Genomic DNA, 144179 nt, shown 5'->3' on the forward strand with positions numbered 1-144179 from the left:
TTCTCCATAACTTTTTTCTTAAAAACAAATATGGTGAAGCAAAGAATTGGGACCAAAGTTAGATCACTCCTATCCATTAAACAAAAAACCCATTAAAAAAATCGTTTCTTTACGTGGGACCCTATGAATTTACAAACAACAAAGCGCAATTAAGAAATTTGAAGAGTTCCCTCGATTTCTCCAGGACCCCTCAAACCCGGACTTGAAGACCGTTAGACGACAGGAAGAAGTATACCGTTTCAAACATTAAAAAAAAAAAAAAAAAAAACCCTAATCGGTCCAGGTGTCTTCTAATAATCGAAGAGCATAGTACATAAAAAAATTCCAACGAAGTCTTAATTAGTATTGCCATAGCTGTAAATTAAACAGGCGGCGTCATGAAATATTAAATCTAGAATACTTGTAAAACATCAGAAATCAGACACCGGTTACGATATATTTATTAAGGAACATGAATTTAATAGTCGTCGGGGGGGGGGGGATTTTTGTCTTCAACTCCCTTTGAATTGAACACTAAATATATTTCAAAACTCAAATATTAAAAAAAAAAACAATAATAACTAAAAGAAGTTATTTATTAGCAAAATAATTTTTGTATTAAATTAATATTTCAACTATTTTCGTAGCAAAAAACATTTAATTTACTGATTTGCTACATGAGTAATAAATACATCAATTATACTATAATTAAAATTAACAGGCGGCGCCGTGAAAATCAAACATCCCAAAGTGTGAGAATTAAATATTGTTCAAGACAAGATTCCTCCGTCGAAAAAGAGCACCGTTCACGCCAAAACCGCGTGACCTGTGACCAGGGGCGGATCTAGAGGGGGGCCATGGGGGCCATGACCCCTCCCAAAGCCTTGTGATTGTAGGAATGTTTTTAAGAAAAAAAATATCAGGAGAAGATAACAAAATTTAACACATGTGTTTTACTGAAAAAGAAGTATAGGACTTAATTTGGAGATTAATTATATCCCTATCCTCAAAACAAAACTTTTATTTCCAAAATTTTTCTCCATCTTTTACATCATTTCTTGATTCCAATTACAGACACTTGGACGATCTCTAAATGCTGCTGTTCTCAGAGTATACCAATTGTTCACAAGACCAAAGAGAGCCTAAATTTTCGTTTTTATGGCTTAATTTCGAAATTAGGGGGAGAACCCCCTTTTCTCATGCTTTTTCACAAATGCCTTGATATGTAGCAAAAAATTGCATTTTAAGTCTTTTATTTGGAAAAAGTGTCAACGGAAACTAGCTTATCCAGCCCTTATCACTTAACTTGCTAAAATGCAACATTACAAACGATTTTTGAAAGGACCCCCTCCCTTCTTAGTTTATATCGTGATGATAGCTTTAAAAGGAGGTTTTTGGAGGAGCTCACGAATCTTCCATCCCTTTCCTAAAATATGTATAAATATAGTTAAAAATCGAATCTTTAGAGTCTCAAACGCAAAATATTTTTAGGAAGGAAGGATTCCAAGCACCTTCACACTTCCTTTAATGTAAGCAAACATTACCTAAAGGTGCATTTTTAGGCTGGTCAGCTGAAGAGTTAGAGAGGAGCACCCCTCCTCTTCTAACTTCTCAACGTATAACGACAGAATATTTTGGTTTCTAAGCTTTATTTTCAAAAAGTATTTTGGAGGCACCGCACGAAACCTGACCTTTCTCCGCACATCATCAAAAGTAGACGAAATGCGTTTTTAGTTTCCTAGTTTTCAAAAATTAATCGGAAATTTAAATTTTTAAACATTTTCGAAGGAGATTCCTAAATCCACCCCCTTACCTAATATCTCGATACCCCGAAAATTGAGTTTTTAAAACTTCATTTTAATAAAATTTCTAGGGAGTTCGGAGTTTGTAAAAAAATTTCGAATGGCCCCTCCCAAAACAATCGGCTGGATCCGCCACTGCCTGTGACACGTGTCACGCAGTTGAAGAAAGCTGGTCTACGTTGCCACAACGTATGAAATTCAAAGTTCCTTAGATTTCTCCGGGACCCCTCATCACATCCAGACAAAATTAACTGGAAAGTATACCCTTTCAAACAAAAAAAGAATTTTTAAATCGGTCCAGTTTTCTTAGAAAAATACGAAAACATGCATAAAAAGCCGCAAGACGAAATTATAACCTCCTTTTTTTTTGAAGTCGGTTAACAAAAATAAACAAATCTGGGCAATAACGATTTTTTTTGCTTTTTTTGCTCTTTTTAGCAATGGAGCTTTGCAGACCCCCTCCCTGGTATAAGCTAGCCGACCCACTTTTGAAAAACACTGGTATAGGTGACATGTTGAATCTTCTGTTAAATAATTTCTGGTTAGGGTCCCGTGAATCCGAGTTTATCGCGATTTCTCTATTCCAATGGTTACCAAAAAGGCGGCGATAAATTCTTGAGGGGAGATAGGCCATTAGTATTTAAAAGATAAAGTGATAATAAAAAGGCAACAACTATCGAAATCGAAAACGCATACGAAACTATGATAGTCCAGCACACGGATTCCCAAAGTGTGTTCCGCGAACCCTTGGGTTCCGCCGAAGGATGAGAAGGGCTCCGCCACGAGTTGCATAATTTTATTATTTTCCACAGTAATTTCAGGAAAAGAGAAACTTTCAGCGATAAAAAATGCTGCTCTAAATTGGAGTAGGCGTCATTGTATCATCGTAATGCAATCAATTAAAAAAAAACACCATCTGATTTAAAGAAAGTTCTTGATGAAGCTTCAGAAGTAGTCATTTTTTTTTTCAATTCCCGTTGCCTCCAGTCAACACTACTGAGCAAGATTTATGAAGATATGAGTTATCGTCACAAGTCAATATTTTTTTGTACGAAATACGCTGGCTATCGAAAACAAACTTTTGAAAAATTGTATGAACTTACAGATGAACTCTGACAATTTTTCATCAGGAGCGAAAGACAAAAATATCTTGAGCAGTTTTCAATGTTTTGCATGACGTTGGTTGGTATAATAAGCCTATCAGTTGGCTATATTTTTAGTAAATTTAACTAAGTCTGTATTTTCATTCAAAGAGAAAGTTACCTCTTTTGTTGTGAGAGACAAAATAACATAGCAAAAGGAAAGCTGAGTTTTTGTATTCTCTTCCTAAGAGGAAACAAAGTTGAATATTTTCCTCTCTTGAAGCGAAGTTCTGTAAGAAAAGAAAACCATCTCTATGAAGAGAACGCAGTACAACTATTTCGCTATTTCGTGATACTCAAAAAAGTATTATTGGTCATTCGAGAGACCTTATATAATCCTTGCGCAATACTTCCCGCTCACTCATAACGACTTTGAATCGACTACACAAAATCCGTTTATCAAATGACACTGTTCATGCCACAGTTGAATCATTTAGTGAACTTAAGATATTTTCTGCATCAAAAAGCCAATTTGATTCTGTTTTACTCGATTAATTTTGCGTTGGTGTTGAAGAGGAATACTAGTTACTGACTAAGAAAGCTCTTAACTTAATGTCTTAAAACAGTTTCGGCACATAACTAATTATCAATACAATTAAAGCTTTTCTGCCAATGTGTACACGAAAAACTATTCAGTTCTGAAATGTATTCTGCTGTTGTTGTACGAACTCAACTTTTCGACATAAAGCCAAAGTTTACGGCCATTATCAGCAATACAATGAATCAATTTCCTTCTTCATATGAATATCATTTCTTGCGAGGACAATTATAATTGTAGACTGTTATAACAATTTCTTGCAAATTCTAGGCCTTATTTCAAACGAAGGTGGTATTTTTTACTGACACAGCTTCAGTGTTTAAGAAGCTGATTTTCGTACAAAATTAACTAGCATGCTGTGAGCGCGGGCCGAGTTATCTCTACCGGTAAGATTTGTGTCAAAAATATAAGAGGTTCGATAACTTGAAGATCCACCTTGTCAGCTAATTTGACTTGTGCTTGATCTGTCGCGGTTGGTCACTAAGTCTTCCTTGTTTCTATTCCAAATCAATACTTCTGGAGTTTTTGAACCTGGTGTTACTTTTGCCTCCTAGTCTGGATCAAAAAGCAAAGCTTACTTCAAAAACCCTATAAACCGGTGAACCCTATGTGATAGGAATGGAGATCGGAGAACCTTGCAGTATAGGCAGTGAAGTATTTTGTGGACATCATGAAACTTTCTTCTGTAAATTTCACTTGAGCAATGGATATTTACGGGCTTTCGCAATTAACAAAATTTTTAGTTATGGCAACATTTGAACTTTGCGTATTTATATCAACCAGGTTGGCGCAATTTTTATTTGTGGAGGAATTTTAAATTTATGTAGTATTATCGCAACCAGGTTGCATAGATGAAGTGTCTTGGCCACAGTTCTAGTTCTGAGAATACACAGAGGCTGAATCATGCAAGAGAACATCAGTTACATAGGACAACAAAAGCCCTCGACGCACCTCCCTTCTTTGAACAATGAATCGATGCTAAACCCTAGTAGCACATCAACATAGTTCGACGCTGTTCCTGCGTAGTTCGACGCAAAAGGAAAGCTGAATTTTGAATCTCGAAGTCAACTAAAAGTTAATTTACAAATGTTTCAGTTGAGGTTCCCTCGCACTTCAGCTTTTTTTTTTTTGAATTATTACATTAATTTTCGAGAAAAAGGACATATTTTTGCTCCGAAACCCTTTTGGAAATGAATGACGTCAAAACTTTATCAGCTCTTATTGATGCATATGAGCTCCAATTTTTATGCGAATCCTTGTATTATTTTTTCAAATACTGCAGTCAGAATAATAGCGGAAATCATTCGGATGGCCCACCTTCTGAAGAGATTGGGGGTAATCATTACCAGTTCACAACGGGGTGCACATTTAGTTCAACTCCATATATTGCATCTTGAGTTAGAAATCGCACAATAAATCGGTCACATACATGCAAAAACAAACGTTTGGACAGATAATTTCCAAAAAAAATGGTCGAAATAAGTTCAACGTTCAGCAGACCTTCAAACTCTAGAATGTATCAAAATACGAAAATTTTCACGTGATTGATAGTTGCTTCTATGCGAATAATTTTTCATCATTATCACTTGACTATCAGATCGTTAAAAGTTTGTCTTAAATAGACAATGATGGGGTTCCTTGAGGTAAAGGCAAAGCACCCCTACTAGCAAAATTTCTTGCATCAACCTTGACAGATCTTGATATTATACTGACGGCGTCAATATTGACGTGTTTCATACTGCATAAAGCTTGCATAAAGATTAAAAAGCAATATTACAATAACAACACGTATGCAACATTGCATTCATCTTAAAATATCAATATTGATATTACCTTACAATAACAACATTGCATACATGTTGTCGTCGTCAAGATGATATTGATTTCATGCTGTCGCCGTCAAGGTAATTAGTACACAATAGAACAGGTGGACCTTCGTTGCTACTTGCGCATGCGCACAGTTCTTTCTACCCAGCATCCCTCGTATTGCTGGCACATTCTTCCTGCTTCGACCTCAATCGGTTCAGAGGTGCTGCACGTGGCGTTGCATTCTTTTAGGCTTCGTTAAGTTGGTTGCTTAGTTATTAGTCTGGAATAGTATTGTTTTAGGAAAAACTTATGAATGACTGATAACTGTATTTGTTTATTAATATAGTACTAAACAAGTCATATCGCAGACGATGTGCGATCAATGTTAGAAATGGCGAAAATAACTTTTTTCGACCCTAGACTTTGAAACAAAGGACATGAAGCTCAGAATTTCGTATTATCACTTCAATCTCACGTAAGATTAATTTTATTCAATGGTATTTATGTTATTCTTTAAGATAAATTCATATGTTTTGTCCATGGGATATTTTCAATGCTGACATCTATTTGAAAATGTACTTATTTATTGTATTTATTTATTATTTTGCTACCTTTAGTGCTATAAAAACTTCCGCAATTATTCCTAACTAAGCATTTTATGTCTTTATAATACAATTAGAAGCATGAATTAAAAAAATAAGTCAAGTATTACGCAAAACGAAGAAACTTTCATTTTTTAAATTAAATCGCGAGTACTATTAATATCTTTATATGAATTTCCGATCAGATGTCAGCTTTAAGAAAATATTCTCAGGCTAGAAAACTATCTTGAAGAATAACAGAAATAATTAAAGAATGAAATTTAATTCTCGAGTTTGAAGTGAAAATAATACAAATAAATAAATGGATAAAACACCTTGCAAACGTGCTGATTTCATACTGTCATGTCAATGTATCCTGACATTTTCCTGTCATATCAATACGTATGCAATATTACAAAAGCAAGATCATCTTGCCTAGACCTTGATTTCATGCTGTCATGACAACATCTTGATATTATCCTGTCATATCAATACGTATGCAAGATTACAAAAGCAAGATCATCTTGCCTAGACCTTGATTTCATGCTGTCATGACAACATCTTGATATTATCCTGTCATATCAATACGTATGCAATGTTACAAAAGCAGCCTACCTTGATATTTTCCTGATATTATGCTGCATACACCTTATCAGTCAATATTGTGGCAGCCTGCTGACAGCATAAAGGGAGTAACATAACAACATTGAGGCAGTATTAATGCAAGATGATTTTTCTTGCATGTCAACCTTTATGCAATACTGAGGCAAGATATTTTGCTTACTGGGACTAAGGGTTCCTGGCATAAAAAGTTTGGGAACCACTGGCCCAGCAAACAAGAAATCACAAATTCAGAAAGAAACAAGTCAAAATTCAAGTGCTTCCTCCTCGTACCTCCGTTGGATCTTAAAAAAGTACTTCCTCATTAATCGGGAAAACAAAATCTTGTCTTAAGAAATTAAGTAATGTAAAAGTTTGTCTTAAAGTAATAGACAATGATGGGGTTCCTTGAGGTAAAGGCAAAGCACTAAGGGTTCCTGGCATAAAAAGTTTGGGAACCACTGGCCCAGCAAACAAGAAATCACAAATTCAGAAAGAAACAAGTTAAAATTCAAGTGCTTCCTCCTCATACCCCCGTTGGATCTTAAAAAAGTACTTCCTCATTAATCGGGAAAACAAAATCATATTCAAAATGTCAATTGTTTGAACTTTAGAGTGTTAATTAGGAGGGCTCCCCCCCAGGTTCCAAGTTAAAAAATAAAATAATTTTAATATAAATAAACATTTCTATTTTTGTTTAATGTACGTCGATGATCTTTGTGAAGTATTTTCCTTCAAAAAGTTATCAGTTCATTTTGTTTAAAAAAAAAGTAAAAGTTATATCCGTGCCTGAGGTGTGCCGAGTGTGTTTAATTAACACGGATGCAACAAATACGAAAAATGGGTTTAATTACAAGACATAAATTATGAGCTGTTACATTACCCTGACGGATGCAATCGCCTTGTTCTCGACATCACAAAGCAGTCGGGTTGTTGTCAACAGGGTACTATATTTTTATTTATTTATTAATATTTAAGTTTAATAACACGATTGACGATTCGTGTTAAAGTACTGGTGGGGGCTAGATATAGGGACTCTTGTGGGGACGAATGTCGACGAGGTGGAGGAGAGTCCACAGTACGCAGGCAGTTGCTAGAACCGGTGCACTTGTCCTTTTAAATTAAAGGGCGAGAGAGGAACTGTAATTTGATGTTTATAAAGTTCCTAATTCAATATTATAAAAATAGGTTTGATAAGAATGCATAGTTCCTTCAAATTTTTGCAATTATAAAAGTTTTACTAAAATAATATCACATGAAGAAATTATCGACACTTCTTTTCTTTCGCAACTTTATGACTTGCTGTGACTTTCTTGGTTTCACATTTATTTGGACTATACAGATATTTTAAATATTTTTGTCTGTTTTAAATTTGAAAATGGATTTTAGATCGATAAAGTAAAAGTTTAGGTAATGACGCTTTACATGTTTTGTGGCTTTGCCCAAATCCTCCGTATGGCATATGCATTGGTTATACTACAACTTCAACTTCTGTCTTTACCTCCTGTACGTAAGTTTTCATAATGGCGTCCGATGGAGGTTTAAAAATTGACAACCCAGGTGAAACTTTAGATTCATTAAATAGAGAAGTTGAAACTTTGAAGACCCGTCTGGAAGAAGAACGCAAAAAACTCAATGACGTAACTTGTAAGCATAATTTTTTGTTTTTGTTGTGTTATATTTGCATGAAGCAGACAAAATTCAATCACAGTGGTTATTTACTCAATGTTTATTTGCTTAAATGATACAGAATCTCTCTCTTCTCAGTGATGTAGTGTTTCAAAATGAATCATATTTCAAATCTAATTAATTTTTTCTTAAAATGTCATAAGTTCCTGATTGTGCTATATTTATCTTTCGAAAACATTATTTAAATATTATTATCAAAAAATTGCTATTGATGCTGATCAAATTCTCAAATGTAAGTTTAAATTGTTTCGAAGCTGTTTGCACTCATTTAGTGTCATTGAGAAGAAGCAAACGTATGCTCTTTCGTTGTTAGGAGTGCTTTATTTTAAAAAACAATCAAAATAAAAACATTTTATCTCTACTTTTTACTCTTGGCCTGTTGTTATTTAGAAGGTTCTTTTTAAGAGCGTATTTTATGTTAACATTAATCTTTTCGTCTTTTATTATGTAAATGAACAATTAAGGTGTAAGAACTCCAAAAACTCTTCTTAAGATTAGGGGTGCACAACCTTTTTCGGGGAGGGCCACTCACGTTGTAGGAGCACAAGTGGAGGCTCAAATCTATGCATGCTTTAAAAAAAGGGATTACATGTTTGCAATATTTTTGCAATTTTATATAGTGCAAAAATGTTCAATTTTTTCACTTTAATATTTTATGCATGAAGTTTTACATTGTTTCCATCAGTAATATTTTTATAAATTGTAATTGTGATAGAAAAAACATATTTATTGAAACCCGACTATGAAATCAAAACTAAAAAACTAACCCAATGATGCTTGAAACATTTTTTTTAAAAAATAGAAATCCCTTCCTTTAAAACACCCTTCCTTTTTAAACCTAATATACAATACCTACTCAACATATGTGACGAATAATTTTCTACTACAAAATGATTCTTATAAGTAAAAATAACATAGTAATAAAAAAAAAACAACTCATAGCTGTAAAAAGACAGATCTGGAAAAGCCTGAAACATTTAAGCAGCAAATATTGAAGAAATCAAACATTTTATTTAGTAATAAAAAATAAATATACAATTCTGAAAAAACATAGGTTCAAAAAGCAAACTGAAAACTGCAAAAGTAGTGCAAAGACAAGATTTTCTACTAGTAGCTGGAGATAGTATGAATATCAAATAAAACTAGTTGCCTGCAATCAGGGCCATAACCAGACTTTTGTTTCGGGGAGCAATTTTCAAATTAATGCATTTATCATGAAATCTATATGATCGTTAAATTTAATTTCATTTGCATATTCTAATGATTTTTTTACCCTATGAAGATCTTGAAATCATTCGGGCCCTGAAGGATGGCGCTTACCAGTGGCGCCGACTCCATGGGGCTTGAGGGGGCCCGAGCCCCCTCAAAAATATTTTTGAGGGGGCAGAGCCCCCTCAATAAATCAAGAAAATTATAAGTTACATTATGCTTTCTAAACTCATAAATTTATCTTTTATTTTCCTTGTTTGAAGATAGTTTACCTTGTAAAATATATTCAGTAATGAGTTAAAACAAATAATTATTACAGTTGTGTAAGCAAGTTAACGGAAAACGAGTGGTGCGAATGATGATAGTGTTACAGTGCTGCGAGTACTGTAAAAATTTGTTCCAGTGCGCAAACTTACGGGTCAAGTCTGTTGCCGGTGGGCAGCGCTGCGGCGCGCTCACCTAAGTGTTGCTGATCTGGAAAAATATATATGAGAGTTTGATTTGTATATAAAATGGGAGGCGTGATAGTTTTGAATACTTTTGGGAATCGTGTTTAAAAGAAAACCTTCACGAAATGATGATCCTTCCCTTCCTCAGAATCTTCGTGTACCAAAGAAGTATGAAAACAATGAAGGCAGCTCACCGCACACTTTCAAAATCCCAAAGGAAAACATTTGACTCGCGCTACTTATGCGAAATAGCTATAACACGATTTTTTCTCCAGTATTCAGACCTAACGCGAATTCCTCACCGCAACACGAAAATTCTCGGAAGGGAATCGTGGTGTGTTCGTATCAGCTTTGTTATTGGCTACTAAAAAATTTTTTTTCATGAATGTATCTTTATCCTTTTACCGTCGCTGAGAGTAGAAGTTCCCTTTTCATTTTAAATGCGAAAGTTAATGAAATATAATGACACTTAAGAGCGCTGTTTCATCTAAAGTTTGTGAAGATAAAAAGAGAAAGTTTCATGACAATTAAAGAAAAGCTAGAGCTTCTTGAAAAGCTGATGGTCAACTAAAAAATGCGTTGAAGGTAGCACGAGAATTAGGTATGAGTGATTCTTCCGTACATACAATTACAAGTCAAGAAAAGGAAATCCGTAAAAATTCACCGAGTAGTGTCTTGCAAAAATTTATGAAAATGGAAACTGCTCATGTATTGTGTACGAATATCATTAATTGATCGACTGTACAGTACAACTAAAGATGCATTTGCTTTTCTTACTATATACTGTGTCTACCGTATACCGGTTTATTTTTTCTTTCTTTCCCATTAATCATTGATTTTGTACATCGTAGCAGTATATTATGTTGAATAAAACGTTTTTTTTTTAAATACAAGTAAACATTCAGTTCTTTATGTAAGAGACAGTAATGTACAGTTAGTTAAGAGATGGTTTTTAACAGTTTGAGTGGGTGTTTACAAGTGTCTAAAATAATTGGGCACGTTTATAAAAAATTTTACACATACCTTTTGCCACAACGCGAAAATTCGACCTACGCGAGAGGTCTTGGAATGCATCCCTCGCGTAAGATGGGAGTTGACTGTACTACAAGGCAATATACATTGAGGTTTGTAAAATGGTGCAATTTTGCATTATTGGGCGATTTACATCAACTGGACGCACACAGGTCATTGCAGTTGAACAAGAGTGCTTGCTTTTATTAAACAGCGAAAGAGAAGAGAACATTTTGAAAAATCAACTGAGTTTTTCAAAAATGACCTAGACATTGAGAGACTGCGTTTACACTTGAATATGTTAGCCGATGTCACTAATGTAAAAACAACTGGTCTTAAAAAGCATGCGTAAATTAAATTTCCTTTTTACAAAAATACTGTGTGTGTTTGTGTTTATTTCTTCCGTTTTTCGAAGCCAAAAAATATGTGTCGGGCTTGTCGAGTTTTCGAGGTTCTAATGTTGATTATATAATTTAAAAAAAACTTTAAAACTCACTATTTTTCATCTCAAATTTAGAAAATTTCCTGCGGCATGCCCCCTTTCCCCCGATATTTTTTAAGTCGGCGTCTCTGGCAGCGCCCTTCAATGCAAGTCAAGCGCCCTACCTTTTCCATGCCTAGCTACGGCACTGCATGACTCCTCATAAAATAGAACAAAAAAATGTCTCTTACTAAGACAAGTGACATGATCTAGTTGAACCAGAAAAATTTGTATACCAATTTTTGGATTGTTTTTACTTTGAAAACGCCATGCCACATACTGTTTGTTTTTTAAATTATACACACCGGAAAATATGTAAATTGGCATTTTCAAGGCGCAACAATCGACCTTTATTTAGGGGGAGGGGAACCTCCATGGGATTACATAACCCCCTAAACCCCCGGTGATGACTGGACCAGCCCCCCCAATGATTTTTGCAAGTCGGCGCCCCTGGCGCTTACCCCATGTTATTTAAGTAAGATTCTGCTTTAAAGGCATTAGCAAGGGCAAATGTGAATGAAAATGACGTTTCTCTTAAATAAAGGGGGTGGGAGGGGGATCTGTTGCGTGCAAAACTTAACTTCTTTGATAAATATTCAAAATATTTTCATCAACTCGAAAGGATAGATGTGTGCACTAGGATGGGCTGAAAAAATCGAAATTCTGCAGAGCACTTGGCTTTACTGCGGAAAATTTGACCAACACCAATTACTGTGCAAAATTTCGCGACTCTAAGTTAATGTATTCTGCTCTCGCAAGATACTTGAATTTTTGAGACCCCTTAAAGGACGGACCTAGTTCACTAAAGGGATGGTCTGATGTCGTTGATGTGATTAAAAATTCAAATTTTTGCAGTGTATTAGGTAAGTAACTGCTTAGTATTGTGTCGCTCGTATTTGAGGAATTTTATTTAAAATTCTCAAAATTCAGGCCAGGACTCCTGTCAGAGCAGAAATAATTAACTCACAGGTTTGAAACTTTACACAGCAGTTCGTGTTAGGAGGTTATTGCCACACTAAAACTTGAAGTTTTGCGGAATGTAAAATCGTTTCTAAATGTTCTGTTTATTTGAAGATCTTTTTTTAAAAATCTCAAAAATTCAAGTCTCTTGCCAGAGCAGAAGACATTACACAAAATTTTCGCAATTATTAGTGTTAGGGAGTCGCAAATTTTCCGTACTAAGGCTAAGTGCCCTGACGTTTAACACTAGAATCACAGGAGAGGTTGTTTTGACCCCAATCAAAGTTTTTTTGCTAACTACTCCACTGTATTTTCGTAAAAAGCTTAATCCTTCCTTGACTTTTCCTAAATAATCGTTCTGTGTCAGGGTGTTGGAAAAGGAGGGTGGGACCGTGTCTTTGATCTTCCAGTTTCGCCGCTTGTGGCTAAAGGAGGGGGAAAACGTCCGTCTCGGACGTCAACCTGGAAGCTCTGACTTGCGTATTTCCATAGCTCAATACTGGTTTGGATCTTCAATTTTAATTTTTCTGCTCGCACTGTTTATTGCACGGACTCCCCTTGCCCGTGCCCTGGGCATGACATTTCCAAGAAACAGGAGAATTTTTCATACTTCATTTAAATTATTTTTCAAAAACTACCCCAGTGCTTTGAAATAAATTCTTTAATTCTTAGTATTCCTTCCTATATTGTTATCCCTTTTTCGTTTGGTGAGGGGGGTGGGGTGTAGTTTATAATGAATTTAAAACACAGAAGCAAGAATAAAATAACTAATGACGAAAATTAAGAGCAGCTGCAACATAGGTTTTGGTATAATTGGAAAATAAAGGGTCAGACAGTGATAGGGGCGGATGGGCCCGCCGGCCAATGCGCCCTCAGTGCACCTTCGTTATTATTATTTTCTTTTTTGCACCCTCAAATTTGTGTGACTTCGTTTTTTTTCATTCATTCTTTCTTTTCTTTTTTTTTTTTTTTTTTGCACCCCTTCAATCCTGAGCCTCTTCTTGTTCCTTTTTTTTTCTTGCTTCCTCAAACCTTCTCAGTTTTTCTTTCATCCCTTGAACCTGTATACCTTCGGCTTATTCATTTTATTTTACTTCATTTTTTGCGGACTAAAACCTGTGCGCTTTAGGGGTGTCCCCCCCTTAAACCTGTGGGCTTTCGAGGGTTTTTTTTTTACTTTTGAAACCTTTGGGAGTCAAGGTTGGTACTATCTTGGGGAATCCTGTTCGCCCCTGAATAGTTATGGATTTCAGAGTGGTTTTTTAAAAATTACCTATGAATTCGAAATGTTATGCACTTTTTTGTTATTTCATAATCAATGATGTGTTTATTGAATGAAATTATTTAAGAATGTGAATTAATTGGAGATTAATAAAAAATATGCATATATTTGATGACTTGTGCATCTTCATTTCAATTCGTATTAATTCGTATCACTTCATAATTATTTCCGTTTTATAGTTGTGTACCTGAGTGGTTATTCTTTATTTTTTTTCGAGTTTAAAATCTTCTTATGAAACATACTTACCTGTACACAAGAAGCAAAATATTTAACAAAAATTGCTTAACATAAGTTCGAAATTTCTTCAATTGAGCATCAAGTCGAAAACATGAAAGGGTTGGCGGTGCATCTCTTTGATGTTCAGTTTCGTATAACGCATATTTTCCATCTAGAGTTGCGCATATATTCTACAAATGCAATTATTTCAGTATATGTATTTATGGAACTGATGTGATATACCCCACCCTTGGCGACTTTTTCCTGTTGGCGCCAAGAAAGCGTCGCCAAGAAAACGATGTATGACGACATATGTCATACATCGTTCTTAGCGCGCCCAATCCAAAGTTGCGGGTGTGACATTTACACTAACTAAATTAGTCATCAGCAAAAATATTTTAGAGTATGGGTTTCAATTTTTATATTTTTCAATAAAGATCACTTGCAGGTACATTGATGCCAATTTGCAAGTTGATTGATATTTTATTTATTTTTAAAAAATTAATTTCTACCCGTTGCGGGTGTGACATAAAAAGGACATGTATTTTCACCTTGCGATCAAAACATTCAAAACTCTGTGAATTATATCAACTGATTGAACTGGTTTTTTTTTTATGTTAGACAGTAATACTTAACTAATTATTCTATACAAAAATTTAGATACTCACTCAATTAGTTTCACTGTAAAAAATATTCAAAGTTGCCGTTGCGGGTGTGACTTGTGTGGCCAATAAAATAACAACATACACAAATAGTTATCAATCAGACATTTTATGATTAGCACAGTAATAAATAAGAAAAATTGCAAATAACTAAGGAAATTTTTTTGACATAAATCTCATTTCCAATCTAGAATTGATGATTTCAGGGGGTGTTAGTTTTCTTATTACAATGTTGTTTCTTCCATGATATGTCTGACTGATTGGGCCAGATGTATACATGTTCTGAAGGTTTTTTTTTCCAAGTATTCTACTTGTATGTCTTCTCCATCTATTTGCTTGATTTGACCTTTTTTTTTTTTTTTTTTGAGGTAGAAAACAAAATTAATCCTACAAAATCTCCAATAGCATTTATATTACCAAGGGAGATCGCTTCCGACTGAGGCAGCAATGAAACTATCTTCAGTGCACTTTCTGCAGTTAGTGCCTGCCACTTGAATTGTTCCCATATCGATCGGTACAACATGGTGTACCGATTGTAAGTTTGGTACAGCTTTGTACAAGACAGCAGCGTGCGTGAAGCATTTTTGCAACATCTTTTGTGATGTCGCTCTCCGCAGAATAAAGTACTCTGATTTTTTTAAGAGCCTTTTCTGCTCAAATGGCAAAATCCGATGCAGAATTGACTGTTGCTCTACGCTGTAACGGCACGTGACACCATTTTTTATTTGTTACCGCACCAACACCATCCACAGCTCCTTATCTATGAGTCCTTGCAAAGTATGACCATGCAATTTTAATGTTGTAGTCTTTATGGTTGTATGACATTAACAGAAGATTGTACCTGTCTATGGATTGCATTACCAAAGGTTTGAGCTCTTCAAAAAATTGCCATCGACTCTGCTTCTACAGCTGGAGATGACGTGGCCCCTTTTGTCGAAGATTTCTTTCTCTCTCTACACTTTCTCTGCCTCTCATTCTGGTTTTGCCTCTACATTTTCTTTTCTTTCATGGCCACAGATGTAATTTTTCAAAGTAGTTTCTTTGTAATTTCTATTCTTGCTTTGTTTCTTTCCCTTTCTTTTAGAAAATATTTCGAGTATTTAGCCGAGTTTTCTTTCATCTTTTTACGATGATTTCGGAATCTTTCAGTGCTGTTCATTCTTCTGCAAAAAAAAAAAAAAAAAAAAAAATGTGTAAAGTGAATAAATATAGCACTACAAGTCCCAAAATATATTGTTGAACGTTTTTTTTTTTTTTTTGAAGTTCTTTGAATTTTTTAACCTCAATTGAAATTAAAAACATTAAGTTTTGATTCATTTAAAACTTTAACTGTCAGAATTTTATACAAAGTTTTTTTTAATAAATATTTTAATAAAAGTTTCATTACTATTTTTATTATTTCTTTATATTTATTTTGAATTTGAAGTAAAAAATAATCTGTCCCTAATATTACATTTTTTTTTTAAAGTAAAGGGGGAAAAAGTCAAATGCTGAAAGCAAAATTATACATTTTTATACATATTAAAAAAGATAAAATATTGTTTTGGTTTTTTAAAGTTTTATTTAAAAAAAAAAAAAAAACATCTTACCTTATTGAATAGTTGCCTTAATTATAAATCAAGAAATACAAAAATGTTTCTTAGGAGAACCAATAATATAGAATACCAAACTAAATAAATCAACTGCATATGCTCTAAAGATACTAATTTTGAATTAACTGGTGTCTAGGCAAATAAGTCAAAGGCCAAAGGTTAGGTCAAAGGTTAAAACATTAGTGCTGTCATCTACATGCATTCCAGAATTACATTTGTGTTTAAATTAAAAAGATGTTGTGGGTGTGACTTTAACTAAATGTCACACCCGCAACAGGAACGTGTCACACCCGCAACGCTTAATAACTCCAATTAAAACATTAATTTTTTTTCTGTTTGTTATTCAAAGTACTTTAGTAAACTATTTTAGAATACAAAATTTCAAAACTTTTAGGCAAATAAATTTTTCTGTGGAAATATAAATGCATTTTTTTGTTGCGGGTGTGACACAATAATTATGAATAATTAAATATGCTTACCTTTTGTAGTGAAGATTAGTAGACATTTCTCTTCAGGAAAAAACTGTTGCTAATGAATGTCAGATTATGTGTGAAGCTTTATAGATTTCTAGAATTATTTGTTCAGCTGTAATAGACCATGCAACATAAGCAGTTTTGGTGCAGTCTAGTTCGCACTAATATAGTTCCACTTTAGTAATTAAAATAAGAATGTTAATGACATAAATGAAATTTTTTTTTCAATAAAATATGAAATAGTATACTTTTAACAGTGTGTATGCAAAATTTCAACCATATTGAATGAAATTTGAATTTTCATCCTCTTGTCCACTTTTTTTTGGATTGGGCGAGCGATGCTTTTTTAGCGCCAACAGGAAAAAATCAGATAAAAAAACATGATCAAAGCACTTCAGAACACAATATATATAAAAACAACATAAAAGCACAACAAAAAACATCACGAATATATGCTTCAAAAATGTACAGGGCCGGGGTTTTTTGTAAACATATTAAAATACAATGAAATAAATTATTGTATTAATTACAAGTCGAAATTAATGCATTAATTGTTTTTTCATCATTTCTCCGGGATATGAAGTCTCGGTCTCATAGTACTTTCGTAATGAGACCTCGGCTCGCCGGCCCTGCCTCGGTCTCATTACGAAAGTACTATGAGACCTCTGGCTCGCCAGGACCTCGCTCCGCTCGGTCCGTTATCCCTCCGACTGTTAATATACATTACAGTCGGAGTATGGTCACAATTATGTATATTTATGTATATTATGCATATTCATGTGTATGTACACCCAAGGTTGGCTCCTTCCGTTCAGTGTACAATACTGACACAGTTTTAAGTGTGAAATATGCACCATTATTGTGCAGATTTATTAATAAAATTCAGCATTTTTAAGAGTACAACCGAAAGAACTTTCAATTGTTAACATAAAATTCAGTACCTAAAGGAGGCACGTTAATGTCTAAATAATTCGTGGCATCGATAAGAATTAACTTTTAGAACAAAATAACCGAACTATTTTTGTAAAATTAATTAACATACAGTAAAAATAAAGTTAAAAGCTACAAGAACCCCTCAAGGATTTGTAAAAAACAAAGAATTTCCGAAGTGAGAATTTTTATGTGAATTCTAAAATAAAGAACTTACCTTTTTATGGTATAAATCCTCACACTCAGTCCAAAACAAAACATCATCTGACAATGGCACGTTACAGATACACACCACGTTGGAGTTAATTTTTAATTAACCTTCAAGTTTGAAGAAACTGGCATTTTCTAATGTTTTTACTTCAAAACACAACTACTGAATCTAAACTAACACAAAATAAGCATTCCTGTAAGGTATATTGCACAAAACAACACGTATCTCTCCTGCGTAAAACCAAAAACCCAAGTAAACAAGTTCGAACAAGTTTGCCTTCGCGTTGCCAACCACAGGTTAGTTTCACCAGGGATGCCATGCTTAAAAATTTATCGCCTCATTGGCGAGAAAAATAGTTCAATTTTGTGCAAAAAATCGGATGTCGCCAAATGGGGGGGGGGGGGGGGGTATATCACATCTGTACCGTATTTATTTTTTATTATAGCTTATTTCATTTATTTGAATCATAAACATCAGTAATTACATAGTTGATCATACTTGGAATGTTCATCAGTGGTATCCATTTGAAAAGTCACAGCCAATAGTTCTTGGAAATATCAGTTTAAAGTAAAGGTTTGATCTTAAAAATATTTCATAGGATAATTTTTTTGGGGGGTTATTTAAGAGACGTTATGTACCAACCAGCTTCTGATATTCCGTACTTATTCCTCTTTAGTTATTTTAATATTCTGCAAAAATATTTTAATATATGTATTTATTGTAGTCATTTATGTACACAGCTATTTGCATTTTGAATCAACATAGTAGTTACAAAATCTTTCCATTATACACGAGTAACAGTACTTGGGAAATATCTGCTTGTAGTAACAGTAATTGCTTTAAAAATGCTTCATGAGATAGTTAATTTCTTTCATAAAAGATAAATGAAGTATTACCATGTGGTAATTAGTTTCTGAGTATTTGTATTTTCCCCCCTATGTTGTTGTATATATTTTATAAATGTAAATATATAACTATTTTGAACTAATATAGTTGCTATATATTATTAAATTCACTCATTATTCATTGAAAAATTCGTTTTTTTACTTCTTAGAATTAATATTAATTTATTATATTATTAATATTATTCTTTCTCTCTTCTACAATTTTTTGAAGATCTCTTCCAAATCAGGAAAAGATTTTTTGTAGTAGTTTACGAATTTAATGACTCAAATAGATTACCATTTTCTTCTAATAAAATTATTTTAAGTTGTAGTCAAACTTGGTTTAGTTTCATAATAATTATTGTTTGAAATCACTCATGATCAAGTTTTGTTCTTCCATTTTATTCGAATTCAAAATAATTCTCTTAAAATATGGGTGAGACACTAGTATCAAAGAAGGTAAATTAAGACATGAAGACTTAATTTTTTTTTTTTCCAAATTATGTTTTTATGCCCAAAAATAGGAGGGAAGCAATGCCATTTCCTATTGAAATTGTCTTAAAGTGCTCCGCGAGTGCTTCCGGAGCTACATCACCAATTTCATTCCCCCACAACCTGTTTCGGGAGATGGTCCAACCGTAGTCTCCTCTTCCAAAGACCCTGGTGCTGTGTAGTAATAAAATGTTTTCAAGAAAATTGTAACTCCTTTGAACCTAAAGGTTTACAACTAAAATTGCGGGTAGGTGTCATTTTGACCCTTTTGAGAAAAAAAGAACTGAAAATATATTTACTGATGCTGAAACAGAGCAAAAACTCAAAAATGTGTCTTAGAACATATCATTTTAAGAACCTGAAGCATTTATAGTATTTTTATACGTAAAAGGAACCATCAGCCGCTAGCATCTGAAATGCAACTGAAACAGCGGTGGTTTTTTTGAAGAACGTTTTAAATTTTTTAAAAACATTTTATTATGTAGCCTGAAAATCTCTGCATTCTTTGAATAAACTGCATTTATTATAAATATGTTTGTTTTAAGCTAATTTTCAAAAATATTTAACATTATGTAGGAAACTGCAGATTTCTTCTCTGGGGTCGAAATGACCCCCACCGTATTTCTAGGTATAAAAAGATCGCCGTAATTCTAGTGTTAAAGGGGGGGGGGATCAGCTAAAACATGGATTTGCTAAGTTTGCAAAAAAATGTCTGTCAGCTATACTCATTTTTCATATTTTCTACACTTTGTTAGTAAGCAAATGTCGTTAATGTCTTTTTTATCAAAATCATAGTTCAGAATTTTCAAGTGAAATTTCATGTTCTTTATGAGAGCTGAATCTTTGATTTGATTTAATGCTTTCTTCGACTCAGTCAACAGACATTAACAATATGTTTATCTTAGATCTTTAAAATGCAAATCTAAAATAATTTCTCTGAAAAATTCTTTTATATGCCAATTTTATGCTTCTCATATTTTCACTCTGAAAATTGCGCTCTTCATAATGCATATATTGTGTGACATTAAACTTGCTATGTTTCTCAGAAAATTAAAACTTATCAATACTTGTTTCATATATCAATTTACAGTATATTAATATTAAAAATACTATACTGTGTTTTCTCTGAAACACTAAAATGCATTTTTTCTTTCAGTGTCTAAAGTTGCAGAGAGATTAGAACCTATCCAAAACTTAAATATTAAGCCACGAAGAGTGCTGAAAGGTCACCAAGGAAAAGTTTTATGTTCTGATTGGTCTTTGGATAAAAGACATATTGTTAGCTCATCACAAGTATGACTTTCTATGTCAAATTTACTAAAATGTTAAATATAATTTAACTGAATATCTTTGGTTGATTTTGATTTAGTTCATTTTTTTACTTGTGGCTCATTGAAAGCTCGTCAAGTGAGTTTTATTGGTTATCTAAAACTAGCACTAAATCGGGAAATGAATACATGTGCTATTTCTTTTAAATTTTTGTTGCATCAGATTTCTAATAAACCTCTTACTGCATTTGAAAAAGGTCAGGGTAAAATCTGATAATAATAGAGGCAGTGAAAAGCAAATGGATATATATGTATGAATGGACATTTTCAAGTTTTGAGTAAAACATGTCTAAAGTTCCAGTTAAATTTCCAGGATGGATGAGCTCCTTCTAGTATCATAAAAGATTCTAGGGTTTTCAAAACTCCAATTTAATCTCTCTTCTAAAGGGGGAGGGAGGAAAGCCGCTGAATCCCTTTCTCTAACATTATTGAAATAGCTTCCAAAATCTTTGTTTTTAGCCTATTTTCCCGTTAAAATAAAAGAAAGAAAAAAGCATGAAGAAAGATTTGCTATCGTAAAAACATTGCTAAAAAAGTCAAAAGAAATAAAATAATTAAATACATATCAAAAAATTAAAAATTGGAAAGTATGTTTTTGAGATGGGGAGAATGTGTGTCTTTTAGTCTGTTGGTCTGTGTCCCCTTCCCCCATAATAACTTTTGAGTGAATAGTCGGACTCGAACCAACTTTTTTCGTTCGAAAAATCTCGTCAAGGACACCCCATTTCCATATTTTAATTTTAGATTTGAATAGTTTTTTGTTCAACTTTGAGCAGTTCAAAAAACACTTAACATGAGCGCCTACATGGAAGTGTAAGGCAAATAGGAATCCGGAACTTAAAGGCAAATTTGCTTCATACAAACTTTGTTGGAAAAAGTTTTCGATGAAGAATGTGTATAGAAAATATCTTTTTGATTTGAACAATTTTCCATTCTATTTTGAACAGTTCAAAAAATACTTAACATTGGAAACTTAAGGTCAATATAGATCCCAAAATTTAAGACGGATTTGCGTTGAACACATTTGTTGGTAAAAGCTCTTGATGAGAAAAACATGTTTAGAGCAGATTTTTTTGATTTAATGTTTCAAAATACAGTATTTTGTAGACTTAACATTGACATGAGTAACAGATAAATATGTCTGACTAAAAATAAAATGAATTCAAAGCGCAAATAAGGCTGTGAAAAGCAAAGGGATGTAAGTGGACATTTCAAGTTCTGAGTAAAATGGTTAAAATTCCGATCCTATAGCTGGGACAAACCTGACCTGGCAGCGTCGTAATGCTATTATTAGGATCTATGTAGCCTTAACAATGCCGCCAGGTTAGGTTTGTCCCAACTCTTGGTAGGATTTCATTGAAAAGTTTTTCTAAATCATGCTGTATAACAACACTTACCTGGCCAAAAACTTACCTGGTAATATATCTTGCTATATACCAGAGGAAAGGTTTACAAACCGTTTGTACTGGTTATCTCAAAATTTTTAATTTTGGCACTAACATCACTTTGCTTCTCACTGCCTCAATTAATTAATTCTAATGTATTAAAATCTATTTCATTTTAAAAAATAGTTTGAAAAAATTAAAAATCTTGAACTTCAAAACAAATGCTTGGACCTTGAAATTCAATCTTAGTTTTATCTGCTGTGAGAAATGGTAAAACCTGTACAATAGATAACCCTTGTAAATTGACCACTTTAGTCAGGTACTAACTATTTTTTTTATTAGTCGTCATCCTCTACTGCCATGCAAAGTGCAAAAGTCGTATCTGCACTTTTTGAGAAAATTCAGTTATTGTCACCAGATGGTTCTTTATAATGTATTTTAACTTCAAAAAAATAAATAAATACTTTAAGCTGATTTGATGATTGAAAATGTTAAAAAAAAAACCCTGAAAAAGTGGCTATGGAATCAAATACCTGGAAGCGCAAAACTTAATAAAGCACTATCACAATTTAAACCCGACTGTAGATACCACTTTTGTGCTTAGCATGCCAGGATAAATTGACCATCTGTTTAAGTTTTCCGCTAAAGTACGGCACTGCAAATGGTCAACTTACACGGGTTTCACTATACCATTCTGGTATTTTAGAGTCATATTAGTCCAAGAGCTAGCAACGTCGAAAAAACAAGAATTTTAGGAAAGCTGGTTCTTTAATATATCTTTCCCGAAGACGTTTCGAACAGCGTGCGGGTTGTCTGGCGGCCGGTAAACGTTGTGTTTTTTAGTGCGCATCACATCTTTAGAAGTAAAAATATGGATTTTGAAATCATTTTAGTAAGAATCTTTTCTTTTTCAGTGAATTCTTAACACTTTTCGAAACACGAATTTAATATTGCCAGACAATTTTGTTGTTGCGAATATCGTGCCAGATTCAATTTTTTACGAAAAAAAAAATTAAAAAAAAAAAAATATTTTAGTATGTCTGTCATTTTAACATTATTTTACCTACATATGAATAAGTACAAAATTAATTTGACAGACATGAATTCGGTTGCGTACTCGACAGACAGACCGATTTATTGCTGTAGAGTAGCGCAGCATTATGCCTCTGAATATGAGAAAAATGAAACATTATTATTTAAATTCGTGCCAAAATGATATAAAATAGCTGGATATATATTTTGTTTAATAACAGGAGAAATATGTCACTTATAAGTATCAAAATTAGAATATTTACAGATTATATTTAAATCATAAAAATCCAATTGTAACTAAATTACATTATTTTTGTAAAAGATACAGGAAAAAGAACTTTAATTTAGAGCCAAAGTTCTCACTACTTATAAATATTATACTTAAAAAATTACAATCCATTTTTAACTAAAATAGGTATGTTCATTCTATAATTGTATCGCAAAAAAGTGATGTATCTCCATAGTCGTCATCGTCGTCACTGCTCTCATCATAATCATTGTAATCATCGTCATCTTGCGTAGAGTTTTCGTTGGATAATACTTCACTTTCAATAACGATGTCAGCAACTGATGATGGAAACTGCTCCCCAGCAAACCAGAGAAAATCGTATTTATCATCATTGATGACCCAACCGGAAGTTAACAGCGATAAAGATGACGGATTTTTTAAATTAGCGTTTCTCCAAATTTTTGTCACATACCGCACTCGCAATAAATGCTGATATAATTCAGCTTTGCATGGGGGTAAGCTCGATGCATCAAAATTTCGATTTTTTTTCAAAGTTATCACTACATTTTTTCGATTCATAAGTTTTTGAAAACAGATAAAAGCGAACATCGTTAACATTTGAAGGATTAGTCACCCCATACATGTGACATATAAAGTTTTCTAACCTGTCAAATGTGCGTTCTAGTACACGCTCATCGTCTGTTGTAATCTCTTGACATGCCAACTGGTACTCAACAGATTTCTCTAGCAACTTGAAGGGCCTTAGTTTACCTTTCCGGAAAAAAGCTGGGGTGTAATCACATCCTGTTATTGCGTGGAAACATGGTAAAACTTTTGATAAGGAAATACCAAGAGCTTGATATAACTCATTGACGTTTTTTAGACGTTCATGGTTTCCTACTCCCCATTGAATCCAAAGCTTTAAAGGTTCATTCAGGTGATCCATATTGCCTAGAATTATAATAAGAATATCAGAGTCTGAGCAACGTACAAGAACTTGAGAGTCAAAATTTATCTGGCAAATATGGTATATGATACGAGTATCAGCTTCTTCGTGTTCTTCACATGATAATGATTCTTCAACGATTCTAATAACTTGATTATTTACAACCTGATACGAGTAACACTTATCAAAACTCAGGTAAATAGTTTTATTCCCAATAAAAGGAAACATGTCATCATTTGCCCAATGATCAATAAAAAACCTTACAAGAGCTTCCTTGAACTGCGAGTTTCTGAGTTCACCAGCAAAATGATGAGGCCGAATTTGACTAGGTTTGATGAAAACTGTACTGGTTAATTCACTGCGACGTAAACGCTCACAATCTTTTATGGAAGGTTTGAAGTACTGATTAAAAACAATGTCAATGCGAGATGATTTAAACTGTGAAATCATTTTGAGGAATTTTTTCGATATGGCATCGAAAGTTTGTGGTATTTCTTTCATAAGGTGTAACATGAAGAATCCGTCCAAAATACTGATATCAAAACATAACAATTGCTGATTGACACTGCTAACTTTCTTTTCGAATACTTTGACTAATTGTGCTTTATCCGTTTTACAAATACTACCATCGGCATGGCACATTGATGTTGGTACTGGTGTTAGTGGAAATCCTAATACTTTTTCAATATCAACCTTGTTGTTCATAGATATCCCCAACATTCTACCGAATAGATCTCTTTGCATTCTTAGCTCAACAATTTTGTTACCAAGAGTTAGTTTTTTCTTCTTTGGAGCACAAGCAAAACTAAGCACTTGATTTTTTTTTATTGGTTTGTCAAATCTCTCCTGATCTTCAGCGCATTCATTTATAAACTGCTTTCGCAAATCGTCACTCTTTTTTTCAATATTCAGAAAAAAAGTCAGCTGTATTTTCAGGAGCGGGTTTCGCAGTAGCAATATTGTACAAACTATTTTTGTCCAAATTTTGATCAAATGGATTGTTATTTTTCTGAAAGATTTCTATAAAATCGGTGATTTGTTTGTTGTAAATTTTGATTCTATTAGGTTGTAAATCGGCAGACACGTCTTGTAATTGCCTCAATCCACAAACATCGAGAACGTGAGAAATTAAAGCAGCTCTAATGCTGTGACTCTTTGACCAGCGCTGACGGGCAGCTATGGAATTGGTAAAATGTGCAATACCGCTAAGACGTCTAGCCGTTTCGGCATTTATAGTCTGCTCCAGTGTAAGGTCAATTGGTATCCTTGAGAATGGTTTGTCGGTTCTTTTTATTCCAAAATATCCGTTTGTGAAATCATCTTTGAGTCCTGGATGTGTTTCATCAACATTATTCAAACTGTCTAAATATTTAACACACCATCGAGCATAATTCGGTTGATTTACAATGAAAAACAAATTTGTTATTTTTGGAATTACATACTTAAACATTTCGAAATCACCCATTCGTATACTTCTTGATAGGGTAATGTAATAGTTTAAAAGCTGGATGTAAATCATATAGACTTGAGCAGTTTTCCCATGTTTACCTTGTCTTGTTTCTGCTACGAATTTTTCATAAGCAGATATTAGTCTCGATAACACATTATTTGATAATTCTATCGTCGTAGATGTACAAGTAACTTTAACCTCCTGGTAATGTAAGAGATCGTCAGAAACTTGCTCTTTCATAAAATAGTATTCCATTTTGTCCATCTTTAAAAATGTATCAAAATGCAACATTTGCAAGCCAAGAGCCATCAACGGATGCAGACATTTGCAACGATTAAAATGCTTTCCTTCAACTATCCCATTTACTGAGCCAGGAGCAATAATATGGCTCTCAATCATCATATGCGATAGACCACATTCATTAATAAAAACGCCTATAGCTTTGAAGAAAGCCATCATTAAATGGAATGAGCCAAGATGGATGAAGATATTATCAAATTTGGGCTTTGATGTTGATTGAATTTTATATGCTATTTTAGCTATTGCCAGATCATAAGTAACTTGCACGTACCTTTGATTACATTCTTCTCCAACGATTTGGGTCTGTTCCAGTGTATGTTTAACCACCGCTGCATTTGTTGGTGAAAAATTAATAGGCGTAAGATACGATACTTTTTGTTTGGGGCTAGTATCCTCAATGATTTTACAATTAAAACCAGTCCACATTGGAGTATTTGGCACATGAAAGACGTGTGAAAGTAAGTATAGCATATCTATTGTTTCTATCAAAGGTAAGTTTACGGGCCGAGTTAATGCATTGTCTTCAACTGGTGTTAAATGTTCTAATATCTGCAATCGATTTCCATACGAAGGGAGTTCAGGAATTTCTTCGTTAAACGTCCGTCTTCTTTTTGCTGGTGGTGGTGACATATCAAAACTACTATCTATATTGCTTGGGTTTAATTCTACATCGTAATCATCACTTACAATTTGGTAGATGATCCCTACGGTGTCATGCAGTGTATCTTTTCCATTTAAAGTGTCAACGTATCTATCGAAATTATCGAATGCTACACCTGTGCATAATGACGGACTTCGAATGATGTCAGGAGGACAAATTTCAGAACGTGTTACGGATGAGATCGTAGCTTCAGTTTCTAATTCTTCCAACGTATTGTAGTTGCAACAATGTCCAAGTCTATTCAAAATATTTATCATCTTTCGACTACTCGTAAGACTTTTGACAGTCATACCCACAGTTATATGTTTTGATGGTTTCACAGTACCGTTGCTTACACAAAAAACAGCATCAGAAGCCAATGAGTTGCTCAATCTATGACAATTAACTCCATCTCTGCGACGAATATCTTTACCTCCAATCAATGCTTTAAAGAAACGATCTAATTTTTCAAGAATTGTGCATTCACCATTTATCAAATCCTTTGTTTTCATTGCAGCAGGTAATTTTGTTTTCTCCATTTTCAAAATTGTAGTTCTTAGAATCGAAGCAACTTTATCGATGAGATCATTTTCTTCGAGCATCATAAAGTCTTCTTCTTCTAATAAGTTACTATCAGTATGCATAATAATCTTTTTTTTGTATTTTGTTATAATCTTTATTTGCTTGAACTGTTTTAATCTTTTTTCTTCAAGCTGATGATTTTTCATCATATTTATTTCTGATTCAGGATGAAGTACTAATTCCTGTTGTAATTCATAATTATAAGTGTCACAAAGAGAATTTAATAGCAAATAACTTTTTTTTAATTATGTCTTCCTGAATTATTGACACAATTTTATCGAAAACAGTGTTGTGAATATCTCTTACGCAATGCCAAGAGGTTCGTGCAGTATCAGTAATTATTCTTTTGTAATGATTGAAATATTCCAATTCACATGAATGATGATAGAATATTGTACCATTTGAGGTTTTCAGATAACTAATTTTTTGTATCAACTCTTGATTTTGGCATTTTTCAACCCACTGCGTTACTTTTTCAAGCATCTTGACATCATTGGAAGAATGTAAATTTTGTTGCTTACCTTTGACTTGTTTTCGATCCTTTTCACAGAAAAAACACTCTTTCATTACTAAGACTTGAACAGGCATCACTACATGACAAAGTCTCTCTTGCATCTACTGGATTATTCGGTAATGTTGAAGAAGAACTTGATGTGCCAGGAAGAGTTATTGATGAATCATAATTATCATCAGATATATTCCGATACTTCGCCATCAAGGATGCAAAGGATTTGTAACATCGTGTGTGGTATCCATCAGAAGTATTTAGTTGTTGGGGTAACTTTATATTACTATATTTCAAGTTGAATGTAACACGAACACTCAAAACTTCTTCACATTTTTTCAATTTTCCTTCGTCAAATGCTATTATTTTTTCATTTATTCCATTGCAAAATACACATTTCATTTTATTTGCCATTATTCTGTCATAATTTTCACGATAATTTTGAATACATTTTTAAAAATAATATTTAAGAATAATCATATTGATGAGAAAATTTACAGTAACATTTTTCGTCAAAGACGCGTAAGAAAAACAAAGTTTACATACCAGCAAAACATTTCCACTGTTCTAATTTCTGTTTTCGCTGATATTACAAAGAAAATAAGAAAAAGCAGACGATATTTAAGTTAAATAACGCAAAGACACATAAACATTGCAGACGATAGTTTAATAAAATAAAACAAAGAAGTATAAGCATTTCAGACTATTATCGTATGCAATGTTCTTTTTTCTTTGCATTATTTAATTTAAATATCGTTTGTAATGTTTGATAAATATTAAATGTTCAAATGTAAAACACGGCAGACGAGGAAGGGAAAAAAGGAGTCAGAAAAGAGTCTTCAAAAGATCTTGAGCAAGCAATTCACTATTATAGACCTTTACAAATATATATATATATATATATATATATATATATATATATATATATATATATATATATATATATATATATATATATATATATATATATATATCAGGGGTCTGTCCAGGATTTTTCACAGGGTCCGTTTTTTGTGAAAAATCAAATAATTTTATGAAAAATCAAATACTTTTGTGAAAAATCAAATAATGTTGCAAAAAAAATTTTTTCTTTTTTTTTTGCAAAAACGAAAGTTTAGACTCTTGAGATGGTGGAAACTGCATCATTGACACTTAAAGTTGAGTGTTTTCCCTCTTTTCTGTTGAGAATATCATTCTTTAGTGCTTTTCTAGTATTTGGGGGGGGGGAGGCATCGCTCACCTGGGGGGGGAGATGGGCACCCCTCAAGTATCAATATTTATCTACCATTCTACATCATGTTAAATTATACTAGAAATGTTATTTGTATAGTATTTAAAACAACTGTAAGAAAAAAAATCAGTCAGGGGTTCAGCATTTAAATTTTTAACCCAAGACACTGTTTAAGAGCACTAAGTTTCGTTTAAAACTTATAAATTCCGTGATTTTTACAAAAATAAAAAAGTATTTTATTTGTTTACTTCTTAACTAAGCGTACTAAACATCGAAAATGCGAAAAATCAGATTCCCATAGCGGATGCAAAGAGATTGCAATCCTCAAAGTGAAGGCATCAAAAGTATAAAAACGGCTTTTAAAATAAATATTTTGGATAAAATTATTTTAGAATTGCATTTTAGAGCCCTATGATAAACATATCATTAATATCTGGACACAGTTGAAGCAAAAAAAAAAAATAATAATAATAATAATAATAAATAAATAAAATAAAAAATAAACGATCGATTCAGCATTTTAATTATTGACTCATAAAAGAAAATGGATTTCTGCTTTAAAAACCTGAAATAAGCTTTGTTACAAAAATAAAGAACCCTTTTCATTTATTTGCATCCTAATAAAGCGAAGTTAGCTTGAAAAAAGAATGAAATATGATTCTCATATCGGATGTAAAAAGATTTCGTTTTTCAAAATGTAGGCATCTATAGAAAAAAAAAGGTAAATAAAAGAGTTTATTTTAAGTTAATTATCCTTTTTAGCATCGAAAAATCAAACCCAAAATAACAGTTTAACATCGCACCGCCAGACGCTAAGTGGCGATAAACAGTTAAACATCGCACCGCTAGACGCTGACGCTAAGTGGTGATTAATTTGAATTTGGTAACTCTATCTGAAGCGATCACCCCCCCCCCCCACTACCCTTTGCAGTTCTTCATTTCGCTGTATATTATTGATTATTAAATCATGAGTGGGGAGAAAAGTGCTTACTACGCCTATTCAGAGAATCTTGACGCTTTTTCAAAGAAGTTTACAACAACACCGCTGCATAAAACAAACAAGCAAAATTATAAACCAAACTGACTTTCAGCTGTTAATTTCTTTCACAGAAACCAACAACAGGCATTATATTTATTTGGCCGTAGTAATTATTTATGGCTTGCAGGAACATCACAAGAGTGCCGATTTTTTTTTTCTTTTGCGAAATCAGCTGAATTTGTATAGGATGATTCCTTTAATTTAACTTTAAAAAAGGTTCCAACCATTATCGTTTTTATACAGGAAATATGCTGTATTATTTTAATCTGAGATTTGCTCTTTCAATAAACAATTTGTGAAAGATCCGTTTTTGTTTATCAGAATTTTGTGAAGGGTTCGTTTTGGTTGATCGGGATTTTGTGAAAGGTCCGTTTTGGTTGATTGGATTTTTGTGAAAGATCCGTTTTGGTTGATCGGATTTTTGTGAAGGGTCCGTTAACGGACCCAAATTTGCTCTGGCCAGACCCCTGTATATATATATATATATATATATTTTTTTTTTTTTTTTAAAAATTTAAAAAAAAGCTTTAACTGAAGATTTAAATTACAATTTTGTAATATTTATCTCAGCTCTATGATTGCGCCACCACAATCGTTATTATCTTCCTGTTTCAGTAAGTGATCAACAAGAATTACATCACAGTGCGCAAATTGAAAATGGATGTGGTTCTCTGCGCGGCACGCTCGCAAAATGGAAAATACTTAACTTTTTACATAAATTTTAACAAAAAAAGGCAACATGTGTGTGAATTCAACAAGCAATTCTTAATTTTAAAGCGAGGTGACTAATTTGACCTAAAACTTGGGCACCACGCTAGGAATACTTCTTTCGTTTGGTCTCAGCTTATCGGTCTGTCTGTCGAGTACGCAACCGAATTCATGTCTGTCAAATTAATTTTGTACTTATTCATATTTAGGTAAAATAATATTAAAATGACAGACATACTAAAATAGTTTTTTTTTTAATTATTTTTTTCGTAAAAAATATCATCTGGCATGATATTGGCAACAGCAAAAATGTCTGGCAATATTAAATTCGTGTTTCGAAAAGTGTTTAGAATTCCCTGAAAAAGAAAAGATTCTTACTAAAATGATTTCAAAATCCATATTTTTACCTCTAAAGATGTGATGCGCAGTAATAAACGCAGCGTTTAACGGCCGCCAGACAGCATGCACGCTGTTCGATACGTCACAGGGAAAAATATATAGAGAAATCAGCTTTCCTAAAATTCTATCTCGAAAACGTTGCTAGCTCTTAGACTATATAGAAGGGTAGAGATGTCCTATTGGGTTGTCACCCTGGCGGCCAGGTTTGATTCCTGGTACAGGAAGCAATGTCATGGTGTGATATTTATTTCTCTGAGGGGGGGGGGGGGTTCTGAACCCTGTGGGGGGGGGGGGGGGGGGGGGGGCTCTGAACCCTGTGATCTGATTTGAAATCTTGGTGAAACTTTTTATGTATAATCTGGAGCAAAGGAGAGTCAGAGGGGACATGATTCAGTTGTTTGAATTTATCAAAATGAAAGATGTTAATGGGTTAAATTTTTGCACGGAAAGCAGGACAAAGGATCATTGTTTTAAGGTATTCAAATCTCAGGCTAACCTGGAAATTAGGAAGAATTATTATAGGTTTTTTTTGCTTATAAGTACAGATTAATTACAAGTAATGATATGAAAATATCTTAATACTCACATTTTAATGGTTTTTTGTCTTAGTAAAAAAAAACTACAAATACAACCATTTTGACATTTTAAGGTTTTTAAAGTTGGCAGCTAGCTATGCTCTCAAAGGTCCACCTCCATATCTTGCTCATTTATGAAGCTTCTGTGAAGATGTGTTATTTGGTTATTCTTGATGAATAATAAGATTCATGAAATTTTTATCCATGATTGTACTAGGTTCAGTATAATGGAAACGAGGACATTACTACTATTATTAAGCTTTTATTTTCAAGCATTAAATCTTGATATATTATTTTAACTGGTACTCAGCTTACTAAAAGGCATTTAGGTATTCAAATAATAATGAAAGGCACATTTTTTAATACAATTGATCAAAAATGCCCTACCTTCCTTTTTCTCAGGAGGCATAGAGGTTGTATCTGAACTTATTTTTTCCACACCCACTATCTCTTCTCTCCGTTCATCTTCTCCATTCAAACCTTTCCCCCCGGATCCCAGGCAATTTCCTCGCCAATTCGCCTCCTCCGCAGCAAAACAAAACACTCCAAAAGTGCCAATACATGTACATTTTCCACTGCTCTTCCAGGAGACAGGTTCCCATAATGAAGGGATTTCAATAATCAGGCCAAACATACATAAACATGTAATGTCGGCATCATAGTTTCTTCCTGAAGATGCATTTACCTTCCTACTGAATTCAGTTATTGCTGGTAAAATTTCATGGGGGAAGGCAGCTTTCAGTTCTAGTTCATAGTATTCATTCATGTACTCGAGCCTATCCACAGAGAAATAAAACACAAGGAGCAAGATTGGAGGAGCGTGCTAACCCTGGAATGTCATCTTGTAATAACTTCAGGTGCCCAGGAAACAATTATTGCTTTAGATTCACCAATGTCCTTGTTGTGTGTTCAGTTGTACCAAGGTACTGGAAACATTATTCAAGACCCCTCTGGCTCGTGAGTCTTTGTTCCCGGAGGTTCTGTAGCACTTGCAACAAGTTCAAGTTATTATTCTTGTCCTGTCCTGTTCTTCAAAAGAGTGTTCCTGTAGTTCAAAATCAGCAACACAGTAAAGCATTGATTATAGCAAGGTGATTCATGTACCTGCAAAAGACTTCTCGGCCAGTATCGGAACTGTTGTTTGTTGATGTCGTCCAACAAATAACTCCTTAAAAATAATGTAGTCATGTGACTGTAGTACGGGCACATGTTAATGTATACTTAATTTTACGGCAGCAATTAAAAATTGTAGACCACACCCTACTCAAGGCCACAGCAATGACTTAAGCCACATCATTATCATCAAAGAAACTGTGGCAGCAAATGGGAGTTATTTTGGCTGCACCCTGTGGAAGTAAATTCCATTATGTATATGGTTGCTAAAAATTAATTTCTTTCTAATGATGTACTCGTAATTTTTCCACTAATTAGCAAAATTCCAAGATTAGGGCAACCGAAACATAACATGCTGTCAAACAGTGAAACATAATATCACTTGTGGCAAGAAAAGGAATATTTGTTTTTGGATCCATAGATGAAAGTATACTATTTGTTTAAAATAATAGCAATTCAATATAAGAATCTCATGCTGACATTTTTCTTGACTATGTTTATAAATAGAAAAACCTAAGATGTGCAGAAAAAAATCGTCAAATGAAAGAAAGCATTTGTTTATTATATAGCAGTAGTCAGTAAATTTTGGCAGCCTGAGGAAGGAACCCTTAGAACTATTGGGGTTTTGTTTGGTAGCACTATAACCCACTTATAGAAGAATAAATCTTAAAATAATATTTAAAATTTATCATACTGTGTCATAGGTACTTTGTATGGATCCAATTAAAAAAGAAAGAGAAAATTTTAAACATTTTTATTGATATTCACTGCTGTAACAGATGATACAAAATCGCAAGCACATGATTGCTGTGCTGGTGACTGTTATAATGGAATTTTGTAGTGTGCCTGTTGAGATATATATATATATATATATATATATATATATATATATTTTGTTTTGAAGATATCAATTGACCTAGAGCATTAAATCTTTATAAGCATCTCCTTCCGTTTATTTAGGATAGATTCTACTACTAATCTATTCTGTTTTTAGAATAAATGTACTTTAAAATAATTTGAAATTCAGTTGACCCCTGTTTTACATTGAGGTAACATTTCATGAAAGCACTGCATAAGGTAGGACTTAATAGCATACTTGCCAACTCTACTGTTTTTAACGGAAGACTCCCGTTTTTTGCTTCCATCTCCTGATTTTGCGTTTTTTACGATTTTCTCCCGTTTTTTTCAGTCAATCATCAAAAAGTTTCACTTTCTTCTCAATAGATGGCCCTCATTTCTAGTCTACCAATGTCAGCGGATAGGAATTTTTCCAATTAATAACTCCATTAGTAAAAATTAATTTTTTGGCAGCTTTCCACATTGCATGTTCAATGAAGCAGGTGCTCTGCCGAAAATTGAACAAAAAACTTCATTCTAGTGATAGACAAATATATAATACATTTATGTAAATTTATGCATACTTATTTTCATACGTATGCCCGATGTGCATAAAGAAAACATGATTACTTACTGTATATAGAGATACACTGGTTCTGATATTCTATTGGTAGTCATTTTTTTTTCCGCTTAAATTCTTCATACAACATTAATGCGTCCATGGGCTTTCCTGTAACTTCCATAACAGGATCTTCATTTACTAACGAATCAGAAAGATTGTTTGCTATTTTCATTTGTGTGAAAGTTTCAGTTTATGGTTCGTTGATGTTGATATCCTTGTTTGTTTTTCCTCTTTCGTCATATCCAAAAGCTCTTCTTCAATGAGATCTGAATTGTATGAGTTTAAAAACTTAACTTCTGGAGAGAAATAGCTGTAAAAACCAATCACAAAACCTGTCTCCAGTGACCCAAACTCACTTATAAGCACACTAAAATGCAGTTCAATGCATGTTCTGCATTCTCAGGAGTTTGGATTTTGAAGGAGGGGACAGTTTTCTCTGTTTTGCAACATTGCTTCCACCTAAAATCAGATCTCATTTGCATAAAATAAAATAAAATGATCAATTCTTACACCGTGTAAAATCAAATCTGTATATTGTGAGGGTCTACTGTACATTCAGTCATATTCTATTTAAATCAATAAATAATTTTATACTTCAGGACAAATGAATAATAATATTTTTTGTTTTTTAAAGGATGGAAAAATGATTATTTGGGATGCATTCACTACCAACAAAGTATGTAATATTTACATGTTTTAAATTGTCAATAATGCATGATTTTTTTTCTTGAAAAGTGGTTAAAAATATTGAAAACTTTCTTGTTATTAAATAATGTTTCTAATTACAGGAGCATGCAATTACTATGCCTACTACCTGGGTTATGGCTTGCGCTTATGCACCGTCAGGAAATATGGTAGCATGTGGGTATGTTTGCTGAAAAGCATTATAATGTTCCTTATAAACTTGTATCATGAATATATTGCAGCAAATAAGATCTTATAGATTTTTTACACTGTATTCTGAAGTTTTTTTCCCTCTATCATGGTGCACTTTTAATAGTTTAAATTTTGTTGCACTGTATAATTGAACAAATTTAATCTAGTTTTATTTGGTTAACTGTTGTTCTTACAATGTATTTTTTAAACATTGTATACATTAAACATTTAAAACATACATAATTTTAAGGAAAATCATTTTAATTAAGTTTCAAATGTTTATTGTGTATTCAACTGTTCTTAGGACAATGTTTTTGAATGTTATCATCCAACATGGCTTAGAATAAAATTTTAAAAATGTGGCTCAAAAACATTTCAATTTCCATGTTTGTTTTCTTGTTCTCTCCTTTCTTGTTTCTATTGTTTGTTCATAATTGATGTCATTCCTCTATGTTATTCTATTTACTCGTATTTATTCCTGTTTGATCTGTTTATGCCATTTATGGGCATTCTTAAGCTGTATGTTTTGTTCTTTTTTTTTGTTAATGAGTGACAGGAGGACCATAGAGTCAAATTAACTCATGTAATTCAAGTCTAATTAAGATCTAAACTAAGAATGAACCTTTTTTCTCATCTGAATGTACATTAAGTGCTATTCTAGTTACAGTAATTAATACATGTGTTTAAGGTAGACAATTAAATTATGTTTTATTGAATTCACTGAGCTGTTGCCTCATTGTGCTGAAACCAAATGCTCGTATAGTCAAGTTTATTAGTTTAGTCTCAAAAGTCTCAAGCATCTCACAATATTCACCCACAGTCACTGTATAACATTATCTTGTGTCGGTTACTTTAGCCAAGTGGTGTACACCTTAGTGTCTATACAACAATGACATTTATCTAATAGACCTAACTAAACCAAGAGTTAATATTAAATAAAAAAAATTAAAGGAAAAAATCATATTAAAATTATTTTTGTGGACTAGTTTTCAAGGTGACATACATAGCTGCCAACTTGTGCGATTTAGCAATACATTGTAAGATTTTCAGACGTTTTGTACAATTGTACTGTCTTATGGCAAATTTGTTCCACTTTTAGGTTTTTTGGTTTTAATTTTACAATAAATTGTGAATGGGTGAAGTTTTCCTTTTACTTCCAGCAGCACTTTTGAAAGCAACCCCTAAAGGTGTGATCTAAATGACGTTGAAAAGTGCCAAGATTCTCTTCTGTTATTCTCTGCGACTTGTCTCCTAAAGACTTTCGTTTGAAGCCAACAATTGGCACAGTACCTCGGTTGGCAAAGCAGTTTAGGGCAAAATGATATATTTTTCAGCAAGAAAGCAAGCAGCAAGAAAGTATCAGCCTGATTGGTGGGGTTTTTCAGCAATGTTCAATTAAAGTGCGTGGCCTAAGCATAAACACATGGCGCATGAGGCATTCTGTCTGTCTATTATCACGCTCAGCAATGTGTTTGTTATGAGTATTATTTGTGGTGGTCGAAAGTTTGCTATTCATTAAAGTTAAAATTTCTAAAGCTAAGAAATATGCCCTGATATTTCTGGAATGTTATTCAGAAGATTGTCCTGGAATCTTCAAATCACCAAAAGGACCACACGTTGCATATTGCTCAGTTTGCATATAGATATCAAGATTGCACATGGAGGAGCTTACAACATCAGACATCATATTCTCACCAAAAAGCACCAAGACCTGTCAAAAACTTGTTAAAAGCGCCATTATTGGGTCATTGTTTGATAGACAATTTTTGAACGCTGCAAAGTCAGCAACTTTTCAAAGTTCAAAGAAATAAAAGTTTATTTATTTATTTCTTTTTAAATTTATTTATTCATTTTATTTTGCTTATAAAAGCACAAATTAAGTAAAGGTAAAGTTGAAAATATTATAATACTTTAAATTTTAATACTTTGCTTTATAATGGTCAAAAAAGAGTAGAAATATAGCCATTGCATACATTGTAAGATTTTTTAAGTTGGCTGCTATAAAATAAGAAAACATGGAGAGAAAAAAAAAAGATTTACAATTATTAAGTTTTACTAATGCCAAAAGCAGAGTCAATTAGAAAAATGCCTTTCTGTACTGAAATTAATTACAAGTATTTTATTTGTTAAAAAATAGACAATAGTAACCAATAAAAATTTTAAATAATTAAGCCTTCTCTCCTTGCTTGCTGAACAATGAAATCATTACCAGTTAAGTGAATAATAGCAATTCCAGTTCTATATAACATGGAAGTTCCAAATAAATTCCATCTGAGGTAGAACAAATTGTTATTTTGATTCATACCAATGTTTTTGAAGTGAGTACTTTTCACTACTAAAGTTTCGAATAAATGAAAATTCGGTTTTTAATTGATGTTTGATAGTTAAAGTCCTCAAAGATGAGACCTAGCTAAGAACACTCCTGAAAAGTCGCGAGGAAAATAAGATTTATCAAAATTAGGTTAATCTGTTCAAAAGCTACAGTGTCACTGGCACACACACAGACTCGTCAAACTTTTTTTTTTGAGTCAGGGGTAAAAACAAATGATATACAATAACCTTATGTATTTTGAGGTACTATATATCCTTTGCTGAATTATATTTAGCCTTAAACATGTCAGTTTTTTCTGTGCCTCATTATTGTTTTCTTTTTTCAATAGAAACAGAAATAATAAACTCGAGCAGTTCTGTTTAATATTTGATGGAGAAAATGCTTAGATGTAGGTCAGGACTTGAACAAAAAGATAAATAAGTTTGTTCAAAAGAATAGTAACTGTGCAAATCATTTGTTTTAACATAAAAATAATATCTTTTGCAGAGGTTTGGACAACAAAATTACTGTTTATCCTCTAAGTTTTGAAGACGATGTATCTACCAAAAAGAAAGCTGTTGGTACTCATACTAGTTACATGTCTTGTTGCCTTTTTCCTAACTCTGATCAGCAGGTAATATTTTCATTATTTTACAATTGCGTTATAGTTGAATGTTAAAATAATTAGCTTGTAATTTTTTTAAATAACAATCTTTTTAAAAAATAAAAAATTCACAATTTACTCAGGGTTTGTTAGTGCTTTAAAATATATTGTTTGTATTCAAGCATTAATATACTCCTGATTGTCTCCAAAATTGGGTGGTGCAATAACCACAAATACGTAAAATACACGAATAATCCGTAAAATAGGTGAAAAACAGGTTAATTTTTTTTAAAAATACTTCGCTGAATGTTGATCTTTTTCTGCCATTCAGGAAGCTAAGAGAAGTTTGTCCATTGTAGCCAAAAGAGTCCCATTGCATAAGTGAGCTACCACCTTGTTGCCTGCTGAATAATATGCTCTTCAGATCTTTCCTCAAGTCATGGCAGTCGAATGAGAACCCCATCTGGACTGCTCAAATTCCTTTTTTGTTCATCAGAGAAAATCTCACTGATCCATGCTTCATCCTAAAACTTGTAATGTTTTGTTCATTCAATTCTTGCTAGTTCTAGATACTGTTTCTTTCAAAAAAGGCTTATTTCTGTTTTATAATGAATTCTAATTCAGTTATTCATCTGCATATGGTGTCATTGTCATGTGATATTTTTATCCAAGTCGAATATTTATCTGATTGAGAGACAAATTGCTAGTTAGAGACATTCTTTTAACTCTTTTCTATCCTCAGGAAAAGTGGTTTTTCTTAGCTGTTCTGTATGCATGTTTCAAATGTTCTCCATATTGCAAAGTACAGTATAGCTTCGATTTAACGGTACCTGATTTAGCGATTTCCTCCATTTAATGATGCATTTCAGCAGTCCAGATTTGACTGCATTGAATGTCTATGTTCCTTGGTTTAACAATAACTTTTTTCATTCCCTTGACAATCGTCAAATCAGGGTTATACAGTATTTAAAAAACTAGGTTTGATCCGATTTAAAATAAGTGGAGCTTGCAAAACAAATTTAACTGCAGTTTTCAGCTTTTAAATTCCTACAATTTCTTCAGGTGAGAACTTCAGCAATTTTAGCGTTTTGTTAACTCTGACTAGGCCACCTCATTTTTTAGCCTAGGAAAAGTTTTGCAGATTCTCCACCAAGAGATATTTTCATCAAATCTGAGTTGTGCATAAATTTTTGCGTCATCAAAAAAGAGAAAAAGCACTTACGTTTTTTGTTAGTAGTTTTTTCCTAACTTCAGATACAGAAAACTCCTGATTATCCACGGAATTGGGTGGCAGAAGTGAGACGTATAATAAAAATCAGGAATAAACCTCAAAAATGCTAAAATGAAAGACAAATAAAGTGAAAATTGACCTTCCTTAAAAACTTAGCTGCATTAATGCGTAATACTTTCTTCAAACAGTGAAAATATATATAGTACAGTAAAAAAGTCTTGTATTTTTGCACAACAGAGCTTAACATCAATAAAGAACAAGTGTATGTACAATAAAGAAAGCACAATAAATAAATAAATAAAGTAAAAACATAAATAAAACAAAAAGAACTTAGTCTAAACTTAGTTTTTCGACAAAAAAAAAAATCCATTGGCATTTGCTTTTTATTGTGAAAATATGTGTTCCTGATTGTTGATTGGCTTGCAGATAATCTCTCGGGAGTTATGTCTATATATTTATAGTCAGATTACTTACTTCAAAGTAGATATTTGAAAGTTTTACTAAACAGTTTTGTTTTTATTTAAATATTTTTGTTGTTGCTAAAATTACCTAGGACTAATCACCTCCAGAAAGGAATCAACTGCTGAAAAGACTAAGATAGTAGAAAAAAAAGTTCAGTAAATTGTAATTTGTAATGATATTAGAAGCGACTTGAATCTGTATTTTTATGTAAGGTAAATACAACTTTCTTGATTTATAACATATTGCCATGATTATAAGTTATCAAATCATATGATCAGGGCAGAAATTTACTATCAATTTTATGCAGAATTGCAGTTAAATATAAACACAATTAGCTATTTACTAGCTTAACTTGCTAGTGCTTTTGCAATAATTTATAAATAATATTTGATGTAGATAAATTTAGAGTGTCAGATGAAATGTATCTTCATTTTACAAAAGATACAAAATAGATAGTAAACATTTTCTATTTTAAATTGGTATAAAATAAAAATTACATAGAGTGAAAATTTTCTACTTAAGTAATTCTTTGGTATTCTTTGATTAGAATTTTAACTGAATATTCAGCATTTGGTATAATATTTGCTGCATTCCTATTAGTACAATTAGTTTTGACCTTACAGACATAGTTAAAAAAAGGTGCAAAAAAAACAAAAAAAAAAGGTGCAAAAAAAACAAAAAAAAAAAAAAAACAAACAGAGCTTTACTTTCCAAATCAATCGCTTTTAAATTTAATGTTTCAAAAAGTTAGAATTATTTGGTGTTCCAAAAATTAACTGGTGGATGTGGGGAAATAATAGAAATGCGCAAATAACTCTGTGTCTGCAGCAGGACTGTCTAACCCACCCTACTGATCTTAATGTGATATTGTTTATTGTGTATGGTGACATGTGGGATGTAAGCACAATAATTGAATGGACTTATAACATAAACTACTATATTTACAACTTCAAGTATTTACAACATATTTACATGATGAGATCAAAACATAGTTACTTTGGAGCAGGCATGGACATTTGCTTCTTGTGGCGGTGGGTTGTTCTCGTGTGTACTTACCTCAAACATATTGACTAAATAATAATGAATTAAAAAAAAAAAAATATTGAAACTAGTTTTTGTTGAAAAAAGTTTTGGATAAAAGGCTTAAGGATAAAGGAGGTTCTTTTGTGTGTGTGTGTGTGCTACACACACAAATGTTTCTTGTTTAATCAAAATTTTGATGTTTTCTTTTGCTTCATGGAAATGAAAGAAACATATTTCTTTATATTTCTTTCAGATCCTAACAGGCAGTGGTGATAGTACATGTGCTTTGTGGGATGTTGAGTGTACACATTTAATCCAGAGTTTCCATGGTCATACTGGTGATGTCATGGCTCTGGATCTTTCTCCTTCTGAAACTGGAAATATTTTTGTTTCTGCTGTAAGTAAATCTTTCGTATATTTCTATACCTCTGCTATAAAAGCAGAACTTTTGTTTATAAGATTTTATTTATTTTTTTACGTCTTTCTCTCCGAGTTTGTAAAACATATCCCTACAACTAGCAGAGGAAAGGGTTCCATTTACAATCGGAACCGAAATGCATCCAGGCTTTTCCATAGATCAGGAGTTCTCAAACTGGGTGCCTTGACATGCTCGGGTTTTGTGGCAACTCCCTCCTGGGAGTGAAAGGCTTATTAAAGAAATGTATTATGAATACAGCAACCATGTTGACTTTACGAGAGAAAGAAACTGAACAAGATTTGTTTCCGAAATATTTGATATGTGAACCTTTCGTAATGCGGCAGATATCGTCTTAAGACTAATTCCTTTGTCACTCTGTAATATGTCACCATTAGCGGCCGTTCAGTCAAGATTGGGCACCTCCTGTCATCTGACAGTTGTTCCCAATTTACGAGGTTCGTAGTCATTGGATTTCACAAGTTACTCATGACAACAATCAACATCCTTCATAGTCACTGTGCTCTCCGTTCCTAACTACAAACGATTTTTTAAGTGGTGTTACATCAAAGATCCTGAGTTCGTACTGGACGAGCCATGTGATTTGCAAGATTTACGCCAACAGATTACAACCTCATTTTCTAAAATTGTTCGTGACATGTTACAGCGAGTGAAACAAGAAGTAGACTTTACACTTAACATCTGCCGAAATATGAAAGGTCTATAGATTGAACATTTCAGAAACAAAACTGGTACAGTTTTATTCTCCAGTAAAGTCATGCCTGTTGCTGTATTAGAAATATGTTTGTTTCAATTATTCTTCCAAACCCCGGGGGAATTTCGAAATGTTTATAATAGAGATAGACTGGGAGTGCCATGAAAAAATTGTAATTCTTTAAAGTGTACAGTTAGTCGAAAAAGTTTGAGCACCCCTGCTATAGATGAATATTTCAAATTTTTTGTATGCATACAAGCAAATTTTGATAGACCTTTTTGTCACAAGATCTCAAAAATAAATTACATTGCAAACACCAGGTTAACTAATCTTGTAAATTTGATATTTATAGGGATGTGATCGTCAAGCACTTGTGTGGGACATGAGAACTGGGCAGTGTGTTCAACAATTTGAAGGACATGAATCTGATATAAACTCAGTAAAGTTTTATCCCAGTGGAGATGCTATCGCTACTGGCTCTGATGATTCAACTGTAAGTTATTACTTTTGTTAGTAAGTTATATGCATAAAATAATAATTGTATTTGAAAATTAAACACTTGTGATTGTAATAATTTATTATGAGCTAAAAGTGTAAGTTAAAAAAGGAATGTAATCATTTTGTTAAAATAACAATTAAAAAAAAAGGAAGAAATAATAATTATAAAATCAGTTGTTGAGACATGTGGGGGAGAAACACATCACTACCTTTTTTATCCTTGGCATATTTTTATATTTGTGCTTTGTGCTTCCATAGCTTTGAGCTTTTCCGTCTTCTTGTAGTAGGGTCATTTCACGGTATTTTTGACATTTATGTGGAGTCCGTAACGTGATCTTTTTTTGCCATAACTTTTTAATTTACTCTTTGATTTTCAAATTATTTTAATTTGAGTTGGTGTGTTGGTAGGAAAAGCATCCAGTATAATTGTTATTTCCTTATAGCGGATAACTTTTGTGATCCTAATATAGTCTTATATTGGCCTTTTATAATGGCTCAGCTTGAAATTATGAGATGAGTTCAGGGAACTTCCCATAAAAGCGGACTCTTTATTTTTTAATTTCATGATAAATTATCATTTTCGTTACTTTTTACCTGATATAATGATTTTTATTTTTTATTTAAGGGGGAAAGGTGTTATGTTTAAGTTTTAAACAGTAATATGCATTTTATACTAATACACTACTGTAAAAGCCATGTCACTTTTTGTCTTTGATGTTTGCATTGCAAGTCTTTGGAGCAACACATGGGCATAGGAACAAAAATGAGAACTTGGAGTCAAACCCTTCTGATTGTCTGATTTTATAACTGCTGCCAGTCATAATATTGTAGTGAAAAAATACATGTAAGAACTGTTATAATTTTAGTTGATCTAGGACTGAGAATGAAAATATATAAAATCATATATATATATATATATATATATATATATATATATATATGTATAAAGGGAAGATTTACACAAGAGCATTGAAGCGCTACTTTGTCACTTTAGCGCAACAGTAGGATATCTTTGTGTTGTTTCTGGGATTAGATATCTTACTGTTGCTCTGAGGTGACAATATACATGAAAGGCTACTGGGTCATTTCACGGTAATTTAGATTTATTTACCGTGAATACATATTACTGTATTAATAATCTTTTTTCAGTGTCGATTGTTTGATTTAAGAGCTGACAGAGAAGTAGCAGTTTATTCAAAGCAAAGTATTATATTTGGTGTTAACTCAGTGGATTTTTCAGTTAGTGGTAAGTTTCTTTATTTTTTCAACTAATCTTTATGGCAAGATATCCAAAAATTTTGATTGATTACATGTAATTTGCTTTTACCGTAATTGATGTTAAAATTGAGGATCTGGCCACAAGTCTATTTTCCTGCTATAAATACAATTTGTAGTTGAATGTATAGCTGATGTTTCAACCTCAGTATTATTTATTATTATTATTATTATTTTTTTTTTTTTTTTTTTTTTGAGCGGCAATCACAATTTGATATAATTTTCCAACCTTCTAATTTTGTTTTCAGATAGAATGATTTTAGTCTAAGATCACTTTAAGTAAAGGAGAAATGTCAGTGTACAAAATCTCATGTACAACTATATATATGAGGTAAACAAGATCCGAAAACTCTCACTTTTGCACAAGTATGTTTATCCAAGCAAAAAAAGTGAAATAGATCTGAAAATCATCTTTATTTTAAATCAAATCTTTGTCAATGGTTAATTAAAACGAAACAAAAATATAGAAAGAATAACTTTCTGAATTGAATCTTTGACCTCCCAATTAGATTTCGGTTTGGTTTCTGGGATTTTAAAATGTTCTGTAAATGCGTTCATTACATTGAACTTTTATTGTTAAATTTTTATGCCTCTTTTTTTTTTGTATTTATCAATTTTTATTCCTTGATCATTTTTGAATACGATAATTTTGGAGCATAATCCATGAAAGTAAAATGAAATCAGCATGAGCACAAAAAAGAAGTCCACCGTATTGGGTGCCTTCACACTATCGTTTGATAAAAAATTCACATTAGGTTTCAGGAAAATATTGCTTTACAATTTGGGGCTTGCATATGTGTTTCAATGTTCATTTTGTTTTTTGTAGAAGCAGTAACAGCCCCCCCCCCCCCCCCCCCCCCCCCCGCATAATATTACTCATAGATCATTTTTGCAGTGCAAATGTTTCAAAATGAAAGGTGAGAGCGAAAAACATAAAAAACTACTCGTAACTAAGTTACACCTCTCAATTAGTTATATGTGAATGAAAGTTAATTATACTACTGTTTCTATATTTTTCTTCAGACTCTTGAAAATCAATGTGTACAGGAAAGAGACATGTAAAATAGTTGATGTGATTCGATATTGTATTGTATTTTCTAAATTGTTTTCCTGAAATTTTTATTTGCTTGTATGTTATATCTTTTAAAATTATTTTTTAAAGTAAATAGCTAAGTACTTTAGTAGGGTTCATATTGTTTTTAGTTTTTCTGCTTTTTAGTTTTGCTCCTAGTTTGCAAAAATGTTTATATTTTATACTTTTTAAAGCAACCAATTAAGTAGAGTTGAATTCGAAAGTAATGGGTAGAAAATTGCAAATTGTTTAGCCTTCTTTTTTTTTTCTTTACATGTTGATTACAGTGCCTTTCAATGACAATGATAAGTGAAAAATGTCTCAAATCTCCATTCAATGCATTAAAAAAAAAAAAATATTTGAAATTCTAAAGTATTATTTCATTTTTAGAAACTTGGATGCTTTTAATGTGTTTGAAATATAAATGCCCATAATTTGTTTCAGGACGGCTTCTATTTGCTGGCTATAATGACTATACCGTTAATGTGTGGGACAGTCTAAAATGTGTTCGACTTAGCATACTGTATGGACATGAAAATAGAGTCACTTGTTTAAAAGTATCACCTGATGGTACTGCTTTATCTACTGGTAGCTGGGACTTCACATTAAGGGTAAATTGTTTTTTGTGTTACAAATTGTAAAAACAAAAAGCTAGTTTAAAGGAAAATACTTATCTAAATATTAATCTTGCTGTAAATTTAAAAAGAGAGAGAGAGAGAGAGAGCATTATACTCTTTGTAACTAAAGAACTGTTGCAATGTTGGAAACAATTATGAGTTCAAAAGGCATTAGTGTCTTCTGGTTTATTATTATTATTATTATTTTGGCATCATGTACTGGAATAGACTGAACTCAGCAAATTAATGGTTGTACAAATACGTGACATTGCAATTTTATCTTTTAACATACAAACATATTGCTTAAAAATGTATAAACATTCATAGACTATTGAACTGTTAATGGATTCACAAATTGGCCCTAAATTTCTATCCACTGGAATATACACTGATGTTCCCTGGCTGAAGCACAGCTATGTTTTTCTAAAACGTGCGCAGTCGGTTAAGCAATTGAAGAATGCCAGTAAATGATAATATTCCATGATAGCTCTTTTAACAATATTGTAGCCCACTTTTATTTGTATTTCACAAAGATGTAGTACTATTTAATATATTTCCAATGTTGTGAAGCACTATTTCAACTCTTAAAAGTGGCAGTGATGGGTATTCCGAAACTGTAGCACTATTTAATATATTTCCAATATTGCAAAGCACTATTTTAATTCGTGAAACTAGCTGGCAATCCGCCAATACTGGTAATTTACTTAATACTAATCATAATTTTTTGGACATCACTTAGCCTCACACAGCAAACTAAAATGCAAGGGATGACTCTTTACAGCTGCCTTCACATAAATCAAACTAAGAGCTTTTTAAAGGGCCTGTTTTTTTGCAAAAAATTTTTGAATTAAATGCTTCCCTTGCTTTTTCGGCAGTTGTGCTGTAGAACATATCAAAAACAGCTCCTGCAGGGATGGTCATCCATGGAAGAAAGAGGTTGGCTATTTAAGTTTTTTTTGTGCAGTTGGTGGCAAAACATGAGACTCTGACAGAGTTATTAAAGACAGTTGTGACAAGAATGACCATTAAGCAGTAACTCTCATAAAAAATCTTAATGAATTGCTCAAAGAATCCTACTGGCCTGTCACAATGAAATTGTTAATTAATAAATTATCAGAAAGCATTGTGTTAGAAAAATATTGCAAATGAATGTTATAAAATCGCAAAGAAAGATTGATGTAAGAAAGTTTTTCCTTATACAATGAATACTGTTTTATTATTACAAAAAAAAAAAAAAAAAAAAACGGGGGAAAAAAGTTTATAAATATAAAATCTGAGAATTAACTATAACACATTTAGTGTTTTCAATCAAAGATTGAAATATTTTGAAAGTGTTGAACATATTTCATAATTCTTACAAAAGGTGTATGTATATTAAGGTAAGATACAATATCAGTTTTCAGATTTTTTATAGTTCTTATAAAAAATGTTTGCCTGCAATGCATTTGTCACTATTATTTCTAATTTTCAAGAAATTCTTTAAGGTTTTCTGTGAAAAATTAATTTAAAACAGGTAAATGGTTTCTTTTGCTTCAATAAACTCGAAACAGTACCCTTAAGTAGGCGTTTTTTACTTTCAAGGGCGCCCTCAGGATTATGCTTAAGGGGAGCTAATTTCTGACAACCATTTATATCTAGAAGCTATTGAATTAAATTTAAAAAAAAAAGAAAAAAGCACATTTCCTAGATTTTTTAAAAATTTTAATTGTGCAGGAAATATAATGTAAAATTTTTTTTTGTTTGTTTTGGGCTGAAAAGCAGCTTTACTAAAGCAAAAAACCTTGATTAACAATCTTTGGGGGAATAAATCACTATGAAATTTTACTAAAATTAATTTTTAAAAATGTGTCCTTAGAAACGCCCAGCGCTGAACTTGAATGCCGTCTCTTGTGCTCTGTTTAAATTTTATGAAAATTATTACACATTCCAGTTGTATTTATGTAAGAAAATTAATGGCGAATTCTTTTCTATGAGGCATTTCTGTTGACCTTACTAAGCATGGGCTGATACACTAATGTGGACAATGTAAAAAATTATACTTATTACTTAAAATATGAGCACTAAATACATCAGGAGAAGAGCATTATAAATGTGAATATGGAGAATTAGCAATATGAGCCTCGTCTTAAAATTTAATGTTTATATGGTAACAGGGATCTGAGGGTTTAACCCCTTTAATTGTTTTGAAATTGTAGTCTTCAAAACACAATTTTGTGAAATCATCCTTTAAATTAAGCAGAGAGAGGTTCTTCCCCCACTCCCATTTTCTAACCACTACTGATTTAATTATCTCTTGTTGACTTTTCTGTTATTTTTTAAGATTTTAGTTCTGTTATGCTTTTAAAACACAATATTTATGTTGGTACAATTTAATGCAAGTGGAAATAAAAAAAAATCTTATTTTAATAATTTTTTCATGATTTCTTTAGGTATGGGCATAAATGCTTTTCAAGTTTTCTTGTGATATATGGAATGGTGATTGTCATCACTGACAAGCTCTTCATTTTATAAGACTGTACGATTTAATTATATACTGTGCAACAATGCATACATTTGTTTGAAGGTGACCCATGCAGATTTTGGAAGTTGGTTGTTGACCTATTCTCATCAAGAAGTTCATTCTAGTCATTTTGGTTTAAAAATATTATTGTTTGTTTTGAACCTTATATTTTCTCATTTTCCTGCATTATTTCTTCAGTGCAAAATATTTTATTTATTCTTTTGAAGGTTACCAGGTGTCTTTGAGAGTCATGAATTATTTTAAATTGAAATATTTAGTATTGTTTATCTTGAATTAAATAATTGTGTTTTTTTTTTTTTTTTTTTTTTTTGAGAACTTACATCTGAATATTATTGCAGATAAAATAAGTTCTTTATTTTTTCAAAAATAAAATAATGAATGAAATAGGCAAATAAAATAAAAAAAAGTGGTAACAATTGGTTTATTATGAAATAACTACTAGAGGATATTTTAAGCGGTGTAATAAAATATTTTAAACATACCTGTCCTCATGATGGTTAAGTAGTCAAACCTATTGTCAGCAATATATTTGCAAGAGGGCACCACAACGATGGCACAACAAGAAAGCTCGCTTTTCCAGTATCCAAACTGCATTTACAATGAAGCACTTGCATGAAAAATTAACATTTTATTTACTTATTTCCTAGATTCAAATAATATACATTTTCACTGGTACCCTGATTTTACCTATTCCTTTGGACTAGGGATAAAGAGCACACCTAGTGAAAAAATGTAAAATCAGGGACGAGTTTAAAAATCTTAAGTGTATTGTTTAAAAATTTACTTTCCTAATGAACTTGTAGAAAATATCTTTTCTTGTTTTTTCGTTTTAAATGCAATTTCATTTGTAGCATGTGAAATGTTTTTGAAAATTTGCTTCTTGATTTACATTAGCAAATAAAATTTGCTAAAAAGTTACTATGATTTGACAATAAAAACATGACCGAACACAAAAAAGGTTAGAACGGCTTCAAATGGTTTTAAAAAAAAATTACCTTTGGAAAATAACCCTTTTGAATAATATAAGTTAATATGAGTCTTGTAGAGAATATATTATTTAGTTCTGCTTTAAGAAAAACATACTGAGCAGTTTTTCTGAAAAGGAGTAACCTAAAATGTGGAATATTATAACATTTCCAGGAAAGCAATTTTTACAGACCAACAAAAAATGGCAACATTACCTATAAAACAAATGATGTAAAATCAGGGTTACTTTGTATCTATTTATTATTTTCCCTTTATACATATATATATATATATATACAGGGTGATTATAATTAAAGTTCCACTTTCAAAACGCTGTAAAAATAAAACCACTGGTCAGAATGACGTCAAACTTCAACGGAATATTATCGAAGAAGGGGGGAACTTGATGGCAGAAGAAAATAAATAGTTAAAATTTTTAGCAACAGATGGCGCTGTAAGCATCATAATTTAATAGTGGTCGACTACAAATGACAAATAAATTATAAAATATTACCTAAGGTGTAAACTATAGGTTAAAACACCGTACTACTTAGAGTGCACAAGGGTACAGGTGTGATACTGTTAGTTAAGTAAGCCCATCCAAGAGGGCAAGGTCATATCACATCGGATCTGAAAAATCGGTTTTTAATTGTCCTGAGGCCGAAAACTGCATGAAAAGCATCAGTAAAAATCAAATCGGACTTTAATTTTCGTGAGACGGCGCAAAAGATGTTCAGTATGATGTACCCCCCGTTTTCTGTTAGAAGTTGAAATCGAGAAACAGCTTGTTCTACGACTGATTGAAGTGTTTCCGGGTCACATTTAGAATGCATGCCTTCAGCTCAGCAAAGTTTGCAATCGGAGCACTGAAAACAACAACTTTCTTATAGTCTCATATTCAGAAGTCACACGGGTTAAGATCAGGTGATCGGGACGGCCAGGTTTTTATTGAGACAGTCATAGTGAACTTCTCAGATGTGAAATGAGGGGAAAAAACGTGTATTTGGCGTTTTTGTAACCACTTCAATGAGTCGTGCACATGACAGGTGTTTTGATTTGCATATTCTGACACTTGCAGCGCCATCTATTGCTAAAAATTCCAACTAGTTTTTTTCTTCTACTATACGTTTCCCCCCTTCTTCGATAACATTCCGTTGAAATTTAAGGTCATTTGGAATAATGGTTTTATTTTTACACCGTTTTGAAAGTGGAACTTTAATTATAATCACCCTGTATATTATGAAAATTTTTTCTGCCTTTTCATCAGTTGGCAAATTAAACGTTTGAATATTTGAATAAACTAGTTAATGGTTCACTCATTAACAGTACTACTTTTAAGTTCATGTGCCTGATATAGTACATTGAACACTTGAAAAATCATTGTAGCAAGACAACTTATGGGTAGTAATCTTATTAGTGCTTGCATATTTTATAAGTTTTGAATTTATAATAAATCTAAGATTCTTTTCTTGAATTTGAAATATTTCAAGACTTTTGAGACACCTCTCATTTTGTTATGACTCAGAAATTTTATTAAAGTGAACTTTTAGAGATCTGTTGTTTTATGTTAATTTCTTCAGATTTGTATTGAAAATGTTATTCATTGAAACTATATGTGTACATTTACATACACTATATATTATACATTATTGAAAAAGAAAAAAAAAGTACTAAGCAATTGCTTCTTTCAAAGATTTATGAAGTAGCAAAATTGATGCTTTGTTTTTAGTAAGTAATTTATCATCATCTCCTTATTTGATTTTAACGAATTTCCTAAAATGATGATTGACTAGTCAAGATAAAGACAATCGGGATGACTTATAAAACTGTGATAAATTATAGAAAAAATTATAGAAGTTTATGTGCATTGCAGTAGAATATTTGATTAAAAAGAATGGGAAAATAAAACTTAAGGGAGATATGTTCTTAAAATCTGCTAATTACTATTAGAATCCCAATAGAGTATACTGAATTTGTTTTAAGAATTTTCCCAGCAGTGTAACTTTTCTTGAAATCAAGTAATTGAAACAGAACATTTGTTATAGACTAATCAGTAAATGTGTATACTAAAAATGCTAAGGACTGTATTTATAAATTTAATTTCATTTCTAAAATTAATTATCAAATTTAAGTAAGTCAATTCAGTTCTTTAGAATAAATGCACATTGTGCTATTTCTATTTTGCTATTTAATTAGGAACTGTCTATATGGTTTTTGTTTAACATATATATGTCTTTTATAACCCATGAACAAATTTCCTACTTTTTCAAAGTTCCTTTTTATTGCTATATATGCAGTACATTTCTTTGAATGATATTTTGAATGAATTAAACTACAATTGATGAAAATGAAGCTGCAAAATGAAATGTTATGTAATTTTTTTATTTTTTATTTAAACAAGTATTTTATGTTTACGGTGTTGTTATACTGCTAATTTAAATCAACAAAAATATTATTAAAGTAATTTTTTTTTTAAAGTTAATTTTTTTATTTAGTTATTTTTATCTGACTTTCTGCCTAGTGAAGTAGTAAACCAATTTTATACATTTACTTACTAAAATAGTGCTGATTTTGTTGTGCAGGATTGCCATGGGATACAACTTTGATTGAAAAAAACTAATTTTTAAATTACTATCTTTTGCAGGTCTGAAAATTTTTCATTGTTTTGGCAAAAAATTGTTAATTTTATTTATTTTTTGAAACATTATAACTGCATATTACTTATAGAAACACTAGCTATAAATATATTTAGTGCTTCTTTGAATAATACTTGTTTATGATCTTTTGAATTTTGAAAATAAGAAAAAGTACTTAATGTACTTGATAAGCTTGATATGTACTTAAGTATAATATGTACTTGAAAATGATTCAAAATGTTAGCAATAAAATCTTGATTGTTGTTTAGCAAATCAAATTAATACAATTTAAAAACAAAATATTTATTTAAACTATTGTTAACTTGAAACTTAAGATTTTAGTGGGGGAAAAATGCTTACTAAAATTGAGTTATCTGTTTTAAAAAATGTTTTAGTTCACATTTTTAAAAATATGTTTATTAAAAGTTACTTTTTAGAATTTTTTTCAATATGTGAATTAAAGTTTAGCTCTAATATTTCTAAAACTTTGGGAGGGGGGAGGGTCATAAAGTCCTCATATTTATACTAAAAATTATTGTTTTCATAAAAGCATTTCTTAGTCTCCAATGAAATTCAACAGCAGAAATTTTATGACATTGTTTTGAATTGCCTCAAAAATCGAAAATCTTTGAGACTTTGCTTATAGTCAATGTCAACATCAATTATTCAAGCTCAAAATTAGTCAAGGTATATTTCACACTAATCAGTCAATTCTTGTTCCTATAGTAATATAATTTATATATAATGTTTAGATGGAGGCTGGTTGCCAATTTATTATAAATATTTGTTAAAATTATTAGGTTTTGTAAATAGCTTAGTTTAAAAAATTATAAGAATTTTAATGTACGTTTTGTTTTAAATTGATTATTTGTTATATAGATGACACTCTTTACTGAGATGTAGCTTTATGAATGTGGACCATGCTGTTTTAATTATATAAGTTGTACAGAGAAATGTAAACAGCTGAAATAAAATGTTTCTTAGGAAGTCTTGTTGAAGTTCTTTCCTCTTTGTTTAGATTGCAGGTTAACTCAAGAGTAAACCCATTCTTCCAAGTGCTTTCTCAAAAGTAGGGATGCATCGAATATTCGGTTGGTATTCAGTTTGGCCAAATACTTTAATATTCGGCATCAGGATAGTAAGCAAATTTAAGTACTCAGCAACTAACAACAAAGTAAACAAACATTTTTTTTTATACAGTGAATGAAAGTTGTAATATAGTACTATAGTATAATTATTATGACATTCAAAGTAATGTGTCACATTTAATGTAAGCAAAAACACTTAGACTTTAAACTTAAATTTTGTTGTGTTTCAATTTTTCTCAAACTTATGACATACTGTATCAACCTTGCTGTTACAAGCTTGATAACATTTCAAACATGGAAATATTAAATGATGATTAAAAACAATGAAATTACATTTTTCATTGTAATCAAAGTATAATAGCTGTAAATTATGGTGCAGGGACATAGGTATTTAACAAGAGTCTTTATTTATAACATGTTAACATGATTATAAATTATCAAATCAGTGTCAGGAAAAAGCTTAATTTGCAGAATTTCAGATAAACATAAACCAAATCAGCCATTTACTATATTAATTTGCTTTTAGAAGGATTTCTTTTATCTTTTATTTATTTTCTTATAATAGTTTTAATTTTTAATGCAGATGAAATTGAATGTTTTGTGGAAGTGTACTTACGTTTCACAAAAGTCACAAAATAGAACATTTTCTATTTTAAATTAGCATAAAATAAAAATATTACTGTTAAATTTTAACCTGATATTCTGCAAAATATAGTGCTTGGCACATCTCTACTCAGAAGCTGTGGAGATCTCCTTTGGGTGCAATAATACCCAAAATAGAAATTAAGGGCCTATGAAATGGCCCCTAAAAATTTTTGTGCCGTAGTCTGCCATAACCTCCTTCGTGGGCGCCCGTGAACCATGGGTATGCAGTTTACTCTTATGTTGAAGTGAGAAACCCTCTAATTTTACAAGTTGTTACCCTCTATTTAGTGAATGAGAAAGTGAGTAAAGAAAATAAACTGTTTCACTTTGCCCTGCATGTGCTTGAATAATTGTACAAACTATTTAAAATACAAATAAATTATTTAAATATTTCACTTTGCCCCGCTATTTCAATGGGCCCCACATTCTCCAGTGCGATTTCATTTAGAATTTTTTTTTGTTAATTTTAATTTATTCGATTAAATTAGTTAATGTGAATAAATCAAAGTAAATGCATATCATTGATAAATTAATGTAAACCATAATAATTTTAGTGTAATTTTTTTACCCAATGCAGTAATAAGCCACTGGGGATAAAACATTTAAATCTGGGAGTTTTGATAGTAAAATCATGCTGAAGTTTTGAAACATAGAGATTTACTTAAATTCACAATACATTTTTTTTTCATTGTTTTTAACTTTTCTTAAAATTTTGGTGATCCTATCAATAAATTTAATTATGAAGTACAAAAGGTAATTGCCTTTTCAACCCTTTGCACTCTTATACTTGTTCACATTGCTCTTACATGCACATTTTTAATTTGATTTCAGTCGGATGCGATAGTGGTGATCATGTAAAAGTTTTAGTGATGACCATTTTCAAAAATAGGCAAGTCTGTTTACATAAAATACATTGCCAGCTCAGTCATTCCATGACTGAGCTGGCGGTGTATTTTATGCATTTCTGCCTTAGCCCTGGCTTAGGGCCGTAACTTACTGCAAAAGTCTGTTTACTTTATTTTTTCAGCATTGTGCTTAATGATTGCAATACCGAATACCGATATTTAAAGAAATTTTGAAATTTCGTAATACCGGTATTTGCTAAGGTAAAATACCGGTATTTTCGGTATTAGCTGAAAATAATTAGTTTCATTCAAAGAATTTCAGTTTAACTTATTAAATATGTGCCTCAGAGCCAAAGGAACGTAAGTCACATTATGATAACGAAACAGTAGGGAGGAAAACTTTTCTGGCGTGTGCAAAGGATGGGACGCACGCTCTTGGTAAAAAAAAAAATGGAAATGTTTTTTTTTAAAGAATTACGTTCGCATGGCTGGATACGGAATAGGCTTCTACATACAATGCACTAATAAACAGAACATCATAATTTTTGGACATACTTCCTTCTGGCTCTCACGTACAGAAATATCTGTACTTGTATCTTAAATGTACGTTTCTTTTTCCATGATACAGACCCAAAATCAATCTATTGATGTAAAAATTTGGCTTCAAAAGCACAAACTAATAGAACACCTTAAAGTGGGGCTTCTTGGACCCACAATTTCAAGCTTTTTGCGAGTTTGACACTGAATGCTTTGTTAAACCCATAGTGTGATCAGTGTTGCCAGATTTCCCCAATTCCCTTCCAACTTTTCCCCCAAAAGCGATGTTTTCTACCAAAATTCCCCAAATGCAAAAATTATTTTTCCATTAATATTTTCATAAAATGAATCGACTTCCTCTAATATTTTTGTCTCTTGAAAATTTTTTTCCCCCAAATAGCCAAATTTTCTAATAAAATTCCCCTACTTTTTTTTTCTGTACATTTTCGCTTTTTTTTTTTTGTCTTCTTTATCTTTCTTTATCTTTACTAATAATAAAGCTGAAAGACTCTCTGTTTGGATATCTCTCTGTCCGGATCTCTTTCTGTCTGTCAGGATCTCTAACGCGCATATAGCGCCAAGACCGTTCGGCTGATTTTCATGAAATTTGGCAAAGAATTAGTTTGTAGCATGGGGGTGTGCACCTTTAAGCGATTTTTTGAGAAATGATTTTGTTAGTTTTCTATTCCAATTTTAAGAACATTTTCCCGAACAAAAGTATCATAAGATGGACGAGTAAATTACCAATTTATAACGTGGAACCGTAACATGGGCAAGCAAATTGGCGAGAAATTCATTATGCATTATTTGTAAATACACGGGGACCAAAAGGCCTTTTAATTTTCTATTACGTGCAAAGCCGTGCGAGTGCCACTAGTCATAAATACAAGTGCCTGACCAAGAGATAAGAAATAACCAAATATTTTTTTCGACTCTCATTTACTATTCTGCTTCTGTATGTACATTTAAACTAGGATTTTTGTATATATTTATCCAAGAACATTCTTCATTGCACTTAATTTACCTGTTTCACGTATCAACTAGTTACCCACGAAGAACATTAATGCGAATTCCATAGCATAATATTCCACATAATGCGAAATGCGAATTCCATAAAGTTAAGCAAAGCTAACCCAACGCTGTTTGATACGAACAATGTTCCCACTACTTCTTGACGCGAATTTAAATATGAAAAAAAAATCTTTTTTCCCGAGATTTTTTTTCCCCCCAGGTTTTCCCCAAGGAAAAAATTCTTCCCCAAAGAATTCCCCTCAAAACCCATTTCCCCATAATTTCCCCATAGAGCACCAGATTTCCCAAAAATGGGGAAATTTCCCCCAATCTGGCAACACGGAGTGTGAACTGATAACCTTGTTTTTACCACTTTTCCGATGTTCTGCTACCACCTAAAGCCTTTTTTAAACAATTCAACTGTTTGCATTTTTTTTTCCGATTTGTAAAAACTGGGTTCAAGTAGCTCCGCGCTGGGGCTACTTGGTCCGCCCACTCAGCAAATCTATTGGAAAAAGCTGTAAAACAGATAGTGGTATCAAGAAGGACCAATGATTTTGAAAAATAAACTCAAAACATACATTCTAATGAGCAAATTATTTATATAAATTGCCAATTATTTATGTAAATCAATATACAGTTTGCTCTCTGTTTAACGACTCTCTATTTAACGACTTTCTCTATTTAAAGACGTCTTTTAATAGTCCCGGATGGTCCACTATAGTTTTAAAAGCATTCTATTTAAAGACGCTTTCTACTTAAGGACGATTTTTTGTGGTCCCTTGAAAGTTGTTAAACAGAGAGCCAACTGTACAAACTATATAAAATTAAAAATTAAAAAAAACCCCGACTGAGAAGCAACTGTAGAATCTAGAGGGATAGTTAAAAATCCTTTTAAAAGCCTTATATTATTAAAAATCGATTTTAATTGTTTGTTTGCTAACAAATGGAAACTGGCAACAGATAAAAATTTTAAATCGTGTTTAATTTTGTCGGCCAACAATGAATTTGTTCATCTGTGAGTAAAGGCTTAGCTGTTATTAAAATCTGCTTTAAAAAGCGATATAATTTGAATGCTATATAGAATAGAAGTTCCAAACACATTTTATCAGACGCAGAAAAAGAAAAACTCTTCATTAGAGTTCATATACTTCAGTCAAAATGGGCTGATGCCACTCTCTAAGAGATTTCTCCGGAATTAGTTGAATCTGGGCACAATTGTAATTTTTCCTCTTAATAATCTACAAAATAATTTCCTACTTCAAGGGGTTCTCTTTTACTTTCAGACCCTTTTTATCCCCAGATCTGCAAAAAAAAAAAAAAAAACGGGTATAAATAGTAACTAATCTCTTTATATTAAAAGGTTACAAACCTTACTTAATATAATTTAGTGATGAAATGTGTTTTGCGGCTGTTTGAACGCTGGGTTCAATAACTCCATTTTAAGGCAACCAGTGCACTTTTACTAACTTATGTTAATTACTGTGTTAATTATATTGCTATTACCTTAAAACGCTGTTATTTTACTAAGAAATAGAAACAAACATAAAACTACCTTAACCTTGATGATATCAGATGTTTCAATGAATTTCCATCTGAAAGTTTGCAGACACAAAAAACAACTGTTTAAACAACTTGCAATCATAACCTCAATCAGAAAAAGGCGGGAATAGCAGGAACTTTGTTTCATGCTCCAGCCTTTACCTAGTACTGTTACCTGTCACGGAGAAAGTTAAGTCTATACATTGAGTTATACAGGACCAGGACGGAGTTTAAACACTTTTTTCCTCATGGGTTCAAGTAGCCCCACTTTACAATATCATTAAACTTAAACAAAAGTAGCGAAAAAATTGCAAAATGGTATTTTCATCACTAAATTGTGAGCTGAGTCGCATTTTTGTGAGTTTTTGTGCACCATGTTAATATATACAGTGGCTCCCAAAAGTGTTCGTACACCTTGAGATTATAATATATTAATTTGCAGGTTTAGAAACCTACAAATTAATAACAAAAATAAAATATTCTACATTTAGACATATACATATATTATGCCAACTGCTCCAGCTCTTTGATAACGTAGCAGTTACTGCCCATTCTGAAATTCTAAAGTTCATATTGTTCAACTTCGCATAGTTTTTCAATTTATACTGTTATTATTCTTATATGTTTCTTGTTGTTTTTGTTTCATACACTTGCTAGTGTGCCACTTACGAGTGAGACTTTAAATGAGATATATATAATATACATTTAACACTTTAGCTGCATTTGCGCTGTCTAAATGTAGAATATTTTATTTTAAGTTCTAAGAATTATATATACACAGTCCAGTCACATTAATGTTACCATCTGTCAAAAGCCAGAATAACCACCTTTCGCAGAGCGGACTGCTGCGAGACGTGCAGGAAGAGAGTCACTTAGGTCCTTGAAGGTGTTCTCTGGGATGTTGAGCCATGCCGACTCTAATGCCGTAGCCAGCTGCGCTAGATTACGCGGTTGAGGATCCATGGCGCGAAGAACTCGATCGAGATGGTCCCACAGATGCTCGATTGGGATTAAGTCAGATGAGTTTGCTGGCCAGGGGAGGACGGTAAACTCATCCTGGTGCTCTTCGAACCACGCACGTACACTGGCAGCTGTATGGCACCTCGCATTGTCCTGCTGGAAGATGCCGTCATCCTGAGGAAAAACAATGCGCATGTAGGAGTGGACATGGTCCGCAAGGACAGATGCGTACTTGTATTGATCCATCGTGCTTTCCACAATGATCAGTGAACCCGGAGAATGCCAGGAAAACATTCCCTAGTCCATAATGCTCCCGCCTCCGGCTTGGACCGTTCCGGCAACGGTTGCAGGGTGGTTCCTTTCAGAGGCTTCACGCCTTATACGCCAACGTCTATCTGTCCGATGGAACATAAAACGCGATTCATCTGAAAACGCTACCTGTCGCCACTCAGTGGATTTCCAGCTGCTGTACTGGCGTGCAAAATCTAGCCTTCGTCGTCGATGAACAGCAGTCAGCATTGGTGCACGAACCAAGCGTCTGGTTCGGAGGCCCAGACGCAGCAATGTTCGCTGAATAGTAGTTTGGGAGACACTTTTGGTAGCCCCTTGGTCCATTTTGGTGGTCCGTTGCTCAACGGTAGCCCATCTATCTGCCCGAACGCATCTCCGCAACTGTCGTTCGCCTCTGTCATCTATGGCCCGTTGTGCACCACATTTGCCACGTCGCTGATTTTGGACGGTCCCATTTTGCCATGCGCGGTACACTTTTACCACGGCGGCACGCGAACAGTCACAAACTCAGCCGTTTCGGAAATGCTTCCACCCTTGACCCGAAAGCCAATGATCATGCCCTTTTGGACGTCGGATAAATCGCTTCGTATCTGCATTACGCCAACGATTGAAATGTTTTCCGAAGCCCTCACACACCCTTTATATACCTCAACTGTACTGTTCTGCCACCTGCTTTCTGTGATTGGTTATTTAACTCTGACGTGGAAAGTACGTGGTGGTCACATTAATGTGACTGCACTGTGTATATAGGGTTTTTTGAAAAGAACGCTAAAACGAATAAGAGAAACTAACAAGATCAAATTTTGTCAAGTTTATCGTAAATTTCAAATCAAAGAGCTAATAGCCCAGTAAATTTAGGCCAAAAATAGGGTCGATGCGCCACAAATTTATAATTATCTGAATTTTTCAGGATAAGTTCCTGATGTATAGAACGAATCCTGAAAAGTCCCCAAAGTTCTCATGTGAGCTTCTATCCAAAATAGCGGATCAAAGATGGCAGCCTAATACTTTGTGATTTCCTTATAACTCGACGAAAAATGGAAACTTTTCAGTTCTGAAAGAAACTGTAGGCTCTAGAAGTAATATTGTTTCTATACATAACTTAAAATAACCAATAAAAAATTTCCAGCATTGGTTTTGACACCAAAAACTGAAATTTCAGTGTTCTATATAACATGCAGCAGAACACTTAAGCTACTAAAATAAATATTTTTTTTACATTTTTTTGGAGTATTTTTTTTTTTAAATATTTTCCTCATGTATTAGTTAATAGTTGTTATTTTACAGGTTTAAATAATGCTATGTATGTTTGAATTGGTACTTATGTTTTATCCACATTTCCCCATAAAAAGCTATAAACATATATTATCTGCAAATTGTGTTTTTTGTATGAAATGCAAAATTTTCGGTGTGAAAATTCAATGCTGATCTTTTTAACTCTTTAAAACTACCATAAATCATAAAGTGGCTCCAAATTCCTTTCGTAATATTGAGTGAATAAAAAAAAAAAAAAAAAAAAACACCACTCACAGTAACGACAGAAATTCGATCAAAAATCGTTCAAAACTTTTTTTTTAATAAAAAGATCATTGTTATCTGAAAATTGTATTTTTGTGCATTTTAGGTAGCAAATAGTTACTCTAGAATTTTTTTTTTTTTTTTTTAAATTATGTTTTCGTATAATTATGTGAAAATGGAAGAAATATCGGTGAAAGATCACTGCCTTCAACTTTAGGAAATTATTTTGGGGATGTTAAAACTTCAGAAAAAAAAAGGGGTTATTATTAAGAAATGAGCGTTCTGTTCAGTTTTCAACAGTTTTTGACCAGGATGCTGCTGTTTTCAAATCAAATGATAATTTACGAGATATCTCAATTATGAATTAGCCCCTCAGCTACCCTCGCTTTTTGGTTGGGTTTCCCTGAGCAGGGCCGGATTTAGCTTTTAAACCGCTCCGTGCAAAAGGGAAAAATTGCGCCCCTTTTGAACTGCATGTATAAAGACAACCCCCCTCAACAAATAAGTAAATACATGCTCTTTTTTACATTTTTTGGCAACCGCAAAAGATTTGTCAAAGTAACTTGGCAATTAATGTAATAAATATCAGTAATAATTTTCCAATCAGTTAACAGATTTGATTCTGGTGATTTCCAATTCTCCATTCATAAGACAGTGATCTGAGAGAGAGCGGATCTAACGTCTGATTTAATGAGTGGGAGTCGTAACGTATGAAAGAGAAACGTATAAACGGTGTTTCACTAATTCGATTCCGAGGCACGTGGACGCCTGCATTATAATAGAAAAATAAAATCAAAGGACGAACGTCGTTCAACGGTCAAGTGAAAACAATAAGCAATACGTGATTGCTCAAAAAAAAAAAAAAAAAAGAGCAATGTGAACATTGCGTCATGGGTAAATTTTGTGCATAAATAGGGGGTAAAAACGCGATTTTAGACAATCTTTAATGATATAAGGAAGAGAAGGAATGTTAAGGGGGCCTTAATTTGAAATTTTTCGAACTTGAAGGCTCAAAACAAAATTTTAAACGATTCGAAATTTTAGTTCTGTAAACAAAATTTGAAAAAAGGAAGGGAAGAAGGGATTATCAAAGCATCTAGAGAGGAACATTTTCCCAAAAAAAAAAAAAAAAAAAAAAAAACTGCAGTTGTTACAATCTTTGTCTTTTTTTATTTATTTCTAATAAGGCTGTGTTAGAGGCTTTCACTTTTGTAGGCCTAGTGTGAGCTCCCGACATAGCATCCATTCTTTCATGTTACTCCGTGCCACGATAATATCGACGCCCAGTTTCCGTATCAGATGGAGGTACCTGGGCTCTCACGATGCAAAATAGAGCTGGGAATTTTTCTTCCAAGAGTACTTTAAGGCAAACGAATAATCAAGGGATCTTTTACATGCCGCAAAATCATACGACCCGGGCGCTGTCTATTTTATGCATCTTGAAAATTCACTGATTTGGGTCCAGGTTTGAACATGTGTCTTCAGGCGTAAGATGCCAACGCCTAACGTTACACCACTCGGTCGGCAGGCAACCTTTGTTGAAGTAAGGGAACGGGATGGGGTCTGGGATCATCCCCCATACGTTTTTCGTACAAAATACGTAATTGTAAGTCATCTTAACAGAAGAAATGGGATTGGAGAATTCTCCATAGTAAATTGTCAGAAGTTTAATTTCCAAAATCGCAGTTTTAGACGATCTTCAGGGTGTTAGGATGAGGAGAGTTAAGTGCCTCTCAACTCGGATTTTTTTGAAATTGAAATCGTTTAAACAGAAGTTGATCTTTGATGGTTGAGAGGGAAGGTTCGGAAGAGCTTCGGCAAAAACTTTTCAAAATGGAAATCATAACTACGCAAATTATAAGCAATCTTTGATGACATTAGGAGAAGGAGCAAGATTCGAGGAGACTTCCTCGGAAATTTTTCCAAATTAAAGTTTTGAAAACAACTGTAGACAATCTTCGATGATGTTATAGGGAGCAGGTTTCAGGATTCTAGGGGTTTTAGAGGGTTTTTCCTAATTCTAGGAACTCTTTCGAAATTAGAGTCCTAAAATCGCAAATATTAAAATTTTAAATTTTCACCCAAACATTTTAACATGTTTGAATTCAAACGCTTTCAGCCCCAGTAGAATATTTCATTGTTTCGGACGGAGGTGTTTCTATTTATTTATTATTTTATTTTATTTTTGACTTTTGTGTGATAACTATGGTCATTTTTTCTACTTTGTTTTATTTTAGATATTGTGCCTCATTAATCTCCTGCAGAATTCTTGTTTTACCTTCGTTTTTTCCCTTCAACCATTTAACAACCTCTGGTGCTACTTTTCATTACAATCGTTTAAATATCATTTCTCTCTCTCTACTTGGACATTTCATCTGTTTGAACCATATTTCGGCGGCACATACATTTTTCAGCATTTAGCTGGAGATTTTCATGGTAAGGAAAAAAAACTAAAGTGAGAAAAACAGAAACAGAAAAATGCCATCTTGTTTATTTATAAATTTGTACATTTTTTAGTCTAAAGCTTGCCATGAGTTTCTAAATTGCACTGAATACTGTAAAAGCACTTATTTTCACGAGGCTTTAATATTTGCAACCCCGTCATAATCGAAAATTTTAAACCTGGCGAAATATCGTTTTACGTTGGATTTTTCAACTTTCGCTTCTGTTTATAAAAAAAATCGCGAAATTTTCAGCTCGCAAAATTACCATTATCTTCATTTTCGTAAAAATTAAGCTCGCAAAAATTAGTCCTATTACTGTAGCTTTTTTTTTTCCTCCTATTTAAAGATGTTTGAAGCGTTCATTTCAGTGGCTCTTAGTTGGTTTTTCTTATTAGTACAGATGTTCTCTGATATATCACTAAATACATGTATACATTTTTAATTTGCACTTTGTTCCCAAATTTTACTGGGAAAATATGGTAATTTTCGCTATTTTTTTTAAATTTTTAAATCTACGAAGGATTTCCTTTCGTTACATAACTAAAATCAAATTGGTTGCTCGCTTTCTGAAAAACTGGGATGTTTTCCCCGCTCCCCTCCTGTGGTGACTATGGGCACCCCGATGGGGGTCACTCTGATCTCTCAAAAATTTCATAATTCGGCAAATTTTTCCTGACGATTCTGCAAATATGAAGACATAATTGAAATATTTAAATGCCTGAATGTAACTATTTACTGGTGATTTACTTATGAGGTATAAGTACATGTGTCATACCCGCATTTTATCATCCTGCAAAGTTTGGATTTTCGTTCGACAGAGAATTTCTCACCTCCAAAAAATTTAAGTTCGTAGCGCCCCTGCTGCTGTTGATCATCTACTGATGATTCTCCTTCATTTAAAATGATTTTAAAGTCTCTGTAATTAGGTAACGTTCGACAAGAACTAACACATTTTACTTCAAACTTGCGCAGACTACGATTACAGACTAGATAAAGGGATATCGCGATGCGCCATCTTCATTTGTAGATGGTACCAGTATTTTTTCCAGAGAACTTAGTTTTTTTTTTTTTTTCAGCCGCTCAATTGCAAATATTTTTCTCATTTTGAATTGGCAATTTTGCGCCCCTCAATTTTTTTTGCTCCGTGCTGGGGCACGGACTGACGGAGTATTAGTCCGACCCTGCCCTGAGAAAGGATAAAAACTCAAGCATGGCAGCTATCATTGATCAGTAGAGTTTTTTTTTTAAGCCACCCACCACCAATCTTTTTGTCCATTAAAGATGAAGGATTTCTTATGCACGCATTGGCATGGGACGAGTCAGAGGTATAATAAAAAGACAAATGCCTCAAATACTTCAGGTGTCTTCAGAAAAAACTTATTTTTATGTGGAGCAGTGGTTTTTAATGGATACGACACAAACAAAGGAAAAACAAAGAAAAGTGATGTCGAAAATGTCTGAGACTACTGCTGTTTGAAGAAAATGTAGTGGGATCGAGACCATGTAGACTAACTTTTTGCGGAATTCTGAGAACAAATCAAAATAAATTCAAATTATGATGGACTTCCGGTTAGGAGGAATGACTGTTGTACAAGTGAATTGGGAAGTCAATCTATTAATTTGCTCAATTGCTATAAAAACATGCCAGAATAGCTCCAGACCAGTCGCAGTAATAGGCACTGATACAGATCTGCTCTCGATTCTAAGTGAAAGAGGTATGTCTGGAACATCACTGTATTTTTTACCCCCAAACCGATTTAATACAAAGAAAAGTATTACAATATATTGAATTATTGAATGTACAAGAAGCGTTGGGTCCCTTGAAGGATCCTTTTCTTTTGCTCCACGAAGCTACAGGATGTGACATCGGCTCCACGTCAGCTATATTTTGAGAGGATAAATCTTGAGCTTTCAAGTTGCTAAAGGAAAATCTCCAGCTGCTTTCTCTCATCTCACAGCTAAGTAGTTTTCAGCTTGATACATCCAGAAAAGGTCACCCAGATTGTAGAAGTATTGCTGAAACATCTTTTTGGTGGGAGTAACACTTAATTCTCTAGACGTCTTACGATACAACCGCTATAATTAACCAAAACTCCTTCTTCAAAATTTAAAGCTTGGCAGCTCCTCCACCCACAAATGCAGTTGCTTCACAACATCCATTTTATGTTTATCCAAAAGTCTAACAGTGGCTTAAGAAAAACATGAATCCAATTAAATGGGGATGTGTTATGAAAGAAGATGAACTGTTTACAATGCTTTTGTCATTTCCCGAAGCTTCCGAAGGAATTCCGTATTTAATGTTTTGTGACTAAATATAAAAGTAATTATGTGAGACTGTGATTTAGATGCCAATGAAAACGCAGACTTTTAATGTTCCAAGTTTTGCATGCATTGTTTAGATGAAACATGTAAAAATTCAGCTTCTGTGCACAGTTTCGAAGATGAAGATGATGATATTGAATGTTGATGCTTTTTATTCCTAGATTTTTAATGACATTACTATCTTCTCTTTATATATTTTACATGCTTTTCAAAAAGATATCATATGTCAGTTTTCAAATTACTAAATAAATGATATTCTGCAATTTGTTTTGAAAATTCATTATGAGGTCACTTTTTTTCTCTTATCTTATTCTCATTCTAAAGCTAAAAATAGCACGATTTCTTTCATAAATGGAATAAAAGCTACTTGATTATTCAATAAATGAAATATATCAATCATTTTGCAGTTCATATTTAAAAAAAAACTATAAAAAATTCCTTATTTTAGTAGCTCATTTGTTCTACTGCATATTACTTAAAAAATAGAAATTTTAGCTTTTGATGTCAAAACAATCATTCGAACTTTTTATTAGTTATTTTAGGGTATATATCGAAACAGTATTACTTTTTGAGCATACAGGGTTTCTTAGAACTGAAAAATCTTCATTTTTGACCGAGTTATAAGTAAAACAAAAAGTACTAGGCGGCCATCTTTGATCCGCCATTTTGGATGGAAGCTCACATGGGATCTTAGGGAACTTTTTAGGATTTACTCTATATGCTATTAGGAACTAGTTCTGAAAATATTTTTTTATTATAAATTTGTGGTGCAAAAAATCCTAAATTTACTGGGTTATAATAATTAAAATAAAACCCAAACGTCTCCTGCTCAAAAGAAAATGATTTTTATATTGAAAAATTATTGTCTCTCGGAAAGTAAATCTAAAAAAGATATAATTATAATGCACACAATAAGAAAGAAACTCACGCACAAAAGAATTTTTCCAAAAATAACACGCAAGAGACCGAAGACAAAGGACTTCTATACAATTAGAAGAGGTATAGTACGACCGAGTAGCGTGAATTCAGAAAGAGTATTTTCAACTGCTGGAAAGTTGAGCACAAAATGAGTTCCAAGGTTGGAGACAATTCAATAAATGTATTATGATTTTTAGTATTATTTATTATGACATAATATATTTTTTGATTTTTTGTATTATGACATTTCTTCTTTCCTTTTATATTTATTCACAATACGTTTTCATTAAAAAAAAGAAAAAAAGAAAAAAAATCGTTAAAAAAAAAAAAAAAAAAATCGTACAAAATTATGAAATGGGGCAATGAAACAATATGCTTTCAAAATTTTTTTTGAGAAATTTGAAATACTGGTATTCCGGTATCACGTTTTAAAAATACCGAATACTAGTATTGAATTTTTGGAACGGTATTGCAATCCCTAATTATGCTGTAATTATGAGCTCCTCTTCCCTAAGGGCAAAAAGCAAGCGAAAAATTAGCTGAAAATATTGTTTCGAAGTATGAAAACTAAATATAGACGATTTTAAGCACATAAATCGAAAAATGTAGATATTTGGTTTGAAAAATAGCAAGATAGAATATCTTTGTAAATGTCACGATTTACGTATTTTTACTTCCTTTTACAAAAAAGGAAGTATTATATTCGCGAAAAATATTTCACTCAAAAATCGGCCTTAATTTCCATTTTGCTCACCCCTGAATGAATGTTGAGTTTTTTTTTCAACCCGACCACACGTGGATAAGTGCCTAAGAGCGTATAGACCGCCGAAATATCCATTTTGACAATCCCCGAGTTAATTATAACTAGTTTTCTCGTGACATCCGTACGTATGTATATGTGCGTATGTGCGTAATTATGTCGCATAACTCAAGAACGGTATGTCCTAGAAAGTTGAAATTTGGTACGTAGACTCCTAGTGAGGTCTAGTTGTGCACCTTTCCTTTTGGTTGCAATCGGGTGTTTCTAAAGGGGACTTTTTCCCCTTTTTAGGGGGAAATCATTGTTAATTTCGATGCAAACTCAAGTGGTGTTATAGTTTGACAGATACTTGGCGATATATGGCCAGTCTTTTGTTCGCCAAGTTTTTTCGCCATTTTGGCGATTAAAAAAAATGTTTTTTTTTTTTTTTTTTAATTTGGTTTCAATTTGACCACTGTTGGTGATATTTAGAGAGTAAACTACTGAATCACATTAAAATTGCCAATAATGGGGAAGTAACATCAACCGGGCATTTGCCCGGTGGGCCGGTCATTTTTCAGGCCGATCAGTTGCCCTGTCTACCAACAGTAAAATGTAAATACCGCTACTTAAATTCTCTAGCTTCAATCCCTCTTTACGCATGGGCTCAAGACCGCGGATGGAGGGTGACAAGCCGTCGCTAAGGTGGCTGTGGGGATGCTACACCAGCCCAGTTTTTCAGAAATGGGGCCGCCAATTTCATTTTAGTAATGCAATAAAAAAGAGAAAAACAAGGGCAGTATTTAAAAGTTAAAATACTTTTGTCCATTTTTCAATTTCATCTATGAATTGCAATTCACATTTAAACTTACTTATGAATAACAATTCACAATTGTTATGAATTGTAATTTATAACAATTGCGATTTAAAGTGACAAAAAGTATTTTTGCAACAAAGCTTTAACAGAAAATGGAATCTTAAAACACAATTTGTAGCATCCAAAATTCTGTATTATAAAGATTATTTAAGTAAAGACCTCCTAAATGTGCGTTTCTTTTTCTTTTTTTTTTTCTTTTTTTTTTTTTTTTTTGCGAAAAATAAAATATTCAGTTTGTCTCACTCAATATCCCTCGAAGGGTTCAAACCCACGGTTGAAGACCCTTCAGTTTAAAAATGATTATATAAAAACATACGATTCTCAGGGGCCGCCGACACACCGATCTTTTCTACCATTCACCTTTCCTATTTTTTTAAAATGAAAAATATCATCCTGAAAATCAGAGTTATGTATATAGAAAAATATGCAGGCCCCCGAAATATAGTTTAACTAGGAGAAAAATTAAAATATAGCGAGAGAGATTGAAAATAAAATGAAATTAATAGTCACACCAGTAGTTCTAAGTGTTTTAATGTGAAAATCGTATATGAATTGAAAATTGAAGCAAAACTTTATCAAGAGGTGAAGAAGGAATGATATTTAAAATAAAATAGAGTGAAAAAAAAAGGACCAAAGATCATTAAGGTTATTTAAGGTCACCAAAGCACCGGATCAGTTCAAGAAAAGTTTTTTTTTTACCTGGGACCGCAGATAGCTTGCATTTCAAGCAAATAAAAATACTAGGCTGTTAATTGAAAATTTTATTACGGAAAATATAAATGTAAATGGTTTTTAAGGAGAACACTGTTGGAGAGTGTTTCATATTTTGTATCAATAAAATAAATAAAAGAAGATTGGGACGTAGCCAAAAGGAAAGAAGAGAGGGATCCAAAAGAGCTTAAATCTTCCGTTTTAGTCACCAAAGCTTGCCTAAAGTGCGTTTTTGAAACTTAGCATTTTAAGGAACTCCTGGGAAAAACTCCGGAAACCCTTAGTTTAACGTCATTAAAGATGGCCTAAAACAACGTATTTGGGATTTCAGCTTCGAAAAACTTCGAGGAGAGTATTTCCGCCACAATCGACCTAGAAACGTCCCCCCCCCCCCCATCATTAAAGAGCGTCAAAAATCAGTGTCGGAAAAATTTCGGTGGGCCTTTAAGCATCTTCTTTACTAATCTTAAATTACCTAAGTCTAAAATTACCTTTTTTGGGCTTCAATCACAAAAAAAGGGAGAAAAAGCCCCAAATCCCCCTTTTCCCATAACATCACGACAGAAGATTTTTTGACGTATTCCCAAAAATTAAATTAAAACCTCTAATTTAAATCTAAACATCACACAAAAAGCAATTTTTGTAACTGGCCATACTACTTTCCCTATCGATCTACTTCGTTTCTCACTTCAGATTCTGTATCATGTAAAAGTCCATGTCATGGTGTCATAGCCTCGTAGGTACACCAGACGTTTATATCTTTTATTGTTCACTAACCTCATCTTTCAGCATTAAATATTAACCCTCTAATTTCTCTTTCCGAAGTTTAGTTGTTTACCGGTTGAAAACCCTCGATCCACTCTTTTTAGTAACATATGAAAGATCGTTTATGACTCCGTTTTCGAAAATACAGCATCGAAAAATTTCAAAGAAAGTCCCCCCTCTCTCCCCCTTCGTCATCTTCAGTAAAGCACGTCAGAAATCTCGTTTTTAATGCTTCAATTTCGAAAAAATTCCAAGTAGAAAAAAAAAGCTTACGACTGCCTTTTTAAGATTTCAATTTCAAAAAAATTCTGGGTGGATGTTGCTCAAATCTCTCGTTTCCCTAGCATCAACCAAAATCTTTTAAAACTGCGTTTTCAGAGCTAATATTTTGAAATTTTCCCGGTCCTCGATTTCCTAACATAATTGAACATAATATATAAATGCAAGTTCGGAGTTTCACTTCCAAAAAATTGCCGGAAGAGGATCCTCGAATCTCCGCTCTCCCTAACATCACCAGAGATCATCTAAAATTGCGTTTTTAGGACTACAATTTAAAAAAATTTTCGGGGAAGAAACCCCAGGATCCCATATTTCTGACTCAATGTTAAACTTACAATTAGGTTTCTAATATTAATATTTAATAACTCCCATATACAAGAAAATCAATGTACTCCCTATCTCTTACTGTATTGATACATATGTTTGAAAAAATTAAGGGGACGCACACACCCCTCGCCTCCCTAATAACCTCCCTATTCTAACAGAAGTAATGTTAAAAGATATCATCACGGAAATAATCAATACAGCACCATGCACTTAAAAATACTTAAATAGATTAATACAAACACCTTTTTTTTTTACAAACAAAGGTTTAGCTTATCTTGTATCAATTGTTCACTATTAAAACACAGAAAAGAATCCCATCTGTTAAATTTTGTTTAAAAGAAAGTATTTAATTTTTTTGAATAATTTCCACTTATTTAAGTGATATCGTTTCCCAATCATTTTTTTAAAAATTAGTATCTACAGAAACTATGGGGCCGCGGCATCCCTTTATGCCAGGGCCGATTTCTTTAACCAATCCGCCACTGTGCTCACATCAGCTCGTTTCTCTTGTGATGTAGCTAGCTCAGCAGGAAGAATCGTCTTATTGCTCAGTTTCGACGAATTCAGTCTGTAATCATACAAAAACAGACTATAAAACTTTTTTATATTTCATTTCCTCTCTTTTTTAGTTTCTTTTTTTCCTCCCGCATAAAAGTTCTTAAACAATTGAGTTTTTTAAGGCATAATTTTTCCATTTTCACTACATAGAAAAAAAAAAAAAACCATAAGCTGCGTTGAATTAACAGACTTCTGCATAGCCTTGCCTGAATCAGGAAATTCGCTACTCTGAGATAGTAAACGAAAAAATGATTGCGCAGTCGATGATTATTTGGGAAAATATTTAATTTATATTTACCATGTTCTTTTCATGTCTAAAATATGTAGATTTGTGGTCCCGGAATTCGTTAAAAAGTTCTTGATTTTTTTTAAGAGTGGGAAAATTGTTTAAGGTTGTTAAAATTGGTATTTTTTTAAATTTCAAAATGCATTACTTGCTGATTATCATCAGTCATTATTTAATATTGGGCTCTAACCCCTGCTCGTTACGCTCGCCAATCCGTTTTTCATGCAAACCGTTTTTAATAAGTTAAAGGTAAACTTAATGAAACAAGTAACAAAACTAACATTATACGTTGAAGTTTAAATAAGTGTAAGAAATGTATGTTTAAAATTGAAATCAATTGGCTGGAACTTATTTAGCTCAGCTATATGTCAAAAAATAAATCGTCTTTAGTCGACATTTGGAAACTGATCATAAGAGAGACATACGACCAGTTGAGTATTAAACAAGAAATTTTGCGTTGAGTTTTCATTCTATCTGTAGCACATTTTCAAGGTTTAAAAAAAATCAATGCTTAGGACAATAAGAAATAAATAAATACCTTCGTGTGGAGAAGTAAATGGCAATCAACAACGTTTTTACTCACAGAATTAGCAGATTACTGCATACACATGTTTCGAGGTTTCAGGGAGCCTTTTTTTTTCCAATGCAAATGTTGAGCTATTGGATGAAAAGACATCCGGTAAAAGCAACGGGAATGAACAGTAGATAGTTTAAACAGCAAATTAACAAAACAAACAGGACTCAAAGAACTTAGGTATTTTAATGACGAGAGAAATATTTTGTTTACATTGATAAGGTGCCACAATTCCGGAATTTTCAATATCTTATCATAACTTTATTATTGCATAGGCAAATTAGTATAACTTCGCTCAGGGACGTCCAAGTTGTAAAATGCCCGTTCCGTTTATTAAGTTATATGATTGAGTCGCTTAGTCTCACTAACAAACCTAACAATCTAACAAAATCCAGTCCAACTTCTCTGTTTTTGATCTTGCAAATTTCTTCTTGAGTCAAAGGTACAGTTTATTCTCAGCTATTTATAGTGTGGGATGATCAAAAAAAGTCTTTTGTTTCCTCTGTTTTGTTGCTGGTCTCTTAAATGCATGGGTAATTTAATTTTTATTGAAAATGACCGAAGTTACAGAACAATTGGTTTCTTACTTCTCGATAAATCCGCAAAAGTGTGAATTTTTGAAAGTGTCCCAATATTTTTGGTAATACAGGGTATCTTGAATTCGATTTGGCTTATTTTCGTGTAATTAGTTTCTTTTCTAGAATTTCACATGTTGTATTTTAAAGTTGCACAGCGCCGGGCCGGGCAAGCTGGTCTCTTAAATGCATGGGTAATTTATTTTTTATTGAAAATGACCGATGTTGCAGAACAATTGGTCTCTTACTTCTCGAGAAATCCGCAAAAGTGTGAGTTTTTGAAAGTGTCCCAATATTTTTGGTAATACAGGGTATCTTGAATTCGATTTGGCTTATTTTCGTGTAATTAGTTTCTTTTCTAGAATTTCACATGTTGTATTTTAAAGTTGCGCAGCGCCGGGCCGGGCAAGCTGGTCTCTTAAATGCATGGGTAATTTATTTTTTATTGAAAATGACCGAAGTTACAGAACAATTGGTCTCTTACTTCTCGAGAAATCCGCAAAAGTGTGAGTTTTTGAAAGTGTCCCAATATTTTTGGTAATACAGGGTATCTTGAATTCGATTTGGCTTATTTTCGTGTAATTAGTTTCTTTTCTAGAATTTCACATGTTGTATTTTAAAGTTGCGCAGCGCCGGGCCGGGCAAGCTGGTCTCTTAAATGCATGGGTAATTTATTTTTTATTGAAAATGACCGAAGTTACAGAACAATTGGTCTCTTACTTCTCGAGAAATCCGTAAAAGAGTGAATTTTTGAAAGTGTCCCAATACTTTTGGTGATACAGGGTATCTTAAATTCGATTTGACTTATTTTCGTGTAATTTGTTTCTTTTCTAGAATTTCACATGTTGTATTTTAAAGTCACGCAGCGCCGGGGCGGGCAAATCAGCTAGTTATTTATAAAGATATCTATCATTTCGATTTGTACCCTTGTGTGTTCACCTGATCTTGTTTCTGATATTGTGATAAATATTCGATAGTTCATCAGACGGCAGCTTTCTTCGAAGTTCAATCGATATAAGTACAACCTCAAAAGATGAATCATTTTTATGTTCGTATGGCAAGTGCTTAATTAATTGTTGCTCGATTAATTTCCGGAAACGAGAGCGCTCTGACAATATGGAACAAATGCGAAGCAACAGTTAAGAAAATTTACACGAAATATTGATGTTCTGTTTCCGAAAGTGATTAATCATCATTATTGTAAGAAATCAATAACCAACTGAAGGGATTGGCAGATTGGGAAATAATTCCTTTTGATTAATGTCTGGAGCACCTTTTCACATTAAACTCTGGAGCACTGTATTTTTCGATTCAGGGTTTAAATTTTGTGTAATATTGACTTCGGTGTGGATACTTTTATTGTTATGAATATTTAAATTAATTTTGCGATTTTAAAACGTTCTCAGGTGGTTTCAGTCAAAATGGTATTTTTCTGTTACTTCTGTCAAATTTGAAAGAGATGCCATGATTTCAATCATGTTATGCTTTCATGAAGCTTTCAAATTTTTCATTTTTGGACAAACTAAATCTTTTATACCCGGTTCCCTTACAATTGAATGAAATTTTCATCAACATTATGAGTCACACCTGAACCCAATGAACTTAATAAAAGTGTTGTCATTAGACTTGGGTTGAAACATTTCAACCCCCTACCTGGCCCCACCATTTTAATTCTAATACCACTCAAAAGAATAAATGTTTAACATAACGTTTGTTATTTTCCTAACGCAATGCAATCGCAGAATGGAAAAGTACTTATAATTCTCAAAATTTTCTTCGAAATGTCGAAATCAATTCAATGGAACTTCAACAGCTGGCATTTGCTTATTGAACGAGAAAATTAAGTCTTTGATGCTTAAAGAGTAAAATTAAAATCCTCTTTACAATCGGGAACATGAAAGCATCATGACGTAAGTTGTTTTGTCGAAACTTTTACAACAAATGTTTAACTTAGGCAATGACTGCGATACGCGTTGAGAATAGACTCGTATGAAGGCAATGGGAGTCCTTTAACTTTTTCGTTAGAATCAGTTTTAAAGATGCTTTTGTGAAACTTTTCGACTTTGAATTCAGAGTGTTACGCAGAAATGGTTTCAACAGTTCTGCATTGAAACACATTTCGGCTTCATTGATTGTATTCGAATGAATCAATTTAGGCAGTGCGCATTTTAAGTGGATAATTTCTTTCCCGCATGTATGTATGAAATAGAAATGTATGGTCAGTCAAGAGGATTTAAAATATTCTTCAAATTATAAATATAAAAGATTACGATTTTGTTGCCTAGTTAAATGTAGTTATTTTTTTTGCGAATTTGAATGTTTTCATTTGGAACTGCCGTTTAGGGTTTTGATGAGGACTGCGAACTATGCACCTTCCTTAGATGGTAAAATCAATTTGTTGGTATAGACTACATATGGATGCCTCACTTTCCAAATCGACAAACTCCATAAAACAAAAAGTAGAGAATTTGTATGAAGAAGATGGTGTTATCCATAGGAGTAAATAGGCCCTCGTGTTACATTTTCTGCCACCACATGACCAGAAATGCATTGAACCAAAACTTTAATATAAATTCATATGCTAAGCATTGATAAAGCACTGTTAAAGCACAAATGAGGATTTTTTACTTCTTTTAGTGAATAAAATACTTCCAAAACAGGAAGTATTTTATTCGCTAAAAAATTTTCACTCAAAATTCGGCATTAATTTCCATTTTGCTCACCACCGAATTAATGTTGAGTTTATTTTTTTAATCCGACCACACGCGGATAAGTGCCTAAGAACGTATAAACACCCGAAATATCCATTTTGACAATTCCTGAGTTAATTACAACGACTTTTCTCGTGACGTCTGTATGTCCGTATGTATGTATGTATGTGCGTATGTGCGGATGTGCGTATGTATGTCGCATAACTTAAGAACGGTATGCCCTAGAAAGTTGAAATTTGATACGTAGACTCCTAGTAAGGTCTAGTTGTGTGCCTCCTCTTTTAGTTGCATTCGGGTGTTTATGAAGGGATCTTTTGTCTCTTTGTGGGGGAAATCATTGTTAATTTCGATGAATACTCAAGTGGTGTTATAATTTGGCTGACACTTGGCGATATATCGTCAGTCTTTTGGTTACCAACTTTTGTCGCCAACTTGGTGACGAATTTGGTGATTTTTTTTTTTAATCCGGTTTCAATTTGGTCATTGGTGGTGATATTTAGAGAGTAAACTATTGAATCACATTAAAATTGCCAATAATGGGAAAATGACATTAAATTGGAGTAAAAGGAAGTCATGTGATGCACACATCAGCTCGTTTTAAAGTGTAGTTAATCGATTTGGCAATTGTGGCATCCATATAGTTTGAAACAATTTACAGCTTGAGGAATGGAGAGTACATTTGGAGCGAGGGTGGAAATCAAACCCATCGCTTCAAGTGCATTAAGCCAAAGCTCCGACCACTTAGTCACCGAAGCCTCAACTTCTGCATTCTGTTTTCATATTGCTTTACAGTTACTACTTTCTTCTAATCACAGAAAAAATTATTAAGTTCTTGAAAGTTTTTTGAATTTTGACGGATTTATGCACGTTATAAGGTGCGCTGAACGTATTTTGACCAAGTTTTGGAAAAGTGTTTCCGTCACCTTGTCTGTATGTATGTTAAGTATTCGACAGGAAATATTTTCAAAGCAGATTTTTCTTTCATAAATTATTATTCACGTTTTAATGTTAAGAAACAGCCGCAGGAGATGGGCTGTTCAGCATTTTTCCTGCTGTAAGCAATCACGCTCGCTGATACGCGCACATGCATACAAAAACTACGTGTACTTAAAAAAAATCAAAATGTTCCTGGAAAATAATGGGCAATTAATGTGCCAATTTCAGCCAGTATTATGTCTGGGCAAAAAATAGGACAATTTTCATTCAAAAGTTAGTAACATTCATGAAATTAACCTGAAGTTTTTCCGAAAAATTCGGAAACATCTCAACAAAAGCCAGTTTTAAATTTAGGTCTAATTATAATGTTTCTAGGAAAGAAAAAAATCAGGATTCTTCTGAGAAAGCTTATATACGCTCTCAGTAATAGCTTGACGCCTTCCCGATTTATCAGGAAAGCTCCTGAAGCAAATGTGACCATAGCTGAGGCAGAATTGCAAGCAAAGGGTGAACAGCATATTTGCCTAACTAAAATAAAATTCGATAAATGTCAAAAAAAAAAAAAAAAAAAAAAAAAAACCAGCATTACATGACTGTTTAGTTGAAAACAAGAAAAGATTTTAAAATAATAAAATAATTACATTTTTCGAAAATGATGCTTTCTATACTTGATCAGCTTCGTTGCTAGTTGATATACACCTGGAATGTAAATTTTTTCAACCTTAAAAAAATCAGATATTCCAGTAAAAGAATAATAGAGGATAAAAAGAATAAAAATACTTAAAATGATACAAAGTATGCGAACAAAATACAGCATCCATTCAAAGTACTCGACAGGGAATGCTTTGGAAACATATTTTTCTCTTGGAAATTTTTAGTCCCATTTAAATCCATTTTTGCCTTCCAGGTAAATTTAAGCCATCAAACCGAAACGAAAAACTTTCGAAAGTGCCATCTAGAGATTTCATTGAACGATATATGCGATATGTTTTTATTTTAACTGAAGAAAAAAGATAAATTATAAAATATTACTAGTAAGCACAATTTCAAAAATCTGGATAATAGTTAGTTACAAATATTAAATTTTTAATATAGTATACTCATGGGGATAACGTTGATAAATTATTCAAAAGGAATTTTTTTTGCCCTTTTAACTCTGAGTGTAAATTGCTCTCATTCACCAGCACATTTTCTAGAATTTCAACATTTTATTTTTTAGTTTTCCGAAACCAAAACGATTACAGTTTTAAAGAAAACTTTGCTTATTGTAGAAATATTCTTTTAATTTTATTACGATCTAGCTGCGTTGCGTCTCCCGGCTTTGCACGGTCCACCTCGAGAATAAAAGTTATGTCAAGTAACGCTTGTTCAACAATCAAGATTGGAAAAAAAAAAAAAAAGAATTCTGTAAAATTTCCCCCAAAAGATTGCAGAAAAATAACCTAAAAGAAAAATTTCAAATCCCCTGTTTACGGAAAAAGCCTCAAAACAAAAGCCAGAATTTCATTTGTTCATATTCGAGAAAAAAATGGTAACAGAGTTTTCTTCTCAATGAATTTCTTCACACTACTAATTTTAATGAAAAGTATTGTTCAACAATTACCGTGATCAACAATGGATTTCTAATTGAAGGCTTACCTACATTTTAGAGGCAGATTAGTTAAAAACAGTTATAATTCATGTTCTAATCACCTTTGAATATTGGAACTAATTTTGTCTCATGCAGAAAAATCAGGAGTTTCCATGAATAATTTATTCCAATTTTTGCGAGCATTTTTTCGCCCTCCATATTATAGAAATACACTATTTTCGGATTCTAAAATCAAAATTCGAACGGTTCGGTTCTTTTTTTTTTTCGCGTTTGAAAACTTCCCTAACGTTTTTTCTCGATTGCGCAAGTACTTCCTTGCCAAATTTGGTCCAGATCCGACGCAAACTGTGGATTTGTATATAAGGGTGAAAATTGCTTCCACATTTGAACGAAGCAATTGCATGTTTGATAATATTTGGATAGTTGAAATTTTAACCCTAACTCCAGTGGATTAACCCTAAACTTCAGTAGATAGCTTTTGTTGTTAACCATTTTTACGTTTCTTCATTCTCCTAAAGTGACAGTATTACCAGTAAAACAGCTAAGTTACGGATCCAGTTCAGCCCTGTCAAAATAAAGCATTTCCCTGCACATCAAATATTACCAAAAAAGATTATTAAATTCGCAACTCCAGGGCTCGAATACGCTACCTTGCGGTGATTAACAATACTAAAGAAAAAGCTAAAACATTCCATTCCACGTGTTTTCTTTGTGGTAAATTACAGGCTTCAGACAGTTTATGGTTTAATGTAATTTCAGAAGAATAGAAAGGAAAGCTTCCCACAAACACGATAAAAAATTACTGTCATATACTAAGCGTCAAAGAAAGTTATAAGTTATGGCATTTGTTTGTTTGACCTTTTTCATCCGCCTTAGGCATCCACTGCAGCGCCCCCTATAGTTCATTGGAGTTGCGAATTATCATGCAGTGACGTGAATTTCGTTGTTGATGACGTCCGCGTTACTCGATCATTCGCTGTTATATATATATATATATATATATATATGAGAATACACACATACACAAATATTCTTTGTTTTATTTATATATTCTATGACAAAGATTAAATTTCTTGAATTTTATAGCACTAATTTAGTCTGGAGTTCAAGATGGACAATTCGTTAAAGAAATGTATGCCAGTGGTTGGGTCTAAGAGATTCGAATATTAATAATGTCGATTCCAGGGAACATGGACGCCACCGTCTAGGAAAAGGGACATGCTTTCGGAGGGTCGCGGACCAGATGACGTGGCTGGCACCGCCCAGGAGGAGGGAGGCGGTCGCGGTCTACCCTCCGGCGGTCGTGACTATGGTCGCGGTTACTCGTGTACCAGAGGAGTTAGCGTTATAAACATACACAAATTAAATCAAAGGAGCATCCACTTCGATCAAGTGCAAACAATAAGCAATTATGATTGCTCAAATAATAAAAGATCTGAGGTTAATATTCTTTTTTGCCAGAATTCTGGTACGAAGTTTATTTACCTAACTGATGTGAGGTGATATGGTAGCGGTTTAATAATTAGTGGAGAATCCTGGCATCCTTAAAAGTTATCAGTTTAAAACAACTAAGGTATGTGCGCAAAAAACAACTAAGGTAAGTGCGACAAATAAGGTTACCTCAAGGTTCATGGCCTAATATCTAGTTCATTTACGATTTAATTAGTTCAAATTTTTGCACATTCATCAGCTGACTCATAAAAAAATCATTTCAAATAAAAATTTAAGTTTCAATTATGTTTGAAGCAATTTTAACATAGAAAGACGATTTGAACTTATTAGGACCGTGGGTTTCCAATGACGCCAAATCTGGGCAAGAGTTACCTCACACTATACGCGGTTGATTAGACTACAAAAACCAACCAGTAATCAGAACATTTCATAAATATTTTTAGCATATTGTGGGACTTGGGAATGAACAATTAAACAGTTGAATTAGTGCAGCATAAAATCGTGATTTCTGCTAATACTTTTTTATTTTTAAGACATTCCCATACACTGTAAAAAATGTTATGTAACCTTGCTTCATAAAATTGGTGGCAGCTTACTAGTTAGCTGCCTCCACTGTTCTGGAGTAACTTAACTGATATGACTGGTGTAAAGTTACACATCGTTTGCGGAAGGTTGCACCATGGTAATGTAACCATAACGTAACGTCTCACTCATTTCTGCGCTAGGTTACACCATAGTTTTCTATTTGCTTACAGAGAAACTGCTTGAAAAGTTACACATTACCAGAAATTAAGCTTTCATTCGATTTTCTTGAACGATTTATCAAGTTCACGCATATTGACAGCCAATGAACAGCCATTATTTTAATGTACAATATTTATTTACTTTAACATACAAACAAGACATTTTTATTGCACTAAGAGAGTAAACGACCTGAGTTGATTCCGAACCCACACCTCGAGTCTCACAAGTGTACAAGTTATTATTTGCAAGGCTCAGTCATTAATCAGGCAGAAAAAGTTACTGATCTGGGCGTCTTAGTAAGTCAGGATTAAAAATTCAGCCAACAGTGTAGCATAGCTAGCATTAAAGCCAATAAGATGCTTGGGTTTATCAATAGTTCTATTTCAAACAAATCTAAAGAAGTTCTTCTGCTCTTATATAGAAGTTTGGTAAGACCTCATTTGGAGTATGCTGTTCAGTTTTGGCCTCCTTATCTTAAGAAAGATATTAATGTATTGGAAAGGGTTCAAAGGCGGGCTACAAGGCTAATAAATGGACTTTCTCATTAAGACTATGATTCCAGGCTTAGAAGGCTAAAAATGTACAGTCTTGAGCAAAGAAGAGACCAAGGGGACATGATTCAGTTGTTTAAATTTATTAAAATGAAAGATGTTACGGGGCTGAAGTTTAGCACTGAAAACAGGACAAGGGGTCATTGTTTTTAGCTATTTAAATCTCAGGCTAACACGGATATTAGGAAAAATTATTATTATAGCAGGGTAGTGGAACCTTGGAACAGCTTACCGGGAGAGGTTGTAATGAGTACGGGAGTAGATAGTTTTAAGAGGGCCATTGATCTTCACTGGGGATTGTAAATTGACTAGGACCAGTCTAGCGGGGCCCAGAGCCTGTTGCTGGTCGTCACTTTTGTATTTGTATTTGTATAAACTCGCAAAGCAACGGTTTTTACCGCTCGACCGTTCGACTACCAAGGTTGATTTACGTTCTGCTAATGAGAGCTTACGTGCTCAGCGCCGATTTTGATCTTCACGCATGCGCTTGAATTCTACTGAAACCACAGGGCAAGGTTCCTCCAACAATTTGAGTTTTTAAAACAATGAGGCTACACACTTCAGAATTCCTGTAAAGTTACACCCATTAAAATTAGTAACCGTACACATTTTTCTTTTACAGTGTATTGTCACTGCTAAACTATTTGTCTATGATTAGCAAACAGTTTGAGACTTCTTTTACTTACCAAAGTACCTGTTAAAAGAAGGGAAAATAAAGAACAAAATTTCCACCTTTTCCTGGAAATTTATGCATAGCGTGATAACCAGTGAAGAAAACTTGGGATTCAGTCTCCGCAAATTGAGGAACTTAACTGCTCAAATTAAAAACGCATCAAAACTCTCCATTACTGTCGTTTCCACTTGAGCGTTTCAGGTCTTGATGAATTAGAATGGTTTTATAGAATTGAAGCTATGGAAAAATCTGTTTTGTTTCTTATTCTTTGGAGTATGATTAGTTTTCTGTTTAGAACTTAAATGCAAGTAGTCTCATCAAAGTTTGGTAGTTTGACTAAATAGAAATTTATTTAATGTTCAACGTATCATATTTATCATATTATTCACTCTTACAAATATTTTCTTTCAAAGCCTTTATAATTAACTGAATATCAATACTTTTACGGATTGTAAACTATATTTATTTAGTTGTAGAACCAGTGTTTATGTATCACGCTTTGTTCGAATGGAAATTGATGTCTTTAATGTCATTACAAATAAATGTTTTCCTTCTTCGATGAAGCTTTTCAAGAGGGTAGCTTATTAATTTTCTCTTACAATTTCAATCTAGGGAAAGATTTTTCACCACTTCATCAGATTTACAAAAGAAAATCTGCTGCTGGCTGTAACAGGTGTCAGGATCACGGGAAAGGTATTTCTATAGAAGACAGAGAAAAAATCATTCCGGGAGTTTATGGGACTCTTTTCCCCATGCGAGCATAATTTGGTTCTTTTATTCCCGAAATCTTCCGCGGGAAAATATTCTTCCTTTTGTGTTTGAGATTTATTGTTATCCTTGAGGCGGCAACGCTTGCAAGCTGTCTTTGTTCCCCCGATTTGTAAGAGCTTAGTAGAGTAACTGAGAAGTAAATTCAATGTCTTGTGTTGCTAATGATCATGGGAAAATATGTTCAGAAACAACTTGTGGAAATTCGTACCATTCAAAGGGATATTTCAATAACCCTTTGCTAAAGTGGTTCCTAAATAAATATACTTTATGACACAAAGCATTGTGCTCGCTAATTTAAACTGAAATTGGTAGCAATGAAATAGATGAATTAGAAAATACAATTCTTAGGGTAATTTCTTGAGGGAACGAACACTGAAAACGATTCAGAAACGTTCCTGGAAAATAATAGGCAGCTGATGTACCCAATTTCTGCCAGTAACATATCTCGCAAAAACCAGGGACGTTTTCCGATAAAACTCAGTAACCTTCCTGAAAAATCCAGAAATCTTCCCATTTAAAGCCAGTCGTGTCTCCGGAATTTCAGAGTAATCTTAGGTAGTGATAATATAACATCTTGTCACCTTCCTGATGAATCAAGGCAGTTGCTAAAGCAGTATTGCAAAAATGGCCAAAGCTAAGTCAGAATTGCAAGTATTAAGTATCTCGCTTGATTGCAATTCTTGCAAAGCTACGTATTCCATACTTAATTGATCCCTTTGGGAGTTTAATCAGCACGGACGAGCCGTAATCGAACAGAAGCCGATACACCTTATAAATACTCTTAGTTAATCTTTAAACTGGGAGCTAAAAACATTTTTTACAACAGATAGAAGTCTGCATTTGGACAACTTGTAACAATTCAGGAAACTTTTTGACAATGATACTTGATATTTTCAGGAAGTGGATAAAAACCATTCAAATCCCGAAACGTTACACGGAAACACTCAGGAACGTTTCGGGATTTTTTTACAGTGAAGAAGAGGGCAATGAAATGTATTGGTTAATGAAAATTACACTAGAACAGTGATGGCTAACCTAGGACCCATGAATAACATGCGGCGCAAAGCCGATCTATGTGGCCAGTTTAATTTTGCAAATTAAAAGCCACGATTAGTCGTAATGTCACAAAATTGGACCGAAGTATTCAGAAATCGGCTTCTGCGAAACAAATGCAAATTTCGCATTAATAAAACAAGCATTAAGTAAGGATAACAGCAATCGGTTGGTTTATAATTTTTTCTTCTTTTTCAAGTTTTTCATATAATTAAAATTTTTTTTGAATTTTTTTTGAAACTTGATATATGTTCTGGGTAGTGAGAATCACCTTAATATAAGACGCGGCCCTCAGGTAAAAAAGGTTAGACACCACTACATTAAGACTCATAACTGGAGAATTCGATGCAAGCCGGTTGAAGATCCTCCGTGCTCAGTAATGGTGACCGGAGCACGTTAAATCTGTCATGCTCACCTAAACCTCCAAGTTCTCATTCCAAATGAATGCCTCTCGGAGTGTTAGATTAGAGGTTGTTCGGTTCCTGGTTTGAATCAAAAAACAATTGTCTTCAAGGCCCCACCGAGCCGGTTAAAATTCTTGCGGTGGTAGGTATGGTGGTCTCCGGAGTGTAGTCTGATGCTGTAGGACATAAAAAATTAACTGTCATGTTTGTCATAGTACGAATGAAGTTGTTATGGAACCACTAATTTGAACTTATTTCAAAGCTGAAACATAGCGATAGAACAACTTTTAAGACAAATATCTGTATCAATGAATGCTTTCAAACTATAAATACATCTTTTAAAGGAAAATTCGTGTTTTCATTTTTTTTTAAAGTTTCTTATTAATGATTATCATTCTACTTCATTGCAGTATTTTCTATGCCTTATCTTGGGTACACTAGCATGTGATTACATTTTAAATGTAAGTGATAAATTTCAAGCAAGAGCTTTGGCGTGCCAGTACCTTTAAATTGGAGAATTAAATAAATAAATATAAGTAAAAGTGAAGAAAAAATGAAATAAAAAAATAAATAAATAAAGGAATAAACAAATAAATCATAAATAAATGAACCAATTTATTGAATAAAATCTTTTCATTTAATTAACTTTAAACTTTTCATTTCAAGTTAATCTTGCCTACATTGTTTGATATAACCAAAGTCTATTGCAAAGCTACATTCTTAACAACATTTTTTAAAACATACATTCCCTGACGAATTTTGCAAGATTTGAAAGCAGAGACTTCAACAATACAAATTACAAGTAAAAAATAAAACACTTGCATAAAAACAATTTGCAAGGAAAAAATAAAATAAATTTCAACTATGTTCAACCTTTGTAGCGCTTATACTTTTACAAAAAGCATAAAAGTAAACCACTAATTAAATTAAAATAAGTCTTTTTCGACAATAGTTGAGATTATGATTGTAAAAAATGAATAATCATTGAAAATTTTTAATGAATCTCACGTAATTGTTTTTATAGTTTAAATTTAAATTTTCTCGAGAGAGTAATTGAAAACATTGTTTTATGTATCCCTTTAGTATAATTTAGATTAGATACTTTCCATCAAAATAGTATTTCTTTAAGATTCTCAAATAAGGAGATATTGTTTCTAAAATTTCTACAACATGCTATTGATAAACCTGCTGTTTGGTCTTATTTTAAACTAGTGGTACTCGCACGGCTTTGCCCGTAGTAGAAAATTAAAAGGTCTTTTCGTTCGCCTGTATATTTACAAATAATGTATGGTGAATTTCTCTTTTCTTGGCTTGCCCATGTTACGGTTCCACGTTATGATAACTTGGTAATTTACTCGTCCATCTTATGATAATTTTGCTCGGGAAAGTGTTCTTAAAATTGAAATAGAAAAAGAACAAAATCGAATTTTCGAAGGTGCACGCCCCTATGCTACAAACTAATTTTGTGTCAAATTTCATGAAAATCGGCAGAACGGTCTAGGCGCTATGCCCGTCACAGAGATCCTGACAGAGAGAGATACAGACAGACAGAGATCTACACATCCAGACTTTCTGTTTTTTAAAGGTCATTTGGTTCACCTGCATATTAACAAATAATGTATGATGAATTTCTCGCCAATTTGCTACGTTCATTTGCTCTCCCATTCCACGTCACGATAATTTCGTAATTTACTTGTCCATCTTATGATAATTTTGCTCCGGAAAATGTTCTTAAAATTGAAATAGAAAAAGAAAAAAATCGAATTTTAGAAAAATAGCTTCGAGGTGCACACCCCCACGCTACTAAATAACTTTGTGCCAAATTTCATGAAAATCGGCCCAACGGTCTGAGCGATATGCGCGTAACAAAGATCCAGACATCTTCCAGAGATCCAGACAGAGAGACTTTCAGCTTTATTATTAGTAAAGATATTTTTAATGGAACCGTATTTCTTCACCATAAATTCATTGAAATGAATTGTCCATATCAATACATACAATATATTGACAGCCTGGTTATACCCTTAGAGCAAGTATTATAAATGGAGGGAGCAAGTGCAATCATGGCTCATCAATAGTTTGGCCAACGATCTCAAGTCACGTGACTTAACAACGACAAATGGTTGACACGTATTGTTTGAAACTAGTGAAAGAATCCTGATTTATTCCTGCAAGGGTCAAGTCCGGGAGCAAGTCCAATCATTGGCTTATCAAAAGTTTGGTCAGCGATCTCAAGTCACGTGATTTAACATCGACGAATGGTTGACACGTATTGCTTGAAACTAGTGAAATAATCCTGATTTATATCAAAAGTTTGGTCAACCATCTCAAGTCACGTGATTTAACAACGATGAATGGTTGACACGTATTCCTTGAAACTAGCGAACGAATCCAGATTATTTCTTTCAATGCTTCGCTCGAAAATCAATCACATGACTTGGTATCTTTGTTTCACGAATGAAAGTCTTCACTCCCTCCATTTTATCCCTTCTCGATAGCTATACCATCCAGAGATTGCAGTTTTGTCTTTGTTATGGACTCATCAATCGGGAGACACAGCTTAAGAAGCTAGAATTATCAATAAATTATTTCACCACCTTTACCCCTAAGTTTTAGGCAATGTGGTAATTGCGTTTAAAATTTTACTTCAGTTAACTCTTTCATTTCAAGAGCCCACAAGGAATGTTTGTAATAAGTTAACTTTAACCATTGAACTAAATATTGTAACCCTTTTCAATGAAATTTCAAAAATATGATGCATCGTGTATATAGCTATGCAAAATGTTTAGTAAAAACTTTTACTACAAATGATAATTCAATATATTACAGCGGTACGCTAGTTCTATGCAGAAGAACTTCTCGAATATTTACAAAAGTTTCTATATTTTGCTTTCAGAAATTGAATAAATCAATTTGCATACATATTTAACGGCGCAAAAGCTATTGAATTTACGCATTCCTCCAATGTTATTGAGCAACTTTAACATGCTTTATTTGAATTCAAATAAAACTAATTTAGCATTTTGATATTGTAAACCGATTCGCTACATTTGAAAACTATTACAGATATGTAAAGTGATTTTAATTAGCTAACTTGATCTCATTTGCGCTTTTAAAACACATTGTTAATGCTTTTATGCTTGAAAAATTTTAAACTTGATATTTTGCAGTTTGAAATATGACTTTTAAAAACATATCGTTCAGTGCCAGTGGTGTAAGAATTACAATAATAAGAGAAGTAGTAATAAATAGCTGGCCCGTGAGAAGTATTTGCGCTCGATAGAAGAATATCAAAAAACCCAGTTACAGTTAAGTTTTAAATAGTAAAAATGTGTTTTGTTTGTATATTTTTCGCTGATAGTGGTGAAAAAAACCTTTAAATGATGAAATGAATCAATTAACCAACGTTTTGATGCACAAAAATTGAAAATTACAGCAGACACGAGTTTAGGTGTTACATGGAACACCTTTTTCAATGCAAGGATAACTTATCATCCAGAAGTTCACACTTCTTTGCATTGAAAAAGGTGTTCCTTGTTTCACCAAAAGACGTGTCTGCAGTAATTTGCAATTTTTGTGCATCAAAACGTTAGTTAATTGATTCATTTAATTTTGAAGCACTAAGGTATTGATTAGTTACTTCAAAATGATGTCTTACTTTTGAAGTTTGATGAAGTATTAAGCATTTTGGAACTGCTTCACTCTTATGGCACACTTCGTTGCTTATACCAGTACATTTTGCTGTTAATTTTACAGCAGTTGCGTGGGCAGCTGTCAACCAACACCGGGCAATAGACGGCCTTAAAACAGAGAAACCATTCTCATTGACGGCCTTCACGACAGCAGCTGACAGCGAACAAAAGAAAGCGTTCTCAATATGTCTCGAAACGTGTCCCAATTTGTTCTCAAATTTAAATTTAACAATTATCTGAACAGGACACATTTAGAACAAATATGGAGTACATTTTATTGCACTTTTTTTTCAACGAAGTGCGCATTTTAGTACACATTCAGGCAACTGAAACACTTTTTTTGAACAAAAGTTTTCAAACATATTTCCAACGTGTACCATTAATTTGCAATGTGTTTGTTGCTTCAACTACTCCGCTTTTATGTAATTTGAAATTAGGACTCATTTTCTGTTATCATTACTGGAAATTCCTTGTTGTATCCATAACTCAAGTATACAAAGACATACAGCTGCAGCCACTGATCGCCATTGCACTGTTGCTTCAACTACTCCGCTTTTATGTCAGTTGAAATTAGGACTCATTTTCTGTTAACATAACTGGAAATTCCTTGTTGTATCCATAGATCTAGTATGCCTAGACATACAGCTGCAGCCACTGGTCGCCATTGAACTGTCGCTTCAACTACTCCGCTTTTATGTCATTTGAAGTTAGGACTCATTTTCTGTTAACATTACTGGAAATTCCTTGTTTTGTATCCATAGATTTAGTATACCTAGATATACAGCTGCAGTCACTGGTCGCCATTGAACCCGCGAATCTTGAAGTAAACGGGCAAAAGCGTAGCCTATGAGAAGACAACAACCGATCTCCAGTGAATGCAATGGCAAAAGTTGTTTGCGGCTGGTTGTTGAAGGCTGGGAAAAAAGCTTCCAATAACTCGAACTAAAGATTACTCGAAGGTTTTAGCCGGTTTCTTTGGACTTCGAGTTGTTGAGAACTGACTGTATACTACTGTGGTTTTAAAAATACATATAAAAAAAGTTTCTACTAGATAACAGGACACCCGTCAATATTTTTAGGAATAGTAATATACTGGAAGAATCTTAGCTCCCTATTTTAATTGAAAGAGGGTGCTCAACCCCCTCCCTCAAACTTCATTCCTATGGGGAAGTGGGTAAAAAAAAATACATTGAACTGGAAACACCATGCTACATATTATAATACACACTAGTAATATCTAGTAATATGAATATACATTGCAATAAAATAATTATTTACAAAAAAAAAGGAAAAAAAAAGGAAAAACAGCTGGGGAAATTAAATTTTTCTACATTTGTAGCAATTTCTATACTACGGTTAATGCTAAATGAAGGGGAGCACCACCTTTAAATTTGAGTAAGAAGCTAAAACTTTTACAACAGAATACTATTACTAAGTCTAAAAAAATGGAGAGTGCTCTAGACTCTAGCTGAAAAAAAGTTTTTTTGAACCACCCTACTGTATACGCTATGGTTTTACGCTATGTTCGAAGTTTTATAAATGCAGCTATTAATATAAGTATGTATCATTATTGCGTAATAAATTTACGTGAAAGGCGTGCTCAGTTTTCTCTGTAACTTTTAAATGGTGAAACTCTCATAAAAATTGGACAATCATTCAACTAGAAATTTATTTATAGCGTAGCATATCCAGTATGTCATAATATTCTGTCGGTCACAAAATGTTTTTCTGCAATGAAGTTTTAATGCGCTCAAATTTGTCTCCAGTATGAGGAGTTAAAAAAAAAAAAACACGTGTTTTTATGAGGCATTTTTTTTTTCAGCTTCAGTTTTTATTCTAATGACTTTAAGCACCAAAAATTGTGCGTCATAAAAGCATGTGTGTGTATGTAGGCGTGTGTGTTTGTGTATGTGGGGGGGGGTATGTGTGTTTGTGTGTAGGGGTATGGTTATGTGTGTGTAGGCATGTGTGTTTGTGTCTGTGTGCAGGCATGGGTGTGTGGGTAGTTGTGTTTATGAGTGTTTGTGTGTTGGTGGGGGGGGGGGGGTGAATGTGTATGTGTGTGTAGGCATATGTGTTTGTGTCTGTGTGCAGACATGAGTGTGTGGATAGTTGTGTGTAGGTGTGTGTGTGTGTTTGTGTCGGTGTCTGTATGTATGCGTGTATGTGTATGTGTTTGTGTCGGTGTCTGTATGTATGCGTGTATGTGTATGTGTTTGTGTCGGTGTCTGTATGTATGCGTGTATGTGTATATGTTTGTGTGTGTGTGTGAAGGTGTGTGTATGTATGCGTGTGTGTGTGAGTAGTATATGGACCCAACCTGGAGACGGTTAACGCTATAGAAGGATCCGGTCGACGGTAATGCTGCAGAGGGTGGCGATGGCGGGGGGGGGGGGGGAAATAAAATCATAGGACATCAAAAAACAGTCAAATGAAAGCAATAAGCAATCGTGATTGCTCAAAAAAAAAAAAAGCTAGATTTTTGAAGAAAACACATGACATCAATGGAATAAAATGCAAATAAATTGCAAAATAAACAGCAAAAGTCCTTATAAATAAAATAAACATTTTGGCTAATCCATCTCCAAAAGTTAAAATCATTTCAGTTTTTAAATCATATATCTATCATTAATTAAGCAACTGCAGTGAGCGTGAAATAGCGAAGGCAAAGTTAATTATAATATCCCTGATACAACGTTTCACGTAATCCCTAGCATCAGCCATATTAGTTGAACAAAATTTGTTTATTCACGGGATCGATATATGCTGTTTTCAACTGTCTTCATATGAGCACTTCTATCCTCTATTTCATTAATTTCATAATTATTTACGCAGAAAACCAATCTGAAAAGCGTTAACAGAAAAAATAACACTTCTCTAAGTTAGCTTGTCAAAAATTATTAGAAATAATTAACTCTTTAAAGACTGAAAATTTGTGTCTCAACTTACTCAAGCGGAAAAGTGTTTTATACGGCAGGAGTGGGGGTATGGGAGTTATTAAGTTTATTAATGACGAAAATATCTAAATATTAGTAAAAAATTGAATTTGTTTCTAATAAATTTAAGGATATAGCTAAATTTTAAAACATTGTTTTTTTTTTACTATTTTTTCATTTTTCGTTTTCTTTTAGAATTTGCAAGCTTTATATTTGATTACTCCGGGTCCCTAAAGGTTAAAAAAAATCAAAATGTCAGTCAACATCAGTTATACTCTTATCAGATTTTTTATCAATACTAAATATCATATGGTCGCCTCAGAGCAACTGCAAAACATCTAATTCCAGTAACAACACTAAGATATTCTACTGTTGCTCTGATGCGACGATATGCAAAAATGATTTTAATAACTTGTCGTATTTTAAAAGATATACCATAACACAAAAAGCGCATATTTAAAAAACAAATTGTCTGGCCGGGAAAAAAAAACGCAATTGCAATATTGAAAAATAAGAAAAGAAAGTGCTATTTGGTGTTCTGAGATTCATACAAAAGCAGACAGACATGGTCCATAAAAATACGGAGTGTTATTTTCTGAAAACCTGTTAATATCTTTTTTTTAAAATTTGAGTCTGGGAACATTAGTTTTCTTGCTTTCACCTATTTTAAAATGTAAAACATTTTCTCAATAAAATTACGCAGCTTTATTATTATTTGAAAACACATATTACTCATTACATTCATTAACTACAAAATATAACTTCATTTGGGAAGTCTTTTTTGATTAAAGAAACAATGGCAATGAAAAGAAAGTAAGCTTGGAAGAAAAGCTAACAATGACTAATGCCAAATTAGATCCCTAAAAGTTCTCCGAAAGAGTATTAGAATGCTCTTTATCCTAATCTTAGCTTTGTTTCGGTTCGTTTGATAAAGTAACCAATAATCTCACTTTAATTATTTTTTCTGATCTCCTCTTAATAGAAGTATTTGCATTAGAATAGTCCAGATGTATATGTTTAACGGAAAAAATCATATCTATACAACTTATCGTTTTGCTGTATTTAAAATAAACGAAGAGAAAATAAGGAAACATCGAAGTGGTATTAATTGAACTAAATTGTAATGTCATATGTTTTAAGAACATACGATGCGTTTTTGAATATAAGGTTTTTTTAAATGTGATTCTTAGTTCACAAATAATAAGATAATTGACTTTTTAATAAGCGAAATATTTGTTATGCCTTAAAAAATTCTGCTGTTGGTTAATGTTAGAATTGATGCAATTACCAGAGTTGGGATTTAGAAAAGGAAATAAAATTGTGAGGATTGTTGGCCAAGTTAAAAAATATTTTACAAAGTGTCAAAAATAAATAATTAAATAAATAAATCTGCATCAGATTAAAATGTTACGCATGGAGTCCATAATACTAAACTGATTATTTGTTCATTTGTACACTATTTGACTCTCAGCATTAAATTCAATTTTAGTAAGCATCAGCAAATCCTAACAAAAATACGATATACATGAGCGTAATATTTGTTACTCTGTAACAAATGCTGATGTTGGTTAATGTTAGAATTGATGCAATTACCAGAGTTGGGATGTCGGAAAGGAAATAAAACTGTGAGGATTGTTGACCAAGTTAAAATATATTTTACAAAGCATCAAAATAAATAATTAAATAAATAAATCTGCATCAGATTAAAATATTACGCATGGAGTCCATAATACTTAACCGATTATTTGAACATTTGTACACTATTTGACTCTCAGCACTGAATTCAGGTTTAGTAAGCATCAGCTAATCCTAACAAAAATACGGGCACATGCAATATACATGAGCATAATATTTGTTACGCCGTAAAAAATGCTGCTGTTGGTTAATGCTAGAATTGATGCAATTACCAGAGTTGTGAATTAGAAATTTGTGAGGATTGTTGGCCAGGTTAAAAAATATTTTACAAAGTGTCAGAAATAAATAGTTAAATAAATAAATCTGCGTCAGATTAAAATATTACGCATGGAGTCCATAATATTTAACCGATTTTTTGAGCATTTGTTCACTGTTTGACTCTCAGCATTGAATTCAGTTTTAGTAAGCATCAGCTAATCCTAACAAAAATACGGGCACATGCAATATACATAAGAAAAATATTTGTTACTCCGTAAAAAATGCTGATGTTGGTTAAAGCTAGAATTGATGCAATTACCAGAGTTGGGATGTCGAAAAGGAAATAAAACTGTGAAAAATACGGGCACATGCAATATACAAGACATCCCGGTTATAACATGCAAAGTCTGAAGTTTTGTTCTTATTTGAACTTATCAGTCTGGAGTACTGAATAACCGAGCTGGAGGCAGATGTCCATCTCATTGAAGCTGAGAGTGCCGATAAAATAAATTTATCTCACCAGCAAGCGTCCACAGCACAATGTGGAATCTCTGTGTTTCTTTTATTTCCTGTAATTTATTTAATTTTGACAATGGGGTGGTTTCCTTCAGTCAAAAAGTACTACTTTTAGTCATTAAAATGGATAGAATGTGCAAAAAAAAAAAAAAAAAAAAAAAAAAAAACATGGACTCAGAAAACACTTTCATTTTCCCAACAGTTTTTTTTTAAATTAATTTTTTTAAATATCCGATTTTTCAAACAAGGCATGGTCTTGATGACGTCACAAATGATGCACTTTGCCGTATCTTTATACTACATTTCCATGTTATGATAATCAAGCAGCAAAATAAAATTGCGCTCTACGGTTGCTATCAACCATATCGTTGCCAATGTACGTGAGTAAAGATGCGAATCAAATATTTTTTCCTGTGAATGGCAACACAGAATGGTATTTCATCATTTGTGATGTCACATGACAGAAGTGTAAACAATAAAAGCGCAACAATTAAAGCAATTTTTTAAAAATATTAAACTTAAATAAATTATTTAAAAAATGGTCAGATCCCATGTTTTTAAGCATGCTCCTTCAGAAAAAAAAAACTTTTAAAATTTTGGAAACGACCTCATTTGTAAAACATTTTTTTTAACTTGGCCAACAATCCTCAAAATTTTATTTCTTTTTCTACATCCCAACTCTTGTAGAAGGTAAAGCTTGGATATTTAGCAGTTTCAATGAGATAACATCTGCCTATAGCTCGGTTATTCACTATTTCATACTGATAAGTTCTAATCAAAACGAAACTGCAGTCTCTGGATGTGATAACCAGGATGTCTGGTGTCTTGCATGTAGTTCTGCTTTAGCCCTGGCTTGGAGGAGGTAACTTACTGCTAAAAATACGGGTGTTTACAAATTCCTTTAAAGGCAGTTTCATAGGTAAACATACATAAATCAACTGCCTTACAAATTCACGTTGTTTTGAATGTTCATACCTTACACTTGAGATATGAAATGCGGTTAAAGCGACGTAAAAAAGAAAAGAAATCACGATATCGTCGAAGACAATTTTGCTTTTGTGGCAATAATAACAGCATACGGATAGTGTTACTCACAATATATTATTCTCACAATATATTATTCCATTCATTCCAGCATTCCAATTTTCTTGAGAAATTTCTGTTGCCCATCTATGTGGTCATGAGCAAGCCCATAATTCATAAGATCACGGGCGGGGGTCAATTGACCCCCCCCTTCACCGGTATTACATTTGTGGTTATGGAATTGATGCATTTTACATCTATTTTAATGTTTTTTTTCCCCAATAAAATGCATTGAATCTAAATCTTTTGCCCCCCCCCCCACTGGAAAATTATGAAGTGATGGATGGGCCTTGTCATGAGGTAATCGAACGAAAACCGGTTTCATTTTTGCAGCTGAAATATATGTCTATAAGTAATTATCAACACCGAACGGATCTTCTAAGAGTTAACTTTACTTGTTGAAGTTATCAACGTCCGACTAGTACTAGAGAGTAATCATGTTTGGTGGCAAATTGTACGGCATAAAACATATATTTTGGGGTGTCCTCAAAAAATAAAAAAAAAGTTATACAGAATAATATCCAGTGAAACTTCGGTAACTTGACACGAGGATAACTCGATCACCCCGGTAACTCGACATTTATTTTTCTTATGATCGGGCCAATGCTAATTTCAATGGACAAAACCGCTTTAACTTGACAAACATTTGTAGGAACTCCTTTAAGTCGACATCTAATTGCTATTCTAGTCCAATTTTTGCTACTTACTATCTTTCATACTGACTTTTCCTCAAAATTTTACACTTAGGTTTCATATTCACTCAATCCGTTTTTGGAAAGCTCTTTTAGAAAATTCCATCTTTTATCCAGGTGACTCTGCCACCACACTGTACTAGTAATGCAATTCTTAAAGGTTAGATAAATGTATCTAGGAGAGTCCTCTAGAAAAAGAAAGCACCATGATATGTTTTAAAGCAAGTGTGAGCAGGACATTTTTATGTTTAACAGACTTGACTGACAAGAAGCTTTTATCTCTTTTCAAAAATTATGGGTTTATTCCTCACGAGTTATTCAAATAATATTAGTGATTTTATTATGGTGATTAAAAAAAAAAAAAAAAGATAACGAAAGAAAATTTATTTACTGGAATTAATTTCCAAAGTATGAATGATGAGCAATAATAACAGATGCAGGAACTCTGTAGGAGCTGAAATTATGAAACCTCAGTAAGTTGACATCCGCTTAAGTCGACGCGTTTTCATGTTCCCTTGGGGTGTCGAGCTATCGAAGTTCCACTGTATTATTGTATAATATCAAAGATTTTTGGGTTAAAAAATGGGCAAGTACTCCGCCTTTAGTGTGCTGCATCTTATATACTCAACATGTTTGGTAGTTAGATTGGTTGTATTGTTACTATATGAGCTTCATCACATTTTCCTGTACTCCCTCGGGATGACTCCCGGAATTAGTCAGCGGTCTTATCCTTATTCATGTAACTTCTTTATTTAGAGATGCTAGAGCAACTCAGTTAGCAGGCTACACTGTAAAAAAATTCCCAAACGTTACTGGGTATTTCCGTGTTACATTTCGGGAATTTAATGGTTTCTATTCACTTCCTGGAAATATCAAGTATCATTGTCAAAAAGTTTCCTGAATTGCTACAAGTTGCACGAATGCAGACTTTTTACTGTTGTGAAAAATATTTTTAGCTTCCAGTTTAAATATTAACTGAGTGTATTTATAAAGTGAGTCGTCTTCAGTTCAGTTACGGCCCGTCCATGCTCAATAAGTTCCAAAAGGGAGCAAATAAAGTATGGACTACGTAGCTGTGCAAGAATTGCAAGTGAGTTGCAATTCTGGCTTAGCTTTGGCCATGTTTGCAGTAATGCTCTTGGAACTTCCCTGATAAATCGGGAAGATGCCAAGCTATTATATTATACTTTCTTAAGTTTACTCTAATTTTCCAAAGACGCGATTGGCTACTAACAAGACTATTTCTGAATTTTTCAGGAAGATTCCAGGATAATATCGGGAAGCTTATTGAATTTTTGCGGAAAACGTTCATGGACTTTGCAAGAAATGTTACTGGCAGAAATTGGGCACATCAGCTGCCCATTATTTCCCAGGAACGTTTCTGAATCGATTTTACAGTGTACAAATCAATACGAAAATTCGAAAAATAGGCGCAGCTTTTTTCAAACATGCCAGTCGGTGGCAGAAAAGTGCAACCGTAAGATGTTCATTTAGAGTTAAAGAGACAAAAAAATATAAAAACTGTGTCGTTTACTGTCGGCGTCAATATTAAATCTACTTTCCGGGTTTGTTAGTGGTGGCTTATTCGGGATGTATCTGGCTGATTTTTCGTCTGACACCCCAGGCTCCTTCAGATTACAAATGAATTGGGAGAAGAGGTTTATGCCATATTAAACTCGATCTTAGTCCTTATTAAATAAGGCATCAATCTCAGATTGGATCAGTGTCAAAGATGATAGGTCAAGCACAGGCAATAACAATAAATCTGACATCGGGCCGTATCCAAAAACGATTAAGATCAAATTTCATGTGGTGCATGACTTAACTTTTGAATTCATTTGTAATCTGAAAAGCTCAGAGTTAAGTGAAATAAAATGTCTGCATGATTTTTCTTGGGTGGAGAGGGGTCCTACAAAACGAGAGAGTTTTTAACATTACAATACAATACTTAAACAAGTTGAGAAGCTAGCTGTATTTGAAAATGACGACTGTACTCATTACTCAAGTCAGTTTCGAGAGAAGAATAGCGAAATATTGTGCGATTTCAGCGGGCAAAAGGCCTTCCGGCAAAAGCATATTCACAAGTAATAGAGTAAGAGCCTATGAGTGCCATACCTACTTCATAGTATAAATGCTCAAAACTTTTCTCCGTAATTACATCCCAGCAGGTAAGAAAGGTTAGCTATTATTTAAGCTGAGTCGCACTGGCTTTGGCAGGAAACAGGTAGCAAAGTTGCGTCAAAAACTGAGTCATTCCATGTCAAGTGACTTTGTCGTCTCCACCCGATCATCTCCAATTTGAACGAAATTTTATAGAGGTGCAGACATGCATTTAAAACTCCTCTGTACAAATTTTCAGCTTCCAAGACCCAAATGCCAAGGATCTAAGACCGAAAAAAGGGGGCTTCAAAATGGCGGATCGGCTTTGTGAAACTAATTGCTATGTTTGGCACGATTCCACATTAGAGGCCATTTTGGAGTCCATTTTTTCTTTTCCCTTTGAGGTGTTCTAGATCCTCATAATTTGTGTCTTGGAAGCTGAAAATTTCCAGAGGTTAGTTTCAAAGGCATGTCTGCACCTTTGTAGAACGTCTTCCAAATCGGAGATGGTTGGACGGGGACCACCGGATCAGTGACATGATAAAAATATGAGATGTTTAGCTTTTTACAGAAATTTTACGCACTTTTGCTACCTGTTTTCTGCCAAAGCCAGCGCGACTCAGCTTTACTAATAGCGAACCTTTCATACCTGCTGTGATATCCTTACTCAAAAAAAAAAAAAAAAAAAAAAAAAAATATAAGCCTTTATACTATATCGTAGGTTTGACACTCATGGGCTCTTGAACTATAAATGCTTCCTGTATACGGCGAAAGTGGTTTCTCCCGATAATGCATTCTTCATGCAGCTTGATAAATTTCATTAGAAAACTGAAGGGTTTCTGCTGCAGCATCCACCAAAAGCAAAAGCCCAGATTCAGTTGGATTGCACCATCATAATTAAAAAATACAACATCGGTCTATTGTGTCAGTTACATTAAGCAAAAAGTTTTGAATACCTAATGTAGCATTTGTCCTTGGAGAGGCAGCTTCTACTTTAGAAGAACCTAACCAAATTTGGAATCTCTAAATTTGTTGCTTGCGTTTGGGGCATTTACTGCATTCTTCTCAGGATTTAGGCTGGCTTTTGGGTAAATCCTCGTAAGAGGTATTAAATGCTGACGTTTCAACTTTGTTAGCTTTCAACTTTGTTAACTTTTAGCAAAATTAAACTTGAAAATGTACGAGTAGTAAGTCTCCTTGACATCTTTTACAGTGGCAAATTTAATTCATAGTAGACAAATTTAATTCGTATCTTTATTACACGTAATTTTGTAATAAAGATTCTTGTAGTATAATATAAAGTAATTATGATCTTAAACCTTCTTTACAATAGGGAGCATTTGACCGTTTAAATTGAAAAATGGTGTACCACTTATTTAACTTCAGCACTGGATTATTACGCTTGTTGATTGGAGCTACAAAAAATTATTTTGAAATATTTTTAATGGAAAATTTCTTTGGAAATGAAAAAAAACTCCACCATCAGATATTATGTTTCAAAAATAAAACATTGAAAAAAGTTATTTACTGGAAAGATGTTTGATAATATTTGTAGTACAGTGTATTACAGCTTTGACTTATTACATGTGATGGAATATAGATAACAGTAGGGCTTTCTTCAGAAAAGAAAGGGAAAAACGAGTGCACCAGATAAAATGAGCTTATCCCTCATAGTCAAGGAAAGAAAACTGAAGGAATGTAATGATTATTGATCGGAAGGAAATATGTTGTATTCAGTGAAATTTTGGAAGTATACCATGTTTTTTGGTTATTTAGAAACTGAAATTGCGTTTAAAATCCTAGGAGCAATCGAATGCTTGAAAAAAAATAACAATACACTAAAATTATGTTGCATAAGATGAGAGTATTGAGTTAAAAAGTTATTGATAAGATACTTGGAATTGACATGAACGATAACTTGTTTGAAGTGGGTTGCCTAGTACGTATAAAGCAACGAAAGGAACTTACTTATGGAATTGAAGAAAAGGTAAGTCTACTTTTGAGCAATTAGTACTAATAAGGGAAGGAATAACAAGAAGTGTTGCATCACACGAAATAAAAGCCTTTTTTATAACAGCAAACACAGTCTTTTTATATAATGCAGCGTGATATGTGGCAAGGGGAGAGGATGGGAAAGTGTGAAATTCTGTGACAAAGAATGGTAGGGTTAAAATGCTGAAAAAAAGTGGGACATCATTTAAGGACTGTCCGAAAGGTACAATTTTTGGCGTTCTTAGCACACTAGTAACAGAGAAAAATAAGTCTTATGTTGTTGTTGTCGTGTGCCAGCCAGGCCGGCAACTTTGGGGTGCGCTGCTTTACTTTTCCAAATGTATCGTAATTTAGTGTAGAGTACGATTTCCACAGTTACACAAGTGCCAACGAACCGTTTATAGGGTAGGCAACCATTCACAGCACAACGCATTCACACAAAGAAAGGACAAGGACAGGAGAGAGAAAACACATTTATATCAGTGCCGGGATTCAAATCCTTGACCTTCTAATCCGAAGTCAGACTTCTCTCACTATTAGACAAGGCGGTCAGTTTAAAAATAGTCTTATCAAGATACTAACCGACCCAGCAAACGTTGTTCTGCCATATAAATATTTTCTAGAGAGTATGTTGGTTGTCAAAAAAAAAAAAAAAAAAAAAAAAAAAAAAAAAAAAAAAAAAAACACGAATGTATTGTATACTTGTGGGGATGATGAACTTTGACAGAACTTTGACAGAAAGAGAGAGTGAATTGAGCGCTGCAAACGATGATCACCGATTTAAAAAAAAAAAAAAAAAACATTTATTTTCTCAGTACAGTAATACACACACAGACAAAATTTTTGTATTGTTCAAAATTTGTCACGCACTGCTTTTTACACAAATGCAGAACAAAATGCTAAATGACGCGACGCTCCGGCAAAACGTCGGAAATGAATACAAAAAATTTGTTGCCATCTTCTGTTTGTCTACAAATAAAATATTTGTAATGAATTTATGCAAGGCTTTTACAATGATTTTCAACAATAGTTTTTACAATGATTTTCAACAATGCTTTTTACTATGATTTTCAGCAATGGTTTTTACAATGAATTTCAACAATGGTTTTTACAATGACTTTCAAAAAAAAAAAAAAAGTTCTGGACAGGGACACCCTGATTACCTGACCTACTGTTATATCTACCAAATACGTATAAAAATTTTCTTAAAAATCGGTTGATCCGTTTCGGAGGAGTTCAAACACCAACAGTGTGACAGGAGATTTTTATATATTAGATATATTGAGCCGCTAAATGATTTCCAATTTTCACTGTTGAATTCTCATTCCAATTTTGAATGATTTAAATTATCAACAACTTTTTTTCTCCCCGTAGAAATAGTAAAAAGTAATAGGTTAAAAAAACAAACAAACTTTGCAGCGTAGGAGAGTCTAATTTGATCATCTCTGAACTATTCCTTAAAACGAAAATAACTTAAAATTAGCATGCTGGTTTTGACCATCCCAAAACTTTCTTCTAAATCTTTCTAATGAATGTTCGGATCTAGCTTCCCGTGCTTCAGATTTCTTGCAGAAATTTTCTGCTTAATTCCTATTTTAAATTCGTGACATAAGCATTAGTTTCACTAAATATTTGACTATTTACATTTTTATGAAATTCTGACAGCAAGAATATCAACCTGAATAAACAGACAACTTTTCTGAAAATATTTGACTGATAAATAAAATTTAACTACATACAGCGTAACCCAAATAGATTTTGATCTGAAAAAAAAAATCAAGAGCTAAAAAAGTCTAAATTTGTAAAACGATCATTTAAAATGATGAAAGTTTTCAGTTTATTTGTGTGCTTGAAAACGGAAACTAATACATCATTTTTAAATTATAAACCCTGAGAATTTTTTTTTTTCCATACTTGATTTTACAAGATCAGAGCTAAAGAGCAAAAATGAAATTTTCAAAATAAATGAATTATTCTTGAAACATGGTTCTAAAGACTAAATCGGACTGGCGTGGTATTTTTAGTTGCAAGTTCTCAGTGTTTAAAAGCAATTAATTTCACGGTACTTTTCCCTACTAGCATGAAAACTTGTTTTTAAAATTATTTTGAAAATTAAACTAAAATGAGATCATTTCGAAATTTTTTTAAAGTTGAAGTAGATGCTAAAAAGAGTTCTGTTATAAAAAAATAAATTCTGAAAATAAATTGCTACTATTGACATTAGTCAATTGTAGTAATTTATTTTCAATTAAAGCCGCCTGAGTTTTGTATCCAGCATATCAGTAGACACACGTACACAATAATAAAAATTCACAAAAAAAGGAGGAAAAACCATGGTTCAACCATCAGAACTTGTCATAATATGCAGTTATTTGTTTTATAACTCATCAGGAAATTGAAAATTTTGTTTTGATAAACCTCACACTCAATGTTTACATTTTTAGCAATACTTAAATTTGTACATCTTTACTAATAATAAAGCTGATAGTCTGTATGTCTGGATCTCTGGATGTCTGTTACACGCATAGCGCCTAGACCGTTCTGCCCAGTTTCCTGAAATTTGGCACAAAATTTGTTCGTAGCACATGGGGGAGCACCTCGAAGCGATTTTTCAAAAATTCGATTTTGTTCTTTTTCTATTTCAATTTTAAGAACATTTTACCGAGTAAATTATCATAACGAGGACGAACAAATCATCATAACGTGGACTAGTAAATTACCATAACGTGGACGAGCAAACTACCATATGCGACCATAAGTGAGCAAATTAACATAGCAAATTGGCGAGAAATTCATCATGCATTATTTGCAAATATACAGGCAAATCAAATGAATTTTGAATTTTCCACTACGGGCAGAGTCATGCGGTACCACTAGTCTATGAATAAATCTCTCTAAAAGTTTAGAAAAACAATTGATACCTTAAATTGTACATTTATAAAGCAATTGAAGAAAAATTTACGAGGATTGCAAGTATTTTTCTTATCATTGTGCTTTTACGTGTAATTTGGCGAAAGTAATGAAAGTTTACAACTTTCTTAAATTTTCTTAAGATAACATGAAAACGAACTATATTTCTTTTGAGAATGATCAAATTTTAACAAAGGAATTTAAATCCTATTTTAAATCAATAACTTTCTAAACGCAAAGTTATTTGCTTTAGAGTCAGGAGCTGATTTTGGGAACTTAGCCTTTTCTTAAAGGAATTTTCGGCATTAGAAAGTTATGAATATTTTGATTACATCTTGAATCTGTTAACGAAGTGGTGGTTCACAAATGAAGTCACGCTTTAAGAAGGGAGTGTGCATGCGTGTGTGTGTGTGTGAGGGGGAAGGGGTAGTAAAATTGTAAGTGGGTGCCAAGGGGGAGGGAGGGAATAACAAGAATTGTGTCATCAGGCACTTTGGTTGAAATAAAAACATTTCTTAATAATAGTAAATTTACGCAATACAGCGTGACATGTGATGAGTAAGAGAATCTGGAAGTAAACGGACAAAGCGTAACCTACGAGGATGCTCCGCTGTTTGCGTCCTAACAAGCTGACGGCAAAAGTTGTTCATGCCTGCGCGTTTCGGACGCTTGCCCGTCTAATAGTTGGTCTCGGTTACCCATGAAAGTGGTGTAGCCATGGGGGATAGGGGGTCAGAACCCCCTCCCATGAGCCCCAAAACAATATATATATATATATATATATATATATATATATATATATATATATATATATATATATATATATATATATATATATATATATATATATATATATATATATATATATATATATATATATATATATATATATATATATATATATATATATATATATATATATATATATATATATATATATATATATATATATATATATATATATATATATATATATATATATATATATATATATATATATATATACAGTATAAGTGTATAAACTTGAAGGCATGGCTTTACTTTAAACTTCAGAAAAAATTACCCCCCCCCCCCCCAAGCATTTTTTCTCGCTACGCCACTGACCCATGAAACTGGTTTCTCGTTGCACAACTAGTTAATGCTACATCTCTGGTTCCATCGAAGGGAAACGGTTCCAACTTGTTCCTGTAAATAGTTTGTCAGACAATTGTTGTTAATTAAGCTTCATGTGACGGTACTGTAGAAATATTGTTGTTGTCGTTTCAGTAATGAACTACTAGGGAAAGATTGGTGCTGTTGCCTCGAGAAGTTCGACAGTAAAAATAGGATATGATGTATTGAGAAAGCTTATTACTTACATGACCACTGCATTTACTACTGTGATCCCTTGACAAATTGTGCTACGGGTCCTTTCAATTTTTGTCAACAAGTTTTCAAAAATAAGCTTTGTATACGTTTTTTTTACTCTTTATTCTATGTCTTATTACAATGCCAGTCCTAGCACCCTTCATGTGAAGGCCATAGTAATTTTTATCTTTACGATTACAAAATTCAAATTCAAATGAATTTTTTACTAAAAAAGATTTTTATTTAAAAAGAATATTGAATTAAAGTTAACTTGAAATTATTAAAATATTTTCAACTGAGTTTCAAACGCTGATTCACATTTTCTGAACCATAAAATTAGCTTTAATACTTATACTATGAAACTCTAATGATTATACTATGAAATTACTTACGTAATTCATTAATTACGTAAGGGTCCTGAGGGGGAGGGGGTTGGAAAAATCCCTACATACCCTTACTTTCGGGGGGGGGGGGGGGGGTTCAAACACATTCTTACGTAATATTTTCCCAGTCGATGGTCTGTAGGTCATTTAGTTCCGAAGTTAAGCGAAAGCAAATTTTCGCATTTATGACACTCACTCACTCACTCACTCATAATCATCAAAATAGAACTAGTACTTCCCATAAACTCAGAGAGGTGAAATTTGGTACAGAGTTAGGGTTTAGTGGCTACATAAAGGGAAAACTATAAAAAGTAGGCTAATCGAAGATCTGGAGTGACCCTGATTAGAAAACACAAGAACCCAACCAAACTATTAGAGATCGACATACCACCCTTTACAAAAAATATTCAACTTGGTGGGCCGCTTCATTTGATGTCAAAAATCGAAAGTCTGAAGTATCTAATGAAGAACCCTCAGCTGGTCTCAGTCAGCAGTCTATTAGAGATATGGTAATGCTCCCTTCTACTATTGGTTTATAAAAACACCGACTGTCATTGCAAAAGTCCAGCGTAGTGGGACACATCTTCTAATTTAATCTAGCCTAAACTTTAGTCTACTCGAACATTACACAAATTAAATGTTTCTACAAAAAGAAGTGAAATCCCACCAAAAATATTCTGTAAAAAACTAGCCAAGTCTCGATGGAGCTGCTTGTTTATCTCTAAAAGTAATGAAATCTGACTAAGTCATGTACCCCTTAACTTTGCCGTTAAAGGGTACACAAGGGAACAAAACCAGGTGCTCCATGACACCATTGCACCAATCTGTCGCCAGAATCGCTACCCATTGACGATGGAAAATTGCCACTTGGAAAATGTGTAAACAAAAGTGACTTGTACCCACTAACGTATAAAGAATGTTTAACGGCCAAGTCACACAACATTAACTATAATAATAAAGAAATCGCAGCAAGGAACCTTAGACTTGTCATGACTTTGTCTAGATTTCATTACTTTTTAGAGATAAACAAGCAGCTCTATCGATACTTGGCTAGTTTTTTTACAGAATGTTTTTGGTGGCTATTTCTTTACACAAAAGGTCTAATTTAATGAGAGTGAATTTAATAACGATTCCAGTGATGTAAGATTCGTTATTTTATTATTTTGAAAAACGAAATGGAAATTATACTAGAATAGGGGGGAGGGGTTAGAAAAATATTACGTACTCTTACATAGGGGAGGGGGTGGTTCAAAAAGTTGGCAAAATCATTCTTTCGTAATGAATGAATGGCCCCTTAGATTCTCTGAAAAATAGAGACATTCAAGTTCAACTCAGATTTGTTTTGTAAAATATTTTACAATGAAAATGAGGTTTGCGAAAGAAGTCAGGAAATAATTGTTATGTAACAATCTGTTTTCGTTGGATTTTGTTTCTGGAGTGTTCTTCAGTGAAGCGGTCTTTATTTTTTTTAGTACCTGTGATGCACAAAGAAATTATTTTGAAGTTTGTGTGGATATTGGTGGAACGTTTTGCTTCAAATGATGCGTAAACTGTATTTGAAAGACAGTGTAACGTTTCCTTTAAATTTATTGAAAATATTGACTAACGACAATATAGTTGGTACAGATTTAGAGAAAAACAGGTATTTTATTTCAAAACAGTGAACAGTGCATTTTTCAAGTTTTATTATTAGTCTTCAGCTTTCGTTATAAATTTCAAATGTTGAATGCATGTTTCAGAAATTAAACATATTGTTACAAATTCTGTAAATATTAGTAATTTTTGTGATTAATTTGTCGTAATCTAGCTAAATTTTTGCGTTTTTTAAATTATTTGTCATCTAAAATTATTGTATCAACGTAACCTGTAAATAGTTTCTTGTAATGAATATACAGCCCCCGTACATTCGGCTGAAGTATACGATCCCCTATTCTTTTTTATCATTGATAAAATTTGTGAATGAAATAAGAAAGTGTAGAACGGTGTAGCATTTTCTGGAATAGTTGGAGGTCTCTTTCGGTGACTATAAAAGCCCTTACGCAGGATAAAAAGTTAGTTTCGATTGAGAATTTGTACTGAGAGTGTATTAGCTCTGTTTATTGTTAGGCTGTGTTGTTTTTCGTATTTGGGAGTAAATACGTGTGTAATCGTTGAGTTTACGGTGTTGTGTGATATTTGCTTAATTGCTGATGATTAATTTAGCAGTTGTTGACGATCTTTCCTGTACATAGTGTAAATAAATTTCCTGTATTTTTAATCAAGAACTGTGTCGTCCTTTCAAGAAAGTTGGAAGTCGCACCAGATCCGTTACAATATGTATGTAAATAGACAAAATTCGCTCTCTTCTGTTTCACACGTACACTCCACTGTACTCTTATCACACGTAATGGTAAGAGTGAAGCACCATATATAGTGGTAAGAGTGTCCTACCATACATAGAGGTTGGTTCCACAGTACCTGCCACTACATGTGGTTTACCCGGTTCAATGGGGCCCAGAATATATTTCAGTTTTTGATCCTGACCAGGAAACGAGCAACGCCGATCCAGCAACCCCAAAAGTATTTATTTGGGTTGGAAATTTAGAGGACATTTGGAACATGACATATTTAACGTTTAAGAGTCACCATTAGAGTACACAGGGGAATTTTGACCAGCAGCATGAAAACCGCGACTTACTTACGACGAATTCTTCGCTTTATTTGATTATCACCCCCTTTTTGTACACAAGAGGTGCCCACCAAAGTCTTACAACAACCTATCTTTGAAACGGTTTGCATATATTGATGTAAGCATTGTGTCAAATCGTAATGGAGTCCCTATTCTCTGCATTGTGTTTTGAGCGCCACCTAGTACTAAACGACGGAATCGACGTCATTGTCTAAAAAAACGATACCAGGCACAAAAATTAATTGAATCAGAAAGTTTTACAGCATTGTCAATTTAGTACAAAAAGTATTTTTTTCTTTGACCAATCACCGAAATTAAAATTTTTACCATCTAAATTGGAATTCTTTTACCCGCAGAAATTAGTTTATTTAGGTTGGTGGTTTTTAATAGTTTAAGTAGACTTTAATATCTTGCTTCCTTTTAAAAAAAAAGAACATAAGTACATGAATAAATAAAACGAAACCACACTATATTCGCATTCTGTTTAGAAATAAGTTTTCGTCAATTAAATAGCAGCTTCGTCATTTTGACTGGAGATGAAATTCGACTTTTTATTTTCATCAACCAAGTTTAATAAGTAAAGACGGCATACCAAAGTCTAAGAGAAACTTTTACTGTGAAAAATCGTTACCAAGTTCTGCACAGTTTGAAAATTTCTGCGTTTATATTCTTTGGTGTTAACAATGATATTTTACATTTGTTGCATAAAAATACCTTACAATAATTACTCAAAAACCTTTCCCCCATTTTCGCTTAAATAACTTATTTGTTGAAATTCCTTTTATATTACTGCTCAAAAGTTCATTTGCTGCTTAATATTTTTGGCTGCTTACATTTGTAGATTTATAATAATACAAAACATGAAAAAGTTTTTTTAAAAAAATCTTGCTCTAATGGGGAAAAAAAGTTTGAGGTGCCCCAACCTATAGCTACAATTGCCGGACGCGTCAGAATGAAATCTGTCTATTTTTCAAACAATACATAGATAATAGAATCATTTGAAATTATCTTTTCCAAAACCAAGATCGCAAAATAAGTAGAACTATTTCATTAAATGTTTAACAATTACGACAGATATCAAACTAGCCTTACTTTAGAAAACCTTGTTACCTTTAGAAAAACAATTAACGGCACCTACTCCTATTCTTCTTATTGAAATGCTTACAAGCAAATTCCAGCTAATTGTTTTTTCTCTAATAGAGTAACGACCGCAGTAATTGGCACTTTAAGAGTTTGTCCTTAAACTTACCTTTGTTTTCATTACTTAAGAAAAATATTCACTGAATCACACTAAATTTTGTATTAAGGAATGCACATCGGTGCATCTATTTAGTTCACTAAAACCAGAAATATTTGAATTGATATTTTTATAAAAATATGTGTATAAAAAGTGACCAAAATCACTAGTAATTGGCACCTGATACCCCAATGTATGATACCTTGTGATCCAGTAATTGGCACATGTTAATAGAACTGGAAAATCACTTTATTTTTTACTTTTAAATTACATACAATTTTATCATCAGAAGAAACATAATTAATGTTAATTTTAAGTACGTAGTTTTACATAAATAAATGTTAAATCACACATCTTAATGTTGAAAAAGTATTTCAGAGAGCTAAAAATAAGCTTCGAATGTTGTATGGAAAAAAATCGAGATTATTGCTGTTTCATTAGTCGCTATGCAGTTTAAATTTTAGGAGTTGTAGCTGTTTCCACAGAAAAAAGAACATTGATCCGCTGATTCCAAGGGACCATAAAAAATGATCCAATTCTTTACAGTCGCAATATCTGACTGATGGTTCAAACATATATGTTTTTTATTGTTTCACTTAAAAATTTAACCATATCTTCTGTAGGACTCGAATCAATAGTAGAACCCTTAGAATAAAGTATTGCAAAAGTATCGGAAATCAAACTAGTGACACATTGCACAATACATTAGTGTTTATAGGCACATGTGCCAATTACTGGAGACTAGCAAAACTGAAGCACCACTAAATGGCATCCATAATTATTTCAAAAATCTCAAAAGGGACAAAAATATATTTCTACCCACTCAAAGTAACATCTTTCAACTAAAGAAAACTTTTGACAACGAAAATTTAAAATATATTTTAAGTCAGATTTTAATGAATTGATGCGCATGCCAGAGAAGAAGCTTTTGCAACAAAAATGGCTGATTTGACACAAGTTACAATTGTTTCCCTTTCCTATGCACTGACACCATTTAGTAACATGAATTGAAGTTCTTGCCTTTAAAGTAAATGTACATTCAGTTGACGCATAACATTCTACTTTTTAAAAAATGGATACGAATCTCATTTTAGGACATTTTTGTTAGAAGTGCTATTCACTGGTGACATGCCAATAACTGGGGGTGTTACCCTATTTAAAACATCAACCTTTTAAAGAGGCGTGATGACATGCCATATCGAATCTATTAATCATAAATTACGATTAAAATGATGTGCAGAAATAAAATCTAATTGTAAATCCTTATTCCAATCCTAACGCTTCCTTCTCGACGACGATGAAATCTGTTTTGCCTTATCTTATTCGAATCAGTTCAGAAATGTGGAACCGGCATCAAGTCTCAAAACAAATAAAAACAACCAACAAACTTTTAGATTTACAAATACGGATTGTTTTTGCCTTATGTGCATAGAAGAAAGATGAATTGCGTGCATCTCAGTTTTCTTAAAAATTACTTAATATGCAGAAGAAGAATTTTGTGATGTGTCACGGCTGCAAATAAAATATTCAATTGAAGTACCGGTGCTGAAATTTCTCCGGTTCACTGAAATCGAAATATTCTCTGTTTTTGGAAATGTCGTTCTGTTGCTATGCAAATAAATTTGCGATAATAAAAGCTCTTTCTTTTTAATTTCGAAACATATATTTTTTCTTTCCATTGCGAAAGTTGAGTTTTTTTTCAGGCAGGGTTTTTAAAATTCTAATAAGGATTTAAAACATTATTTTGTTGTGGGCAGGTAAACTGCAGTATGTGCAGTAATGAGTTTTCTAGATATTTGAAGAAAAGCGTTTTGGATTCAATGCTAACATTAGGGAAATGTTGGAATTATACTTTTTTTCTCCTTTTTTTCAGCAGAAACTAAATAAACAAGCTTTTACAACAAAGCTAACGAACAATAGATGACGAAGAAGTAAAAAAAAGATAAATGAAAAATTTGCAGACTGCCCTTTACCTGTCCACAGCATTATTTTTCCTATTATATTCAGGGGTACCCAGCCCCTAAGGGCAAGGGCGCACCCCACCCTAAATATCGAAATGACCCCCCAAAAGCAAGAGCTCCCCCAAAATGAAAAAAAAATGTCCCTCAAAACACCCCTACAAAATTCAATGGCGCAGTCTGTGCCATGACCCCCCCCCCCCCCTTAGGTGGGCACCCCTGTTATATTGAAGTTAAAACCAACTTAATTTGGTAAACTTTTTCAAAAAATGTTTATAACAGGAAATACGCATTCACGTTAAAATAATTCGTTACTGCACATCAGGGCTTAATTTGCATGTGAGCTCACATGAACTGAGCTCCTGCACTAATTTTCAATTTCAATTCAGTTTTTACACATTAGATGGAATTCAGGCTAATTACATATGAAAAAATGTTCTGAACACTTTTGGGCTCCCGTGCTTCTTTTGTTAGAAATTAAGCCCTGTGGCACATGTCTTGTTTGTGCTTGTGTTTTAGGATAATAAGGCGCATTGTTCCTTCACTTCTTGAAATGTTAAAAAAAAAGTTTGAATTTTGAGATCTTAAATTCTCAAATTATATTTTTCGCAATCACGAATTGCAATAGGACCCTACTCGTTGGGTTTCTTGTTCCTGGTAATGGCTTTTATCGCAACCATAATTTAAATTCAAGGCGCCAAAATTCAAATGAATGCCAGGGGATCGATGCTAGATGTTGCGTGCCGTATACTGTTTTCGCGTAAAAAGTATTGTGTGAAGTCGAAAAGATCGTTTATTAATAATTCGATTCTGAGGCACATAGAAGCCACCGCCCGAGGGAAGGGACATGCTCGTTGAGGCCCGTGGACCAGAGGACATGGACGCCATTACCGAGGAGGAGGTAAATGCTAGTGGTGCATCATAAGCCTAAAAAAATAAAATCAAATATTAGCTATGGTCAAGTACAAGCAATAAGCAATAGTGATTGCTCAATTGCTCAAAAAAAAGTAAGTATCAAATACAAAAAAAAAAATAAATAAAATAAAAAAAAAATAAAAAAAAATAAAAATTAATAAATAAATTAAATTAAAAATTATTAAATAAATAAAAATAAATAGATGTATAAATAAAAAATAACATAAAGTAAATAAATGGTTTTTTTTTCGAGAAAAAAGTGGACATGGGGGTCAGTTTATCATTTTCTTTATTCATCGCTTCGCATTTCAGTCGTGCCCGTTAAAAGCGAAGTCAAAAGAGCCGAAGAAAAGTTTGTTAATACACGTAATTTTGTTTTAAAAGTTGGACAATACGCAGTTCAATGTGAGGGGAGAATAAAAGCAATTACGTTATAGCAATTAACTCGTTGGGGGCATTCGGTTTCACAATGAACTTGCGTAAATGTATATACAGCAGAATCCCGAAAACTGAGCAGTGACCCGGTCTAATGGGGTCGTTTCCCAAATTTTAAAAGTATTTTTTTTTCTGAAAGAACATGCTTAAAAACATAGAACCTGACCATTTTAAAAATAATTTGACTAAGTTTAATGTTTTTAAGAAAATACTTTAATCGCTGCGCTTTCATTGTTTACGCTTCTGCCAATGACATCACAAGTGATAAAATGCCATTCACTGATGCCAAAGCGCAAATCAAAATATTTAATTCGCATGTTTACTCACGTGTACTGGCAACGATGTGGTTGATAGCAAGCATAGAGCGCAATATTTATTTCGCTTCTTGATTATCATAACGTGGAAACAGTGACACAAAGTACATCCTTTGCGATGTCATAAAGACCACGCCTTATTTTCAAAATCGGACATCTTTAAAAAATAATTAAAAACTAAACGTTGAGAAAATGAAAGTTTTTTCTAGCTCCATGTTATTTTATTTGCTTATTCTATCAATTTTAGTGACTAAAAGTAATCCTTGTGATCGAAGGAAACAACCCCAATCTGGCCGGGCGTAAAAATCTGCTTTGCGAGCATTTCCCAAAACCCGGCATTTTATCTAACTCGGTAACTATTCGGTCTACAATAGGCCAAGTTTTTGGAGTTCTACAATATTATACCCTTTTCAAAAAAATTACCAAGTTTACCCATTGACAACAGTTTTTTTTTTCTGAAGATTTATCTTTTTTTGATAGTAGTCAGGTTGGTAGATGGGAATAATTCTTTACATGACTCCTTCTAAAATTGTAACGTGGCAAACAGTACTCACAGAATTTGTCACAATACTTGTGAAAAAGTGTTATAAGCGAAACAAATAGACTCAACTTGGCAACTCAACTTACAAGTAGACAAAATAACTTAACCCATCGAGAACCATAGGTGTACAATGGCGAGACATTTTTTAAATAGTTTAAAGCTAAAGCTTAACAATGACTGATACAAAATTAGGCTTTATGCACTGCAAAGTTTGTTTGTTTAGTTCTGAATGAACTTCTTTTTATCTACTGGATGAAAATCCAAATGTGTTAAATTGGTACGAAAGAAATTTCAAAATGAAAATTTTGGCAAGCGAAAAATTTCGTATAAAATATTTTAAAGAAATATTGCATGGTAAGGTGAAACTATGAAAGTAAATTATTCATGAGCATGCTGGTATGAAATATTTACATTCCTTTTTGATTGCAAAATAGATATGCAGAAACGCATATGCACTGAATTTATATTGAAATCAGTGCAAAACCGGAAGTGGTGATTTTTAGAATGTAGTGGACTGATTTCATGGATTTGTTTCTTTGGAGGGGGGTTAATGTTCTCTTCAGTTGTTGTCATTGTTCTGAAAATTATCAGAATAATTATTCTGACAATTTTCAGTTGCTTCTCTAATCAGAAGAGCGCCTTAGAAGATAAATTATATCATGTAGAAGTTATTCAAGAATTCTTACTAATCTAAGAAATCTTTTCTACAACCGTTTGCAAAGGTAACATGGTTATTGCCTTTAGGTAATTTAGACATCTCTTATGCAAACGATGAATTTGACTGTCAAAATATTCATTTTTTCAAACTTAATTATAAATAATATCATGTAGAAGGTATTCAATAATTCTTACTAATCTAAGCAATCTTTTCTTTCAATTCGTTTGCAAAGGTAACGTAGTTATTCGGAACTCCAGCGCTCGAATACGCTACCTTGCGGTGATTTACAAAACTGCAAATGAAACTAAAACATTGCCACGTTGCGTTCCACGTGTGTCTGTTGACGTAAACACAAGCAGTTTGTTCTGAGTATTTATTAACGCAATCGATGTGTCTTAGTTTGTTTTCAGCTACAGAAATTAATTCGTACCTTAGTAGTATTCTCGAGCTTCTCAAAATAATGTTAGTTTTCCTTATTTCCTTAATAATTGGTGAAAGCGAAAATTCTGGATTAACAAACTTGGATAACGTTATACAAGGTAAAAAATTTTATTGTTTTGTATGAATTTGTAAGAATATGGGTTTTTTTTAATCTTAAATTAATTAAACTTACCATATTTTACAGCAGCATTTAGTTGGAATGGACAGTATGCAAAATATTTTCTTGAATATATTATCGTAGAACAAAATGAATAACCGAGAAAGAATTTACTTTATTCCTTTTATTCTCAGTTGAAAGGTTTCGCCAAATTTGTTTAGGGTAATAGTTTTAGTATAGTGCGAGCAAAGTAGCCTTGGCGAGATTTCGCGTTTTTAGTTAAACCATTTTTAATTTTTATCATGAGTGGAATAAAATGGTAGTAAGATTACAGAATTCGATAAGTAAAAAGAAATAATGGTCAATCAACTGAAAGGAAAACTACCACCATATATCCGTGAGAATTTTGTTGATGATTTGCATAACATGACACAATTAAATCGTAACTCAGAAATTAGAAAAATCGAAACAGAAAATTTTTAAATTAACCGATTCGGGAATTCGAGAGAAATAACTCAGGTAGAAATGGAAAACAATAAGCGCTAGCCAAGCAAGGCAAAAAAGTATCATCTTCTTTCGATAACAATTTGTAATGTCATATTGAATTTTCTAGCATTAATTGTTATTCTTGTCAGGCCACAATTATTATTTAGTTTTATCAAGAATTGATAAATATCGAATTCAACATCGTGGAAATAGCTGCTTAGAACAACGAACTACGTAGTTTGCATTAATCTTTGACGTTTAGTAATGCTTCTTGAATTCTCATTTCTTTCTACGTGGGCCAGAATATCCACAAGACTTTGAAAATTAATTTAAAAAGAACAAAGCGAAAAAATCATACGTACGAACAAAAATCACAACACTTTTAGCATTTTCTTCGTTACCATGTGCGTTTGTTTTAGTTTTTAAGTCCGCCATTAGACAGTGACTTCAGTGCCCCCTATAGTTCGTTGGAGTTGCGAATTGCCTTTAGGTAATTTAGACATCTCTTATGCAGACGATTAATTTGATTCTCAAAACATTCATATCGTCAAACTTAATTTTGAGAAATTGTTCATGCATTTATTTTGGCACATTGTAAAGCACTTAATGGTGTTAAAAAAAATCAGTTTTATTTTGTAAAAATACCCCCCCCCCCCCCAAAAAAAAAATAGAAATTTTTTTTTTAAACTTACTCAGATCATCAAAATTATGTTTTTATGTCTGTTCAAGTTTTAACTGGAAGTGAAATGATCTTTTTTTTTTGGACTAACCATACTTTCAATGAAACTGATTTAGTAACTCCGCTGCCATTGAGTTGCTTTCTCGTAAAAATATCGCAAGCGTTTGTTACTGCACCTCATCCCGATCGTGCCTTATGTTTCATAAATATAATATATTTTAAGGGGAAAATGGGACGCTTAGATGGGCCAAACCGTTACCATCGAGAAGGAGAAGGTCTGAACCACTTTCCGTCAGTCACTTCGCTGCTTACATTTAAAAGACCAGTATTGGTTCCAAAAAACCGCCGAATGCTTCTTCACACGAAGCAACTTAACTGAATCAACCTTCGAACGGAGAATTAAGGAACAGGTAAAAAAAGGGAAAGAAACCGCCTGTCATCATTCCCACGGCTCATCAATGGGAGCTGGTTTCAATCCCTGAGGCAGTGAGCTCACCAGCTTATGTGAGCAAAATTACCCGACATCACCATGTTGGTCTTGAATGCATTATAATTGGCTCAAAAAAGCACTGTAAAAATTAATAAAAGCATGAACGTTCAGCTATAACTATATATTTAATAGCAGTAATGAATAAAGTATTATTTTTAAATGAGAGCGTCAATTTAACTGCAAGTTACATGCAACCATCATTGTTGCATTGCATAACAGAAAACTGCAAACTAATTACTTGATTAAGCAGTAAGTTACCAGCCCCTAAGCCAGGGATAAGGCAAAACAACATGCAACATACCAGACAGTATGGTTATCCCATTCAGAGACTACAGTTTCTTCTATGTTGTGGAGTCATTTGTCTTTAATGGCGAATAACCGAGCTCAAAGCAGTTGTTGAAGCTGAGGACACCAACAAACTGGTAGATAAAGTATATTTATCTCACCAGCGGAGAGTACGCAGCTGTGGTGCAGTTTAACTCTCGCAAAAAAAGTTTGGGTTTTTAGCAGTAAATTACTTTATCTCCAGTTTGAAGTCATTCTCAGCTTCTATGAGATGATATCAGTCTCCAGCTCGGATATTCCCAATACCAGACTGCTGAGTCCAAAATAAGTACGAAACTGCAGTCTCTGGATAGATCACAGCCTGTGGATAGATTTAGAATGACGTTGGCTATATATCAGTACCAATAGTGAGTTTTTCTGTTTATTTTATTTAAAAATATTTGGGTGAGCGGGATTGTCCGCCGAGTGTCAATACCCTACTCTCCCCTATTACTTATTTAGAAAAACCGTTATTAATTGTTCTTCGTATGAACTGATATTGTATCGTACAGTTTTTAAAAAATTGAACTTGTATTATTGAACTTGAAAGTAATACATCTCAAAACGTCTTTTTTCTTTAGCTATTTCAAGATGGTGTTGGCAGGGGGTGGGGAGGATAACTAAAAATTTAGCATGCGTCAAATTTTGAAAAAGATAGATGGGTTTCCGTTCCGGCAAAAAGTTTTCTATTTTGCCCTAATGCCTTTTTAAACCTCAGGATTTTAATTCCTGCTTCCTTTTCAGCGAGGCTAACTTATCAATTAGTTTTCCTTCGGAAGTGTCATTAGTATGTGACAGTACGTCTAAGAAAGAAGAAAACGTTTTTTTAAAACTGAAAGACCAAAAAAAAAAAAAAAAAAAAGAAAAAAAAAGGAACTACTTAGGCTGCTGTATTAAACTTTACGTTATGTATAATTTTAAACACTGACATTTTCCGAATGCTGCTTTTGTATAATGTTTTCACGAGTTCAAGACATATTATTTAAAGTAGAAAATATAATGCAATGTAATCAGATGGTTTCAAGTTTTAAATACTTCGTTAAATGTATACATTTCCAACAGTTTTCTATGATGTGTTTTATTTATGAAATGTTTTTTTAGTAATACGTTGGTTATAGTATTTTCTTGAGTGAAAGTTTGATTGAATTAACGTTTTAATATTTCTTTTATTCTTCTTTCTCTTTCTTCGGTGAGTTAATTGGTTGGTAGAATAAACTTTTTAATCGATTCCAAAAACAGAAATAAATGGTAGCTATTTTTTAATAATACTTGTTGGTAAATTTTACAAATTCATTTCATTACTGAACTTAAAAAATAGCTTGAAAATTAGTGTAATAAACATTGAAAACTTTGAAACTTATCCAGGCTTTCGATCCTTTTCCTGATTCAAGTCATCCATTTAAAAGCATTTTATTCATCACTTACTTATTTCACCTTATATTTGTTTCTCCATTTTCTAGTTTTATCTTCTTTTGTTTTGCCATATATGCTTGTTCCATCATTTGTTGGTTTACTCGAAATTGAAGAAAACGTTTATTCTTTGCTAACTGTTTCCAAATTGTTTTAAACCGGTTATAATGTTTCGTCGATTTTTCTGAGTAAGTTGATTGTACTAATAATATTAATGTTTAATACACTGATTTTCAAAATACTTTGTAGGATTCTCAGTTTTTTACATCTATATGTTCAATGTTTTGAGTCACATCGTCTTTCGCTCATCTAAAAGAATGTCTACTGCCTGCTCTCGAACTCTGCGACTAGCAGCTGCGAACGGTGCCAATAGGGAAGTTGCAACCTATTAAATGTTCATATTTTGGCTATTGGATATTTGTTAATTGACCCTCAAAACTAAAAAATTCACCATCGCCAAATTTTAAAACACCGTGATTGATTTTTAATGACATTTTAAAAATCCACGCGCAAAAGTGCGCTCTTCTGAAACGTCACGAGCTTACGTCACAGGGCACTCATGGGCAGCCTTCCGCCGAAGATCCCTTGTTTTCGCTAGGGACATTTTGAGCGCGTTGATATTTTTATTTTTTAGAAATTCAATAATCCTTTTGAACATACTATGGAGACCGGATTCGTTAAAGCACAATCTAAATAATCTTCTTCATGTAACATCAATGTTGATATTCGAATATTTCCGAGAGGGATGAGAGGTTTAATGTTCCAGAAACGCGAGGAGTTAAATGCGAGGAGATAAGCCTTTTACGTTTCGTCTTCGAAGTCGAATGCGTGACCTTCGGCTTCTCCCCTATCGGAAGAGCGCATGACGTCACTTCCTATGCCATTTGACGTCACAAGCACTTGAATTTTAAAAATTAATTAAAAAAAAACTATTTATCGTATCGCAAAATTTTTTTCACCTATGATGTTCATACATGTTACTCTATCATATAAAAATAAAATTGAAAAATCGAAAACTTCCCTATTGAAAAAGGGGTGATGGTTTAAGGAAGCGCACTTTCCGATGCATTCAGTTTTTACTTGCTCGTTTCTTTCTTCTTGCTATCACCCCTGTTTTGATAAAATCTGAAGAAACCTGACGCATGCGCAAATTCGAGTAAGGTTTCGCGTTAAAGTATCGGACAGTATAATGCTAGTTTTATTTTATTTGTAAAAGTAGAAACTGGCGTAATAGGTTATATTGAGGTGATCAGGAAAATCAAATCGGATGCTGTATTTCATTTTTTGATTCAAAATGGAAAATAACACATCATCAACAAGTAAGAAACAATATTGCTAATACTAATGATGAAACATCCCATAGAGAACCCGCCACCCCCTATCAATGAAAAAACAATAAATTACAAAAATAAATAAATACATAAAATAAAATAAAAGAATCACCGAACACATTTAACCCAAACTTAGTTACTACCCAGCAAGAGTTTTGAAAACTTCGTAATTTTATGTGAGGCAATGCTATTTTCTTTTCAAATAAAATTACAGATATTTTGAAAAGAAGTTCCTTCAAACTACAAGCTACTCTCTCAGAGTCTTAGCGAAGACATAACTGTGAGCTAATACTAAATATCAGCATCAGACGACTGCCAAATGACCTCCCTTTTCAGCACAAACAAGGACGAAACAGCGGTCTCTGGATGCCGTAACGAACTCTTTGGTATTTTCTTGCAAATTTCCGCTTGGTTATCTGAAGGATATATGCTGAAATGTAGGGAAAATAAATCAGTTTGACTGCATTTTGAACCAGAACCGTCTAAAAAAAGTGATGTCCAAACTATGGTCCGCGGACCACATGCGGCCAGCAAAGCTTGCGTCTGTGGAACTCTCGATGTTAGAAATTGACAACCACGATTATTCATACTGTCACAAATTTGGAACCAAACACCCAGACACTTGTTTTTGGAAAAGAGAATTAATGGAGTAAGCATCAAATAATGATAACAACAGTTCTTAGTTTGTGGTTCTCTTTCATTTTCCATGTTTTCCCAATTTATTCAGAAAAATATAACTATTTGTTATGCATCTTGTCCCTCTAGAATCATTTTAATATGAGCTCCAACCCCTGGTTAAAAAAAAGGTTAGGTACCAGTGGTCTAAAACGATGAAACATTTTCCATTTGGTTTAATCAGTGTTGGGCATTAATCAATTATTTTTTCAATTGCCTTGTTGATTGATTAAAAAAGTAATTGCAATTAAATTAATTGCAATTGAATCAATTGCAATTAAACTATTAGTTGTACTTTGCAATTAATTTAATTAGATTAATGTACGTTAATCGCTTTTCACAATTAAAATGATTTTTTAAATTGTTTTATGAAACAATTAAAACTAACAATTAACTTAAAGAATCAATAGGTACAGCGCAGCGAACAAAGTTCAAAGTATTATTCGAATTCGTATTTTCGTTCAGTGTTGACTGCTCGCTCGCCGCGTGAACTATTCTCGTCTTGGCATGTTTTTTCCACACATATATGTTTGTGTTTTAATTAAGGGTTTTAAAATTATGCAAATCATTGTTTTATAGTTTAATCTAAAAAACAGGGGAAATCAGAAAGAAGGACATAATAGGGGACGTAAGATCTCAGAGATAGCTCTGTTTATTTATTTATTTATTTTTTTAATCCTGCAATTAAGACGCATTTCTGTAATTTCCCTCAGATGTTCTTCGAGCTTTTACTAGTACGGAAATTTTTTTTTTAAATTTTTTTGAGGATTATTTGCTGGAGCCATAAGATTTTTTGAGAAAAGACATATGCAGCAGTAAATAATTGATTGCTCGTAATAAAGTTACTGGCACGTGAAATACACCTCCAGTTCAGTCATTTCCAGTAGTGGTGCCACATCGATGGCAAAACATCGATGTTTCAGAACATCGATGTTGGAAATTAAAACATCGATGGTATTGATGCATCGACCAAAAAACATCGATGTTTCCGAACATCGATGTTTTAAAACATCGATCTTTTTCTCAATATTTAACATACATTTTTTAATATACTGCACTACAAACTTACATAGATGATAAACTCTAACAAATGTTTCTTAATGGATCAGGGAATTCTTTTGGCGTTGCGTCAAATTTAAGCAATGCAAAAGAATATGAGCCCCACGAATATATTGAAACTACTGAACCGCAAATCATGAATACAATTTAATAGGAATAATTTCGCAACATCTTGGTACTATAATAAGACAAAAAATGATAATAAGACATGCAACAATTAATACAAATTAGTTAAATCTGCGAAAAAATATATCATAGCACTTACAGTCAGTTGTATGATGAGAAAGAGTTGTGCAAATTATATTAAAAGTACAAAGTTAATTCTGACAATTATTATTAAGAGCAAGAAATATGTTTTGTACTGTTGTGGTATATAATTAAACACAAATTGTGAGTAATTGAGGGACGGCTTGTTGACGGTAGACGCAGTAGCGGATACAAGTGAGGGGGTCAAGGGGGTCATAACACTCCCCCCCCCCAACCCGCATCAGTATTGCGGTTTGGGGGGAAAATGAATGGTATTTGAATGTTTGCTCGAAAAAATAAAAAACTTGATCGAAACCGTAAGAAGTGTATACAAGAGGAGAAGGGATCATGGGGGTCATGACCCCCTCCTTCCATCAAAATCTGCGGCAATACTTTTAATCTGTTTCATGGTTCATTGCATTTGAGTAGTGAAAATGACTGCTTGAAAAAAAAAAAAAAAAAGCCGGACCGAAACCATAATAAGAAACAGTAAATAGTTCTCGATTTTTTTCTTGGGGGGGGGGGGGGATTAACTGTCGATTTTCTATTTATAGCATATGTATTTAAAATATGTAGACAGTAAAAATAGCTTTTCTTGAGACAGTTAGTCTGCGGCGCTGGGTTCAGGAGCCAGTATAATGAAAGGTAAAGAAGAAGTATCTGACGCCCGTTTGCTTTTTATAAGCAACAAATTTAATCAACGATAGTTTTTGTAAAACCATATCCAAAGCTTCAGGCATCGCTTCAACGATAAAGCATTTGAGTCTGTAAATGTAATTTTTAGATAGTTCAGTTTTTAGTTGTGCTGAGTTTAATTTTAAATGTGCTGTAAATAGTTTATTAGTTTGAATCAGTGTTTAGGATTTATTATCGTGCAAGCAATGTAAAATTTGAGTGTCGTGCTAGCGCAAAACCTGATTATACATAGGTTCTCGCAGTGGTGCCAACCTAGGCAGTGGCGGATACAAGGGGAGGGTCATAGGGGTCATGAACCCACCTAAAACATCGACAATATCCGTTCGCATTGTATTCAAACACTTTATGGATAAAATGTAAATGATTTCAGTTTTTGAATTATTTTTAAAAGTAAATACTTTAAATAGACTACTTCTTTTAATTGTTTATAAAATTTATCTGTGAGGTTTTTGTCCTATTAGGTGCCATATTCCTGACCGATGTGGTATTTTTTCAACACCTAAGCAGTTTCGGAAATTTTTCATACCAAAATCCATAAGTTTATTCATGGAGGAGGGGGGAGGGTCACTCTTTAGAATGAATCCCCTAAAATGTTATTCTGTATCCGCTCCTGGGTAGACGATAAGTAACCCCCAATATTTGGTGTTTAAGCGATTTCTCTTTTCGCTGACTATTCTACCAGGCAGGGAAAAAACTCTTTCCGATGAAACAAAAGTCGCCATCACTATCAAATACTTCGACATAACTTTTAACAGTTCTGAACTTTTACAGTTATAATATTCACCTTAGTAATATATAGGAGTTTCCTTTAGTTTAAGATTCGGAGCCTTAGAATCGACTGTAAGTTCTGGCAACAGACTACCAGTGTCGATAAGATAAGATAAATAAATACCTTTGTGCTGAATAGTAAAGTCAGAACAAACAACGTAAGTAGAAGCACAAATTTGTAAATTACAGCATAATATTTTGCTGTAATTTACAAATTTGTGCTTCTACTTACGTTGTTTGTTCTGACTTTACCAGTGTCGAGTTCTTCCAATAGCTTTGACCTCTTCCTCACCCTCCAGTTATCTTTTACCATCTTGTAGCAATCTTCCCAAAAATCATCCTTTACACAGAAAAATCAAACTTTTTAAATGTGCGCAAATAAATGAAATTTTTGGAGCAATTTCATAAGTAAACTTAATTATCTAGAGAGAAAATTGGAGAATTTTACTATAATTTTCTTTATAATACAAAAACATCAACATCGAAAGCAAAACATCGATGTTCCGAAAACATCGATGTTTTTAACATCGATGTTTCCAAAACATCGGCGTTGCACCCCTAATTTCCAGCCGAGGACTGCAGTCTCGTGCTTATTAGCATGCATCAGTTCGGCGTAGGAAAGTGACTGAACTGGAGATGGAAAACCTCTTAAAGAAGTCAAGAGTGCCAAACAAACTGGTAGCTAATATAGAATTAGCACAGACCAGACGAATGACCGAAGCAATGCTTCGGTTCAACTCGAGTATTTCATATATTTCTGCTTTAGCCCTGGCTATTGGGCGGTAATTTACTGAAAGTTACTGATATTTTACTGATATTTTATTTGTTGCTAACATGTGTATTTAAATAGTTCGATAGTAATATGGTACCCGTTTAGCATCCACGTCCCAGGTAGACCTGTCGTCTGTAGAATATATTGTACAAAACCAGTAATTTTTTTATGAGTTAGTTTTGATTAAAATTCACAGAACAATCGACAATTGTTTATTGTAGTAAACTACAATTAACAATTGTTAATTGTTGTAAACTACAATTAACAATTAATTAATTGTTAACTGTGATAAACTACAACTAACAATTAATTAATTGTTAACTGCAGTAAACTGCAATTAACAATTAATTAATTGTTAATTGTAATTTTCCACAATTACAATTAATTAATTGTTAACTGTAGTAAACTACAATTAACAATTAATTAATAGTTAATTGTAATTTTCCACAATTACAATTGATCAATTATTAGTTGTTGTGTTTACGTTTACCAATTAATCAATTGTTAATCTTTAATTGTCAATGCAATTAAAATTTGCCCAACTCTGGTTTTAATAATGCAAGTGTTATTGTTCTTCTGTATTTCTTAATTATTTTCTATTGGTCTTTGTGTTTCCGTTTCTTATTTTTGTTTTGTACGTAATCAGCATTTTTGTTTTGCATGTTCCATTCTGCCTTTCACTAAATGTAACAATCGGTTCGTTACATTTTTTTCTGCCATGAAATGTACAGCTAATTTATTGATTAGATGTTTTATTAGCCACTGATTAGCCATTTTGACAGCAACGCTTATTATTACGGAGTTTTTCGAGAAATTAATTTCTTACCAGATTTTTTTTGCGGGGAATCATGTAATAAATTCAGGCTCTGAGATTACTTCTGTCTTGTTGATTTGTAAATTTACTATTTTTCCTATTTAATCTGTTTGTTGTTTATTCTCACTGCTTTTATCGCACGTCTTTACATTCAAAAGCTCGCCACTTTGCGTTGAAAAAGAGGTTCCTTGAAACCAAGAAACACGTGTATACAGTTATCTACAGATATATGTGTTATTATAACGTTGTTATATTTTCGTTTTCTATTTCTTTAAATCATCAGGTGCTTTGATACAATTCGTAAAATAAGGAAAGCAAAAAGAAAAAAATAATCACCCTTCGTTTAGAGTTTTTTCGTACCCCAAAGAAGACTGTCGAAAACATTAGCATCATCAATGAAAACGAGCTTCAAATTTCTTGTCAGAGCACATACTAAATCCTGTGAAGTGTCAATCCCTTTGTTTGCTTTAATGTAAAAGTTTGCTCTTGTACAGCGGAAATTCTGAAATGTCCTGAGGATTCGGAACAGCTTTTTGTTAAACTAGTTTTTGTTGAAACTAGTTTACTTAAAACTTATTAAGCATAAAAGTTTTATGTTCTTATTAGTTATATCATTCATATCAAACGAGATTTGTAAATTACTTCAAACGGATTTTTCTTGTTAAAAGTGCTGGCTTTTGCTCTACTTCTGCAGCAAACCAATTGGAAAAAAAAGTGCTACTGAAATACTTCAAAAAAATTAGAGAGATGAAAATGCGCACCTAGATTAACAATATTTAAACAGAAACATGTGGCCGCAAACGCAATGTTGACGCACTGTATGCACACGAAGCCAGAAACTGACGGATACAGAACAGGTCAAAAAAAGTGTTATACAAAGATGATTTTATACGCCATTTTAAATTTAAAGACAGATTTGAAGCTGTTGTTAAAAGTTTCGGCCTGTATCTGTAATACTGTCCAGCTCTGAGAAATTGAGTTATAACCTTGAGCAAGTCCATTTCTTTCAAGGGAGAGCAATCAGTAAGAAGAGGTATTATTAGACACACACTTGGGCTACCACAACAACCCTTTTATTGGCGAGAAAAATCTTGTACCTCTTGCTACTTCTTACCTGAATTACATTGTTCGCCAAACGGGCAATAACGCTGTAAACTAAATCCGCAAGCTCTTAAGTCGTTTTTCCTCACCCCTATTTCAACAAATGGAATCGTTTCATTTGTCGGACAGCGGAGCTCAACTTTCCAGAGCTGGACAGTATGCATTCTTTATTGTTTTTGTTTACAGAAATGGCTTATTTCTGTAAACAAAAGCAGTCGGAGAGAAAATGACCGACTCCGCTTCGGAAATTTTAGAGCCGAAGACTTCGATTCTGACTCTGACTCCTTTCCCCCAAAATCAATTTGACTCCGACTCCGAAAGCGCTGGCATAGCTGCGGATTTTGAGGGAAATTGACCGACTCCTTGGGATTCTTGGGATGTTTTAACCTTCAACTCCCGACTCTGACTCCATCTCCTTTACCCTAAAATCCTGCCGAGGGCAGGTAAACGGCAGTATCTGCAGAAATGAATTTTCGAGATATTTGGAGAAATGTGTGATGGATTCAATACTAAAAATAGGAAAATGTTGGAATTAGACGTTTTTTTCGCGCTTTTTTGTCAGCGGAAACCAAATAAGCGAGCTCGTACAATAAAGATAACGTACAATAGATGACGAAACTAAAAAAAAAAAAAAAAAAAAGCAGTTACTGCCCTTTACCTACACGTGGCAGAATTAGTCATACTTCTACTCCAACCACTCTTCCTTGCTTGTTACTGGAGCTTTTTTCAGTAATCTCAATATGATTTATCCTTGAGTGTTCCCTAGGACAGTATTCATCTGCCGTCACTACGGGTCAAAACCTGCACTGCAGTGCATTGTGGGAACTGTAGCAGACGAAAATCCGGTACTACAGCGCATAATAACACTTGCATTTATGCGACTTATAAACTCTTCTTTCTATTTAAAATGAGAGGTTTTTTTCAGTTTTTTACTAAGAAACGTTGTAAAAGAATGATGAACAATTCATTTAATACGAAATACTCTCTTTATTATCGTATTTTCATAGGTTTAAGTCTCTTTGGTTCCTCATCAGAAACATGGTGAAAACTCGAATTCTCGTTTTACTTTTCCCTTTTCGCGGCATTTTTCATGCAGTAATAAGTCTGTATAAGCCCTAAGAATGTTCATGAAGCGTATGAAGTCCAGTAATCCTTAAATAAAACAAGCACTGCTAACACTGCGCAGTTGGTCAAAATACCCGCAGACGGACAGTTGACGGGACCGTTGCCAAACCGTGAATAAGGTCCGTTGCGTAAAGTTCACAAAAACTATGATCAAGGTACCAAGTGTTTGCAATACGAAAGATACAAGAATACAAACACAAATACAAATACAAATGTGACTACCAGCAACAGGCACTGGGCCCAGCTAGGCTGGTCCTAGTCAATTAATTAGTCCCCAATGAAGATCAATGGCCCTCTTAAAGCTATCCACTCCCTTGCTCATTACCGCCTCTTCCGGTAAGCTATTCCAAGTGCCCACGACCCTGCTAAAGTAGTAGTTTTTCCTGATTTCCAAGTTAGCCTGAGATTTAAATAGCTTAAAACAATGACCCCTTGTCCTGCTTTCCCCGCAAAAATTTAATCCATTTACATCTTTCATTTTGATAAATTTAAATAACTGAATCATGTCCCCTCTGACTCTCCTTTGCTCCAGGCTATACATGTTAAGCCTATTAAGTCTGGTATCATAATCTAAATCTGAGAGTCCCCTTACTAATTTAGTTACCCTTCTTTGAACCCTTTCCAATACAAAAATATCTTTCTTCAGATAAGGCGACCAAAACTGAACAGCATACTCCAAATGAGGTCTTACTAAACTCCTATATAAAGACAGAAGAACTTTCTTAGATTTGTTTGAAATAGACCTATTGATGAACCCAAGCATTTTGTTGGCTTTGTTACTAGCAATACTGCACTGTTGACTAAACTTGAAGTCCTGATTTATAAAGACACCCAGATCCATAACATTTTCTGCCTGATTTATGACTGAACCCTGTAAACGATATCTCATACGCTTATTTCCATGACCTAAGTGTAGCACTTGACATTTCCCTACATTAACTGCCATACCCCATTTATCTGCCCACTTAGTAATATGATCTAAATCCTCTTGCAGCTGTTTTACTTGTTCTTCATTTTCGACAATCTCCATAACTTTTACATCGTCAGCAAAACAATTCATGCTTCCAGAAATATTTTCATTGATGTCATTCATAAATATAATAAACAAAAGAGGCCCTAAAACTGATCCCTGAGGAACCCCACTTAAAACATCACTCCAATTAGAATGATTTCCTCTCACAACTACTCTTTGCTTCCTACCAGTAAGCCAATTTCTAACCCAAAGTAAAGTTTTTCCTCCTATTCCAATGTCAGCTAACTTGCTGAGAAGAGCAACATGCGGTACCTTGTCAAAAGCTTTTTGAAAATCAATATAAACAACATCCACACATTTTTTGTTATCTAAAGCTGAGGTAACCTTGTCGTAGAAATGCAATAAATTAGTAGTACAGGATTTACCTTTCCCGAAACCATACTGCAAACTAGTCAACAGACTATTAGTCTCTAAGAACATCATGATCTTAATTTTGATCGAAGTTTCGAAAATCTTACAAATCACCGAAGTCAAACTTACAGGTCTATAATTCCCAGCAATACCTTTAGACCCCTTCTTGAAGAGTGGCGTTATGTTAGCCAGCTTCCAGTCCTCTGGCACCGTCCCCGAGTTATAAGAAGCATTGAAAATATTCAAAATAACATCCACTAATTCCTCTGCACATTCAACTAAAATTTTTGGATAAATATTATCTGGTCCCGGAGCTTTAGTTGCTTTAATCTTTTTCAAATGAAATAAAACCTCCTCCCTGGAAAATACAAAATCCTCAAGCTGTATAATAGCTTGTGTCTTGTTAGTGTCAACTGTTGAGATACAGTTATCGTTAAACACACTGGAAAAAAAGTTATTTAAACCATTTGCAATATCCCTATCGTTTTGGATTAAATTTCCATGCTCATCAACCAAAGGCCCAATTTGACTGTTTCGAGCTTTCCCAGAATTAGCGTAAGTAAAAAACCTCTTAGGGTTCCCATCAATGTCATCTGCCAGCCTTTGCTCCAATTCCCTTTTCTGAATCCGTACCAAATACTTAAAATTTCGCCTTGCCTTACCATACTGGAGCCTCTCCGCACTCTGACCAGTTTCTTTAAACTTACGAAAAGTGGCTTGCTTATAATTAAGAGCTTCTTTAGTCTCCCTGGAGAACCACATGGGCCAAATTTTGGTACTAACACCTTTTCTCCTAAATGGAACATAGTCCCCAACGGTTTTAGCAAGTTTATCCTTAAATTCCGTCCACTGCTGATCTACGTCGTTATTTTCCAACCCTGACGAAAAAACCTCTTTCAAGCTCTGCCTAAGTGCAACAAAATTGGTATTTCTGAAATTGGGCACAAACCTAAAATTATCATCTTTGCACATTTCAAATTTAACCCGGAACCTAATGCTGTTATGATCACTATCTCCAATATGCTCCCCTACACTCAACCCCTGAACAAAACTACCTATGTCACAAAAAACTAGATCCAAAATGGCCTCCTCTCGAGTTCCCTGAGTTACAACTTGATCTAAGAAACAGTCACCAATTACTTTTAAAAATTCCTCTTCTTTGCCATTACCAGGATAAAAATTATTCCAATCAATACCCGGAAAATTGAAATCCCCCATTATGATAACGGATCCCTTACTAGACATGTCACTAATAATACGGTACATCTGTTCATCTTGTCCCTGGTTTGAATTAGGTGGCCTTAAATGTTTCCAAAGCGTAGCTTTATGCCCTTACTGCTCATCAACTCCAGCCAAACCATATCAATATCAGTAGGCTTATCATTTATGACCAATTCATTGCAAATAAAATTGTCTCTAACATAAAATAAAACCCCACCACCTCTTTTACCTACTCTATCCTGTCTGAATAAATTATACCCAGCAATATGTAATAACTCTGCATCAGATTCGGTAGCCCATGTCTCTGTAATTCCGATAACATCCAACTTCTCATCCATAACTATGCTTTTCAATTCATCCATCTTGTTCCTAATACTGCGAGCATTGGTATAGAAAACTTTAAGCATGCCTAAGTTGCTTTTATTTAACGCCCTGAAATTTCCTAAATTACAATTGTTAACATTACTACTCTTGTTTGTCACTTTATTTCCATTTCTAGCAATACCCAAAAACATTTCATTCTCTCGATACCTGGTGCTTGAACCATGCCCCCCATTCCAACTTAGTTTTTTGACTCCGAAGCCCTTAAAATTAATCCACTAACCATTTTGACCCCTGTAGAGCTCAGATGCAGGCCATCCCTAGCAATCCAATCCCGTTTACAGTGACTCCATACATCAATGAACCTGATACTGCGCTTTTCAAACATTTTTACATGAAATACACCACCAGTTTAGTCATTCCCAGTCGAGGACTGCAGTTTCGTGCTCATTAGCACTCATCAGCCCGGCATAGGAAAGTGACTGAGCTGGAGATGGAAAACCTCCTAAGGAAGCCAAGAGTGCCAAACAAACTGGTAGCTAATATAGAATTAGCGCAGAACAGACGAGTGACCGAAGCAATACTTCAGTTCAACTCGAGGATTGAAGGCAAGGCATGGTATATTCAGTAAATTACCGGGGGGGGGGGATAAAGCAGAAATACATGAAATACACCGCCAACTCAGTCATTTCCAGCCGAGGACTGCAGTTTCGTGCTTATTAGCACTCATCAGCCCGGCATAGGAAAGTGACTGAGCTGGAGATGGAAAACCTCTTAAGGAAGCCAAGAGTGCCAAACAAACTGGTAGCTAATATAGAAGGTGTATTTCATGTATTTCGACTTTAGCCCTGGCTATTGGGCGGTAATTTACTGAATATACGAAAGATAAAAATTTGAGTAAAGATCATGTTTGAGTAAAACTTACAACTAACATTTTTTGCTAAAATAAAACAATTTAATTGCACTGGAGCACCCTGACTTTTCTAATTTTATTGCTTTTAATGTTTACAATTTTTGCAACTGCTGGCAAATTAGTTCATCGTAGTTGAAAATATCAAGTGCTAAGGCATCCGCATTTAATAGCCTCTTCGGTCCGTCCTTTTTCAATGCTTCCAGTTTATAGCACTTATTTTCAGTCTTTTATAGACCTTCAGCATTAGTTGAAGTTATCCTAGAACTCTAAGAGAGAAGAGACAAAAAGTTACTAATAGGGTGCTTTTAAGATCGAAATGACACCCTTTTTAAGAACCATTAAATTTAGTCAAAATACATTGAAATATTTGAAGAAAAAAACAAGGTATGTACTTTTCCCTCCTTAATGCAGACAAACAAAATGTTTATTTTTTTTCTATGTTAATCATTCAAACAAGGAGCAAATACTCAACTTAATTTAAACAATAGAATATATGTCAAAAAGCCTATATACTTAGTAATCTTTTAGAAAGCTGTAACTTTTAGCTTAGTTTGTAACTCTTGGAAAATACATCATTGCTCTTCAACATCTACCTTGACAAAACAACATGTTAACAAAATTGCTGCAAGAAAAATAGGCATTTTTCATGAACCATTTTTTTGCTCTGAAAAAGGGCATATTTGTAACTTTGAAACCTGCGTAACAATTATTTATTAAAAATGTGTATTACAGAACTTTGGAATCACTGATGTGTATAACGGTAATACTCCTATATTTTCCCCTTTCAGTTCAGTTATTTATTTAGTAAACGTTATTCATTAAAATCTAGGAACTTCAAATCTCTAACAATATCTTAATTTTTATTAGTAAAGAAAACATGCACTGTCTAACAACATGGATTGTATGGAATTGGCAAACGTCCAGTTAGGACACGCCTATCTGAATGAGGGGAAAAAGTAAAAATTTGATGCACGTGTTCTGCTCATTTAAATGAGACTCTGCTTAATTTAGAGGCTAGCATACATCTACAAACTCTGAGATCCCCGAAAACTAATAGATGCGTCTATTTCCGCCAGTAAACCGGATGTTTGCCTTTCCATACAATCCGTGGTCAGACAGTAGCAAGAAATATGTATCACACTTGCATGTTGTCCAATCCAAAAATACAGAACAGACCAACTTCTAAATTAATTACAACAAAAAGAAGAAGAAAAAAAGAGAGAAAACATTTAAGTGTGCTTTTATGAATATTTTTTATGTTTTGGAAAATATAATCTGGTGACATATGTTGATCGTTCAGTTTTTGGAAAAATAGTCTTTTCAACTCAGGCTTTAATAAATCGAGAAGTTTCTCTTCAAGATTTTCTTGACATATGCAAGAAAGAAATTGAAAATGATTTTTATCATTTTGGGGCGAAATTTCATTTCTATTAACATAGCTGCTTTTGAAAGAGTTTGTATAAAGCTTTGAACTAGATTCCAAATGCGTTCTTTGGTGTTTAAAGGGATAATTCGAACATTAATGAGCATGTACTGTAGTTGGTATATCAAGTGTCTAAATCATTTGTTGCCAGATGTTGTTACGCGTTATTGAAATTTGTTCATATGGTAGAAGTAAAAATATTTTTAAGGTTTTCAAAGAATGTTAACTTGGAAACATCAACTGGAGCCTTTTGAAATTTTTAGGAATAATATTTATTGACTTTTGAGGGATGAAGAGCGATTTTATGTTCCTGACTTTTATTTCCGCCTTTTTTATTTTTTTTTTTTTGGCTTTTCCTAAATATTATCTAAGACTTAGAAAGCTGAAAATTGAAATAAAGAAAGTATTAAATACTTATGTGTTTAAAAGTACTATATTTATCTTGCTAGTACTTGCAGGCAATAATTATCACACCAGTAGTAAAATGCTACAATATTTTTTACTACCATGTTTTTATTAACTTGGTGTGGTTCTTGTCTGTTCGGGTTAATCTTGCAGCTCAGTTTTCACCACATCCTGTAATCGGAGTCTTTTGAAACTTTCTATGCGACTCCAAACCCGATGACAATGCAATATTCTATATTCAGTTTAATTAATTAACCATTAATTACAATAAAATGCACCACCAGCTCAGTTATTCCATCCAAGGACTACAGTCTCGTGTTTTTAGCACTCATCAGCCCGAAATAGGAAGTAACTGAGCTGGAGGCGGAAAACCTCTTAAAGGAGCCAAGAGAGCCAAACAAACTGGTAGCTAATATAGAATTAGCACACCAGACGTGTGACCGCAGCAATGGTGCGGTTCAACTCAAAGATTGAAGGCAAAACAAGGTATTTTTGTTTGGCTCTCTTGGCTCCTTTAAGAGGTTTTCCCTCTCCAGCTCAGTTACTTTCTATTCCGGGCTGATGAGTGCTAAAAAGCACGAAACTGCAGTCTTCGAATGGAATAACTGAGCTGGCGGTGTATTTCATGTACTTCGGCCTTAACCCTGGCTTAGGGCGGTAACTTACTGCATTAACTGTAAGTTTATTCCAATTTTAATGAACAGTTTTGCATAAAATATGCAAAACTGTTAATGGAAAACATGTATATTAATGGAAAACAAAATTTTCCATTAATATAAGGACGAAAATATATTCGTACAGATTAAAATAAAATATTCATAGAGACCCCTGATTTTTCTGCATGAGATAAATGTTTTTCTAATATTCCAAGGTAATTTGAACGTGAGTTAATTTCACTGCTTGTAGGTTTCCATAAGTAGTGATTATACTTCTTGACGTTAGTACTGAAATGTGCAAATGGACATTTTAAGGCAAAGCAACATTTCCATATTCCTGCAAAATTCCTGCTGGACTCTTCTCTGTACCCCTGGAAGTTTTTAGAAACTTTTAGATTCGATTTGATTTAGCTAGACTTCTAGAAACTCTATTTTTTAAACTCTCTCCGTATTCTCGAAAACGTCTTTTAACTCCCGTTAGAAAAACCGCTCGAGGACTTTTTTTGTTTTAGGTAGACTTCTAGAAACTGCTCCTCGATTTTCTCCGTATTCTCGAAAACTTCTTCTAACTCCCGTTAGAAAAACCGCTCGAGGACTTTTTTTGTTTTAGTTAGACTTCTAGAAACTGCTCCTCGATTCTCTCCGTATTCTCAAAAACGTTTTCTAACTCCCATTAGAAAGCCGCTCGAAGACTTTTTTTGTTTGAGCTAAACTTCTAGAAACTGCTCCTCGATTCTCTCCGTATTCTCGAAAACTTCTTCTAATTCCCATTAGAAAGCTGCTCGAAGACTTTTTTGTTTGAGCTAGACTTCTAGAAACTGCTTCTCGATTCTCTCAGTATTCTCGAAAACTTCTTCTAACTCCCATTGAAAAGTCGCTTGAAGACTTTTTCTGTTTTAGCTAGACTTCTAGAAACTGCTCCTGGATTCTTTCCGTATTCTCGAAAACTTTTCTAAACACCAATTCAAATGCCGCTCAAGGACTTTTTTTTGTAGATTATTGTATGTTAGTATTTTTCAATAACTATACATCAGTTTGATTCGGCAGTTTTGCTCCACACTTTTCCACGCGTTAATGCATAGAAGATTTTTAATATGCTAGCACACCTTTTAGTTTTGATTGTAAATTTTCATGTCTAAATGTGAAGCAGTGGCTATTAAGCAACACATTGGAAATATACATAAATTATTAACGTGTTAAGTCTAGAAATAAAACAGGTTTTCAATTTTTCATATTTAAAAAAAATTACTGTTTTTCATAGACTGTACTATTAGAATGACATAATATGTTCCGTTAGGGATCCATTTTCATTTTATTTTCTAAGTTTGGTTATAAAAAGAAATAGTTAATACATAGAAAATCTTTCATATGCTACCACACCTTTTACTTTTGATTTCAAGTTTTTATGTCTAAATGTGAAGCAGTGGTTAGTTAGTAAGCAACACATTGGAAATAAACATGGATTTTTAGCGTGTTAAGTCTAGAAATAAAAGAGGTTTTCAATTTTTATAATTTCTTTTATTTTAAAAAAATTACTGTGTTATTTATAGAGTGTACGTGTGTCGTTAGGATGACATAATAGGTTCAGTTAGAGATCCATTTTCATTTTATTTCCTAAGTTTGGTTATAAAAAAGAAATAATGGCAATGTAATATGTTTCTAAGATCAGTAAAAGAATGACATACAGAAGAAATAGTAATTAAAATATCGGTGGAAATGTTAAAGAAAAAAAAGAAAGACAGGGAATGATGCATGTTTAAATTATGTTTCTGCACTTGAAAAAAAAATCTTTTTATTTTTGTTGCTTTCAAATTATTTTTATTGTGCAGAGTTCTGAAGTATGATTTCAAGTAAAATATAATGTTGTGAAAATCAAGCAAAACCCTACTCTTTTTTCAATAAGCATGAAATGAAGTACTATTTCGGAAAATTATTGTTTTTTAAAAAGTCTCATCTGATGTTTCGAGCAATTTAGGTTTTTACTTGAATAAGTAAGTAGTTATACAATTGAAAATATCTTGTTAAAAAACGGAAATCGAACCAATCATTAAACTTTAGGATTTGTCATGTTTGGAAACAAATAAAGATGTTTTTTTGTATTCATGGATAATTTTTTTTAAAAGTCTGTACCCTAAGATCGATAATTAATAACTAAAATATTACAAAGCATAATTTATTAATATAGAAAGAAATTAGACCGCGAAACACTCAACTTACAAAAAATTAAATAAATAAATAAAAGATGACAATGTATATTAGGACCTTTCAAGATGTACTGAAGAAATATGATGAATAATAAAAATGCGACTATGATCAAATATAAAAGATATTTTCATACTGACTGAACAAAGTTGCAGTTTAAATGCAGTTAGAGCACTCCCGCTACAACGCGGTTCGACTTACGCGAAATGGCTATAACGTGAGTTTCTCACGAGCAACGAATTTTAGAGCTAAAGCAAATTTCTCGCTTTCACACGAAAATACTTGGACATTAATCGTGATGCTAAGTGTCGGCTTCGTTATTGACTACTAAATATTAACTTCGTGAATGCACTTTCCTCCTTTTAGCATCACTGACTGCACATGTTCCCACACACCGCAATACTCTAATCTAAACTTTAAACATCGCTTTTTTTAGTGAAGATAGGGAAGGGAGGGAGCGAAAATTTTGAAAAATCAAGAATAGGTTAAGCTTTTTGATACGCTTGAACAACTAAAAAGTGGATCGAAGGGAGCACGACAATTAGGTATGAGTAAACCTTCCATACGTGCAATTAAAATTCAAGAAAAGGCAATAACGTAAAAGTTCAGAATTTAGTTTTAATATGAAACTCGCAAAGTAGTGTCTAAGCAAAATGCAAACAGTATGAAATTGGAAGCTGCTCTTATAGTGTGGATTATAGAGACCATGAAATAAGGGTGTAACCATAGAATGGAAACGTTATAAAAGTTGCTACATACTTTATGAACCGTACTGTTTATTTTTAAGCCTCTCTCTCTCCCACTGATCATTGGTTTTGTGCATCGTGCCAGTATTCTATATTGAATAATGCAGCTTTTTGAAAAAATACGGAAAAAATCAGCTCTTTATGTAAAAAACTGTAATATATAGTTAATAAATGGTGTAAAACAGTTTGAAATGTGCTTAAAAATATCTAAAATAATTGGGTATGTTATTGGGTATGTTATAACAAATCTTATACATTGCCTTATTCCACAACGCGAAATTTCCACTTACGCGAGAAGTCTTGGAACGCATCCCTCACAAATCGGGATCCGACGTGTATTGCGATTTGAACGAAGTTTCTTTTTGTCGTATGCACTAGATGCTAAAATAATTCTTCGTGCAATAATCAAAGAGTATTGATAATGGTTGTATGACTTTCTACTAAATTGATAAATTGCAATTTTTTTCGATTCATTTAAGAGAAATGGTTTTGGTGGAAATGAGTCCATGTGACTTCAAACTTTCTAAAGGATTTTCATTTGCGTTCATCTTAAAGATAAGTTACAAGTGCGCCCCTTGCTGCAATATATAATCAATTTTAGTTGGAAGTTTTTTACCGTACCCAAATAAAAGAAGGGTAAAATTTTGAATAAACCTACTTTGCAAAGCAATTTGTTGTGAACTTATAGGAAATTTTAAGAGAACCGAACAAGCTTACTTTCCCGTGTGTTAAAATGGCGTTTATATCACTGGCCACGTTTTTCAATTGACATAGACTTCGAATTATATAAAAAGTACCTTTCCATCCTTTCAAACAATTTTTGTAAGCTCATCAAATCATTCACATGAAACGAAAACAAATGTTTCAACATATGAATGATATTATATTAATTGTCTCACTTTAAATCAGATGTTATGTTTCAGAAAGTAATAAGTATTAATGAACTTTTTACTAGGCACATTGTAAATTAACACAATTGTTCCCCAATATGCAATAGTGAAGAAAAATCAAAATGCAAAACTGAATCATAACAAATATCCCGCAATATAAAATCGATCTGAACAGATGAAAAAATAATGAATTAGTTCTGTAATATCAAACTTAGCACTCTACTGAAACTAAACATTTTTAGGTTTTCTCAACAAAACATTTTCTCGGAAAAAATAAAGTACCTTCCCATACACAATAGACAACATTTTTTGCTTTTGAAACAATTTTCCTAACCTTTGAAATATCTTAATTATTTCTGCTTATCTGTTTGTAATTTCTTATTATATTTAACACTTAAACATAATGTTTGTAAGTAAAAGTAGATTATTTATAAGATAGAAACAAACGTAGCTCGTTTCTTCTAGGGTATTAAGACATATCAGCTGTTGTCGAGAACTAGGGTAACGGCACCAGTAACATACATGAATTAGATATCGTTCTCAGGTTAACTCATTTTTCTGAGCTTTTTAATGTACTTAGACTTTTTAAACTATTTTTCTTTCATGCAACTACAGTGCTAGACAAATTATAAGACTTAAGAGTTTTTTTTTGTTTTTTGTACACTATTTGTACTAAAATACTATTTATTTTACTGTTAAAGTACAGTACATACTGTACACTGATTATTACGTTATTTTAGCATAATTTAATGCTTGCAGGTGGCAGCACTGTCTGCTTTGTTTATGTTCTTTGTTTATCTACCTACCAGGAACATTACCTCAATCAGCTTAAATAGTTCACTAGTTCTTTTTATTAGTGTGTTCTATTGTATTTAAAGTTTGTTTTAGGTAATTAGTGAGTATGGGTATGTGAGTATAGTGAGTATAAACAATTTTTTACCTCCTTTTTAAAAAAGTTAAGCAATGGTGTAAATCTTGTGAAAAGTATGCCAAAAGACTTAAAATGCTCATCAAAAAAGGGGAATGCATACTAAATATTGGATAATTGTTTCACTGTACGTTAATGTGTCTATAGTTATGTAATCAATAAAGAATTTGCTTTTAAAACAGTCTTAGTCTAATAATTTGGCCAGCACTGTGCATCCCATCTAACATTTGGCTGCTTCTGGATCCTCCGAATGAGTTAATTCTATTTTTATTTGCTCAATTTCGAAATAAGGTCCGACCCCCTAGTAACAGACACCGGTGAATCTGATGATATCCAGTAGCAGATAGGATAAGGAAAGGATCAGTATTGGACAAAATGCCCTTTTTCTCTTCAAAATGTGCAAAAGATCTTTATTTTTATAACTAAAGCCTTATGAGATTTAAATGAACATGAAACACCAGCTGAACTCGTGGTGGTTGTTCACACCCTTCCACCACTGCCTTGTAAATACCAACTGGCTCATGAAATTCACTGTGATAACACATTTATTTATAAATAGCAATATACATATTCTGGTAGTATATGGTGGATTAACTGAAGTTCTGGACGTCTTGGATTTTTTTCAAGCGCGTGAAATATCGGACCTTCCAAGTTTTAAAAGAGGCCAAATTGTTGAAGCGCATCTAGCTGAAGCAAGTGTAACTGAAACATCTCAACTATTTAGTGTTTCTGGAGGTACAGTATCTAAAGGGTCATGACAGCATACACGCAGCGCGGTAAGACAAACTCGGCAAAGCAAAATAGTGGACGGACAGAGAAGCTTAGTAATAGAAACCAACGGTATTGAAGAGGATTGTAATGTCTAAAAAGTGAACACACACAATATCAGAAAAATGACCAGAGAACTCAATCACCATCTTTATCAACAGAACCTTTATGGCAGAGTAGCGATTCCCAAGATATTTGTCACAGAGTGTTTCCATTATTTTTGATAACTACCTGTATCTAAAAGAGTATTTTGAAGGAATATGTTTAGAAAAAATTGATTTGTGTCAATAACAGAAATATTATCTCCTCATCAGTATTTACAAATCCGAGCAGATCATTAATTTAAATAGGTAAACCCGTATAGATATTTATGAGTTTCTTAATTAGTAATTCTCATTCTGCTAATGTTTAAACGTCTTACCATTTAATGAGTACATAAAATGTAACACTTTTAGAGATAACTGGAAAGCAAGTACATTTCAGCAGTTCCTCCTAATTGTAGCGTTAATTACCAGAAAATAATCAAAGCAGCCGTAAAACAGAAGATTCTACTTAGTCAAAATGAAAGGAACAGTAACGTATTTGAATATGCGATTGAAAAATGATAAGTCAAGCTTTATGCGTCTCTTAGAAAGAAAAAATGCAGGTTCTAGATGTTAATGACTCTTTCCTAATTAAGCCGTTTAGATTCAGCACACTAAGCAAACGTCGTTAGTGATAATGAAAATACCATAATTGGTGATTGAGAGATTTTGTCAAGGATTAAAATTCGTCAGGTAATGTAAGTGACGAATGAAGAATTTAGTGATAAAAGACAATTTATTTTTAAAACGTAAATAAACAGTGTAATTTTGTGGAAAATCGAAAAAAATGCGGAAGGGGGATATTTTATTTCACCTACTGCATGCTGTATGAAGGCAAATTTTGTTAACTTTCTCACAATATGCGCATGTCTAAAGCGTTTTTAGTATTCAGTAGCAAATTAAAAGCAAAGACAAAATATCAGAATAAATTATTCATATTGTTAAGCAGTAAGTTAAGGCTCTTAAAAGCTAAGGTTAAAAAAAGCTAATGGTGCAGTTCTACATGCAATATATCGGCAACTCGAAACTTCAGAGGCTGAAGTTTCGCCTTTAGAATGGACTCATCAGCCTGGATAAGTGATTAACCGAGTTGGAGGCACATGTCATCTCATTGAAGCTGGAAATGTCAACAAACTGGTAGCAAAAGTAAATTTGGCACATCAGCGAGAGACTGCAGCTATGGTGCGGTTCAATAACCAAATTAAAAGCAAAACTTGGGTATGACGCTCGCAGCTTCAATGAGATCACTAGGACTCGACCGATGCATCGGCGCCGATGGTTCAACAATTTAGCCATCGGCATCGGCATCGGCGGCCGATGCTAACTGGCCTTAAAAACATCGAAAAACGATGGAATTGGCCGATGTTTTTGAAAAAAAAAAAGACCTTTTCTGTTCTAGGTTTTTAATTCAAAGTAAAGGGAGTTATTGTTTTCATAATAAAATTGTTTATTTAAACTTCATTATGAATTTCTATTTTAGTCACCCCTGAAAGAGTTTTTAATACTGCATTTAGGAACCAAACAAGTTAATTATTGCGTTGTTTCTTGCAGCAGGATGTACGTATGAATCTCTCATAAGTCATAACTCAAAAATGGTAAGCTGTAGAAGGTTAAAATTTCGCATGTGGGGTGTGCGTACGTTCCAGTTGTGCACTTTCTTTTTTGTTTTCGATCGGGTGTTCTAAAAAGCCTATTTACTCATTTTTTGTGGTTATTAATTACTTAATTCAATACAAAACTAACATAGCGTCTCAGACTGACGATCATTTGGTGATACACTCTATAACAAAAAAATCAACGCACCAAGAAGGAGTGATCCGATTGAGACGAAAAATGGTGAATAGGAAGACAATGCACAAAATAGTAAATGATTAAATTCTTAGAACAATAGAATGATGTATGTCAGAGTTACAGTAACAAATTCAATAAGGTATTGACCCGCCTCTAGCCTAGATACAAGCTGAAGCATGACGTGGGAAACACCGATAAAGCTCCTGGAGGTTGTCCTACGATATTTCCGGCCAAATTCGCTCTAATTGTTGGACGAGGTTATCAACATTCCTTGCCAGATGCAATCGCCATCCCATCATATCCCAGACATGCTCGATGGGAGAGAGATATGACGATCTGGCAGGACACGGAAGTGTTTGACAAGCTTGCAGACAGTTCATAGCAACACATGCCGTATGTTATCTGGCATTATCCTGCAGAAAACCAGCCGAGGGTACTGCAAAAGGAACAGCAATAAAACAGGTCAGGATGTCATCGACGTACCACTGTGCAGGGAGTGTACCTCTAATTAAGACCAAAGGGGTCCAGTTATCAAAGGAAATGGCACCCCAGACCATAATGCCTTGTTGAGGGCCAGTGTGGCGTGCAAAAGTGAAACCAGGATCCTTACTCTGCCTTGGGTGTCTCCAAATACGTCTTCGATTATCGTCATGACACAGTTGGAAGCGAGATTCGTCGCTAAAGAATATACATCCCCAGTCGGCACCATTCCAACCTGATCGAGCCATGCACCACTGTAATCTGGCTCGGCAGAGTGTAGGCGTCAGGGGCAGGTGGAGTAACGATCGGCGCGAGCGTAGATTTCGTTCTCCCAACTGTTTGTAAATAGTCATGATGAACACTGGTGTTTGGGTTGAGTGTCTGATGGTTCATAGAGATGAAGAAAGCGCTGTGAAAGCTGATCGGACAATCACTCTGTCATCACGATCTGTTGTGACCCTAGGTCAACCGCTAACATCCTGACTCTGAACTCTGCCATTTTCCACCCATCCTTGCCGGCATTTTCGAATCGCCGCATCGCTTCGACTCAAATGACGAGCGATTCTCCGATTTGACCAACCGGCCTCTTTCAATCCAATGATATGACCTCTCGTTTAAACTCTGACAGTTGCTCGTAAACAGCACGAATCATGCGGCGAGGCATTTTAAGTTGTTGAAAGGTAATCTGAATCGCAATCAAACCGAAAGTTTTAACAACTGTTGAAGAACACTCTTTATATATCCTGCTGGATGCGCAGTTTCGATGCGCTAGAGATCAAACTATTCTTTCATTGGACACCAAATTTTAATCATTTGCACATCTGGTCAAAACAATCATGCATACAAAATTTCAAAGCAATCGGATGATTGCTTCTTGATGCGCCGATTTTTTTGTTATAGAGTGCATATTGCCAATTGGTCACCTTGAGTGATTATGTACTTCTGCCAGTGTTCATATAATTTTTGGAAACACTCCTGGAAGCCTTTTTCGCAACTGACTATGATGCAGCTTTATCTTCTCCTGACGGAAGAAAGCGGTGTCCATGCAAATGTTTTTTTGCTGGGAACAGGTAAGAGTCACAACGAGCTGTCTGACGAAACGTAATGTTGTTTGTTTGTCATACCAGAGCATTGATCAATCAAACCGTGCATCTTCAACATGAAAGTCGCCTTCTTCCCCACGATGGAGTTAAAGCAGCAGCGCAAGATGCCTTACAGGAGTTTGCGAAAAATGGCTGCCAGGAGTGCTTCTAAAAGCTATACAAACGTTGGCAGAAGTGCATAGTCGTTCAAGGTGATTATTTTGTAGATAGATGTGCTTCGGTAATGTGAACTATTCAGGGTAAGGTTTTATACTGCTTGTCCTCGAACTTTTAGATCATACTACGTACGTATGAGTTTTCAACTTATTATTTCATAACGTTTCTGAGTGACGCAATTTTACGATAAAGACATCACAAGAGAATTTGCGATAATTAACTGAGGAGGTGTTCAAAATGGATTATTTTGGTCATCTATATGTTCTTTGGTACATATGCGTGTACAGATGTGCCGAAGAAACTTGTGAAGTTTAAGTTGGGTGATCGTAAAATAGAAATTAGGTCGAAATTTGATTTTTTTTTTTTTTTGATTACAAGTCCTTATTCGTAGAAAGAAGTAAAGTGAAATGAATAAATGATCCTTTAAATCCCTGCCAATCTTATAAATTTATTTTCGTTAGATTTTTTTTTTTGCCATCGGCCAACGGCATCGGCCATCGGCCATCGGCAATCGGCCATTTGGAGGAAAACAATCGGCAATCGGCCATCGGCCATCTTTGAACAATCGGCCAACAATCGGCATCGGCCCATCGGCCAAAAAATGCCATCGGTCGAGCCCTAGAGATCACATCTGCTTCCAACTCGATTTTTTCACTATTCCAGACTGATGAGATCATCAGTCTCAGTTCGTTCAATCATCAGTTCGTTCAAGAACGAAACTGAAATATCTGGATGTGATAATCGGGCTGTCAGTGTCTATATCTGCTAATGTTTTTAAAGGCTATTTCTTAAGTTAATTTGCAACAACGAAACATGTTTATGCAGTTCTATGCAAATTTGTACAGTTTAACGCTGTAATAATTTCCTTCCCCTTTGTGCCAAAAGTATCGCTTTATTTCTTTATTATGAACCAGTATAAACAATAACTAAGCGCCTTGTATATTAAAATTATGTCTTTTATTGACTAAGATATACCTAAATTAAATCCGTTTGTTGTTACTCTATATTATATTCCATGTTTGTCTTTAATAGAATTAAAAATCCGTGCATTTGAAGTGGTGGATACTGCTGTACGTAAAATATGCTTAACACGTTTTTTGTCTAAACAAACAAAAAGCTTACTTACAAGTACATGGTAGGGGAAGCTGCTGTACTCACGGACGGTTTTACCAACGGACGTTTGTCAGGAAATTTCGGGTATCGTGGAGAGAGATCCTAATTGGGGTTCAACGTGAGTGTCACAGCCCTCTTCAGTACCTCAGGAAGTTTCAAAGCCATCAAACGAACAATTAAGATTCTATCACATTTTTTCGGTTTTAGTAGGATCTAAGTAAGAAAAAACATGAGCAATCTCTTTTTTTTTCGTACGTCGTGGATTGTATTATTCATTTTTGTTGTAGGTATCATGATTCCCTATATTTTGAAGGTTTTGTTTCTGATTTTTATTGTTGCAAAGCTGTGTTCCTGTCGATCTGACTGGCTTGCAAAACCAAAAAGGCGTACATTTGTACCCAAGGACACATAACCATATGTACCCACGGACGGCAATTTTTATTCTCCTTGGGTCACACGTGAGTCTTCTTACAACAATGCTTTCAACAATGATGATGAATTTGAAGTAGGGCTCGAAGATATAGTGTTGAAGTAACCCCCACCTGTTGTAGGATCTACAGGCCGTCAATCCTACTTGTTTCATCAAGTCGACTTTTATAGATTTTTGTTGGTTTAAATTAAACTGATTTTTTTTTGTAATGGGCTAATTTTGGTTAAAGGTTTCAATTTGCATATAAATTGAGGTTATTATGTAGTTACATAGAGAGCCATAATATCATGAATCTAGTTTTCTTTTGTTCAAAACATATTAATTATTCATAACATCATTAACTATCTTAAGAGTAATAACTTCTTTAAAGAGCTCACCGATGTTAAAAATTAAGGAAAATTAAAAAAAAAGGGAAAAAAACCTTCGATTAATTTTCAAAGTTTAATTTCTGTTGGATTTATTTTATTTAATGTTTTTTCAATGGATGTTTGAAGTATTTAAATATAAAATGGCTTATGAAAATGTGATGAGTATAATTGAGCTCCTCAGATCTATTTATATAGTATTTTTTTGTATGTCCTTGGGTACAAAGGCAGCTGTCCGTGAGGTGAACGGGGTGTTGTACCCACGGACAAAAAAGATGATCTTTTAGAAATTTTTTTTTTTTGAAGTTGAAAGTTTTGAGATTTTTACCTGACAAAAAATTGCCAAATTAGATAATAAGTTGTAGATTCTGCCAGAAATTTTTTTCCAATCGATTATCCATTCCCAGAGAACAACAAAAACTTAAAAGTTAATTTTATCCGTGGGTACAGCAGCTTCCCCTATAAAAAAAAGAAAAATCGATCGTTAAATTTTCAGAAAATTTGAAATAACTTAGAATTTTCTGCGGTGTCTAGGGTAGGTGCTCCCAAACTTTTCCGATTTGCAGTACTATAGTGTCTAGAAAGAATAGTGTGTCGATCGACGGATGAAAAGTGTGGTCAAATCTGAGGAAAATCCAGATGGCGCTGCACCCAGGGAGCACGCTACGTTTTCTCAATCAGACTCGTTTTAAATCCCCGATTTTTGCGAATTTCGCTGCTTAAAAGCCCCGTTTTTCGGACGGAACTTATTTTAACGTAAAAGATAGGTTCTTGACTAAGTTCTACATGCGGCATGTGTGTTTATTTATTTTTCGAAGCCACAAAAACATTGCCTAACTCCTCTAATGATAGTATAAAGTTTTAAAGCATTTTTTAAAAATAAGTTATTAAAACTCTGGAGCTAGTTTGTTGGCGATAATGGTTTCGTATTTTACTTTATTTCGTCAGATATTTCATTACACAGCAATTGGTTTTTACTTTTCATCCTCCCTGAAAAAAAAAAAAAAGGAACTGGGTATTAAATTTTGTCAAATGCGGATTCTTGAAGAACTGCGTGTCTCTTATTTCCTTATTAAAACTGCTTCTGAATTATTTCAGCTAATTAAAAATATCATTATTTAAAATATGCCGTCTGAATTTGCAAATTCGATTTAAAATAGAAAAGTTAATAAATTTAGATTTTATTTTACTATAAAAAAAGAAGAGTTTAGAGAAGTTGTTTCAAAAGGACTTTGTCTCGTAATTATGGTCGCGTTTGATAAAATTGCAGGGGGGGAGGAGCATGACTTTCGGAAGTGGGTACCTCTTGCTAAAGTTTCTGCCTTCTATTTAGTAAATAAATATTTCAGCAATTTATTCAAATAATCATAGCTAAAGCAGGGGTGCCGTCGGGGTAAGAGGAAGTGGGGCGAGGGCTCACATGATGGAGATTACAACAGCGAAAATTGTAAGAGACGGTATTTTAAAAGAATTTTATTATCAATTTTAGGGGGCTCATTTTCGGGGGCAGGGAGCTCTGTAAAATTGTGAGAGGAGGTGCAATCACTCTTCGGATGAGCATTCCTCGCTGAAGTTTCCCCATAAAACAGCCATTGGTAATTTTGTTAATTAAATGTTTCAGTATTTTTTTCTAAAAATGATAGTTAAGCAAGGGTGCCAACCCCGGGTGGGTGTAGGGGGTTGATGGATCATGACGGATATTACACCAAGGGTGCGCATTCCCCCTCCCAGTTCGATTGAGCAAATTCCACCTCCCCCAATCAAAAAATATAAAACTTCTTTTCCTTTATATTTTTTAGTTTTTAGCTCTCTTATTTTTTTTAAATTTTTTTTTCAAAAATATTTTTTATTTGTTTTAATTATTTATTTTAGTTATTATTATTTTATTAGAAAAGTTCTGCTCTACGCCAATGATGCCAATGGCATACACACATACGCACACAAACTAAATAAATAAATTAAATTAAATATAAACTGAATAAAATAAAATAATTTTTGTTGAAAATAATTCAATAAATAAATTTAAGTAAATAAATAAAACAAATTTGAAAATCCTCCCTCCCAATTTTGATGGCGCAGCTTGCGCCATCCTTCCCCGCTGTGAGCACCCCTGGAGTACATCATTGACATTTTTATAGAAGATGTCTTAAAAGTATTTTAGTCTCCGTATCAGAAAATAGCACTAGTGGGAGATGCCCCATAAAATGGGGGGAGGGGGATTTGCACCATCATCGTTGGGAAACATGCATAGATTAACTATTTGCATATTAGTTTCTGTAATGTAGAAAATCAGTCGTTTATCTCGATAAGTAAATTTTTCAGCAATTTAATACTAATTTTTATTGTTAAAGGGGGGGGGGATATTTTATTGTTTATGCCATTCAAATTTTTACAAATGGTGCTTTAAAAAGATAAAAACGCTTTGGCTCTTGGAGTGGGAGTGGGGGCACACATAGCTAAACCATCTGCATAAGCATCAGCAATTTTCAAAATCTATCGGCCATCTCGAAAAGTAAATTTCGAGCAATTAATTTTAGTAACTACAGCTAACTCTAAAACAGGATGTCGAAGGGGGGGGGGTGTTGAGGGCGTGGTGCAGACTAAATCATCAAATTTTTTAGAGGTGTTTAAAAAATATTTTAGCCTCATTGGGGATTTTTTTTGAGCGCGGTGAGTCATCGTAAAATTTAAGGGAAGGGGAGGGGTGCGCTCTGTTGCTCTTAGAGGGGGGGGGGCTCACATATAACTAGATCTGCCTTTTAAAATCTGCAATAAAAAAGTTATCGGTCATCTCGACGATGCTCGAATTGGCGATTCGAGCAATTCCATCTAAGCTATGAAGGTGTGTCGAGGGGGGGGGGGGGTTGTGCCACAGACTTCACAAATGAAATTATTAGAAAGAATATAAAAGTTTCATTTCTTAAGTTTTTTCCTCATCTTCGGGAACTTTGAAAAGCAAAACGTAACACTTTTGCATCCTGGCATTAAACAAAATGCTGTTTTTTTTCCTCTTAATTTTGGACTTTGATGTGTCTATTAAAATGTTTTAAAACTCTTTCATAAATTTCACCAAATGCGGAAAAACAACATTAACGCATAACCGAATTATAAATAAATCCCGCATCATGCATCAACTAATGAAAACTCCGTCAAAAGTAGCGTGCCCCTTAACTGCATGCCCTCTAGCGGAATTCCTCAAATTCGTCTTCAAGATCCACGGGGAAAAAAGCGGCAGTCTGCACACTACCCTTTCTAGGCACTATAGCAGTACCCTTTGAAGAATTAGATTTTTTTCACAGCACTCTAGACCATCTCTTTTATGCATATATGTTGATGCTGTGAACACATTGCAGTACCCCTCGCGTCTCTTTGCGGCATATAGTTTGGGAACCATTGGACAAGGGATATTTTAGTAATGTTCATCATCATTGTAGAAAGATGGTTCAAAAGAATCACTGTCAGGTGACGTACACACAACATTTATTCATTAACAACATATTAGACACACATTATACACACACACATACGCGGTTCGTACGGGGAGGGGGGGGGCAGGGGGCAACTTCTCTTCTTTTCCGAAAGTAAAGGGACCTTACCCCCTCCATTTTCAAAGTTAAAAATTAATGATTGATTGAAAGATGATTTTTAACAATGTGGATTGAGTTATTTCACGAAAGTAAATACTAAAAATTCCAAATAAATGAACTTTTCTCATCTTATTCAATAAAAATGGAACTTTTAACTAAAAGGGGAGAGTCTGCGGGGAACATCCGTCTTGATTTTTGATCCACATTTTTAGAAGTTTTTAAATCAGTAGTATTGAAAGATATCAATGTATCTCAATTTTACAAAAAAAAAAAAGGAGTAAAACTAGCTTCTGGTATCAGGTGCCCCAACATTGCACTTCTTTTGACCCCCCCCCCCCTTTTAGTGCACCAGTCGCCTATACGACGCGCGGGACACATACGCTCATCGCAGCTCGAAGCAATAATCTCACTATCTCTCGTACTTCCCTTGTAGGGGCAGGGTTAAGCGGAAATGAACTAACACATTACCAACTTATTTTCTGCATAAATAAATACATGTTTTGAGTTACAATCAATTTTCTTCGCTATATGAAATTTAACCATAAACTTTGCAGATTAAAAATCTGTTTATGGTAAAATAAGAAATAACAACGTCAA

At 33.4% G+C, this 144179-nt stretch overlaps 1 protein-coding gene across 1 annotated transcript; it reads left to right on the forward strand.

The window, feature by feature from the left end:
• Positions 1-7971: 7971 nt before the first annotated feature.
• On the forward strand, positions 7972-47561 carry LOC129223920 (guanine nucleotide-binding protein subunit beta-5-like). The gene is made up of 10 exons (XM_054858301.1): positions 7972-8098; positions 20149-20285; positions 34548-34589; positions 34702-34778; positions 37608-37734; positions 40674-40817; positions 41903-42043; positions 43198-43294; positions 44840-45006; positions 47442-47561. The coding sequence occupies exons 1-10, from the start codon at positions 7975-7977 to the stop codon at positions 47451-47453; spliced, it is 1068 nt and encodes a 355-aa protein (XP_054714276.1). The 5' UTR covers positions 7972-7974; the 3' UTR covers positions 47454-47561.
• Positions 47562-144179: the final 96618 nt, after the last annotated feature.

This window comes from Uloborus diversus, chromosome 6 (genome assembly GCF_026930045.1).
Source record: "Uloborus diversus isolate 005 chromosome 6, Udiv.v.3.1, whole genome shotgun sequence".
Lineage (NCBI taxonomy): Eukaryota > Metazoa > Arthropoda > Arachnida > Araneae > Uloboridae > Uloborus > Uloborus diversus.

Excerpts from the sequence above, each read along its gene's own strand:
- LOC129223920 (XM_054858301.1), top strand. The coding sequence starts at position 7,975 with ATGGCGTCCGATGGAGGTTTAAAAATTGACAACCCAGGTGAAACTTTA. Across the intron at positions 8,099-20,148 it reads AAAACTCAATGACGTAACTT|TGTCTAAAGTTGCAGAGAGA; the intron begins GTAAGCATAATT and ends TTTTTCTTTCAG. Across the intron at positions 43,295-44,839 it reads AGTGGATTTTTCAGTTAGTG|GACGGCTTCTATTTGCTGGC; the intron begins GTAAGTTTCTTT and ends AATTTGTTTCAG.